Source organism: Coregonus clupeaformis, chromosome 18 (assembly GCF_020615455.1).
Source record: "Coregonus clupeaformis isolate EN_2021a chromosome 18, ASM2061545v1, whole genome shotgun sequence".
Classification (NCBI taxonomy): Eukaryota; Metazoa; Chordata; class Actinopteri; order Salmoniformes; family Salmonidae; genus Coregonus; species Coregonus clupeaformis.
The window spans coordinates 20,207,765-20,339,327 of NC_059209.1; the positions used below are offsets into that span (position 1 = coordinate 20,207,765).

Below are 131,563 nucleotides of genomic sequence, written 5' to 3' on the forward strand. Positions count from 1 at the left end.
TCTCTACTCAGCCTAACGAGCTCCACCTGTTCCTGCTCTGCTCGGCTCTAATTACTCTGCCAGCTGCGCTGCATTACCCACTAACCTCTCCCAGTATTTAAAGTCCCGTCTTTCAGCTCTCCTTTGTCAGATCGTCTGCAAAGCTCACACCCGAACCTGTGTGCTCGCGCTTCTGGCTCACCCTTGTTTTGTGACCCCGGACCTGCCTGATTCTTGGATACTCTTCTGCCCCAGGAAAACCAGACCTGCTCTCTGCCATTACGACTCCTGACTACTCTTCGACCCCGGTAACTCTGACCAGCCTTCTGCCTTGCTACAACGTATTTGGATTTCCCTTGAACTGTACTTCTGCCTTGTTTCATCCGCCCGTTGTGTCTGTGTTTCCTCCCCCCCCAGGACTTCTGGACCACCAACCACCGGCGTCATCGGACGCATCGCTGCCACTGGGGGGGGGCACAGACCCAGCACATTGGACGGGATAACCCCTGGAGCCTTCACTCACTCCCTACTTCCCTTTTCCCTTAAGTTTTAATAAACTTTCTGGTGTGACGCAATTGTGGTCCTCTTGTCGTCTGTCTGAACCGTGACATAATCGAAGGTGGCCACATAACATTTAGTGTTGTTTAGACAATTGTTTGCAACTATATGTTTTTTACTATAATTTTAGAATAAATTATTTTCTTCACTTTTGTTTTGGGCATTTGGCAACTACCCAGATATACTTCCTGAAGAATCAATCTTGAGATTTATGTAATCACTGTCAGGCCTAGTTCTTTATCTAGCCTAATTTGTGTAGTGGGTATGAAAGGATTTATGCTTTGACTATATGACATGTCTTACTCCACTCATTGTACACTTAAAGCTGTGCGTGGGTTGGCTACAATAATAATAATATGCCATTTAGTCATGTGTGCATACATTTTTACGTATGGGTGGTCCCGGGGATCGAACCCACTACCCTGGCGTTACAAGCGCCATGCTCTACCAATTGAGCTACAGACTGCCATAATGCCATTCTGTGCCCTGCTCCAGAGAACAACCCTCCTCTGACATTAAGCAGGGAAGAGATTTACATTACCCCTCAGTGTGGCATGTCCATGGTGAGGGGGTACCATGGTAACGCACCCCTGTGTTGATGTCAAAACCGTTTAATTATTCAGCACCTCACACATCAGCTAGGAAACGCTGAAACCACTGCCTGATACACTCACAAATATGCATACATAACAACAACCTAAAAACAAATACAGACACTAAGCTATAATAGTCTACAGTACAGAAATAGCTTAACTGTGAATACCCCCACATATGAGTGGCGAGATATCAGGAAATTCTGTGTAGAAATCAGTGGATAGGCCCCTAGTTTTTATATTACTAAAATACTGTATTCAGTGTATAATATAAAAAACCTGTGGTTGCCTTTTTTATATGCAAAGACAGATGATAACACCACGCTTATCACAAGGTAGGTAAAGTCCTAGGTAAAGGTAGGTAAAGTCCTAGGTAAATGTAGGTAAAGGATGACGTTTATTGGGATGAGCCATGAAAACTAAAATGTGTTTTTTAGTCTTAATGTACAGTTAGGTTTAGCAGTATGGTTAAGGTTAGGGTTAGGTTTCAAGTCAGATTTTATGACTTTGTGGCTATGCTACCTAGTGACCACTCTGCAGAGCTATCCCCAGAACAAGATGAATGATGGAAAACGCTAACCTGCGTGTGTGTGGGTGTGTGTTTTGTTCAGTATTCTACATGGCATGCTCGTGCAACTGTTCACTTGTGGGGTGGGGCTGCAGCCCACACTTAAGCTGCACGTGACATGATTATCATGTTGTATTTTTAACCCATTTCTCATTTCGCAGATAATTCAAAAGCCTAATTGGAACCTTGGCAACAGAACATTCATGATTAGGAGGACAATTAGACTACAAATGAAGGCATAGAATTAGGAATTTGAATACTAAAATGGACATGAACCTGTCACGTTGTATAATGATAGGAAGACAAGCGTAGGAATACGTATTAGGGGTTTTATTTCTCCACCCAACACAAGATAAGTCATAAAAACGATGGGGACGAAGCCCAAAACAAACACGTATATATATATATATATAACACAGGGCTGTAACCCAAACAAAAGAGCGAGGTGTAAACCTCTAAATACATACATGGGATGAGACCCGTAATAACAAGAACACAAATAAAATAAAATAAAATGTTATTTGTCAGATACACGTGTTTAGCAGATGTTATAGTGGGTGTAGCGAAATGCTTGTGCTTCTAGCTCCGACAGTGCAGTAATATCTAACAATTACACAACATATACCCAATACACACAAAAAAGTAAGGAATGGAATTTAAGAATATATACATACAGTGGGGGAAAAAAGTATTTAGTCAGCCACCAATTGTGCAAGTTCTCCCACTTAAAAAGATGAGAGAGGCCTGTAATTTTCATCATAGGTACACGTCAACTATGACAGACAAAATGAGAAATAAAAATCCAGAAAATCACATTGTATGATTTTTAATGAATTTATTTGCAAATTATGGTGGAAAATAAGTATTTGGTCACCTACAAACAAGCAAGATTTCTGGCTCACAGACCTGTAACTTCTTCTTTAAGAGGCTCCTCTGTCCTCCACTCGTTACCTGTATTAATGGCACCTGTTTGAACTTGTTATCAGTATAAAAGACACCTGTCCACAACCTCAAACAGTCACACTCCAAACTCCACTATGGCCAAGACCAAAGAGCTGTCAAAGGACACCAGAAACAAAATTGTAGACCTGCACCAGGCTGGGAAGACTGAATCTGCAATAGGTAAGCAGCTTGGTTTGAAGAAATCAACTGTGGGAGCAATTATTAGGAAATGGAAGACATACAAGACCACTGATAATCTCCCTCGATCTGGGGCTCCACGCAAGATCTCACCCCGTGGGGTCAAAATGATCACAAGAACGGTGAGCAAAAATCCCAGAACCACACGGGGGACCTAGTGAATGACCTGCAGAGAGCTGGGACCAAAGTAACAAAGCCTACCATCAGTAACACACTACGCCGCCAGGGACTCAAATCCTGCAGTGCAGACGTGTCCCCCTGCTTAAGCCAGTACATGTCCAGGCCCGTCTGAAGTTTGCTAGAGTGCATTTGGATGATCCAGAAGAGGATTGGGAGAATGTCATATGGTCAGATGAAACCAAAATATAACTTTTTGGTAAAAACTCAACTCGTCGTGTTTGGAGGACAAAGAATGCTGAGTTGCATCCAAAGAACACCATACCTACTGTGAAGCATGGGGGTGGAAACATCATGCTTTGGGGCTGTTTTTCTGCAAAGGGACCAGGACGACTGATCCGTGTAAAGGAAAGAATGAATGGGGCCATGTATCGTGAGATTTTGAGTGAAAACCTCCTTCCATCAGCAAGGGCATTGAAGATGAAACGTGGCTGGGTCTTTCAGCATGACAATGATCCCAAACACACTGCCCGGGCAACGAAGGAGTGGCTTCGTAAGAAGCATTTCAAGGTCCTGGAGTGGCCTAGCCAGTCTCCAGATCTCAACCCCATAGAAAATCTTTGGAGGGAGTTGAAAGTCCGTGTTGCCCAGCGACAGCCCCAAAACATCACTGCTCTAGAGGAGATCTGCATGGAGGAAGGGGCCAAAATACCAGCAACAGTGTGTGAAAACCTTGTGAAGACTTACAGAAAACGTTTGACCTGTGTCATTGCCAACAAAGGGTATATAACAAAGTATTGAGAAACTTTTGTTATTGACCAAATACTTATTTTCTACCATAATTTGCAAATAAATTCATTAAAAATCCTACAATGTGATTTTCTGGATTTTTTCCCCTCAATTTGTCTGTCATAGTTGACGTGTACCTATGATGAAAATTACAGGCCTCTCATCTTTTTAAGTGGGAGAACTTGCACAATTGGTGGCTGACTAAATACTTTTTTCCCCACTGTATCCACATAATTTTCCTTCCTCATGATGCCATCTAGTTTGTGAAGTGCACCAGTCCCTCCTGCAGCAAAGCACCCCCATAGCATGATGCTGCCACCCCCATGCTTCACGTTTGGGATGGTGTTCTTCGGCTTGCAAGCAACCCCCTTTTTCCTCCAAACATAACAATGGTCATTATGGCCAAACAGTTATATTTTTGTTTCATCAGACCAGAGGACATTTCTCCAAAAAGTATGATCTTTGTCCCCATGTGCAGTTGCAAACCGTAGTCTGGCTTTTTTAAGGCGGTTTTGGAGCAGTGGCTTCTTCCTTGCTGAGCAGCCTTTCAGGTTATGTCGATATAGAACTCGTTTTACTGTGGATATAGATACTTTTGCACCTGTTTCCTCCAACATCTTCACAAGGTCCTTTGCTTTTGTTCTGGTATTGATTTGCACTTTTCGCACCAAAGTACGTTCATCTCTAGGAGACAGAACGCGTCTCCTTCCTGAGTGGTATGACGGCTGCATGGTCCCATGGTGTTTATACTTGCGTACTATTGTTTGTACAGATGAACGTGGTACCTTCAGGAGGTTGGAAATTGCTCCCAAGGATGAACCAGACTTGTGGAGGTCTACAATTATTTTTCGGAGGTCTTGGCTGATTTCTTTTGATTTTCCCATGATGTCAAGCAAAGAGGCACTGAGTTTGAAGGTAGGCCTTGAAATACATCCACAGATACACCTCCAATTGACTCAAATTATGTCAATTAGCCTATCAGAAGCTTCTAAAGCCATGACATCATTTTCTGGAATTTTCCATGCTGTTTAAAGGCACAGTCAACTTAGTGTATGTAAACTTCTGACCCACTGGAATTGTGATACAGTGAATTATAAGTGAAATAATTGTCTGTAAACAATTGTTGGAAAAATTACTTGTGTCATGCACAAAGTAGATGTCCTAACCGACTTGCCAAAACTATAGTTTGTTAAAAAGAAATTTGTGGAGTGGTTGAAAAACAAGTTTTAATGACTCCAACCTAAGTGTATGTAAACTTCCGACTTCAACTGTATACACATACTAATCAGGTGGAATGGGAACCAGGTGTGCGTAATGAGACAAGACAGTCCGGGGTTGGTGGTAATGATCCAGGTCAGTGATGCCTAGAAGGCCGGTGACGTAGACCTCCGGAGCTGGTGAACGGAATGAGCAGCAGTACCGGGGGGGGATCCGTGACAGAACCTTCTTATAACAGTATACAGTGCATGGATAAAATTGTTTTTTCCCCTCATCAATCTACACACAACACCCTGTAATGATAAAGCAAAAACAGGTTTTTAGAAATGTTTGCAAATGTATTAAAAATAACAAACGGAAAAATGTACATATACATAAGTATTCAGACCCTTTACTCAGTACTTTGTTGACGCACCTTACAACGATTACAGCCTTAAGTCTACTTGGGTATGACGCTACAAGCTTGGCACACCTGTATTTGGGGAGTTTCTCCCATTCTTCTCTGTAGATCCTCTCAAGCAATGTCAGGTTGGATGGGGAGTGTCGCTGCATAGCTATTTTCAGGTCTCTCAAGAGATGTTCAATCGGGTTCAAGTCCGGGTTCTTAGCTGGGCCACTCAAGAACATTCAGAGACTTGTCCCGAAGCCACTCCTGTGTTGTCTTGGCTGTGTGCTTAGGGTCGTTGTCCTGTTGGAAGGTGAACCTTCGCCCCAGTCTGAGGTCCTGAGCACTCTGGAACAGGTTTTCATCAAGGATCTCTCTGTACTTCGCTTCGTTCATATTTCCCTCGATCCTGACTAGCCTCCCAGTCCCTGCCGCTGAAAAACATCCCCATAGCATGATGCTGCCACCACCATGCTTCACCATAGGGATGGTGCCAGGTTTCCTCCAGACGTGACGCTTGGCAGTCAGGCCATAGAGTTCAATCTTGGTTTCATCAGACCAGAGAATCTTGTTTCTCATGGTCTGAGTCCTTTAGGTGCCTTTTGGCAAACTCCAAGCGGGCTGTCATGTGCCTTTTACTGAAGAGTGGCTTCCGTCTGGCCACTCTACCATAAAGGCCTGATTGGCAGAGTTCTGCAAAGATGGTTGTCCTTCTGGAAGGTTCTCCCATCTCCACAGAGGAACTCTGGAGCTCTGTCAGAGTGACCATCAGGTTCTTGGTCACCTCCCTGATCAAGGCCCTTCTCCCCTGAATGCTCAGCTTGGCCGGGCGGCCAGCTCTAGGAAGAGTCTTGGTGGTTCCAAACTTCTTCCAATAAGAATAATGGAGGCCACTGTGTTCTTGGGGACCTCTGAATACTTTCAGAATGCACTGTAAAAGGTCAGCCATTTTGGAAATAGAGTTGGTCAACCATGGTCAGCCAGTCTGTGATAGGATATTGTGTAAAACAATGAATTTGAAGATTATCTGCACTGTATGTTTGTTAGCTAGCTATCCAGACAGTTTTAGTAGAAAGATTAAACTGCCAAAATGCCAACATTCCATAACAACAATGCAGTCAATCCACAACCATACACTGGAAAAAATCAGTTGATGATAGGACTTAGACAAGTTGTAAATGCAACAAGTATTGATATTGTATCATTTAATAACAAACAGCTTTCCAGGAAAACCAAAATTATTTTTTGTCCATATTTTCCAAGAGTTTCTAATAGATAGACGATTTGGTTAAAGAGAAAATAGCCTAATTAATGAAAAAAGCATCTAATCAACAATGGCATGCTTTCAACTATAGTTTTTTCTTCACAACTGCCGCCAGTTTGATGCCAAAACATTGACAACCAATACATATTGACATAGTAAAATAAAAGTGTGTAAAAAATTTTTGAAAGGGTATTTCATTCTGAAACCATCATATTAAACACCAGTGGTATTCACTAAGTTTATGGTTTATATTTAGGATGTTTTACAGCTATGTCGTTCTTTTCTTTTATCATCGTATTTAATTATTTAATATATTTTACATGTGGTAAGAGATAATTACAGACACCTGTGATAATCTGGAGTACCCAAAAGGGTATTGTGATAGATTACATAAAATCCTTGAAAGATATCAAAATTCTGGTATTTTACTGGTACATTTCCTAAATTTCCAGTAATATACCCTTTCTTTGCAACCCTACATACTACACAATCTTTTTCTTCATCTTTAAATTGTATTGGCAGATTGCAGCCAACTGACAGGTGCATACACCGCCACCTACTGTACTGGTGTGTGAGGCCTGCATTTCTAATCAAATAAAATAAAGCCCTACACACCTCACTACTACCATCCCCCCACCCAAAATACCACCCAAATCCCATCCCCGTCCAACCTCTCTGACCCTAGAAAACAAACTCTCCCTTTCAACATCATACAATTCACAATATAATACTACATGTTCAACCATTTATTTTACCATACACCCATCACCCATTCCAGTACCATGCTTCCCTATCAATTTAAATAATAATTAAATCCCATGTGCCCTAATCTCATCCTAGATAACATAACTTCCTCTCTTCTGTTCCCACTACAAGACACTATCTCTTGTACAGATTTCTTTGTACTATAAAAATGCATCCCCTTTTTACTTGCATCTCATTGCCTCTGCCAGCAATCCAAACCAGTCTTATGTACAGTGAGGGGAAAAAGTATTTGATCCCCTGCTGATTTTGTACGTTTGCCCACTGACAAAGAAATGATCCGTCTATAATTTTAATGGTAGGTTAATTTGAACAGTGAGAGACAGAAAAACAACAAAAAAATCCAGAAAAACGCATGTAAAAAATGTTATACATTGATTTGCATTTTAATGAGGGAAATAAGTATTTGACCCCTCTGCAAAACATGACTTAGTACTTGGTGGCAAAACCCTTGTTGGCAATCACAGAGGTCAGACGTTTCTTGTAGTTGGCCACCAGGTTTGCACACATCTCAGGAGGGATTTTGTCCCACTCCTCTTTGCAGATCTTCTCCAAGTCATTAAGGTTTCGAGCATGACGTTTGGCAACTCGAACCTTCAGCTCCCTCCACAGATTTTATATGGGATTAAGACATTGAATATCCCTTTGAGCATGGTGAAGTTATTAATTACACTTTGGATGGTGTGTCAATACACCCAGTCACTACAAGGATACAGGCGTCCTTCCTAAATCCGTTGCTGGAGAGGAAGCAAACCGCGAGGGGATTTCACCATGAGGCGAATGGTGACTTGAAAAGAGTTACAGAGTTTAATGGCTGTGATAGGAGAAAACTGAGGATGGATCAACAACATTGTAGTTACTCCACAATACAAACCTAAATGACAGAGTGAAAAGAAGGAAGCATGTACAGAATAAAAAATATTCCAAAACATCCATCCTGTTTGCAATAAGGCACTAAAGTAATACTGCAAAAAAATTGCTAAAGCAATTCACTTTTGGTCCTGAATACAAAGTGCTATGTTTGGGGCAAATCCAATACAACACATTACTGAGTACCACTCTCCATATTTTCAAGCATAGTGGTGGCTGAATCATGTTATGGGTATCTTTGTAGTCGTTAAGGACTGGGGAGTTCTAAAGGATAAAAAATAAATGTAATGGAGCAAATCACAGGCAAAATCTATGGTTGTCTAGCAATGATCAACAACCAATTTTACAGAGCTTTTGAAAAGAATAATGGGCAGATATTGTACAATCCAGGTGTGCAAAGCTCTTAGAGATTTTACCCAGAAAGACTCACAGCTTTAATCGCTGCCAAACGTGATTTTAACATGTATTGTTGACTCAGGGGTGTGAATACTTATGTAAATGAGATATTTCTGTATTTCATTTTCAATAAATTTGCAAAAATCTAAAAGAACATGTTTTAACTTAGTCATTTTGGGGTATTGGATAACATTTTAATCAATTTTGAATTCCCGCTGTAACACAACATAATGTGGAATAAGTCAAGAGGTATGAATACTTTCGGAACTCAGGAAAAAATACACATGCTCTTTTTTTCCCGTTCATGGGATCCTTCAAACCATCTGTGTACACTGCCAACCAATAATAAAACTGGTTACTAATATATTGATCCACTATTGTTCCTATATTATCTTCTTCACACCACTGTTTATTTTCTTCGATCAGGCTAAGATCAACATATGACCTTGTATAAAACCATGGTGTATTTCGTATTGTCGGAGATGGCCCTATATCAAGGTCCCTGAGTCCATGTTCATCTACCCTTTTCCCAATCTCTGGGCCAAAACCCCTCTTTTGATATTGTTCATATACCCAGCAGTCTTCCAATACTGCCAGTGTAGGATGATCTGCAGTACTACCCTTTAGTCTCGCCCCAGTATGCCAGGGATAGCTTAACCCGTCTAAGGGATAGTGGCATTTCCCCAGTATCTACTTGTAAAGCCGGTGTACCATCGCATATCCTGAGTGCCCTCGCTTGTATCCTATTAAAGGCCCAAAAGCAATGTGATTGCTGCCGAGCAATATACAAAGCACCCATAGTCAATGAACGATCTGATCAAAGTACAATATATATATTCAGTAAAGATTGCCTATCTGCCCACAAGTCATGTCCAACTATTGTCCTCATAAGATGTAATAGTTTCTTACATTTAGTCTCTATACCTGTAATTATGTCGCCTCCATGTACGTTTTTCATCAAACCATAGCCCCAAATACTTAAATTCTGATACCCTAACCAATTGTTGTCCATTCAATCAAACACTGACATCTTCTTTTATATTTTTGTTAGAGAACAACATGTGGCATGATTTAGATACAGATAGCTTGAAACTCCTTGATAATGACCATTCCCCTACTGCTCAAATGGCACCTTGCATTTTTCTATCCCTTTATCATCTGCATGTCAGACCGACCCTATACCCTGTCCAACATTCCAAAATATATTATCAATGTGAATAAAATAAGACTAATGGTGCTACCCTGTGGAGTTCCATTTTCCACCTCATATACTTTGATAGCTCCGATCTCACCCTGACCTGGAATGTTTGATCAAATAAGAAATCCATAATCCAGTTATACATTCTCCCAACAATACCCAGTCTATTTAATTTAATCAGTTTACCTTCCAGCCACATAGTGTCATATGCTTTTTCAATATCAAAATATGCTACTATATATGTATTTATTTATATATATATATTCCAGACTCTGACATTGCTCGTATACAACTGAGTATACAACACATTAAGGACACTTGCTCGTTCCATGACATACAGTGCATTCGGAAAGTATTCAGACCCCTTCCCTTTTTCCACATTTTACAACCTTGTTCTAAAATGGATTAAATTAATTAATTTTAGACATTTTAGCACATTTATTAAAAATAAAAAACTGAAATACCTTATTTACATAAGTATTCAGAGCCTTTGTTATGAGACTCGAAATTTAGCTCAGGTGCATCATGTTTCCATTGATCATCCTTGAGATGTTTCTACAACTTGATTGGGGTCCACCTACACAAAAACCAAGCCATGAGGTCGAAGGAATTGTCCGTAGAGCTCCGAGACAGGATTGTGTCAAGGCACAGATCTGGGGAAAGGTACCAAAACATTTCTGCAGCATTGAAGGTCCCCCATCATTTTTAAATGGAAGAAGTTTGGAACCGCCAAGACTCTTCCTAGAGCTGGCTGCCCGGCTAAAGTGAGCAATCGGGGGAGAAGGGCCTTGGTCAGGGAGGTGACCAAGAACCCGATGGTCACTCTGACAGAGCTCCAGTTCCTCTGTGGAGATGGGAGCACCTTCCAGAAGGACAACCATGTCTGCAGCACTCCACCAATCAGGACTTTATGGTAGAGTGGCCAGACAGAAGCCACTCCTCAGTAAAAGGTAAAAGGCAAATGACAGCCCGCTTGGATTTTGCCAAAAGGCACCTAAAGGACTCTCAGACCATGAGCAACAAGATTCTCTGGTCTGATGAAACCAAGATTGAACTCTTTGGCCTGAATGCCAAGCGTCATGTCTGCAGGAAACCTGGCACCATCCCTACGGTGAAGCATGGTGTTGGCAGCATCATGCTGTGGGGATGTTTTTCAGCGGCAGGGACTGGGAGACTAGTCAGGATAGAGGGAAAGATGAACGGAGCAAAGTATAGAGAGATCCTTGATGAAAACCTGCTCCAGAGCGCTCAGGACCTCAGACTGGGGCGAAGGTTCACCTTCCAACAGGACAACGCCCCTAAGCACACAGCCAAGACAACACAGGAGTGGCATCGGGACAAGTCTCTGAATGTCCTTGAGTGGCCCAACCAGAATCCGGACTTGAACTTGATCGAACATCTCTGGAAGGAGAAAATAGCTGTGCAGCGACTCTCCTCATCCAACCTGACAGAGCTTGAGAGGATCTGCAGAGAAGAATAGGAGAAACTCCCCAAATACAGGTGCGCCAAGCTTGTATAATAGTACCCAAGAAGACTTGAGGCTGTAATTACTGCCAAAGGTGCTTCAACAAAGTACTGAGTAAAGGGTCTGAATACTTCTGTAAATGTGATATTTCAGTTTATTTTATTTTTATAAATTCGTAGAAATGTCTAAAAACCAGTTTTTGCTTCGTCATTATGGGGTATTGTGTGTAGTTTGATGAGGGGGATTTCTTTTTTCAAATCAATTTTAGAATAAGGCTGTAACGTAACAAAATGTGTAAAAAGTCAAGGGGTCTGAATACTTTCTGAATGCATTATATGTATGATATTGTTTGTGTTACATTTCTGTCACAAAAATACATTTAGGCCCCACTGTGTTGTTACACACGAAAACTAACATTTCAAAGTGACTCTGATTTATAAAATTGAGCCAACAATAAATACAGTATCTTACCTGAAGTTGTTTTGTTTACTTTTTAATTTGAGTTGAATTCATTGCAAATGGTAGTCTTGTTTCCCTTTCTTGTTTTCTGTTGATGAATCATGCTGTTTGTTCTCGATAATTGGGTGGTTTGACACAATTTGCTTCAAGAGTTGTTTCTTTTAAGTCACTGAAATTCTTTGATCGTTTTCTTTTACCTATATCCATTGTTTGGTTCAGGTGACTTGCTCCAATTCCACACAATGCTTATGTATTAGTGGCCTATCCCTGGTTTTTGAAGCATCCTCAGGTCAGCACCAAGTCTACATCGTTAAGTTTATCAGGCTTCACAAAGATTAACCGGTTAGTCCTTACTTACCTTAGTCAGAAATATTAAGTAGAATTAGCCTAGTCCTGACTTAAACTCTGTCCGCGATACCACCCCTATAAATACTTCATAAATGTTTTGAGTGACCAGTGTAATTTCTCACAAAAAGATGAACATGCCATTGGTAGACATTCCAGCAATGCTCCTCAAGGTCTCAAAATAGCCTAGAACATATCAATGGTAAAAGAGTAAGCACACAACACAGGATGTTAAAGGTAATATAATTATGAATGAACTATTTACTAATCCATTCTCAATGCTTTATTACGTTGAGTTATTATACCAAAAAAATTGCTTTAAAACTGCACATTTTTATGTCTGCCCCATGGCAAAATGTGTAGAATTGCAGGAAATAGCTTTAAATTAGCACATTTTTCTCTCAGCCTCATGGCAATTACCTGTTTTCCTATATATAAAAAAACATTTCCCAAAATCAGGATGTAAGTGCCCCTAAGCTCCAGATGTAGTAGTCCGGCCCTGTCATCAGGGAGTGTGTGGTACAGAGTCTGCACCCAGCGCTACCACTAGACCAGAGATGGGCAACTTTGATGGGGGTGGGGGCCACAATACATCTGAACTCATCATCAGGGGCCGCAGTTGATCTCGGGCCTCGCGGCCAGTAACTCCACCATGATTACTGTTTAGATATCTGGCCGGCTAGACTAACTTACCAATTTAAAAAATGTTAGATGTCATCGGCTAATTGAGTGACTATCAGTGACTGACATAACAAGAGAAAAACTGCTGATGCACAACCAAATTTCGAAATTGCACCTTGTGTATTCTACTATTCTAACTCGCAATAGTAATGCCCCCCAAAAAAAAAGGTCTTCAAGTTGTCCATCCCTGCACCAGACCATTGAAATCAATGTTGTATACCTGTGTACTATATTGCGTCATATGTCAAGGTCTTTTGACCTGCATAGGCGTTAAACAGAGAGAGAGAGAGAGAGAGAGAGAGAGAGAGAGAGAGAGAGGGTATGATCTCTGGCTGAACTGGTGTTACTACCAGTTCAGCCAGAGATCATACTCCCTCTCTCTCTCTCTGGCTGCCAATCCTGCATTTCAGTTGTGTTGTATAACCTGCATTTGTGATTGATGTGTCCTGCTAATGCTTGCACTTGTCAGCCGAGTAGAATGTTTCAAAATAAAGGCAACAGCGCCACGCTTCGCCGCTGACAATCACCCCATGATAATCCAACACCCAACACCCACATAATTATCGTTAATAATTATGGCCAAAAAATATTTCAGTTCACGACAAATAAATTAAAATAGTAGCAAAAAAGGCCAAAAGTGTCTATGTAGTCAAGACAGAGTAGTCATATTATCTCAAATTTACTCAAAGAATCTCAGTGGACTGGCAGACTTGTTATGATTCTACAGATATGGTTATTTTAATATGCCTCTAGAGCAGATTGCATCTCGAAAACATCTTAGGTAGAGAAACATTCACCAATTAAAACATGATATATGTCTACACAGTGGTGAGGTGGCCTCTACAGTATGAGCAGTTGAGCACTGTAAAAGAAAACATAAAAAACATTGAGCATTTTATTTCCCTTCATGCACTGGGCCGGGAAGGAAACACTGAGAAAAAAATGGTGATGCTTTTAGAAAGTTTGGAACTGCTGGCTATGGATTCCCATAGGTCTATGCTTTGGTCTGTACTGGGCTCTAGCATACTTCAAATGAAAACTCCAGAGGTTTAGGCTACATTTTAATAGTAGTAGGCTATGCTGATGAGATAAATAGGATACATGTCCAAAGTTACAGTGAAGGGTAAATCCATTTGAATTAAATACATTTTTGACAGCATCCCTTTTGATTTAAACAAAACTTTCTATACATGTTTTCAAATGGAAGAAGTGGTCAGAAAGCGACTTTTTGGACCTGAATGCCAAAATATTCAGGAGATAAAGGTGCTCAGAGTTTACCCATTTTGCATACCCCACCATACCATGAGATATCCATGTCTTCATCACTGGAAAATATAAACAGTTGAGTTTGATATAAATTAAAAGCTTACAAACAAGAACCTACTTTACATTATCTGAGTATTTTGTGTCATAGAAATATAATTGATAGAATGGACCTATCCCTCAGATCACTGCAATTTAGCTGGTACACCTTTGAAATTTAAATTGAATTGAACTTTTAACTTCTAATTACTACCAGGCCCTCTCCTATTCTCGCTATACACCAAGTCACTTGGCTCTGTCATATCCTCACATGGCCTCTCCTATCATTGCTACGCAGACGACACACAACTAATCTTCTCCTTTCCCCCTTCTGATAACCAGGTGGCGAATCGCATCTCTGCATGTCTGGCAGACAAATCAGTGTGGATGACGGATCACCACCTCAAGCTGAACCTCGGCAAGACGGAGCTGCTCTTCCTCCCAGGGAAGGACTGCCCGTTCCATGATCTCGCCAACACGGTTGACAACTCCGTTGTGTCCTCCTCCCAGAGTGCAAAAAGCCTTGGCGTGACCCTGGACAACACCCTGTCGTTCTCCGCTAACATCAAGGTGGTGACCCGATCCTGTAGGTTCATGCTCTACAACATTCGGAGAGTACGACCCTGCCTTACACAGGAAGCGGCACAGGTCCTAATCCAGGCACTTGTCATCTCCCGTCTGGATTACTGCAACTCGCTGTTGGCTGGGCTCCCTGCCTGTGCCATTAAACCCCTACAACTCATCCAGAATGGCGCAGCCCATCTGGTGTTCAACCTTCCCAAGTTCTCTCACGTCACCCCGCTCCTCCGCACACTCCACTGGCTTCCAGTTGAAGCTTGCATCTGCTACAAGACCATGGTGCTTGCCTACGGAGCTGTGAGGGGGACGGCACCTACGTACCTTCAGGCTCTGATCAGTCCCTACACCCAAACAAGGGCATTGCGTTCATCCACCTCTGGCCTGCTGGCCCCCCTACCTCTGCGGAAGCACAGTTCCCGCTCAGCCCAGTCAAAACTGTTCGCTGCTCTGGCACCCCAATGGTGGAACAAGCTCCCTCACGACGCCAGGACGGCGGAGTCACTCACCACCTTCCGGAGACACTTGAAACCCCACCTCTTTAAGGAATAACTGGGATAGGATAAAGTAATCCTTCTACCCCCCCTTACCCCACCCCCCAAATTAAAAAAAAATAAATTAAACAAATATTGTAAAGTGGTTATCCCACTTGCTATAAGGTGAATGCACCAATTTCTAAGTCGCTCTGGATAAGAGCGTCTGCTAAATGACGTAAATGTAAATGTAAATCTACCACAAAGATGGCCGCCGGTCCACCCACCGTCGAATGTCAACTTAAATGGTCATGTCTATTCTATTATGTATATTTCTATGATTTCAATAGGTTTCCTATGGAAGATTGACAGTATAATTTAAAACAACAGTATATTCCCATTCAAGTCAACATTCTCTGATGTGTGGCCCTCCAACCATCTTTGTGGTACCATTTGAAAATGTCAATTGTATTCCCATTTTCGTACATTTATCAGCCAAAACATGACACCCACCCTTTATTCAAGAGCATGTTGTGTCTCAACTGATGGCGGGCACAACACAAAAACTGAATGATGTAAAATAGGGTCTAAACTACAACATATGCGAATATGAAAAAAGCATATGTATTTTTAGATAATCGACGTTAAGGTTAAACCAAAACTAACCCAAAAATCCGACATTGTTTTTCCATTGGAATTTGGTTGTGCTTTTAGATAGTTGAAAGCATAGTGATAACACATTGGAAATTCAACTAACTTTTGACTGTCTTTTTTGAGTGGGTGAATATAGGTTGTTAACTCATTGAATAATGTCTCAACCAAATGTTACCCAATTATCCACATTGAAATGACGTGGTGTACCCAGTGGGGTAGCACTGCCAGGGATGCCAATGGTTTAGTGGTTGAAGATTGTATGGAGGGGAGGAGACTAGTTTGTATCAATGATGGTCGGGGGACTAGGGTCAATGTGAGGAGAGGTACATCGTCAGGTTTAAATCTTACATTAGTGTCTTCCGCCATTGCTGGTATATGTGAATTTAGAATCCACATTAGGCAGTGATCATTTCCCAGTTGATGTCTGTTTGATGTCGGCGGCCAGCTCTAGGACGAGTCTTGGTGGTTGTAAACTTCTTCCATTTAAGAATGATGGAGGCCACTGTGTTCTTGGGGACCTTCAATGCTGCAGAAATGTTTTGGTACCCTTCCCCAGATCTGTGCCTCGACACAATCCTGCACTGTCAACTGTGGGACCTTTTATAGACAGGTGTGTGCCTTTCCAAATTTTACATTTACATTTTAGTCATTTAGCAGATGCTCTTATCCAGAGCGACTTACAGTTAGTGAGTGCATACACTTTTTCATACTGGCCCCCCGTGGGAATCGAACCCACAACCCTGGCGTTGCAAACGCCATGCTCTACCAACTGAGCTACACGGGGCCAAATCATGTCCGATCAATTTAATTTACCACAGGTGGACTCCAACCAAGTTGTAGAAACATCTCAAGAATGATCAGTGGAAACAGAATGCACCTGAGCTCAATTTCAAGTCTCATAGCAAAGGGTCTGAATACTTCTGTAAATAAGGTATTTGCGTTTTATTTTTAATACATTTGCAAACATTTCTAAAAACGTGTTTTCACTTTGTCATTCTGGGGTATTGTGTGTAGATTATTTAAAAAAAATCCATTTTAGAATAAGGCTGTAACGTAACAAAATGTGGAAAAAGTCAAGGGGTCTGAATACTTTCCGATGGCACTGTATGTAATTTTTTTTTTACATTTTAGTCATTTAGCAGACGCTCTTATCCAGAGCAACTTACAGTTAGTGAGTGAATACATATTTTTTTTAAATTACTAATATCATTTCTATATTGTCTTGTCTTTCTAAGGTCCTGCGGAAAAACATAAAAATCCACTTAAAGAAGACAAATGCTGTTGCTCGTAGGGAGCGTTTCAAGACTGGTAAGACCAGAGACAGTTGAGCTGGGGGACTTGTTGACCAGGATCATTGGTAGCCAGTAGCCCCTGGAAGCCTGATGATGACCATTTGGACAGTTCAGCTGGGGTACCGTTCCAATCCTTTTTGGTAGGACACATTCATTCAACATGTGCCATCCCCGGACTGCAGGGAATACGTAAAATTGTCAGTCATCTCTTGCACTCCCATAATAAAAATGATGTAATGTACTTAAGTCTTGAAGAAATAATGTTCTCCAATGCAGCAATGTAATAATTTTCTAGAAGCATATGATCACCATAGGTTGGATGGGACAGTCTCAACAGGATGAAGGTCAGCCAACTACAGTGGCTTGCGAAAGTATTCACCCCCCTTGGCATTTTTCCTATTTTGTTGCCTTACAACCTGATTTTTGGGGGGTTGGTATCATTTGATTTACACAACATGCCTACCACTTTGAAGATGCAAAATATTTTTTATTGTTAAACAAACAAGAAATAAGACAAAAAAACAGAAAACTTGAGCGTGCATAACTATTCACCCCCCCAAAGTTTGTAGAGCCACCTTTTGCAGCAATTACAGCTGCAAGTCTCTTGGGGTATGTCTCTATAAGCTTGGCACATCTAGCCACTGGGATTTCTGCCCATTCTTCAAGACAAAACTGCTCCAGCTCCTTCAAGTTGGATGGGTTCCGCTGGTGTACAACAATCTTTAAGTCATACCACAGATTCTCAATTGGATTGAGGTCTGGGCTTTGACTAGGCCATTCCAAGACATTTAAATGTTTCCCCTTAAACCACTCGAGTGTTGCTTTAGCAGTATGCTTAGGGTCGTTGTCCTGCTGGAAGGTGACCCTCCGTCTCAGTCTCAAATCTCTGGAAGTCTGAAACAGGTTTCCCTCAAGTTTTTCCCTGTATTTAGCGCCATCCATCATTCCTTCAATTCTGACCAGTTTCCCAGTACCTGCCGATGAAAAACATCCCCACAGCATGATGCTGCCACCACCATGCTTCACTGTGGAGATGGTGTTCTCGGGGTGATGAGCGGTGTTGGATTTGCGCCAGACATAGCGCTTTCCTTGATGGCCAAAAAGCTCCTCTGACCAGAGTACCTTCTTCCATATGTTTGGGGAGTCTCCCACATCCCTTTTGGCGAACACCAAACGTGTTTGCTTATTTTTTTCTTTAAGCAATGTCTTTTTTCTGGCCACTCTTCCATAAAACCCAGCTCTGTGGAGTGTACGGCTTAAAGTGATCCAATGGACAGATACTTCAATCTCCACTGTGGAGCTTTGCAGCTCCTTCAGGGTTATCTTTTGGTTTCTTTGTTGCCTCTCTGATTAATGCCCTCCTTGCCTGTTCTGTGAGTTTTGGTGGGCGGCCCTCTCTTGGCAGGTTTGTTGTGGTGCCATATTCTTTAAATTTTTTAATAATGGATTTAATGGTGCTCCGTGGGATGTTAAAAGTTTCAGATATTTTTTTATAACCCAACCCTGATCTGAACTTCTCCACAACTTTGTCCCTGACCTGTTTGGAGAGCTCCTTGGTCTTCATGGTGCCGCTTGTTTGGTGGTGCCCCTTGCTTAGTGGTGTTGCAGACTCTGGGGCCTTTCAGAACAGGTGTATATATACTGAGATCATGTGACAGATCATGTGACACTGAGATTGCACACAGGTGGACTTTATTTAACTAATTATGTGACTTCTGAAGGTAATTGGTTGCACCAGATCTTATTTAGGGGCTTCATAGGAAAGGGGGTGAATACATATGCACACACCACTTTTCCGTTATTAATTTTTTATAATATTTTGAAACAAGTTAATTTTTTCATTTCACTTCACCAATTTGGAGTATTTTGTGTATGTCCATTACATGAAATCCAAATAAAAATTAATTTAAATTACAGGTTGTACTGCAACAAAATAGGAAAAACGCCAAGGGGGATGAATACTTTTGCAAGGGACTGTACATCTGCAGCAGCCAGGACGGAAGATTGTGTCACTAACCCGGGCCGGAGGGCAAAGACAAAGAGGCTGAGCATGCATGAAACTGGCCACGGAATTTCATGAGCTCGAACCAATGTATTTAAAAGAAGAGCATGATATGAAGATGCAGATCCTTCATGTTGAGTTGGTGATGAAGGAGGAGGGGAGAAACAGGAAGCAGCAGCAGTACCAATGTTCTTCTTGAACCAGCACCACCGGGATCCCGATATTTCCATTTGTGAATTAAAAACCTTTTTGGTATCAATCCATGGCTATTGCTTGCTTCAATATACTTGAACTGTCTTTGTTGTGAGAAGTGCTGAATAGTGAATGCATCTCTGCAGGCTTGTCCATTTCTGTCATTGTCTGCCTCAACAATGGGAACATCTGGGTCATCCTCATCTTCAATGCAATGATCTGGATAGCCATGCTGTTTGAGGTAATTGTGAAGCACTGCTGTTGCAATTATGACAATGCAGCATCTTCTAGGTTGAAAGCGCAATGTGTTTCTGAGACACTGGAAACAACTCTTTCGTACAGCAAACATGCGCTCCACTACACCTCTGGTATGGATATGAGCTTGGTTGTACTGTTGTTGCTCAGGTCCTATTGCATGAAGATAGGGGGGAACAAGAGGTTGGTCTGTACATACTCACTGTCACAAAGTATGATTCCACTATGTTGTCCTCCTTCAAGCTGAGCATAGTTTTGGAAAATCCTTGAGTCATGAGTTGCACCTTTCCAATGTGCAACAATGTTGGAGCACTGCAAATTGGGAGTGCACACACTTTGTACATTTATTGAAAACCAGTTTAAGATTTCTGTACTCCTCAGCATTTGCTGTAAAGGGACACTTGATGGGAATATGACATCCATCTATACAGCCAATGACTCCAGGGAAGTTCCCATATTCATAGAACTCACCTTGTACTTAGCTTGGGCAGCAGTATCAGGGAACTTGATGTAATTGTCACATATACTGTCGCTTTGCAGACTTTGTGGACTATTCTGCATACAGTCAGTTCACTTACACAACACATATCTCCTGTTTCACGATGGAAGGTTCCAGATGCCAAAAACCTCAAGGTGGTGAATACTTGTAGGGAAGGGCCTTCCCCAAAGACTCAGATGAAAGCCTTGCTCAAGTAAACAAATATCAACTGCATTTCATACGGAAACATGAAACGGTCACGGAAATAGATTTTATCAAAATCATTCAGTGGGTTGCTCCTGTCTAGAACCGTCCTTCTGTCTGGCCTTCGTGGTGCTCTTTGATCATCATCATTGAAATAGTCCAGGTAATTCATTTTCCTCCATTGCCAAGGTCAACCTACATTATTCTGAAGTAAAACATGCCTCTTGCCAGGTTTGATTTAAGCCTTCACTTAGATCTAGATTAACCCTAATCGTCTTTCTGGAAATCAAACTTTTACAATCTACAGTCGTGGTCAAAAGTTTTGAGAATGACACAAGTATTGGTCTTCACAAAGTTTGCTGCTTCAGTGTTTTTAGATATTTTTATCAGATGTTACTATGGTATACTGAAGTATAATTACAAGCATTCCATAAGTGTCAAAGGCTTTTATTGACAATTACATTTAGTTTATTTAAAGAGTAAATTTTTGCCGTGTTGACCCTTCTTTTTTAAGACCTCTGCAATCCGCCCTGGCATGTTGTCAATTAACTTCTGGGCCAAATCCTGACTGATGGCAGCCCATTATTGCATAATCAATGCTTGGAGTTTGTCAGAATTTGTGAGTTTTTGTTTGTCCACCCGCCTCTTGAGGATTGACCACAAGTTCTCAATGGGATTAAGGTCTGGGGAGTTTCCTGGCCATGGACTCAAAATGTAGATGTTTTGTTCCCCGAGCCACTTAGTTATCACTTTTGCCTTATGGCAAGGTGCTCCATCATGCTGGAAAAGGCATTGTTCGTCACCAAACTGTTCTTGGATGGTTGGGAGAAGTTGCTCTCGGAGGATGTGTTGGTACTATTCTTTATTCACGGCTGTGTTCTTAGGAAGAATTGTGAGTGAGCCCACTCCCTTGGCTGAGAAGCAACCCCACACATGAATGGTCTCAGGATGCTTTACTGTTGGCATGACACAGGACTGATGGTAGCGCTCACCTTGTCTTCTCCGGACAAGCTTTTTTCCGGATGCCCCAAACAATCGGAAAGGGGATTCATCAGAGAAAATTACTTTACCCCAGTCCTCAGCAGTCCAATCCCTGTCCCTTTTGCAGAATATCAGTCTGTCCCTGATGTTTTTCCTGGAAAGAAGTGGCTTCCTCGCTGCCCTTCTTGACACAAGGCCATCCTCCAAAAGTCTTCGCCTCACTGTGCGTGCAGATGCACTCACACCTGCCTGCTGCCATTCCTGAGCAAGCTCTGCACTGGTGGTGCCCCGATCCTGCAGCTGAATCAACTTTAGGAGACGGTCCTGGCGCTTGCTGGACTTTCTTGGGTGCCCTGAAGCCTTCTTCACAACAATTTAACCTCTCTCCTTGAAGTTCTTGATGATCCGATAAATGGTTGATTTAGGTGCAATCTTACTAGCAGCAATATCCTTGCCTGTGAAGCCCTTTTTGTGCAAAGCAATGATGACAGCACGTGTTTCCTTGCAGGTAACCATGGTTAACAGAGGAAGAACAATGATTTCAAGCACCACCCTCCTTTTAAAGCTTCCAGTCTGTTATTCTAACTCAATCAGCATGACAGAGTGATCTCCAGCTTTGTCCTCGTCAACACTCTCACCTGTGTTAATGAGAGAATCACTGACATGATGTCAGCTAGTCCTTTTGTGGCAAGGCTGAAATGCAGTGACATTAAGTTAATTTTCATGGCAAAGAGGGACTTTGCAATTCATCTGATCACTCTTCATAACATTCTGGAGTATATGCAAATTGCCATCATAAAAACTGAGGCAGCAGACTTTGTGAAAATTTATATTTGTGTCATTCTCAAAACTTTTGACCACGACTGTAGACTAGGGGAAGTCTGAGGCCATTTGAAACTATGTCTGAGAAATGCAATTTCAGTTAGTCCAGTTTAAAAGTGCAATTTAGTCTAGGATTAGGCTTAATCTGTGTCCACGAAACCGCCCCATTTATAAAGTATAAATAGGCCACACTTTAGATAAGGCCACGCAAAAAAACGTAATGACCTATATGAATGAAGTAAGGATTAATAAATGAAAACACTATTTACTAATCCATTATAAATGCTTTATTACTTGGAGTTATTATAAAGTGCTACCAATTTTTCTGATATTCTGTATTTTTTGCCATGAGCCTGAGAACATTTTGCAGTTTTAAAGCTAATTTCCTGTAATTCTACACATCTTGCGATGGCTTATGACGTGTTCATATGCTATCTGGGGGACCCCCACCTCCAGGGGGCCCACAACTGACGTGTTCATGATATCTGGGAGGGTAGGAGGTGGGTCAACCTCCAGCGGGCCCTTAACAACAACACCACCACCCCCTCATTGAAGAGGCATCCTTGATTTTGTTGAATACATCAGCTAAAATAAGGACTAGAACAATGATGACAGGACACTTTTTTTATCACAAAGTATAAATGGTTATCAACTCCCCAATTTCAGAAGAGCAATGATGTGAAATTTGATTGAAGAAAGAAACGCTCATGAGTAGTGAATCAACATGTCAAATACAACTAACACCAAATTGAAAGGCACTCACACTGTGTACACACTCACCCTTGACTGCGTCTAAATATTTTCTATTAAAAGAGCTCAATCTTGGTTTGTGTATCTTGAAAAAAATAGCACAACAAAAAACATTTATTTACAACAGTACAGTGGTTAAAAAACAGGTCCTTCTCCTTCACAGAGGATCGCACACAATGGTTGCATTCGTTTTAGTTTTCCCGGGGGCACCAGGTAGGCAGAGTTTGCACATTTCCTACCATTTCTTTGGTCCTAATGTGGAATCTAGCTCCCCAGCTAAAAAGAATACACCCAATCACATCCAGAAAATCACTAATCACTGGCACAGTGGGGGAGCCCTGCTCAAATCACATATGGAGGCCTGAGAGGTACAGTAAGCCTTGGTTTTGGTATGGACTACTAGTCTGTGTTCGTTATAAGGCAATGTTTACCTTGTAAAATGTCCCCCTCCCTCCGACTCTCATAAAACACATACTTTTGGCAGTGATACATTAACAACACATAACCCTAGATATTTATTTGGATAGTGAATCCAAAACGTTTAATTCATCTTTATACTCCAACATTTTGGATTTTAGATCAAATGTTTTATATGACGCCACAGTACAGAATGCCACCATTTATTTGAGGGTATTTTCATACATATATATTTTACTGTTTAGAAATGAATGCACTTTATGTATCTAGTCCCCCCATTTAAAGGTGTTATAAGTATTTGGACAATTCACTTATAGTGCATTACATTTAACACACATTTTTAGTCATTTAGCAGACGCTCTTATCCAGAGCGACTTACAGTTAGTGAGTGCATACATTTTTCATACTGGCCCCCCGTGGGAATCGAACCCACAACCCTGGCGTTGCAAGCGCCATACTCTACCAACTGAGCTACAGGAGGCCTGTAATCAAACGTTTGGTATTTGGTCCCATATTCCTAGCATGCAATGTTTATGTCAAGCTTGTGACTCTACAAACTTGATGGATGCATTTGCAATTTGTTTTGGTTGTGTTTCGGATTATGTTGTGCCCAATAGAAATGAATGGTAAATAATGTATTGTGTCATTTTGGAGTCACGTTTATTGTAATTAAGAATAGAACATGATCTCAACACTTGGATGCTACCATGATTACGGATAATAATGAATGAATCATGAATAATGATGAGTGAGAAAGTTAAAGGCATCCATATCATACCCCACAAAATTGCTAACCTCCTTCTATTCTTATTTACAATACAAGTGACTCCAAAATGACACAATACATTATTTTACCATTCATTTCTATTGGGCACAACATAATCCGAAACACAACCAAGACAAATTGCAAATGCATCCAACAAGTGTGTAGTCACAAGCTTGATGTAGTCATTGCGTGCTATGAATATGTAACCAAATACTCAACTTTTGACTAAATTGAATACACTATAAGTGAATTTGTCAAAATACTTATGACAACTTCAAATGGGGGCGACTAGATACTGTACATAAAGAGCATTCATTTCTAAACCTCATAACAGATGTATGAAAATACCCTTAAATAAAGGGTGACATTCTGACTGTCGCTTCATAAAACATTTGATCTCAAATCCAAAATGGAGAATAGAGCCAAATTAAACGTTTTAGCTTCATTGTACAAATAAATACGTAGGGGAGTGCACATAACCATACTAAAAGGTAAATTAGTTGGAAACGCAGTTTCAAATGGTGAGATAATGAGAAGAAGAAGAAGAGAAACAATCCATCTCGGCTGCACACATAGCCAGCCCTGGGGAAAGTGTCACTGTGTAGAGATCAGATAAATATATGTTACAAAAAGAGACACATCCTTGGAGAAGAAAAAAAAAGGTTTGTTGAAAATGCAACAGTCTCAATGTAATCCCATACCAAATTTGTTCATTCGAATACAGCTAGCTGCACTTTGATGATTTGTTTAGTACAATCCAATTTTAACAGATCTAGTAGCTGAACAAAACACCCCCAGGGACGTGCAAAAACGGCAGAAAAAAGTAGCGAGGAAACAGACAAAAAAATGAGTGTAATAATGAGTGTTTTTCCTTTGGTTTGCTTTTTCAGTCCTCTTCTTAATGATGCGTTTCATCTATGGATGTGGTGAGCAGCAGACAGGTCAAACGCTGGCCTGAAACAAAAACCCATCAGGGGGAACTGGATAGGAGTAACAGACCACATGAGTTTGATGTGGTTACTTTGTTCATTTGCTTCATCTGCTTTCCATCCCCACTGATTTCCTGTTCCCAGTCTAATTTGTTCAAATATGGCTGATGTGCAGGGTCTTTTTGGTTGTTTTCATTGTAGGCTGAATATGAATATGAATCCATAAGTGAGATGACTGGCTGATCAAAATCATTTGTGTCTAGGAAAGTGCATATTTCCATGCCTCTACAGACCCTCCCCAAGCCCCATACACACACCACATCCAGGCAGGCACGTCCACACACACACACACACACACACACACACACACACACACACACACACACGCACGCACTAAATTACCCCCCAAATTAGTAAACATCTTTGCCAATAAAATAATAAATAATAGCAGTTCACATTCATTCGCTGGTTGGTACTGTTTTGGGTAAGTTGTGTTCACATTGGTCACTGTGGTCCTGTGGCAGTCCTAAGTAGCTCCATGTCTCTGCGTGTGCTGGTCTGTGTGCAGCCATAGGCCTCCAGGCCCAGGGGGAGGTAGCGCTCCTGCAGCCCCAGCCCCTCCTCACCCTGCCCAGCCAGGATAGAGGCCCACGGAGGGGGGGCAGAGCCACCCTGGAACCCCCAAAACACCAGGCTCTCTGTGAGAGAAACACAAAGTTTCATATGGAAATTACTGTAATGAAGTGAGCAGAGAAAGAAGAAAAAGTATACATTGCAGAGAAGAGACAGTTGGAGAGACAGCAGGAAGAGAGGAGGAATGAAAGAGGGAAACAGTGACAATAGGATCGAAAAACCAGACCTGGCCTACAGTAATTGCACCAGCGAGAGGGAACCATCTGAAAGTGACACCAACCTTTACTCTGCAGATCTGCTGCCTTGGCCATGCCCAGGGGGACCAGATACGGTGCAACACCAGCTAAGCCATCAGGCTGCCCTCGCGTTCCCAGAAGCACTATTGACCTAGTCATGAGAGAATATAACCAATTAGGATTCCAAATGTCTAAAAGTTCTACCAGACAAAGAAGAAAAAAATACTTCTTACAATTCTCCAATTAAATCAACAGATAAGTCCCAAAAGTGCAAACCCCACCCATCTGGCACTTCAGGCTGGCTAGAGCAAACCCTCAAAGTATTTGAAATACTTTAAATAGTATTTCAACCAAAGTCTACAACAGACCACCAATTGAGTTCTAACTCCAACCAGCAAAGGCCTAATCCTTTCCCCTCACCTTTTTGGTATTCCAGTTTTAAGATACTGCTCCATTTTAGAGTCCATTTTGGAGAAAGACGACTTCTTTGTGACTTTTCCAGAGCAGGCGTCCACAGAGACCAGGAAGAAGCCTTGTTGTGTGAAGGAGAATGTCTCACTGTTCACCTGAGATAAGAAGACATTGTAGAAAAAAGGGGTAAGAAGTACGTTGGAATGCTACACCACATACATATTTAAAACATGGGTGGCTTTTGTATTTACAAATAGTGTTGATACTATCAATAAACATTTATAATGGCTTTTTGATGGACATTATTATGAATGTTTTACAGAAACATCTGCGTTGAGAACAGAAAAAATCTACACACCAACAACACTCCCTACAGGGACAATGTACTCAACAAAAATATATAATGTAATAATATGTTATATTTCAAATCTGTGGCACTCACAGTAATAAAGGACTGTGTGTCTCCACTATGCTGCTCCTTGCTGCTGAGAGATTTGATCTGAGTTTGGAGGTAGGCATTCCACGGGTCACTGGAAAACACCAGCTACCAGAAAACACACAGATTCAAAGCAGGGCTTTTATGTGCTAATGCCTTTTCCAATATAATGGCATACTAATGTAACAATGACAGTGTGGGGGGCTAGTAGACTGACCTGGGAAGCTCCACAGTCCCTGCAAGGTTGGGTGCTGAGGGTGGGCATGGGGACCACTGCCGAGGGGGTCTTGGTGTATTTGGGATAGGCCTTGGCCGTGCAGTTACAGATCAGTTTGGAGGACGACGTGGTGGCCATCACTTTCACCCTCTCGCAGCCCTTAACCGAGCAGTAGCTGTGGCCGTCGCGTCCCTGCCTCGCCCGCAAATACAGCCACAGCAATCTAGAACAGAGCAGAGAGGCTGGTGTCAATCGAGAGAGAGAGAGTGAGAGGTGAGGGATAGACAGAAAGAGAGACAGAGAGACAGAGAGACAGACAGACAGACAGACAGACAGACAGACAGACAGACAGACAGAGACAGAGACAGAGACAGACAGAGCGTAAAATGTTCACTTAGTCTCTCAATGACTTCAATGTATGACTAAGTGAAAATTTGACTTAATTGGAAGTTAGGATTCGACCCAGAGAGAGAGGGCCAGGTACAGCAGATTTACAGACCGCAGCGTAAAGTGACTCTCTCACCCCACAATGCGGTCAAAGAAGTACTTCCTCTCCAGTGGCTTCTTCTCCAGTTCGGCGAGGGAGTACAAGGGCCCGTAGTCGGTGATGTCATCGAAGGTGTTGCTCTGGCGGTCGCTGATGTCAGCCATGACCTGGAAGGTAGTATCAGGTGGGTAGCAGAGGCCCACCAGCACCCAGTCATCTCTGGAGAGAGAGGAGGAGACAACATGTGACAATGAAGGTTCGAGATCTGGCTTTTGAACTGACCCCACTGACAAACACAAACATAGCCTTTCATCGCACACGCATTCACACACACAGCAGAGATACAGTCAAAACCAAAGCCCTTCAGACACAGACCTCAACCCTGTATAGAAAAATGAGAAAAGACCAAGACCGGTTTCATTATGGACAAACAGGACCCAGCGCAAGACCCAGACCAACCAGCTTTAAAAAACACACTCACACACAAGTCCCAATGTGTCACTCACTGGTTGAAGTTGATGAGGGAGAGGACAATCTCTCTGGGAGCCGGGCCATCCCAGTGCAGGGTGTAGCTCTTGCTCATCATGAGGATAGGCTGATACTGCTGGGACAGTGCCCCCTGGCTGTTTATACCTCTCAGCACCAGAGGAGCCTCAGGGTACTCATCTCTACTGATGGACAGACTGAGGCTGGGAGCTCTCTGTGTCTGGATATACACCTGGAGGACACACAGTAGACATTGTTGACCAATAGAGTTCGGTAACTACTTGTATTCATTTTTATTTATTCAGGCGAACCCAATTGAGACCAATGGTGCCCTGAGGACAAAAACTAAATCAATACAGCAACAGCAAAAATACAAAAAAATACAAGACAGCTATAAATACATTACATTATTACAATAAGTTATAATAATCAATTGAAACAATTGCACACTTCAGTTAATTAATTTAACAACAGAGTTTTAAACTGCCCTATCGGCACCAGAGAATCCAGGTGGCATTTGTTTTGTAAGGTATTCCATAACTGTGGTGCATTAAATCTAAAAGGTGGATTTACCTAACTTTGTGGAGACAAGCGGGACATCAAGATAGGCTTGGGCGGTATACCGGGGTATTTGGAAATAGCCACGAGATGGTTTTTCAATACCTTCCATACAATTGAAACTATTTCTTTGAAGTTTTTCAATACATTTTAATATTTGTAGCTACTTTTTAGGTAAATACCTGCAGTCAACATGTGCAATACCTGAGGAGATAAAGCAGAGCACGTTCTTCATTTCACCTGTCACATTATTTTACATTATGAAGCTTACCTTAGTTCCCCAGAACGGTTGAGCCAGTCACGTGTTTCTTTGTAAATAGCACAAAGGGAGAAAGCGGGAGCAAGTGAGTCCAGCTGTGTATTGACAGGGGTCGCATTTTACATTGAAAGTCAACAGTGTTTTTTTTCTTCAATAGAGTGATCAGGGACGTGCAACTATGGTTTTCCTTCACAGAAAATACATTAAAGCAACACATTTGGCAGAAAATAGCTTCATTTTCATCAGACGACAACAGAAGTGCACCGCTATAAGCTTACAATGAAAAAGCATGTTTATTTTTCAAAAACAATGCATGGCCAACATATTACTAATGTTTATCATAGAAAGAATGCCAGCTACATTTCCTAATGTTTTGCATTTTACCAGAGAAAAGTAGGCTGGCTACACAGAGAAAAGTGCAGGAGAAAAGAAGCTAGAATGCCCATTCGTGAATTGTGGAGAAGTGCAACTGAAGCACGAAATTAGTCTGATGCCGAGCAGAAATTACTATATGAAGCATTTTACATCTGCGTTTCCAAAAGGCAGCAAGATATTTATTATGCGTTTTATCTTTTTTTCCTGCGTGAGAAATGCAGACTTCTGCATTAAGGAGACCACTAAATGTAACTTGCCAGTGGCTGAATTAGTTTTTTCGCCTTTACGTTTTCGGCAGTCTTCTCCTCTTCCCTCTTCTCCGAGCAGAGCAGGCAGGCCTGTTGCCCTAGCGACTCCAGACTCCACACATACACAGAATGTAGCCTACACATGCTGCTCCAGGGCCAGTACTGACTTTCCTTCAGACAAGCATGCGTCAAAACTTTGTTCATTTGCACAATCTCTCTCGTTCACATTCGCTTGTAAATGTCCAAACTCACCAAAAATGACATTCAGTAGCATCCCTCATCAATCTACACAAAATACCCCATAATGACAAAACAAAAACGTTTTTTTAGAATTTTTTTGGCAAAATGGAAAATATCACATTTACATACAGTTGAAGTTGGAAGTTTACATACACTTAGGTTGAAGTCATTAAAACTCGTTGTTCAACCACTCCACAAATTTCTTGTTAACAAACTATAGTTTTGGCAAGTCGGTTAGGACATCTACTTTGTGCATGACACAAGTAATTTTTCCAACAATTGTTTACAGACAGATTATTTCACTTATAATTCACTGTATCACAACTCCAGTGGGTCAGAAGTTTACATACAGTAAGTTGACTGTGCCTTTAAACAGCTTGTAAAATTCCAGAAAATGATGTCATGGCTTTAGAAGCTTCTGATATGCTAATTTACATAATTTGAGTCAATCAGAGGTGTACCTGTGGATGTATCTGAAGGCCAACCTTCAAACTCAGTGCCTCTTTGCTTGACATCATGGGAAAAATCAAAAGAAATCAGCCAAGATCACAGAAAATGAATTGTAGACCTCCACAAGTCTGGTTCATCCTTGGGAGCAATACTATTGTTTGTACCACGTTTATCTGTACAAACAATAGTACGCAAGTATAAACACCATGGGACCACGCAGCCGTCATACCGCTCAGGAAGGAGACGCGTTCTGTCTCCTAGAGATGAACGTACTTTGGTGCGAAAAGTGCAAATCAATCCCAGAACAACAGCAAAGGACCTTGTGAAGATGCTGGAGGAAACAGGTACAAAAGTATCTATATCCACAGTAAAACGAGTCCTATATCGACATAACCTGAAAGGCCGCTCAGCAAGGAAGAAGCCACTGCTCCAAAACCGCCATAAAAAAGCCAGACTATGGTTTGCAACTGCACATGGGGACAAAGATCGTACTTTTTGGAGAAATGTCCTCTGGTCTGATGAAACAAAAATAAAACTGTTTGGCCATAATGACCATCGTTATGTTTGGAGGAAAAAGGGGGTAGTTTGCAAGCCGAAGAACACCATCCCAACCGTGAAGCACGGGGGTGGCAGCATCATGCTGCGGGGGTGCTTTGCTGCAGGAGGGACTGGTGCACTTCACAAAATAGATGGCATCATGAGGAAGGAAGATTATGTGGATATATTGAAGCAACATCTCAAGACATCAGTCATGAAGTTAAAGCTTGGTTGCAAATGGGTCTTCCAAATGGACAATGACCCCAAGCATACTTCCAAAGTTGTGGCAAAATGGCTTAAGGACAACAAAGTCAAGGTATTGGAGTGGCCATCACAAAGCCCTGACCTCAATCTTATAGAACATTTGTGGGCAGAACTGAAAAAGCGTGTGCGAGCAAGGAGGCCTACATACCTGACACAGTTACGTCAGCTCTGTCAGGAGGAATGGGCCAAAATTCACCCAACATATTGTGGGAAGCTTGTGGAAGGCTACCCAAAACGTTTGACCCAAGATAAACAATTTAAAGGCATTGCTACCAAATACTAATTGAGTGTATGTAAATGTCTGCCCACTGGGAATGTGATGAAAGAAATAAAAAGCTGAAATAAATCATTCTCTCTACTATTATTCTGACATTTCACATTCTTAAAATAAAGTGGTGATCCTAACTGACCTAAGACAGGGAATTTTTACTAGGATTAAATGTCAGGAATTGTGAAAAACTGAGTTTAAATGTATTTGGCTAAGGTGTATGTAAACTTCCGACTTCAACTGTAATATTCAGACTTTAATTAAGCACCTTTGGCAGCGATTACAGCCTCGAGTCTTCTTGGGTATGACGCTACAAACTTGGCACACCTGTATGTGGGGAGTTTCTCCCATTCTTCTCTGCAGATCATCTCAAGCTCTGTCAGGTTAGATACGGAGCATCGCTGCACAGCTACTTTCAGGTCTCTCCAGAGATGTTCGATCAGGTTCAATTCCGGGCTCTCGCTGGGCCACTCAAGGACATTCAGAGACTTGTCCCGAAGCCACTCCTGCCTTGTCTTGGCTGTGTGCTCAGGGTCGTTGTCCTGTTGGAAGGTGAACCATCGCCCCAGTCTGAGGTCCTAAGTGCTCTAGAGCAGGTTTTCCTCAAGGATCTCTCTGTACTTTCTTGCCAACACCATGCTTCCCCGTAGGGATGGTGCCAGGTTTCCTCCAGACGTGGCACTTGGCATTCAGGCCAAAGAGTTCAATCTTGGTTTCGTCATAAAAGAGAATCTTGTTTCTCATGGTCTGAGAGTCTTTAGGTGTCTTTTGGCAATCTCCAAGCGGGCTGTCTAATGCCTTTTACTGAGGAGTGGCTTCCGTCTGGCCAATCTACTATAAAGGCCTGATCGGTGGAGGGCTGCAGAGATAGTTGTCCTTCTGGAAGGTTCTCCCATCTCCACAGAGGAAATCTGGAGCTATGTCAGAGTGACCATCAGGTTCTTGGTCAGGGAGGAGACCAAGGCTCTTCTCCCCCGATTGCTCAGTTTGGCCGGGCGGCCAGCTCTAGGAAGAGTCCTGTGGGTTCCAAACTTTTTCCATTTAAGAATGATGGAGGCCACTGTGTTCTTGGGGACTTTCAATGCTGCAGAAATGTTTTGGTACCCTTCCCCAGATCTGTGCATCGACACAATCTTGTCTCGGAGCTCTACGGACAATTCCGTCAACCTCATGGCTTGGTTTTTGCTCTGACCTTATATAGAAAGGTGTGGGTCTTTCCAAATCATGTCCAATCAAATGCATTTACCACAGGTGGACTCCAATCAAGTTGTAGAAACATCTCAAGGATGATAAATGGAAACAGGATGCACCTGAGCTCAATGTCGAGTCTCATAGCATAGGGTTTGAATACTTAATAAGGCATTTCTGTTTTTTATTTTATCCATTTTAGAATAAGGCTTTAACGTAACAAAATGTGGAAAAAGGGGTCTGAATACTTTCCGACTGCACTATATGTATAACTTTATGAGCTGGGTTGCCTGTCTTTGCAAAACGTTTATTGAAATTCGCTATTACTTGTGCTCATTTTGTTAGCGTTCTGGTAATAGACGCTAAAAGGTTTTTGTGTGTTTTTTTGGCACCCCCTTGTGTACTAAGCCGGTAATATTGTATATCCCGGTATGAGAGAAGGACGGTATGACGATATAAAAATCTGGATACCTCCCAATCCTACCTCAAGAGTTAACCAACCCTACGAACGGGTTTGGAATCTCATATTTTTATATTTCAACAAAGAAGCTTGTGGAGCAGAGCTTTATAAACAAGAAGAGAGTAATGAAGTGATCTACAGGACTTTAGTGAGTTCCAGCCGCCCTTCTGACACAGGAAACTGTTACCTAAGTAGTGAATAAAGTCACTGGTGATAGGCATTTTGGCAAATGTCTTCCCCCCGTACCTGAGAGTAGGTGCCACTGCAGACCAACCCGCTCCACTGGGTGATGCTGGCACAGTCAGGGTGACGGATCAGGTAGTTGTCTGCTCTGCCCACATACACGTCCCTGTAGCCCGTCACAGAGCCGTCCACGTCATGGAAGATGGAGTTCTTATCCCCGTCCAGATCATTCTCCTCGAACCACTGGCCCGGGCGCCCAAAGAACGCCCTCAGACCCACCTGTCACAGACATTAGGTTAAGAAAGACACACACAACAACACAACCAGCGTCTTACAATGATGATATGTATGGCCTAGAACGTGATTGACATGCAACTTTGTGTGAAGGTTTCCTAACTCTGATATTGTAGGTCTACAGTATTTGAGAGTTGAACTGAATGTATGCTAGGGTCATATTAATTAACGCACACCGTAGTAAAACGTTCCTAGTGAATACGACCCAGGTGTCAGAGAAAAGCGTTCAACAGAAGTCCTTGAAATACATTTTGAAAATGGAGTCTCTCTCTCTCTCTCTCCTCTGTGTGTGTGTGTGTGTAAGTGCCAACTCAGTAACTCTGAGCCCTCTGCTGTGTTCCAGGGCAAATGGAATTCTACCAACAGATGGGACCGAACCAACGGGGGGGGTTTGGGGGGTAATCAGTAACCTATACCGTGTGTGTGTTTGTATCCTGTGTTATTATTTAGTCAATGAGGTTAGGGTTCTTGCAGGTTCAAGGATTATGCGACATTCAGAATGAGACTGATGAGGTAATGATTTAATGAGTGACTGTTATCGATATACAGTGGGGAAAAAAATTATTTAGTCAGCCACCAATTGTGCAAGTTCTCCCACTTAAAAAGATGAGAGAGGCCTGTAATTTTCATCATAGGTACACGTGAACTATGACAGACAAATTGAGAAAGAAAAATCCATAAAATCACATTGTAGGATTTTTTATGAATTTATTTGCAAATTATGGTGGAAAATAAGTATTTGGTCACCTACAAACAAGCAAGATTTCTGGCTCTCACAGACCTGTAACTTCTTCTTTAAGAGGCTCCTCTGTCCTCCACTCGTTACCTGTATTAATGGCACCTGTTTGAACTTGTTATCAGTATAAAAAGACACCTGTCCACAACCTCAAACAGTCACACTCCAAACTCCACTATGGTCAAGACCAAAGAGCTGTCAAAGGACACCAGAAACAAAATTGTAGACCTGCACCAGGCTGGGAAGACTGAATCTGCAATAGGTAAGCAGCTTGGTTTGAAGAAATCAACTGTGGGAGCAATTATTAGGAAATGGAAGACATACAAGACCACTGATAATCTCCCTCGATCTGGGGCTCCACGCAAGATCTCACCCCGTGGGGTCAAAATGATCACAAGAACGGTGAGCAAAAATCCCAGAACCACACGGGGGGGCCTAGTGAATGACCTGCAGAAAGCTGGGACCAAAGTAACAAAGCCTACCATCAGTAACACACTACGCCGCCAGGGACTCAAATCCTGCAGTGCCAGACGTGTCCCCCTGCTTAAGCCAGTACATGTCCAGGCCCGTCTGAAGTTTGCTAGAGTGCATTTGGATGATCCAGAAGAGGATTGGGAGAATGTCATATCGTCAGATGAAACCAAAATATAACTTTTTGGTAAAAACTCAACTCGTCGTGTTTGGAGGACAAAGAATGCTGAGTTGCATCCAAAGAACACCATACCTACTGTGAAGCATGGGGGTGGAAACCCATAGAAAATCTTTGGAGGGAGTTGAAAGTCTGTGTTGCCCAGCGACAGCCCCAAAACATCACTGCTCTAGAGGAGATCTGCATGGAGGAATGGGCCAAAATACCAGCAACAGTGTGTGACAACCTTGTGAAGACTTACAGAAAAAGTTTAACCTGTGTCATTGCCAACAAAGGGTATATAACAAAGTATTGAGAAACGAGTATTTGATACACTGCCGATTTTGCATGTTTTCCTACTTACAAAGCATGTAGAGGTTTTTATCATAGGTACACTTCAACTGTGAGAGACAGAATCTAAAACAAAAATCCAGAAAATCACATTGTATGATTTTTAAGTAATTAATTTGCATTTAATTGCATGACATAAGTATTTGATACATCAGAAAAGCAGAACTTAATATTTGGTACAGAAACATTTGTTTGCAATTACAGAGATCATACGTTTCCTGTAGGTCTTGACTAGGTTTGCACACACTGCAGCAGGGATTTTGGCCCACTCCTCCATACAGACCTCCAGATCCTTCAGGTTTCGGGGCTGTTGCTGGGCAATATGGATTTTCAGCTCCCTCCAAAGATTTTCTATTGGGTTCAGGTCTGGAGACTGGCTAGGCCACTCCAGGACCTTGAGATGCTTCTTACGGAGCCACTCCTTAGTTGCCCTGGCTGTGTGTTTCGGGTCATTGTCATGCTGGAAGACCCAGCCACGACCCATCTTCAATGCTCTTACTGAGGGAAGGAGGTTGTTGGCCAAGATCTCGCGATACATGGCCCCATCCATCCTCCCCTCAATACGGTGCAGTCGTCCTGTCCCCTTTGCTGAAAAGCATCCCCAAAGAATGATGTTTCCACCTCCATGCTTCACGGTTGGGATGGTGTTCTTGGGGTTGTACTCATCCTTCTTCTTCCTCCAAACACAGCGAGTGGCGTTTAGACCAAAAAGCTCTATTTTTGTCTCATCAGACCACATGACCTTCTCCCATTCCTCCTCTGGATCATCCAGATGGTCATTGGCAAACTTCAGACGGGCCTGGACATGCGCTGGCTTGAGCAGGGGGACCTTGCGTGCGCTGCAGGATTTTAATCCATGACGGCGTAGTGTTACTAATGGTTTTCTTTGAGACTGTGGTCCCAGCTCTCTTCAAGTCATTGACCAGGTCCTGCCGTGTAGTTCTGGGCTGATCCCTCACCTTCCTCATGATCATTGATGCCCCACGAGGTGAGATCTTGCATGGAGCCCCAGACCGAGGGTGATTGACCGTCATCTTGAACTTCTTCCATTTTCTAATAATTGCGCCAACAGTTGTTGCCTTCTCACCAAGCTGCTTGCCTATTGTCCTGTAGCCCATCCCAGCCTTGTGCAGGTCTACAATTTTATCCCTGATGTCCTTACACAGCTTTCTGGTCTTGGCCATTGTGGAGAGGTTGGAGTCTGTTTGATTGAGTGTGTGGACAGGTGTCTTTTATACAGGTAACGAGTTCAAACAGGTGCAGTTAATACAGGTAGTGGAGAACAGGAGGGCTTCTTAAAGAAAAACTAACAGGTCTGTGAGAGCCGGAATTCTTACTGGTTGGTAGGTGATCAAATACTTATGTCATGCAATAAAAAGCAAATTAATTTCTTAAAAATCATACAATGTGATTTTCTGGATTTTTGTTTTAGATTCCGTCTCTCACAGTTGAAGTGTACCTATGATAAAAATTACAAACCTCTACATGCTTTGTAAGTAGGAAAACCTGCAAAATCGGCAGTGTATCAAATACTTGTTCTCCCCACTGTATATATCTTCTAAGATTTTAATTCGGGAGATGGTAACTCGTTAAACAACTTATTCCGTGCTGCCCCAAATTCCTAATGAGTTAATTGTTACATAATTTAATCGAGTGACAATTAAACATAGTTAGTTGATTCAATAAATAACAGTCATCACATTAATGCAAGTCACATCATGACAACTTTAAGACATTAAGGTCAGTCAATACGGAACATTTCAAGAACTTTGAATGTTTCTTCAAGTGCAGTCGCAAAAACCATCAAGCGCTATGATGAAACTGGCTCTCATGAGGACCGCCACAGGAATGGAAGACCCAGAGTTACCTCTGCAGCAGAGGATAAGTTCATTAGATTAGAATAAATGCTTCACAGAGTTCAAGTAACAGACACATCTCAACATCAACTGTTCAGAGGGGACTGTGTGAATCAGCCCTTCATGGTTGAATTGCTGCAAAGAAACCACTACTAAAGGACACCAATAAGAAGAAAATACCTGCTTGGGCCAAGAAACACGAGCAATGGACATTAGACCGGTGGAAATTTGTCCTTTGGTCTGGAGTCCAAATTGGAGATTTTTGGTTCAAACCGCCGTGTCTTTGTGAGATGCAGAGTAGGTGAACGGATTATCTCTGCATGTGTGGTTCCCACCGTGGAGCATGGAGGAGGAGGTGTGATGGTGCTTTGCCTGTGACAGTCAGTGATTTATTTAGAATTCAAGGCACACTTAACCAGAATGGGTACCACAGCATTCTGCAGTGATACGCCATCCCATCTGGTTTGGGCTTAGTGGGACTATCATTTGTTTTTCAACTGGACAATGACCCAACACACCTCCAGGCTGTGTAAGGGCTATTTTACCAAGAAGGAGAGTGATGGAGTGCTGCATCAGATGACCTGGCCTTCACAATCCCTTGACCTCAACCCAATTGAGATGGTTTGGGATGAGTCAGACCGCAGAGTGAAGGAAAAGCAGTCAACAAGTGCTCAGCATATGTGGGAACTCCTTCAAGACTGTTGGAAAAGCATTCCAGGTAAAGCTGGTTGAGAGAATGCCAAGAGTGTGCAAAGCTGAAATCAAGGCAAAGGGTGGCTATTTGGAGAATCTCAAATATAAAATATATTTGGATTTGTTGAACACTTTTTTATTTAATACATGATTCTATATGTGTTATTTCATAGTTTTGATGTCTTCACTATTATTCTACAATGTAAAAAATAGTAAAAATAAAGAAAAACCCTTGAATGAGTAGGTGTGTCCAAACTTTTGACTGGTAGTGTATTTCGTAACGTCATTATTACGTCAGTATTTGAAAGAAGGTGGAGAACAAGGGAGAAGAAGCAATGGCCCTTCTACCAAAGTGTGCACCCGTACACTCTCCCTCGTATTTAAAAGGAAAGGACTCACTGGTGTAAGGAATATGGCAGAAACACCATCCACCTTGCTTGTGCCAATCCAATGCTTTTTTATGCATGAGGGGCAGTGAATGAGTGCACAATTCTAGGATGAAAGGAGTGATGTGCTAGCTACTCACAGTGGGCTGGAAGCTGAGCTTGGACAGGTTGTTGCGAGGCGTGAGCTGCCAGGTGTTCTTCAGGTTGAAGCCCACCGCGCTGGTGAAGCGCTCCGACGTCGGGACGTAATTTCGGAACGTGCTCTGGGTGAGCCGAACAGGACCGTCGTAGATCTGGAAACCACGGATCGGGAATGTCCTTGGAAAAATAAGCGTGAGAGTCACACAACATACATGAACTATAGTCATACTGAGCAAAAAACTAAAGAAATGGAACTTCAAATTGCCTTCCAGAATGGATCAGCTAACAACCTACAAGTCATGTATAGCTATTTATAACACTGGAGAGAAACATTAGGCCTATTGCTAGGGTTATCAGCTCGTTGTCTTATCAGCGGGAAAAGCCTGTCCTCGGGGTCTAACTAGATGACAGAAGGATATCTCAATGGGGAACATTGTTGTGTCTCGCTCTGGGAAAATCCTGGCGACAACGACACAAACATCTAGCAGTTACAGGGTGGTCAGCACGTGTCTAAAAAGGCCCATTAATCCCAGAGAGGGGTAACAGAGCCATCAAAAATGAGGGCGTCTCCTGAGAAATTAGAGCATGCTGCAATTAGCTGTTCCCACGTTTTATGACCTCCAGAGAGGCAGTGGCCACTGGCAGGCATGACCAGAGCGACCATAGAACCCCCCTGGTCCCACTTTAAATGAACAACAACTTCTAAGCCTTAATAAACCCTTGAAATGTCCTGCTATATAAAGGGTAGCACAGGGGAAATGCCAGGTTTGGCACCAGATGTTATGACCTTTTATATCATCCTTCATGTAGTATAAATAATTAGAAAAGCATTTACGTAGTGCTTATGGAGACTTTATAAATGCTCTATAATTCCTTTATAAATTGTAGTTTGTTTAAAGGGCAAGAAGCATGAGTTTTTACTCACCAAAGTAACAACACAGCGTGGTCAAAGACTTAGTAAATTTGTTGTAGTCACAATCTGGTTACATATAACTACAAACATAGTTATTTACTAACTTATTTCCAGATATCTTCTTAACTACTGACAATGCACTATTTCTCAACGTCATATGGAGAATATACTCTGTGTTAGCTAGCTCAAACTGGCTAACGTTAGCCACTAGCCATGCAGACCAAGTGTTGGCAGTGGTGAGCTACAATCCACCAATCACGAGGAGGTGTGATGTAAACAACCAATCAGATTCCCACACGTGGAGACCGCATGATCCTGCTCGGCTGCTTCAGTCCAGGCAGCTCTGACTTCTCCTGCACCGGCAGGCTTGCCTCAGACTCAAAAGGAAAGTGGAAAATCATTCCTGCCTGCTCTAATTGTTTAGTTCCTCGTCTGTTCTTAGTTTGTTTTTCGTCTTCCAATTAGTTCGGTTAACTTTTTGTCCTGTTTTCCGCGAAGAGTTTTTCAACCTTAGCTTAGCACTACAGTAGCTGACTGACTGTGCTGTTGTGATCGTTTCCATCTGACTGGAGCATTCCTCCGATCGCCGTCTTATTGTTGACTCTTCCCCTCGTCTCCTGTGCCCAATGCCGCCTCTGGATTATTGCCTCTGGAAACGATCTACTTTGGATTAACCTCACTATATCGCTTTTGGATTAGCGGGCTCTCCCTCGGCCGGTAAAACTGCCTCTCCCTCTGAAGCGCCTCTCTCCTACTACCTGGTCTTGTCCGATAAAATGTTTGAAAATGTTTTCCCGTTGCATGCCTTAAAGTGGCAATCAGCAGTTGAAACCATAAAGAAACCACCCGACCCTGTTTCGGTAAAAAGCTGAGGGATGGGGATTGAGAAACTTTCAAATTCATAGAGCTATGGATGCAAGGACTGACCATCCATTATATCAAAATTATAGTTTTAAATCATGTTTTGAGCCTATATAGTGTTTTTTTATATTTACTTTGTTTACAAACATTGGAGTAAAACAAGCTTCTGATGGGATAAAACAGATGAACTAAGCTCATGAGGCATTTATAAGCTATATTCTTCAAGAATCAATGGGTGCCTTCAGAAAGTATTCACACTCCTTGAATTTTCCACATTTTGTTGTGTTACAGCCTAATTTTAAAAATGATTAAATTGAGATTTTTTGTCACTGGCCTACACACAAAATCCTGCAATGTCAGTGGAATTATGTTTTTTTTTGTATGTATTTTTTTTTTTTTACAAATTAACTAAAAATGAAAAGCTGAAATGTCTTGAGTTAATAAATATTCAACCCCTTTGTTATGGCTAGCCTAAATAAGTTCAGGTGTAAAAATGTGCTTAACAAGTCACATATTAAGTTGCATGGCTAGTGCAATAATATTGTTTAACCTGATTTTTGAATGACTACCTCATCTCTGTACCCCACACATACAATTATCTGTAAGGTCCCTCAGTCAATCAGTGAATTTCAAATATAGATTCAACCACAAAGACCAGGGAGGCTTTCCAATGCCTCGCAAAGAAGGGCACCTATTGGTAGCTGGGTAAAAACCTTTAAAAAAACAGACATTGAATATCCCTTTGAGCATGGTGAGGTTAATGATTACACTTTGGCTGGTGTATCAATAAACCCAGTCACAACAAAGACATAGGCGTACTTCCTAACGCAGGTGCCAGAGAGGAAGCAAACCACTCAGGGATTTAACCATATTTCCAAGCATAGTGGTGGCTGCATCATGTTATGGGTATGCTTGTAATGGTTAAGGACTGAATGGAGCTAAGTACAGGCAGAATTTTTGAGGAAAACCTGGTTCAGTCTGCTTTCCACCAGACACTGGAAGATTAATTCACCTTTCAGCAGGACAATAACCTAAAACACAAGGCCAAATCTACACTGGAGTTGCTTACCAAGAAGACAGTGAATGTTCCTGAGTGGCCGAGTTACAGTTTTGACAAATCTGCTTGAAAATCTATGGCAAGACCTGCAAATGGTTTTCTAGCTATGATCAACAACCAATTTTACAGAGCTTGGAAGAATTTTGAAAAAGAATAATGGGCAAATGTTGCAAAATCCAGGGCGTGGAAAGCTCTTAGAGACTTACCCAGAAAGACTCACATCTGTAATCGCTGCCAAAGGTGCTTCTACAAAGTATTGACTCAGGGGTGTGAATACATATGTAAATTAGTTATTTCTGCAATTCATTTTCAATAAATTTGAAAACATTTCTAAAAACATGTTTTCATGTTGTCATTATGGGGTATCGTGTGTAGATGAGGGAGACATTTTTTAAAATCCATTTTAATTTCAGGCTGTAACACAACAAAATGTGGAATAAGTCAAGGGATATGAATACAACCGTCATCCGTGACTGTTTGACATTTTCTCAGACTTTTATTGGTGATTGATTTCTAAGACAGGTTTTTTTCCCTTTCGGTCTCGGTTTGTCATATAAGGCTTACTACACGGATGGAGTAAATTGGTTTACAGGAAACACAGGAAGTGACACAGCAAAACCATTCATCCTATTACAGGAAGCAGCACTTCCCTTCCAAGAGCAACAGACTTGATCACCCCCTTTCAAACACAACTTTCTTTATTACACACACACACACACACACACACACACACACACACACACACACACACACACACACACACCTGTTCCTGGGTAGTGTCCTCATCTTGCCATCTGCTCCTCCCTGGCCCCAGTACTTGTTCTGACCTCCGTTGGAGCCACGGTTCCAGCTCTCTCCCACAAACAGAGACTGCGTCACCTCCTGACTGGAGCCCTCATCCTTAGGGTAGCTACCATCACTGACGGAAGACAACAGGCAGGGCATGTGTTTTGAGCAAAAGTGTGTGTGTGTGTGTGGTGGTGGTGGTGGTGGTGGTGGTGGGGGGGGTGTACAGACCCACATATGTAGAAAAACATACACAGGAGCCTTGGTACATACCTCGCAAAGGAGAGTCCCACCCCATTGTCTGCAAATCTATAACCAGAGAGAATAAATGCATCAGTAATTATGGGAAAAACCCAGCAGTGGAGTCACTGGTTTACTGTCATCTATGGCCTTGTGGACTGAGAAAGAAGAACTCCTAGCCAAATTAACTTTTAGCAACATGCTAATAGACTACACATAGCCCTTTGATAGGTTACACATAGAGATGGCCGCTTGTTTACATGTTAGCATAGCATGCTAACTCCTGATTGTAATGCAAGTTGCAACGGTAACTCCTGGGTAACCTTTGAGACACTCAGCTCTGTGCCAATCATACAGCAAACCTAAGAGAGAACCCATGATATGACTACTGCACAGGACATTGATGAACAATGATACAGTAACCACATTCATCATGGGCTCAATGTATTGACATCACAGCACTCACCCAGAGTTCTGAATGGTGATGTCACCGCCACGTATCCAGGCTCCGAGGTCATTGTTCTTGAAGGCGATGAGTGTGTCGATGAGAGCAGCCACCCGCGGCCGGTTTGGGTCTGCATTCTCATGTGGACGGAACCTGAAACGGACCCATATGTAATATGAGTATAGAAACACGCGCGCACACACACAAAACACTTTCAAACACTTTCTGTCTCTGACACACAGCACTCTTTCAAATAACCACAGACAAACACTACACACACAAACTGACCTAGACACACAACCACTGAACACACACACACACACACAGCGTGGGCAGTGGTCTTGGAGGAGGGCCTAAGCTATTTTCCATCTGTTGAAGCAGAGGCTTGCATTTGGACAGACTGCTGCAGAGTGGAAACTATCTGTGGAGCCTTGTTTTCTCTGTAAACAAAAATCTGCCAGACCCTCCAGACTACAGTACAAGTACCGTACAGACCAGTACTGACTATCCAAGTACAGTACAGGGCCCGGTTTCCCAAAAGCATCTTAAGGCTAAGATCATCGTAAGAACCTTCGTAGGAGCATCGTTAAATCTCTGAACTGTTTCCCAAAACCATCTTTACTAAAAACACGCTAGTCATCTACCGACTGCCTCAGACCATTCGTAGAACAGCTAACGTCGTCATTAGAATTTTATACACAGAAGATCTTGCTTAACATAGAATCAAGATGACTGCATTAAAATATAAATACACTAGGCTACATAGGCCTATATTTAAATTACATTGAAATCAAATCCATGTGCATTCAATTGAGTTCTATTTTGCTAATTGCATGCTACTATCTGTAATGTTTGCCTCAATATATTTCATAATGTGTAACAACATGTGCGTAATGATGTGCCAAATCTATGATTTAGTGCATTATTATAGGGTAGGCTAAACATTAGAATAAGCAGCCTCAATATTTGCAGCCAGGTGATAATATATCTCTAGGAGCTGATCCGTCGTCAGTATTTTGGAATAATTCTAATGTTAAGGTGAGATTTGAAAGGGAGAATGCTGATCTGAGAGCAGCGCTGCCTTTCTTTCGATCCTTTCAGTATCGACACATGCCTCAACAACTCACTTAACGAAGGTTCATTCTAGGTGTTGTTTTGGGAAACGCATGTTACATTTTTGGCTGTTGTAGGAACGATGCATCGTTAAAAATACTCAGAAGCCTATGTTCAATCGCCATCAGGAAACCGGGCCCAGTACAGACCATACAAGTACAGTACAGACCAAGACTAAACCATTTAAACTGCCGACCATCTAAGGATACTTAACCATAGACTACCAGACTAAGTACACATATAGACCATATATAACTGTAGATTAGACAAAAGACAAATACGAGCTACCAAAAAACTTCCATTGAACGTGGAGTCTTTAACAAGTGCCGACAGGGCTCTAAATTAACATTATTCATTGGTAGCACTGGTGCTCCTAAAGTTAGGCGCTCCACATACAAATTAGGAACACCAGAATTTTAAAAAAATAGATTGAGATATAGCCTACATTGGGACTATACGAATCCTACTTACTTTTGTAGTACATCTCCTGAAGAAGATATCACTTTTCCTTTCTTTCTGTGCTGCCAAATGTTTGCATATACTGGTAAAGTTACCAGGTTGTTTGTTAGTAGGGCTACACGATAAGGGCATAACATCTAATTGAGATTTTTCTACCAAATATTGCGATTTGACTTGCGATGTACAGGTAACTGCCAAAATAAAGGAAACACTTGAGTAAATGAGTGATACAAAGTATATTGAAAGCAGGAGCTTCCACACAGGTGTGGTTCCTGAGTTAATTAAGCAATTAACATCGCATCATGCTTAGGGTTATGTATTAAAATTCCCAGTTGCCCATTATTTTGCCTTCCATGGCTAGAAGAAGAGATCTCAGTGACTTTGAAAGCGGGGTCTCAAAGGAGCATAGGAGGTTTAAAGGGTGTGTGTGTGTGGCCCAATGACCTATTAAGACTCAATGTTGGTGTTTTTTTTTATTTAGGCAGTTACCTGTAGATCAAAACACTTGGGTGAACTGTTGGAATCATATAATTAGAGTAATCATTATATTTATATGGTTGGTGTTGTTTGGCATGACAACAAATTAAAAAGCCAGGTAGGAGTTATGACAGGGTAGGAACCAAAGTGTTGGTTAGTGTTTCCTAGGGGACCCTAATCACGTTTGAATATTGCATGTTGCATTTAGACAAAGATTTTAGAATAGCCTATCTGATTCAGAACATGCCATTGCACAAACAACATGCTGATCTACACCACCACTGGTAGCAATCTGTATTAGAGCTAACGTTGGCTTTGCCCTAGCTAGTGTATTTAGCTAAATGGTATTTAGCTAGCCAGCTAGCTAGTTAGTGATTAGCATTAGTGATTAGCATTATTTTAGGCACATGCCAGCTTCCTTAGACTAACTAACTCACGTTTTGCAGAGAGCAAGATACACAAACTAATAGTATAATAGAGAAAACATGTGGATTCATATTTAGAAGCAATGTGACAAGCAGCATCATTCTTGTTTTGGAAGAATATGTTGAGTGCATGAATTGACAGCATGCTAAGAGATTAAACAGCGTGGAGGAACTGTGTGCTGCCTGCTTGAGTGACAGGGGGTGGGGCTTGGTGTGTGTGGCCCGGTAACTGGAAGAAAGCAGCCGCAGGAGGCAGCCTGTCTTGTTTGAGGAGTGTACAGAAGATTGTTGCGACAAAACATTGTTACGCATTTAATTTGTTATTGGATTTTATTTTAGTCGCACTGGTGCACCCAAAATAAAAAGTTGCACAGCAAACTATAGTGAACAAAAATGAAAGCAACATTCAACAATTTTATTGAGTTACAGTTCATTTAAGGAAATCAGTCAATTGAAATAAATTCCTTAGGCCCTAATCTATGGATTCCACATGGCTGGGCAGGGTCACAGCCATGGTGGGCCTGGGAGTGCATAGGCCCACCCACTGGGGAGCCAGGCCCAGCCAATCAGAATGAGTTTTTCCCCCACAAAAGGGCTTTTTTACAGACAGAAATACTCCTCAGTTTCATCAGCTGTCCAGGTGGCTGGTCTCAGATGATCCCGCAGGTGAAGAAGCCTGGTGTGGAGGTTCTGGGCTGGCGTGGTTACACATGGTCTGCGGTTGTGAGACCGGTTGGACGTACTCCCAAATCCTCTAAAAAAACGTATTACATTCTCTGGCAACAGCTCTGGCAGACATTCCTGCAGTCTGCATGCCAATTGCGCGCGCCCTCAAAATGGAGACATCTGTGGCATTGTGTTGTGTGACAAAACTGCACATTTTAGAGTGGCCTTTTATTATCCCCAGCACAAGGTGCACCTGTGTAATGCTCATGCTGTTTAATCAGCTTCTTCATATGCCACACCTATTAAGTGTGTGGATTATCTTGGCAAAGGAGAAATGCTCACTAACTGGGATGTAAACAAATTTGTGCACAAAACTTGAGAGAAATAAGCTTTATGTGCATATATAACTTTTCTGGGACATTTTATTTCAGCTCAGGAAAAATGGGACCAACGCTCTACATGTTGCATTTATATTTTTGTTCAGTATATTTTGTCGCATATGCAACCAAACTGGTCGCACTTTAGAGCCCTGGAGGGCCGCTCTCTTGTAATAGCCAGGCAAAGTTTCACATTTGAACAAATAAACAGGTCTTTTATAAACGCTATGTCAAATAAGTGTAATTCCGCATGCATTTTCTCTCTGCTCCAGCAGAATTTCACAGCATCTCTACCCCATGCCAAATGATTTATCCCTTCATGTCAAAATTTGAGTCTTTGTAGCCAGCACAGAGAATAACTGACCAGCTCGTCCCTTTTGTAACATTTGCTCAGCTGTGTGTTCTAAATGTAATGTAGTTTGACCTGTGCTTACCTGGCGTTGTTGTCCAGACACAGGTACTCCCGGGGGTCTGCAGCACTAGCGTTGGTGGTCTTCACACCTTTATCAATGAAGAGCCCAGCCTGGGTAACACAAACCGGTATGGGAACTACTGTCACAAGTACGGACTTAAAAGCACAATTCTTCATTTGTTTTTCAGCCAAACAGCATCCCCCCATAAAGGAGTTAGACAGTTTTACTTTAAAATGTGCATCTGAGTATAGTGACACTCACAGTAGCAGCTCTTTGAAACAGAGTAGCAGCTCTTTGTCAGATGTATGAGGTTTGAGCGTGTTTGTGCAGTTCAAGTGTGAATGCAATGCAATGAGACCGTATATACCACGTGTATATAATTGGAGCATAGTCTTGAGACTGTATGCACACTCCTTATGAGAGAGGCACTTGAGGTCAGAGTGGACAAAGGGCTCCCAGTTCACCTGACCTAATTTATTGAGCCAGAGAAAAATAGGCCTATTGTAAAGGCTAGTGTGTGCGTGTCTGTGTATGCGTGCATCTGTGGCAAGTGAGGTAGGTGTGTGCGTGTGTACGTTTTGTGGTTTTGAGTAAGAGCTGGCATACTGTATGAAATCAGACAATTGGAAGCGCTCTTACTAGTATGAATATGTGATCCCTGCAGGAATTGAACACCAAGACCTTGGCGCTGCTAGAGTCATGCTTTTACCAGCTGAGCCACACAGAACCACAGTGTGTTTGTCTTTCATACAGTGCTGCCAGTGAGTGGTACCTTAAAGTTGGAGTGCACACGGTTGTTGTAGAAGATCCCCAGAGGGGTCAGCTCTGCCCGGGTCTCTGGAACCAGCCCATGAGAGTCCCCTGTGGATGAGCTGTGGAACACATACCATATCCCTGCATCCTTTAGGATGACATGGGGGAGGGGTGGCAGAGAAGGGAGAAGAGAGGAAAAGGAGGAGAAGAATAAAACAAGGCAACAGTAAACATGTCGTCCCCCATGAATGATGCAGCCCCCCCCCCCCCCATTGAATACTGCGCTTACACATTGACACAATTGTACTTGAACTTGAGCAGTAGGGTAATGATAGGCCCACCCACTGGGGAGTGTAGGTAAGTATTTTATTCGGCGGACCCCGGCAAAGCACGAGGCTAGCTTACCCACTACTTGGACCAACAAAGCTAGCTAGCTAGCTAGCGGGTAGCTACTGGTAACTTTTAGCAACTGTGGTTAGTTGTTTCCAATGTTATTTCACGCTTAAGAGTACCTGTGATTGAGCCAGCTAGCTGCCTACCATTCAGCTGTTTTTCTAACCTCATTATCCGAGGCATTAACGTTAGGTGGTTGGTAGCTGCTGTACTTAATTACAGCTACTGATTGCAGTCTGCCACCCAGACAGCTGGCGTCGGGTAAGTTTGGCTTTATACATAGCTTGGGCTTTGTCGAGTAAGGCTTAAACTATGTATTTAGATTGTAGTTAGGTATTATAGGTAGGCATCGTGGGCTGTATATTATTAGGTATTATAGGTAGGCATCGTGGGCTGTTGTGGGTAGTTGTTGTATGTAGTTATTGTAGGTTACTTTTGTATTCGGCGGTGCCGGGTGTAGCACGAAGCTAGCTAGCTAACTCACCTCCTGGATTAGCTGGCGAGTAGCTATTAGCAACGGTAGCAACTAAATACAATATCCTTTTAGCCAGCTACATTCGTTCGCAGCGACGCCGTTTTTCAAACAAAGTCAACACAGCAGCCATTGCTAGCTAGCCAACACTACCAGCTAGTTGTACTGTAGTAGCTAAATACAATATCTTTGTGCTAGCTAGCCAACGTTTAATTATTGCTGCGTTATGAAAGAACTAGACACGGACACAAATTATCTGTTTAGTGTGTTAACACACTATTGGTCGTTTGTTGTAACCAAGTATTGGTGCTAAACTGTGTGTTATTGGATGCTAGCATGCTAGTTAGCTATGGCGTCATAGTTAGCTAGCTGAATAAAGTAAGTTGAGTCTATTCCTTGAAACATTGAACCGCTGTAGTTTACAACAATTCTAATTTCTAAAGTGGAAGTTGGGAGAGTTTGATTCGGGTGGTTCAGTGAAACAATTATAGTTTCTGAGGTGGAAGTTGGGAGAGTTATATTTTTTTGGTGAGGGAGGCCCTGCTCTCTCCTTTCCCAGATGTTTAGTTCATTTCATTCCGATCTCCTCTGCATTATTGTAGCCATCTGCTACAGCCTGTCAACTATGCCTCTGCCTATCCCTGTTCTCTCCTCTCCGCACAGGCTACACAAACGCCTCACACCGCGTGGCTGCTGCCTCTCTAACCTGGTGGTCCCTGCACGCACCACACACCTGGAGTTCCAGGTCTCAGGCAGCCTCTGGAACTGCCGTTCTGCTGCCAACAAGGCTGACTTCATCCCAGCCTATGCTACCCTCCAGTCCCTCGACTTCCTGGCGCTGACGGAAACATGGATTACCACTGAAAACACTGCTACTCCTACTGCTCTCTCCTCGTCTGACCATGTGTTCTCGCATACCCCGAGAGCATCTGGTCAGAGGGGTGGTGGCACAGGAATCCTCATCTCTCCCAAGTGGTCATTCTCAATTTTTCCCCTAACCCATCTGTCTATCTCCTCATTTGAATTCCATGCTGTCACAGTCACTCGCCCATTTAAGCTTAATATCCTTGTCATCTATCGCCCTCCAGGTTCCCTTGGAGAGTTCATCAATGAGCTTGACGCCTTGATAAGTTCCTTTCCTGAGGATGGCTCACCCTTCACAGTTTTGGGGGATTTCAACCTCCCTACGTCTACATTTGACTCATTTCTCTCTGCCTCCTTCTTTCCACTCCTCTCCTCTTTTGACCTCACCCTCTCACCGTCCCCCCTACTCATACGCTTTGACTTCATCTTTACTAGATGTTGCTCTTCTACTAATCTCACTGCAACTCCCCTCCATGTCTCCGACCACTACTTTGTATCCTTTTCTCTCTCGCTCTCCTCCAACACTACTCACTCTGCCCCTACACAGATGGTAACGCGCCGCCGCAACCTTCGCTCTCTCTCTCCCACTACTCTCTCCTCTTCCATCCTATCATCTCTTCCCTCTGCTCAATCCTTCTCCCTCCAATCTCCTGATTCTGCCTCCTCAACCCTCCTCTCCTCCCTTTCTGCATCCTTTGACTCCCTGTGTCCCCTATCCTCCCGGCCGGCTCGGTCCTCCCCTCCAGCTCCGTGGCTTGATGACTCATTGCGAGCTCACAGAACAGAGCTCCGGGCAGCTGAGCGGAAATGGAAGAAAACTAAACTCCCCTGCCGACCTGGCATCTTTTCACTCCCTCCTCTCTACATTTTCTTCATCTGTTTCTGCTGCTAAGGCCACTTTCTACCACTCTAAATTCCAAGCATCTGCCTCTAACCCTAGGGAAGCTCTTTGCCACATTCTCCTCACTGCTGAATCCTCCCCCCCCACCCCCCACCTCCTCCCTCTCTGTGGATGACTTCGTCAACCACTTTGAAAAGAAGGTTGACGACATCCGATCCTGGTCCTGCTCACACTGCCCTACCCTATGCTTTGACTTCTTTCTCCCCTCTCTCTCCAGATAAAATCTTGCGACTAGTGACTGCAGGCCGCCCAACAACCTGCCCGCTTGACCCCATCCCCTCCTCTCTTCTCCAGACCATCTCCGGTGACCTTCTCCCCTACCTCACCTCGCTGATCAACTCATCCTTGACCGCTGGCTATGTCCCTTCCGTCTTCAAGAGAGCGAGAGTTGCACCCCTTCTCAAAAAACCAACACTCGATCCCACTGATGTCAACAACTACAGACCAGTATCCCTTCTTTCTTTTCTTTCCAAAACTATTGAGCGTGCCGTCTTTAGCCAACTCTCTTGCTATCTCTCTCAGAATGACATTCTTGATCCAAACCAGTCAGGTTTCAGGACTGGTCATTCAACTGAGACTGCTCTTCTCTGTGTCACGGAGGCTCTCCGCACTGCTAAAGCTAACTCTCTCTCCTCTGCTCTTGTCCTTCTAGACCTGTCTGCTGCCTTTGATACTGTGAACCATCAGATCCTCCTCTCCACCCTCTCCGAGCTGGGCATCTCCGGCGCGGCTCACTCCTGGATTGCGTCCTACCTGACCGGTCGCTCCTACCAAGTGGCGTGGCGAGAAGCTGTCTCCGCACCACGTGCTCTCACCACTGGTGTCCCCCAGGGCTCAGTTCTAGGCCCTCTCCTTTTCTCCCTATACACCAAGTCACTTGGCTCTGTCATATCCTCACATGGCCTCTCCTATCATTGCTACGCTGACGATACACAACTAATCTTCTCCTTTCCCCCTTCTGATAACCAGGTGGCGAATCGCATCTCTGCATGTCTGGCAGACATATCAGTATGGATGACGGATCACCACCTCAAGCTGAACCCTGGCAAGACGGAGCTGCTCTTTCTCCCGGGAAGGACTGCCCGTTCCATGATCTCGCCATCACGGTTGACAACTCCGTTGTGTCCTCCTCCCAGAGTGCGAAGAGCCTTGGCGTGACCCTGGACAACACCCTGTCGTTCTCCGCTAACATCAAGGCGGTGACCCGATCCTGCAGGTTCATGCTCTACAACATTCGGAGAGTACGACCCTGCCTTACACAGGAAGCGGCACAGGTCCTAATCCAGGCACTTGTCATCTCCCGTCTGGATTACTGCAACTCGCTGTTGGCTGGGCTCCCTGCCTGTGCCATTAAACCCCTACAACTCATCCAGAATGCCGCAGCCCATCTGGTGTTCAACCTTCCCAAGTTCTCTCACGTCACCCCCCCTCCTCCGCACACTCCACTGGCTTCCAGTTGAAGCTCGCATCCGTTACAAGACCATGGTGCTTGCCTATGGAGCAGTGAGGGGAACGGCACCTCCGTACCTTCGGGCTCTGATCAGTCCCTACACCCAAACGAGGGCATTGCGTTCATCCACCTCTGGCCTGCTGGCTCCCCTTCCTCTGCGGAAGCATAGTTCCCGCTCAGCCCAGTCAAAACTGTTCGCTGCTCTGGCACCCCAATGGTGGAACAAGCTCCCTCACGAAGCCAGGACAGCGGAGTCACTCACCACCTTCCGGAGACATTTGAAACCCCACCTCTTTAAGGAATACCTGGGATAGGATAAAGAAATCCTTCTACCCCCCCCACCCCAAAAAAATAAAATATATGTAAAAAATTAAAATTAAGAAATAAAAAATTGAAATAAAAAAATAAAATAAAAAAATTATTATTGTAAAGTGGTTATCCCACTGGCTATAGGGTGAATGCACCAATTTGTAAGTCGCTCTGGATAAGAGCGTCTGCTAAATGACGTAAATGTAAATGTAAATGTGAAGACAATATCTCCCCAGATCAATCACATCATCACATGAGATGAACCGGTAAGCCACAGACTTAGATCCTAATGAGTTGCTAAACCATAAAGCTGCAGTTCGTAATTAAAACAGCAACAAAATGCCATAAACAGCTGAGCAATGGGCTGGAGATTTGTAACCACTCAAAGTCGGAGCTATGGATACAAGGACTGACCATTCATTAGATCAAAATGATAATGACTGATGTCTGGGATGAGTGGAGCAATACAACCTCACCAGATATACAGTATCAGTCCCCTGCGAATTGTGATTCATTCATTTATCAAACAGTGGTTGCTTTGGTGGTTTGCGTAGATTATTATAATCTTACCTGGGAGCCAGCAGCAGCGTTGCTTATGAGGTTATTATTGGGATTGGCGATCCAGAACGTAGACACTGCCCTAGAACAAACACACGCGCACACACGCACACACACACACACACACACACACACACACACACACAGGGAGGAGGGGCATTTGAGAAGATGTCTCCAGGCATGAGTGATTGTTAGTATCAGGATATATGAATTTAATAAGAAGCAGAAACAGAACCCTGACTCCTGTTATCCATGGAATAATCCACCTCTCCCACATAAATCCTGTACAGGGACAGGTCTGCCAACATACACACTCCTCCAAATACAGCGACTGCTGCTCCCCAAACAGACCTCCTTTTCAACCTTCCCCAGAAACACAAACACATCCCATGCAGCGGGGTGGTTGTTATTGCAGGGACAGGACTACTACTGCCCTATCACTCTCACACAGAGGACATGAACCCTCTGTCTTCTCTCAAGGTAGGCCTGTACAATAAAGCCGCACATACACACACACACACACACACACACTTCATCTAACTCATTATGCACACACACACACACATACAGAGTGTACAAAACATTAGGAACACCTTCCTAATATTGAGTTGCACCCCCCTTTGCCCTCAGAACAGCCTCAATTCGTCAGGGCATGGACTCTACAAGGTGTCGAAAGCACTCCACAGGGATGCTGGCCCATGTTGACTCCAATGCCTCCCACAGTTGTGTCAAGTTGGCTGGATGTCCTTTAGGTGGTGGACAATTCTTGATACACACAGGAAACTGTTGAGCGTGAAAAACCCAGCAGTGTTGCAGTTCTTGACACAGTCAAACCGTTGCGCCTGTCACCTACTACCATACCCCATTCAAAGGCACTTAAATATTTTGTCTTGCCCATTCACCCTCTGTATGGCACACATACACAATACATGTCTCAATTGTCTCAAGGCTTAAAAATCCTTCTTTAACCAGTCTCCTCCCCTTCATCTACACTGGTTGAAGTGGATTTAACAGGTGACATCAATAAGGGATCATAGCTTTCACCTGGATTCACCTGGTCAGTCTACTCTGTGTATAACTCCACTTTATTACTCTTTCAATTGGAGCCATTATCTTTTCTCATTTCTGCCTCTCTTCAGTCACTTTCTGTTCCTCTATTTTTCCCCTCTGTCACTTGTTCACTCTTTCTATCCACGGCCAGACAAGTCTCTTCTTGTCTACAAGTGTCTTACTTGCACTCCATGCTCGGCGAAGGCGTGTAGTTCTTGTACACTTTGTCTCGGATGCTGGTGCACATGGTCTCGTTGCGATCGGTGGGCAAGAGCGTTCCCGGTCGGGTCACCAAACCCAGGTTGTGGAAGAACGTGTTCCTCTGCTCTATCCCATCCTCCAGGAAGAAACAGTGACCCAGGGTGTCATAGCCCACGGTGTCCTTCACCTGGGAAGGGGAAACATTTGGGAAAGGTTACACAGAGACAGGAGTAAAGGGGAAACGTTTACTCGAGCAGAGCATGAAAGCAGCTTGGAGCTGCTGCATCATGTTATCTGAATGTTGGTCGATTCACTTCAACGCATTTTAGATTAATTTGTTTAACGACCACCATCACATGGTCCTCATTTCCCCAAGTTCTCACACGTGACACACACACAGAGACGCACTAGGGATGGCCATTTGAAATGTTTTCACTGTTGGAATAATATCATTTGTTTTAAAATCAGATATCCGGACAGTTGAAATACATGTTTACGTTTTTTTTTTTTTTTACTAATGGAGACTTGTGCACGAGAGAGAGAGCCGGTGCGTGGGCCGACGTGGGTGGACATCTATTTTAATGAATCCATTGAATATATACCATCACAAAGAAATCCATTATTAATTTGTTATAGGCAGGTCCTAAGAAACAAGATTAATAAAATGTTTTTTCAAAAGAATAGAATGGCATACTATGACTTTAATTATGTTACTGGCTGCGCCATGCACATGAAATCAATAGGACTAGTTATTTTGTTAATTAAACATACCAGACACACTTAGGCTAACCTGATCACAGTTAACACACATATATTTTATAGTAAGCTAAGAATATAATGAAATGTAACAAAATAAAATACAAATAATATTTTTCCCACACAATATATATACACAGTGGGGGAAAAAAGTATTTAGTCAGCCACCAATTGTGCAAGTTCTCCCACTTAAAAAGATGAGAGAGGCCTGTAATTTTCATCATAGGTACACGTCAACTATGACAGACAAATTGAGAAGAAAAAAAATCCAGAAAATCACATTGTAGGATTTTTTATGAATTTATTTGCAAATTATGGTGGAAAATAAGTATTTGGTCACCTACAAACAAGCATGATTTCTGGCTCTCACAGACCTGTAACTTCTTCTTTAAGAGGCTCCTCTGTCCTCCACTCGTTACCTGTATTAATGGCACCTGTTTGAACTTGTTATCAGTATAAAAGACACCTGTCCACAACCTCAAACAGTCACACTCCAAACTCCACTATGGCCAAGACCAAAGAGCTGTCAAAGGACACCAGAAACAAAATTGTAGACCTGCACCAGGCTGGGAAGACTGAATATGTAATAGGTAAGCAGCTTGGTTTGAAGAAATCAACTGTGGGAGCAATTATTAGGAAATGGAAGACATACAAGACCACTGATAATCTCCCTCGATCTGGGGCTCCACGCAAGATCTCACCCCGTGGGGTCAAAATGATCAAAAGAACGGTGAGCAAAAATCCCAGAACCACACGGGGGGACCTAGTGAATGACCTGCAGAGAGCTGGGACCAAAGTAACAAAGCCTACCATCAGTAACACACTACGCCGCCAGGGACTCAAATCCTGCAGTGCCAGACGTGTCCCCCTGCTTAAGCCAGTACATGTCCAGGCCCGTCTGAAGTTTGCTAGAGTGCATTTGGATGATCCAGAAGAGGATTGGGAGAATGTCATATGGTCAGATGAAACCAAAATATAACTTTTTGGTAAAAACTCAACTCGTCGTGTTTGGAGGACAAAGAATGCGTTGCATCCAAAGAACACCATACCTACTGTGAAGCATGGGGGTGGAAACATCATGCTTTGGGGCTGTTTTTCTGCAAAGGGACCAGGACGACTGATCCGTGTAAAGGAAAGAATGAATGGGGCCATGTATCGTGAGATTTTGAGTGAAAACCTCCTTCCATCAGCAATGGTCTTTCAGCATGACAATGATCCCAAACACACCGCCCGGGTACCGAGGTACCGAGATGAGATCCTCAGACCCCTTGTGAGACCATATGCTGGTGTGGTTGGCCCTGGGTTCCTCCTAATGCAAGACAATGCTAGACCTCATGTGGCTGGAGTCTGTCAGCAGTTCCTGCAAGAGGAAGGCATTGATGTTATGGACTGGCCCGCCCGTTCCCCAGACCTGAATCCAATTGAGCACATCTGGGACATCATGTCTCGCTCCATCCACCAACGCCACGTTGCACCACAGACTGTCCAGGAGTTGGCGGATGCTTTAGTCCAGGTCTGGGAGGAGATCCCTCAGGAGACCATCCGCCACCTCATCAGGAGCATGCCCAGGCGTTGTAGGGAGGTCATACAGGCACGTGGAGGCCACACACACTACTGAGCCTCATTTTGACTTGTTTTAAGGACATTACATCAAAGTTGGATCAGCCTGTAGTGTGGTTTTCCACTTTAATTTTGAGGGTGACTCCAAATCCAGACCTTCATGGGATGATAAATTTGATTTCCATTGATACTTTTTGTGTGATTTTGTTGTCAGCACATTCAACTATGTAAAGAAAAACGTATTTAATAAGATTATTTCATTCATTCAGATCTAGGATGTGTTATTTTAGTGTTCCCTTTATTTTTTTTGAGCAGTGTATATATATTTTTTAATGATATTTTGAAACAGAGCCTAAGGCAAGCCCGTGCTATTTTGAACCACGTTTCATCTCTTTCCTACCTTCACTCCACTTTGTTAGGGAGTAGGCATATGGTCATACATTGAGAGTATCTTCATCATGATACCAATAGAAAATAATAGCAATCTATATTTTCAAAAGCATGCGAGTCTCTCGTGTTCATATTTCACAACCGTCTCCGCAGGCTTTTGGAGTTGCCTTTACGCGATCGAGCAAAATAAATAAGCCTACACTTGATTTAGGCTACATTATTGCATGCTAAATGTTTCTGATCAGTGATAGATGACCAAACTAATAGATGAGCTATACTACCTCCACTTACTTGCCCAGCCAGAGAATTAACCAAATATACAGTTGGAGATTCAGTGAAACTAAATCACATTGACAGGTTGTTGGTCGGGAGTAGCCTAGGCTACTAAGCAACTGAAGTGCAAAATAATCCACTTGTTAAGCTACATAACATGCTGGGAAAATGTTTGGTCAACGCTAATAAATGAGCCAACTAGACAAGATGATCTTGACCAGCACTCACCTCAACTGACTGGGCACTTTAGTAAACAACAATTTGATGCCTCATTCATCATTCATTGATATTTATTCCCACAGTAATTCTTTATGGATCCATACAGTTGTGGTTAAGAAAACAGTGCATGTGGTGGGCTATGCGAAGAGATTGGTGAAGTGACATGCCTCGCAGAGTGCCGCGCCAGGACTATAGTAGTAAAGGCCGCTGCTTTAAAAAATGATATATATTTCACCTTTTATTTAACCAGGTAGGCCAGTCGAGAACAAGTTCTCATTTACAACTGCGACCTGGCCAAGATAAAGCAAAGCAGTGCGGTAAAAACAAAAACACAGAGTTACATATGGGACAAACAAAACGTACAGTCAATAACACAATAGAAAATCTATATACAGTGTGTGCAAATGTAGCAAGTTATGGAGGTAAGGCAATAAATAGGCCATAGTGCAAAATAATTACAATTTAGTATTAACACTAGAGTGATAGACGTGCAGAAGATGATGTGCAAATAGAGATACTGGGGTGCAAGTGAGCAAAATAAATAAGAAAATGGGGATGAGGTAGTTGGGTGGGCTAATTTCAGATGGGCTGTGTACAGGTGCAGTGATCGGTAAGGTGCTCTGACAACTGATGCTTAAAGTTAGTGAGGGAGATACAGTGAGGGGAAAAAGTATTTGATCCCCTGCTGATTTTGTACGTTTGCCCACTGTCAAAGAAATGATCAGTCTATAATTTTAATGGTATGTTTATTTGAACAGTGAGAGACAGAATAACAACAAAAAAATCCAGAAAAACTAATGTCAAAAATGTTATAAATTGATTTGCATTTTAATGAGGGAAATAGGTATTTGACCCCCTCTCAATCAGAAATATTTCTGGCTCCCAGGTGTCTTTTACACAGGTAACGAGATGAGATTAGGAGCACACTCTTAAAGGGAGTGCTCCTAATCTCAGCGTGTTACCTGTATAAAAGACACCTGTCCACAGAAGCAATCAATCAATCAGATTCCAAACTCTCCACCATGGCCAAGACCAAAGAGCTCTCCAAGGATGTACAAGATTGTAGACCTACACAAGGCTGGAATGGGCTGGAATGGGCATGACGATGACCCAAAACACACGGCCAAGGCAACAAAGGAGTGGCTCAAGAAGAAGCACATTAAGGTCCTGGAGTGGCCTAGCCAGTCTCCAGACCTTAATCCCATAGAAAATCTGTGGAGGGAGCTGAAGGTTCGAGTTGCCAAACGTCAGCCTCGAAACCTTAATGACTTGGAGAAGATCTGCAAAGAGGAGTGGGACAAAATCCCTCCTGAGATGTGTGCAAACCTGATGGCCAACTACAAGAAACGTCTGACCTCTGTGATTGCCAACAAGGGTTTTGCCACCAAGTACTAAGTCATCTTTTGCAGAGGGGTCAAATACTTATTTCCCTCATTAAAATGCAAATCAATTTATAACATTTTTGACATGCGTTTTTCTGTATTTTTTTGTCTCTCACTGTTCAAATAAACCTACCATTAAAATTATAGACTGATCATTTCTTTGTCAGTGGGCAAACGTACAAAATCAGCAGGGTGTCACGATTGTTGAGAGACGGGTCAGACCAAGGTGCAGCGTGATATGCGTACATGTTTATTAATACGAATAAACACTTGACAAAATAACAAAACAACGAAAACGTGAAGTCCTATGGGCTATACACACAACAAGCCTAACAGGAACATAAACAAGATCCCACAACTAAGGTAGGCAACCAGACGTTTTGGAGATAGTGCTACAGGATGCAAATTTCTGTTTGAAAAAGCTAGCCTTTGCTTTCCTAACTGATTGTGTATATTGGTTCCTGACTTCCCTGAAAAGTTGCATATCACGGGGGCTGTTCGATGCTAATGCAATACGCCACAGGATGTTTTTGTGCTGGTCAAGGGCAGTCAAGTCTGGGGTGAACCAGGGGCTATATCTGTTCTTAGTTCTGAATTTGTTGAATGGGGCATGCTTATTTAAGATGGAGAGGAAAGCACTTTTAAAGAGCAACCAGGCATCCTCTACTGACGGAATGAGGTCTAGCAACCATCAAGAGCTTAAGAGTGTAGCGCATGCAGCCTCAGCATTATGGCTAAATTTCATACTAAGCTGTAGGCAAAACTTTACTGCAATCATGACAAAAAAAACGTTTAAACAATGAGCCTGACGCAACAGATGAGAACGTTTAGCTTAAAATGTTGATACATTATTAGGCTATTTCGTCACACTATATGCGCAGCAATGCACACACGGCAGTATGCTATAAGCGCGTATGTTCCATTAGCAGGAAAACACCATTCTCAAACGTGACCACAAATGCGATTATGCATGTAATGCTTTTATTATAAAGGTGTATTTTTATGTTGAAAATGATCTTCCCTAAACTTGAAACTCATGCGCTGCATATGTATGCCAGTTAGGCTCTACACCCATTGTAAAGCGGATTAATGTGCTTCATTTTAAGAAGTTATTTGGCCACTTTAGTTCTGATAAACCTTATCAAAACATATAGGCCTATGGGCTAGGCTACATGAGGTGTGCTACTATGCACAACAACAAAAAAAGCATACACTGTTTGCCTTAAGCTGGGCATCATTCACAAGTGATAATATATATTTAATCTTGTCTTTACATATACTAAATAATATGTGTGAAATTTGTTTTGATTTAGAATGGACCATTATCATGCACCTGTCTTGAAACAGGGGCAGCGGGGAACAATACATGTAATCTATGGACTTAAATAGCGAATGGAAGACGGTTTTCCATGGTTTATTTTCATGCCAGCCAGGTAGGCTATACTCCTGTTGTAAATAGAAGCAATGTGCTTAATATTAGGAAAGTTGAGAGAAAAATAGTAGGCCTAGCCTATAGAAAGCTGATGGGATCCTCCTCTTTTTAATAGAGGCCATCACTCTGTTTTCTCACGCAATTGCATAGCCTTTAGAAATGTTGCGTAACATCAGCTCATGGGATCTCAAGAAGTGTTTGATTAGATTTTCGTTTGCATTGATGTCAGAGTGATTAGAGGGACAATAGAGTGCTGAGTACCAGGCAGTTAGCAAGTTTGGTAGGCTACTAATGACCATCAGCAGCATCATAGCTTGGAGAAGCCCAATTACCTTGACTAAATGGTCACTTGGAATTTGACTGCCGTCATGTCTCGTGACCGCCGGTGAGGCTGTTATACAGTCACAGTAACAGCCCTAGGTATAACTCATCTATTAGTTTGCTCATCTATCACTGCTCAGAAACATTTAGCATGCAATAATGTAGCCTAAAGCAAGTGTAGGCTTATTATTTAGCTCGGTCACATATAGGCAACTCCAAAAGCACGTAAAGGTTGTGAAATATGAAAATAGGATTGCTATTATTTTCTACTGGTATCATGATGACGAGAATACCCTAACAAAGTGGAGTGAGGGTAGGAAAGAGATTAAACGTGGATAAAAACATATCACTTTTATATGACAGCGGTTCCACACGTTCCCGTGACACAAGTAGTGTGGAAATTTTTTATTTGCATTATATTCTGTTATATTATATTAAATTCTTACTATAAAATACATGACCAAAAGTATGAGGACACCTGCTCATCGAAGATCTCATTCCAAAATCATGGGCATTAATATGGAGTTGGTCCCCCCTTTGCTGCTATATAAGTCGCCACTCTTCTGGGTAGCCTTTCCACTAGATGTTGGAACATTGCTGCGGGGACTTGCTTCCATTCAGCCACAAGAGCATTAGTGAGGTCGGGCACTGATGTTGGGCGATTAGGCCTGGCTCGCAGTCTGCGTTCCAATTCATCCCAAAGGTGTTCGATGGGGTTGAGGTCAGGGCTCTGTGCAGGCCAGGCAAGTTCTTCCACACCAATCTCGACAAACCATTTGTGTATAGATCTCGCTTTGTGCACGGGGGCATTGCCATGCTGAAACAGGAAAGGGCCTTCCCCAAACTGTTACCACAAAGCTGGTAGCACAAAATCTTCTAGAATGTCATTGTATGCTGTAGCATTAAGATTTCCCTTCACTGGAACTAAGGGGCCTAGCCCGAACCATGAACAACAGCCCCAGACCATTACCCCTCCTTCACCAAACTTTACAGTTGGAACTATGCATTGGGGCAGGTAGCGTTCTCCTGGCATCCGCCAAACCCCAGATTTATCCATCGGACTGCCAGATGGTGAAGCATGATTCATCACTCCAAGGAACCCGTTTCCACTGCTCCAGAGTCCAATGACGGTGAGCTTTACACCACTCCAGCCAACGCTTGGCATTGCGCATGATCTTAGGCTTGTGTGCGGCTGCTCAGCCAAGGAAACCCATTTCATGAATCTCCCGACTAACAGTTCTTGTGCTGACGTTGCTTCCAGAGGCAGTTTGGAACTCGGTAGTGAGTGTTGCAATCGAGGACAGACGATTTCTACACTCTACGCGCTTCAGCGGTCCTATTCTGTGAGCTTGTGTGGCCTACTACTTCGCGGCTGAGCCGTTGTTGCTCCTAGACGTTTCCACTTCACAATAACAGCACTTTCAGTTGACCGGGGCAGCTCTAGCAGGGCAGAAATTTGATGAACTGACTTGTTGGAAAGGTGATTTTATACACCTGTCAAATCAAATCGCCAAATCCACTAATTTGAAGGGGTGTCCACATACTTTTGTTTATGTGTGTTGACTGTGATCGGGTATGTGTCTTGTCCAATGTTCCCTCTAAGCTGCATGGGGGTCGCCCATGAGCGGTCTTTCAGTCACCCTCACGTGAATGCGCTTTTCAGATCAGTTCAGAGCTATGATTGTGCACATTTGTTGATATTCTTTGCTAGTTAGTGAGTTATTTGCCCAGTTATAGATACAGTGAGGGAAAAAAGTATTTGATCCCCTGCTGATTTTGTACGTTTGCCCACTGACAAAGACATGATCAGTCTATTATTTTAATGGTAGGTTTATTTGAACAGTGAGAGACAGAATAACAACAACAAAATCCAGAAAAATGCATGTAAAAAATGTTATACATTGATTTGCATTTTAATGAGGGAAATAAGTATTTGACCCCTCTGCAAAACATGACTTAGAACTTGGTGGCAAAACCCTTGTTGGCAATCATAGAGGTCAGACGTTTCTTGTAGCTGACCATCAGGTTTGCACACATCTCAGGAGGGATTTTGTCCCACTCCTCTTTGCAGATCTTCTCCAAGTCATTAAGGTTTCGTGGCTGACGTTTGGCAACACAAACCTTCAGATCCAACCACAAATTTTCTATGGGATTAATGTCTGGAGACTGGCTAGGCCACTCCAGGACCTTAATGTGCTTCTTCTTGAGCCACTCCTTTGTTGCCTTGGCCGTGTGTTTTGGGTCATTGTCATGCTGGAATACCCATCCACAACCCATTTTCAATGCCCTGGCTGAGGGAAGGAGATTCTCACCCAAGATTTGACGGTACATGGCCCCGTCCATCGTCCCTTTGATGCGGTGAAGTTGTCCTGTCCCCTTAGCAGAAAAACACCCCCAAATCATAATGTTTCCACCTCCATGTTTGACGGTGGGGATGGTGTTCTTGGGGTCATAGGCAGCATTCCTCCTCCTCCAAACAGGCCGAGTTGAGTTGATGCCAAAGAGCTCGATTTTGGTCTCACCTGACCACAATACTTTTCACCCAGTTCTCCTCTGAATCATTCAGATGTTCATTGGCAAACTTCAGACGGCCCTGTATATGTGCTTTCTTGAGCAGGGGGACCTTGCGGGCGCTGCAGGATTTCAGTCCTTCACGGCGTAGTGTGTTACCAATTGTTTTCTTGGAGACTATGGTCCCAGCTGCCTTGAGATCATTGACAAGATCCTCCCGTGTAGTTCTGGGCTGATTCCTTGCATGGAGCCCCAGGCCGAGGGAGATTGACAGTTATTTTGTGTTTCTTCCATTTGCGAATAATCGCACCAACTCTTGTCACCTTCTCACCAAGCTGCTTGGCGATGGTCTTGTAGCCCATTCCAGCCTTGTGTAGGTCTACAATCTTGTCCCTGACATCCTTGGAGAGCTCTTTGGTCTTGGCCATGGTGGAGAGTTTGGAATCTGATTGATTGATTGCTTCTGTGGACAGGTGTCTTTTATACAGGTAACAAGCTGAGATTAGGAGCACTCCCTTTAAGAGTGTGCTCCTAATCTCAGCTCTTTACCTGTATAAAAGACACCTGGGAGCCAGAAATCTTTCTGATTGAGAGGGGGTCAAATACTTATTTCCCTCATTAAAATGCAAATCAATTTATAAAATTTTTGACATGCGTTTTTCTGGATTTTTTTGTTGTTATTCTGTCTCTCACTGTTCAAATAAACCTACCATTAAAATTATAGGCTGATCATTTCTTTGTCATTTTACTTGGTTACAGACCAAGTAAAAAAGTATTAATTAATATCAAACCCTTCAAGCAATGTTGGCCTACATTGAACACCACATATAGGCGATTTCATAGAAATCAAAAGCTATTTCCACGTGAAAATGTTATGGGATTTGCTCCATTGGTTTTGTTGGTACACCTCCATTATGCTCAAATAGCCACAATAGCCTATTGGCTACTGTCTAAAACTGCAAGTGTACAGCCTCAGCGTTCACTGTAAACGCGCACCGGAAGTTGTACAAAATTCTCACAATGTTAAAGTTTCCGCTCACAATACTCCACATTTTCTCAGTGCCCCAAGAAATTTGAGGGAACATTGGTCTTGTCTGTTTAATGAACAAAATAACAAACTATTGATTTAATTTGTATGGTGCAGGCTGCACAGACTCGTAACATTGGCATACAGTGGGGAAAAAAAGTATTTAGTCAGCCACCAATTGTGCAAGTTCTCCCACTTAAAAAGATGAGAGAGGCCTGTAATTTTCATCATAGGTACACGTCAACTATGACAGACAAAATGAGAAAAAAAAATCCAGAAAATCACATTGTAGTATTTTTTATGAATTTATTTGCAAATTATGGTGGAAAATAAGTATTTGGTCAATAACAAAAGTTTCTCAATACTTTGTTATATACCCTTTGTTGGCAATGACACAGGTCAAACGTTTTCTGTAAGTCTTCACAAGGTTTTCACACACTGTTGCTGGTATTTTGGCCCATTCCTCCATGCAGATCTCCTCTAGAGCAGTGAGGTTTTGGGGCTGTCGCTGGGCAACACAGACTTTCAACTCCCTCCAAAGATTTTCTATGGGGTTGAGATCAGGAGACTGGCTAGGCCACTCCAGGACCTTGAAATGCTTCTTACGAAGCCACTCCTTCATTGCCCGGGCGGTGTGTTTGGGATCATTGTCATGCTGAAAGACCCAGCCACGTTTCATCTTCAATGCCCTTGCTGATGGAAGGAGGTTTTCACTCAAAATCTCACGATACATGGCCCCATTCATTCGTTCCTTTACACGGATCAGTCGTCCTGGTCCCTTTGCAGAAAAACAGCCCCAAAGCATGATGTTTCCACCCCCATACTTCACAGTAGGTATGGTGTTCTTTGGATGCAACTCAGCATTCTTTGTCCTCCAAACACGACGAGTTGAGTTTTTACCAAAAAGTTCTATTTTGGTTTCATCTGACCATATGACATTCTCCCCAATCCTCTTCTGGATCATCCAAATGCACTCTAGCAAACTTCAGACAGGCCTGGACATGTACTGGCTTAAGCAGGCGGACACGTCTTGCACTGCAGGATTTGAGTCCCTGGCGGCGTAGTGTGTTACTGATGGTAGGCTTTGTTACTTTGGTCCCAGCACTCTGCAGGTCATTCACTAGGTCCCCCCCGTGTGGTTCTGGGATTTTTGCTCACCGTTCTTGTGATCATTTTGACCCTACGGGGTGAGATCTTGCGTGGAGCCCCAGATCGAGGGAGATTATCAGTGGTCTTGTATGTCTTCCATTTCCTAATAATTGCTCCCACAGTTGATTTCTTCAAACCAAGCTGCTTACCTATTGCAGATTCAGTCTTCCCAGCCTGGTGCAGGTCTACAATTTTGTTTCTGGTGTCCTTTGTCAGCTCTTTGGTCTTGGCCATAGTGGAGTTTGGAGTGTGACTGTTTGAGGTTGTGGACAGGTGTCTTTTATACTGATAACAAGTTCAAACAGATGCCATTAATACAGGTAACGAGTGGAGGACAGAGGAGCCTCTTAAAGAAGAAGTTACAGGTCTGTGAGAGCCAGAAATCTTGCTTGTTTGTAGGTGACCAAATACTTATTTTCCACCATAATTTGCTAATAAATTCATAAAAAATCCTACAATGTGATTTTCTGGATTTTTTTTTCTCAATTTGTCTTTCATAGTTGACGTGTACCTATGATGAAAATTACAGGCCTCTCTCATCTTTTTAAGTGGGAGAACTTGCACAAATAGTGGCTGACTAAATACTTTTTTCCCCCACTGTAATTAAACTCAAAATAAGCTATTCTATTCTTTTGAAAATACATTTGATTAGTCTTCTGTTTCTTAGGACCTGCCTAAACTAAATTAAAACTACCTTCTTTTTGAAGGTGTAAATTCAATTGATTTATTAAAATAGAAGCCCAACGACTACCACTTATCACCGGCATGTGCACGGGAGGTATAAAAGACGTATGCAGGCAAGAATGTGGTAAAAATGGGCCTGCTCGTAAGGGGGTCATATAAAAACATTACCCACTATTTCTTACAGGCAAGATTCTGTAAATCCTATGTGAAAACAGTATATGTGTGTGGCACACACATACAGAGACAGAGACAGAGAGAGAGAAAGTAGCCAAACCGATTCGCGCTAGTTACACAAACGTGTTGCTGCCATAGGTTATCTATCATGGTAGTGCCTGTCTTGACTGCATCAAATCGTTGTAAAGAAGCTAGCTAGCTACAGTAGCCAGCTAAGTTAGCCAGTTTGCTGGCTAAAGTAGAAACGCTAATTGAGGCTATTTTGCTGCGCTTCCAGGCCTTGTCTACAACAACTCCATTCATATGAAACAACAGCCTACCTGTTGGTTGATCATTGTGGCCTACTCCTCATTTAGCCAATTTAATTCTGTAATTTTAATTCCTTTTTGCATTGATTAGAAATCTCCCACTTTACTTCTTATACATGGAGCCTCTGACGGTAGCGCCGCTTTGATTGACCGACAATAACAACAAGTTACACATGTGAAATGTGTGTAGGCTACCGGTGCGTCTTTTTTCCAAATAAATGAATACTCTCCCAAGTAATTGAATATGAACGTCCATTCGGATATTCGAATAACCGTGCCCATCCCTAACACACACACACAAACACAATATTTGGATTATAGAAAAGTACTATAAAAATCATATGTATTATTATTGCACACATACGTGCACACACACACACACACACACACACACACACTGACCAGCAGGCCGTTGGTGGCATGGATGGTAATGCAGCGGGAGAAGGAGTGGTGGATGGAGAGGCCGTCCACGTAGGCTGGTTCCCGGTAGCCCCCTCGTCGGTCCACATCCCCACAGCGGTGGAAGTGGACCGGGTAGCGGCCCTGCACCTGCTGCCCCATGTTCCTCAGCTCCACGTGGGACAGGTGCACCGAGGTAAAGTTCCCAAATATCTGAGGAGAAATGGGATAGAGGAGAGAGAGCGAAGAGTACGTTTTGCTGTGTATCATATACAGTGGGGAGAACAAGTATTTGATACACTGCCGATTTTGCAGGTTTTCCTACTTACAAAGCATGTAGAGGTCTGTAATTTTTATCATAGGTACACTTCAACTGTGAGGGACGGAATCTAAAAAAATCTTAGAAAATCACATTGAATGATTTTTAAGTAATTAATTTGCATTTTATTGCATGACATAAGTATTTGATACATCAGAAAAGCAGAACTTAATATTTGGTACAGAAACCTTTGTTTGCAATTACAGAGATCATACGTTTCCTGTAGGTCTTGACCAGGTTTGCACACACTGCAGCAGGGATTTTGGCCCACTCCTCCATACAGACCTTCTCCAGATCCGCTGGGCAATACGGACTTTCAGCTCCCTCCAAAGATTTTCTATTGGGTTCAGGTCTGGAGACTGGCTAGGCCACTCCAGGACCTTGAGATGCTTCTTACGGAGCCACTCCTTAGTTGCCCTAGCTGTGTGTTTCGGGTCGTTGTCATGCTGGAAGACCCAGCCACGACCCATCTTCAATGCTCTTACTGAGGGAAGGAGGTTGTTGGCCAAGATCTCGCGATACATGGCCCCATCCATCCTCCCCTCAATACGGTCATCCTGTCCCCTTTGCAGAAAAGCATCCCCAAAGAATGATGTTTCCACCACCATGCTTCACGGTTGGGATGGTGTTCTTGGGGTTGTACTCATCCTTCTTCTTCCTCCAAACACGGCGAGTGGAGTTTAGACCAAAAAGCTCTATTTTTGTCTCATCAGACCACATGACCTTCTCCCATTCCTCCTCTGGATCATCCAGATGGTCATTGGCAAACTTCAGACGGGCCTGGACATGCGCTGGCTTGAGCAGGGGGACCTTGCGTGCGCTGCAGGATTTTAATCCATGACGGCGTAGTGTGTTACTAATGGTTTTCTTTGAGAATGTGGTCCCAGCTCTCTTCAGGTCATTGACCAGGTCCTGCCGTGTAGTTCTGGGCTGATCCCTCACCTTCCTCATGATCATTGATGCCCCACGAGGTGAGATCTTGCATGGAGCCCCAGACCGAGGGTGATTGACCGTCATATTGAACTTCTTCCATTTTCTAATAATTGCGCCAACAGTTGTTGCCTTCTCACCAAGCTGCTTGCCTATTGTCCTGTAGCCCATCCCAGCCTTGTGCAGGTCTACAATTTTATCCCTGATGTCCTTACACAGCTCTCTGGTCTTGGCCATTGTGGAGAGGTTGGAGTCTGTTTGATTGAGTGTGTGGACAGGTGTCTTTTACATAGGTAACGAGTTCAAACAGGTGCAGTTAATACAGGTAATGAGTGGAGAACAGGAGGGCTTCTTAAAGAAAAACTAACAGGTCTGTGAGAGCCGGAATTCTTACTGGTTGGTAGGTGATCAAATACTTATGTCATGCAATAAAATGCAAATGAATTACTTAAAAATCATACAATGTGATTTTCTGAATTTTTGTTTTAGATTCCGTCTCTCACAGTTGAAGTGTACCTAAGATAAAAATTACAGACCTCTACATGCTTTGTAAGTAGGAAAACCTGCAAAATCGGCAGTGTATCAAATACTTGTTCTCCCCACTGTATATACTAACGTTCAAAAGTTTGGGTTCACTTAGAAATGTCCTTGTTTTGTTGTCCATTAAAATAACATCAAATTGATCAGAAATACAGTGTAGACATTGTTCATGTTGTAAATGGCTATTGTAGCTGGAAACTGCTGATTTTTAATGGAATATCTACATAGGCGTATAGAGGCCCATTATCAGCAACCATCATTCCTGTGTTCCAATGGCACGTTGTGTTTGCTAATCCAAGTTTATCATTTTAAAAGGCTAAATGATCATTAGAAAACCCTTTTGCAATTATGTTAGCACAGCTGAAAACTGTTGTGCTGATTAAAGAAGCAATAAAACTGGCCTTCTTGAGACTAGTTGAGTATCTGGAGCATCAGCAATTGTGGGTTCGATTACAGGCTCAAAATGGCCAGAAACAAATTTAAAAAAATCTGAAACTCATCAGTCTATTCTTGTTCTGAGAAATGAAGGCTATTCCATGTGAGAAATTGTCAAGAAACTGAAGATCTCGTTCAACGCTGTGTACTACTCCCTTCACAGTACAGTGCAAACTGGCTCTATCCAGAATAGAAAGAGGAGTGGGAGGCCCCGGTGCATTACTGAGCAAGAGGACAAATACATTAGTGTGTCTAGTTTGAGAAACAGGCGCCTCACAGGTCCTCAACTGGCAGCTTCATTAAATAGTACCCGCAAAACACCAGTCTCAATGTCAACAGTGAAGAGGCGACTCCGGAATGCTGACCTTCTAGGCAGAGTTGCAAAGAAAAAGCCATATCTCAGACTGCCCATCTTAATCTTTTCTTTTTATTGGCCAGTCTGAGATATGGCTTTTTCTTTGCAACTCTGCCTAGAAGGTCAGCATCCCAGAGTCACCTCTTCACTGTACACACACACACCGCCTTCGGAAAGTATTCAGACCCCTTGACTTTTTAGATGTTTTGTTAGGTTACAGTCTTTTCTAAAATTGATTAAATTATTATTTTTTCTCATCAATCTCCACACAATACCCCATAATGACAAAGTGAAAACAGGTTTTTAGAAATTGTTGCACATTTATTAAAAACAAAAAACAGAAATACCGTATTTGCATCAGTATATTCAGACCCTTTGCTATGAGTCTCGAAATTGAGCTCAGGTGCATCCTGTTTCCATTGAGCATCCTTGAGATGTTTCTACAACTTGATTGGAGTCCACCTGTGGTAAATTCAATTGATTGGTCATGATTTGGAAAGGCACACCTGTCTATATAAAGGTCCCACAGTTGACAGTGCAAGTCAGAGCAAAATCCAAGCCATGAGGTCTAAGGAATTGTCCGTAGAGCTCCGAGACAGGATTGTGTTGAAGCACAGATCTGGGGAAGGGTACCAAAACATTTCTGCAGGATTGAAGGTCCCCAAAAACACAGTGGCCTCCATCATTCTTAAATGGAAGAAGTTTGGAACCACCAAGAGTCTGAGCAAATGGGGGAGAAGGGCCTTGGTCAGGGAGATGACCAAGAACCCAATGGTCACTCTGACAGAGCTCCAGAGTTCTTCTGTGGAGATGGGAGAACCTTCCAGAAGGACAACCATCTCTGCAGCACTCCACCATTTTGGCCTTTATTGTAGAGTGGCCAGACTGAAGCCACTCCTCAGTAAAAAGCACGACAGCCCACTTGGAGTTTGCCAAAAGGCACCTAAAGACTCTCAGACCATAAGAAACAAGATTATCTGGTCTGGTGAAACCAAGATTGAACTCTTTGGCCTGAATGCCAAGTGTCATATCTGGAGGAAACCTGGCACCATCCCTACGGTGAAGCATGGTGGCGGCAGCATTTGAAATACTTGCTATACTAGAAGTTAATAGGCACATGTATGAGGAATGTATATGGTGGGGTCAATGGAGGTTGGATAAGAAGTAGGGGTCTGGCAAGTTACTAAGTGAGGGAAAAGGCAAATCACTTGGTTGCGGTAAGGTTGGATAGCTGTGGGTTAGTGAGGAATGTGGGCCGAGGTCGGATCAGATGAAGGGAGAGGGAACAGTTTTATTACACACATTACTTAACTTCCTGCCTAGCAACAAAGGGATAGTGTTTAGAGGTGCAAGCAGGAGACTCCGCCTAAAGGAGGGTATAAATACTTGTGCTGGTGGAAACATGTCTTGTCTTATGCAGCTGTTTGACCCATTGGTTGAATAAACTTGGTTTGAACTTTTGACTAGTTGTCCGTTAGGTTCTGACAAACAAGAGTGAAAAACTAACAGAGGCAAAGATGAACGGAAGAAAGTACAGAGAGATCCTTGTTGAAAACCTGCTCCAGAGCGCTCAGGAACTTAGACTTGGGCGAAGGTACACCTTCCAACAGGACAACGACCCTAAGCACACAGCCAAGACAACGCAGGGGTGGCTTTGGGACAAGTCTCTGAATGTCCTTGAGTGGCTCAGCCAGAGCCTGGACTTGAACCCGATTGAACATCTGGAGAGACCTGAAAATAGCTGTGCAGCAACGCTCCCCATCCAACCTGACAGAGCTTGAGAGGATCTGCAGTGAAGAATGGGAGAAACTCCCCAAATACAGGTGTGCCAAGCTTGTAGCGTCATACCCAAAAAGACTTGAGGCTGTAATCGCTGCCAAAGGTGAGTAAAGGGTCTGAATGTAAATGTGATATTTCAGTACCAAAAATGTCTAAAAACAGGTTTTTGCTTTGTCATTATGGGGTATTGTGTGTAGATTGAGAAGGAAAATAGTATTTAATCAATTTTAGAATAAGGCTGTAACGTAACAAAATGTGGAAAAAGTCAAGGGGTCTGAATACTTTCCGAAGGCACTGTGTGTGTGTGTGTAATATATATATATATACTACCAGTCAAAAGTTTGGACACACCTACTCATTCAAGGGTTTTTCTTTATTTTTACATTGTAGATAGTGAAAACATCAAAACTATTAAATAACACATATGGAATCATGTAGTAACTAAAAAAGTGTTAAACAAATATATTTTATATTTGAGATTCTTCAAATAGCCACCCTTTGCCTTGACAGCTTTGCACACTCTTGGCTCACTGTGAGGCTGCTTACATAAGGCAAGAGGAATGTTATTATGTATTTATCAGAAGAATGAAAGAGTAACACATTATACAGGGCAAATATTTTACTTACGCATCACGGACTAAGATAATATGTGTGTGTGAGGGAGGGAGGGAGGGGTGTATGAATCGGGAAGGGTGCATCTTTGGTCTTAGTTGTGTAAGTGTTCAGTGGGGGTGTGAAAAATGCCAGGGGGAAAAATAAATAAAGATTACAATACTAAACACAAAACATTTAGAGTAGGGAGAGTTGTTCTCCATGCCTCTTCTCTCTCTCTCTTTCTGAGTGGTGCCTGGGTTGTGTTCATTAGGGCATGCACCGGAAACCATTAAAAAAAAGAAATGCAACCGAAAATGAACATTTCTTACTGGACAAGGCCAGGTAGTCCCTCCCTGTTTCAGTCCATTTTATTCCATTTGGTGCCTAATCAACATATCCCTGGTGTGGCATGGGCTCCCGAGTGGCGCAGCGGTCTAAGGCACTGCATTTCAGTGCTTGAGGCGTCACTACAGACCCCCTGGTTCGATTCAAGGCTGTATCACAACCAGCCGTGATTGGGAGTCCCATAGGGCGGCGCACAATTGGCCCAGCGTCGTCCGGGTTTGGCCGGTGTAGGCCGTCATTGTAAATAAGAATTTGTTCTTAACTGACTTGCCTAGTTAAATAAAGGTAAAATAAAAAAATAAAAGATCAGGTGTGAATGCTGAATGCTCTCACTCATCAGTGCCTGCTGTATGCTCTAATGACCCTCCGCCACAGCAATATTGGAAGTTTCAACATGATTACACAAGACTGAATGGCATTAAATAAGCATATAAACTCTGGCTGAAACGCACAGGGCAGGCAGGCTGAAGGTTCATCACAGACCCTATACTCAGTTACACACAGGTACATAAGCACTCAGACGCACACACACCTTTATGTGTCCGCCGTATGTGTCGTGGCCAAAGAACTGGCACCAGTTGTTTCCATAGCAGGCGTTTTCCATCTCCCCATAGATGAGTATGTTCCTGCTGAGCATTGCTACCTCCGCCCGCATGTCCACCCCGTCCACAATCTCCCCCACGTGGCCAAACTGGGGCCTCCCTGGGGGTGGGGGGGTGGGGAGAACAAGTAAAACACATACAGTGGGGAGAACAAGTATTTGATACACTGCCGATTTTGCAGGTTTTCCTACTTACAAAGCATGTAGAGGTCTGTCATTTGGTAGGTGATCAAATACTTATGTAATGCAATAAAATGCAAATTAATTACTTAAAAATCATATAATGTGATTTTCTGGATTTTTGTTTTAGATGCCGTCTCTCACAGTTGAAGTGTACCTATGATAAAAATGACAGACCTCTACATGCTTTGTAAGTAGGAAAACCTGCAAAATCGGCAGTGTATCAAATATTTGTTCTCCCCACTGTACTTTATAGCATATACCATTGTCATATATCAATAAAAGCAACAATCATTTGCTGTATGTAAACATTTAGACATACATATTATTATATTTAAGAGTGTTCATATTAACAACAGTAAGCCAAATATGGTTGTCATGATACAGTAGGTCTACATATTTAATTTGATTTGGCCAGGAGAGTGACCTTAATCCCAAACAGAACAGCGTCAGCACCTCTCCTTCTAGCCATGAAAACAAACTCAGAGAGAACGAGTTGAGACGGTCAGTTTGCCATTATTGTCTCCCAATATGACAAACCAACTGCTGCCAGTGCCACACACACACACACACACACACACACACACACACACACACACACACACACACAGACACAGACACAGAGAGAGAAAGTGCGCGAGAGAGAACACATGTTGTAAACTGGTTCTCTGGTTGACAAAGTAACATAACCAGATTACAACCAGAAGAGGACATTTGTTTCTAGTTGCTATTGCTAAAAACACATTAACAAAACTTCCTTTCAACGGATATACAATCTGACCATGACATCATTGCAACCAGTTCTGCTCGCTGGGCTTGTGATCCCATGGACAGTTTATAACCAGTACTGGCATCCTCACACACAGCAGAAAACAGGGGGAGGGACGGAAATATATAATTGACCAGCACCATCCCATGTAGGAAAAAATCCTGGCTATCCACCTGTCTTTTCCCAAGGGTCATATATAGAAGATGTAAAACGAAAAATAATTGCTCAGGATATATAAATAAATCATGATTCTTATTTTTAAATCATACAGATGTTGGCTCTTAATTTGATTACACAGTGTTGCAGGAGAACTTTCCTGCAATGCAGGACATTTTAAGCTTGTAGTGAAGTTGAGGTTTAAAAAGGCTTCTGAAGTTTGTAATTTCCAGACTTGACTTTCCATTTTGAAAAAAATTATGAACCCCTAGAAAAACATCCACATAATAATTCACATTTCCTGTTGCTGCAGGATTATTTTCCTGCTGTAGCAAACTGGCTCAAATTAAGATCCTACATCTAAAAAAAATCACAGCAGTGATACTCAAGAAAGCCCCCATAAATGTACAAACACATCTTTCATTTTCGCTCACCTTGAACTTTGACCTGTCTGCTGGTGCAGTGCGGGCAGGGGAGGAGGGTGAACTCCTCTGCCTGATGCATGGAGTAGTCAGTACTGGCAACCACAACCTGGTTCCCAGGTTGCCAAGTGCGTACATCATCTTGCAGGTTTAGGACTACCTGGTCCACAGCATCCACCTGGAACCCAGATATGGGAAAACCTGGAGGAGCAAAGAATAGGTGGGATAAGATCTGTTGCATAAGCGGTTTTCTACTGCATACCAAATAACTAATGCGGGAACAGGATCTAGTCACAAAAAGTCACATTTAAATCAATATAGGTACTGTATTTTATTTGGCATCTTTTTACATTAAATTGATCCATGCCTTATCAAATATATCAGATATCCCTGTATTTTTTTGTTGTAGTGTTAACTGTCTTCTCCACAGTGAAGATGTGATGTGGAACGAAAAGGGGTCAACTAAATGTCCACCCAGCAAAAACGTATATTGTTGGCCTAACACTAAGGATTCATGAGATAAGAAATCTTCGGAACCATACCATACAGCCAACAATCAAGCCAAAAGTTGGGCGAAAGCAACAAACTTTCATAGTGCATCTTGAACTGACACTGTAGCCCGGTAAAGTGTGAGTATGGCTGTATGAGGACAAACATCCCAGCTTACAGAACATACAGGGTGCAACACCAAAAACCCCTCCTGGGGAGCTGCTTTTTGTCCTGGTAACAGGAGGACCCTGCCCACACACACACACAGGAATGTCTTTCAAGACAAGCTGATTGATCTAGCCTGTAAATACTAACCACTTGAACCCCACACGTCACACATACACTATATATACAAAAGTATGTGGACAACCCTTCAAATTAGTGGATTTGGCTATTGCAGCCACACTCGTTATTGACAGGTGTATAAAAATCGAGCACACCACCATGCAATCTCCATAGACAAACATTGGCATTAGAATGGCCTTACTGAAGATATCAGTGACATTCAACGTGGCACCGTTATAGGATGCCACCTTTCCCAAAAGTCAGTTTGTCAAATTTCTGCCCTGCTAGAGCTGCCCCAGTCAACTGAAAGTGCTGTTATTGTAATGAGGAAACGTCTAGGAGCAACAACGGCTCAGCCGCAAAGTAGAACGCCACACAAGCTCACAGAACGGGACCACCGAGTGCTGAAGCGAGTAGCGTGTAAAGATCGTCTGTCCACAGTTGCAACACTCACTACCGAGTTTCAAACTGCCTCATGGCCGAGCCGCCGTACACAAGCCTAAGATCACCATGCCCAATGCCAAGTGTCGGCTGGAGTGGTGTAAAGCTCGCTGCCATTGGACTCTGGAGCAGTGGAAATGCGTTCTCTGGAGTGATTATTCACACTTCACCATCTGGCAGTCCGACGGACGAATCTGGGTTTGGCGGATGCCAGGAGAACTGTAAAGTTTGGTGGAGGAGGAATAATGATCTGGGGCTGTTTTTCATGGTTCGGGCTAGGCCCCTTAGTTCCAGTGAAGGGAAATCTTAACGCTACAGCATACAATGGCATTCTAGACGATTCTGTACTTCCAACTTTGTGGCAACAGTTTGGGGAAGGCCCTTTCTTGTTTCAGCATGACAATGCCCCCGTGCAAAAAGCGAGGTCCATACAGAAATTGTTTGTCGAGATCTGTGTGGAAGAACTTGACTGACCTGCACAGAGCCCTGACCTCAACCCCATCGAACACCTTTGGGATGAATTGGAACGCTGACCGCGAGCCAGGCCTAATCACCCAACATCAGTGCCCGACCTCACTAATGCACTTGTCGCTGAATGGAAACAAGTCCCCGCAGCAATGTTCCAACATCTAGTGGAAAGCCTTCCCATAAGATTGGAGGCTGTTAAAGCAGCAAAAGGGGGACCAACTCCATATTAATGCCCATGATTTTGGAATGAGATGTTCGACGAGCAGGTGTCCACATACCTTTGGTCATGCAGTGTACCTTCCAGGGAAAGCTGCAGGATCGAAGCACTCAAGTGTATGCTTTACTTTTACATGGCTGATTCCTGACTACGTGATGGTCCTAATATGACATATTTTAGTCATTTTAGCAGACGCTCTTATCCAGAGCGACTTACAGTTAGTGAGTGCATACATAAAAAAATTAAAAAATCATACTGGCCCCCCGTGGGAATCGAACCCACAACCCTGGCGTTGCAAACGCCATGCTCTACCAACTGAGCTAAACGGGGCCTGTTCAATGAGCAAATAATCAATGACGTACACAAATAAATGAGCACATACAATCATGCTGATCTCCTTAGACAATATCTGTGATATTGGGTTACCAACATGGTAACACTTGACTTAAAGCCGGCAGGTATAATGCACTCTAATGCAGTTATGGAAATGTTGATAACATAAGAGACATCAAGTATTAGGCTCATACATGCTTGTAAGAAGTTATAAACTATTATAAACCATTATACCTGCAGGCTTTAAAAAGTGTGATCCGAACTAGTTATAATGACGCACCGTTCTTCCATTCGCTGTAGGCTGTGACAGAGAAGCCGACCCCGTCCACAGTGGTAAAGTTCTGCCGGGCCAGCGCCTTCCCTCCCGTTCCATGGTTCTCGTGTTCCCGCACGTCTTCGGAACACGAGCCGTTCCCTCCACCAATCACAGATACAAGGGCCCAGGCCTGCCTATAGACAGAGAGACACACAGCGAGAGAGAGCTTTTTAAGTTGATAAGAAATTGAGGTAACACTTTACCTAAAGCATCCAGGCAGGTATAACACTATCACTTGAGCCTTTGTATTGTCTTATAACAAGGCTTGTTGTTATGTTATGTGTCTCTATGCATAAAATTGTCACCTGTGTCATTATGAGATGACTGACTACAAGACATTATAATTGGGTCATACATACTCATGACAAATCTTACAATGCATAACTGCATCATAATGCATTATTCCAGCATGCTTCAAGTAAAGTGTTAGAGACCCATTTAGCTAAGGGGGAAGCCACTTTACGAATACCCCATCTTTAGCTTTTGACACAACCAAAAAGGGAAGAAAGCATTTAAAGTGTGTCCAAGCCCAGTGGGACGGAGCTGGCCTTACCCTATGCACATCAAGAGGTTAAAATAATAACTGGACTGATACAAATGGTCAAAATTCAATAAATATTTATTAAGCTATCAAACAGATGGGTTTAAAAGAGGTTAACATACAGACCATGCTAAAAGGTTATTAAAGCAACAAAAATATTTTCTGCAGAGCATATAGCATGACTACAAGCCGATTTATACTTGATCAGGCAATGCGATCCGGAGGCTCCGTACAGAGGGTGTGATGCAATTGCGAAGCCTCCGGAAGCCAAATCAAGCTCTGTCATTCTTTTACAATGCGGAGGGCTCCGTATAGCTCCGCCTGGACAGTAGGTAGGGGCGGTACGTCCTGAATAAACACAAACTCACTTCCTTGACAACAGCTCTGCGAAGCACAAGAAGTATGAATGCCCTGACTTCTGCAGAGGCCGCATCGCAGTAAATGCTGTAAGGCCAATGCAGACACCTGAATGACCATTAAACATTATTATTTTATTTTTTTTAATGGCTTTACCTCTTCCAAGCATTTTTCCCCCACTGTTGAAACAGACCACCTTTCAAGACACAAAAACCAATTAAGATCAAGTGTGGCCAATTACTAGGCGTGGCCAACACACCTGAACACACTCAAATTGACAAGACAAACTACTGACCGATGAGGATGAAGTTGAGGGTAAATGTATACATATATGGAATGGTTTGAAAAATAAAACCGTTTTGGGCCCAATTAACACACAAGCACCAAAATCACACATTTAAAATGTATAAGTAAAGATGCATTGAATGCAATAAAATGCCATCTTCACACCCAGGCACAATGTCAGTTCACACACTGCGGTTTCATCGGTCACTCGCCATCGATGGCTCATCCCTCGCTCATCAGTAACCAACCATTGGCCCGGTCTTTCCCCAGGAGGCTTTGCACTCTTCGCTGTACTTGCTGTTTGGCAGTGAGTGAGTGGAACCAACTTGGTTTCCACACACAAAACAAGCCGATTTCAGACTTTTACAGCCTAGTTCAGAAGTTACTACTGCTGCTACTGCCCATAATGTTGCCAGGGCCATTTCTAATAACACTACATTTATAACTAACTAATACTGATGGTACAAATTATGTCACTGTAGGCATAGCTTATTATACTGGAGCTACAATGCCTTCAAAGTATTCACACCCCTTGACTTATTCCACATTGTTGTGTTTCAGCCTGAATTCAAAATGGATTAATATATATATCACCCATCTACAGACAATACTCCATAATGACGAAGTGAAAATGTTTTTTTTTTACATTTTTGCAAATGTCTTGAAAATTAAATAAAGAAATATAATTTACATAAGTATTCACACCCCTGAGTCAATAAATGTTAGAATCACCTTTGGCAGCGATTACAGCTGAGAGTCTTTCTGGGTAAGTCTCTAAGAGCTTTGCACAACTGGATTGTACAATATTTGCACATTTTTCTTAAAAAAATTATTCAAGCTCTGTCAAGTTGTTTGTTGATTGTTGCTAGACAGCCATTTTCAAGTCTTGCCATAGATTTCCAAGCTGATTTAAGTCAAAACTGTAACTAGGCCACTCAGGAACATTCAATGTTGTCTTGGTAAGTAACTCCAATTTATATTTGGCCTAGTGATTTAGGTTATTGTCCTGCTGAAAGGTGAATTTGTCTCCCAGTGTCTGTTGGAAAGCAGACTTTCCAGGAATCTAGGATTTTGCCTGTGCTTAGCTATTCCGTTTCTCCATTAGTCCTTGCCAATGACAAGCATATCCATAACATGATGCAGCCACCACCATGCTTGAAAATATGAAGTGTGGTTTCTCAGTGATGTGTTGTGTTGGATTTGCCCCAAACATAACGCTTTGTATTCAGGACTTTAAGTTAATTTCTTTGCAGTTTTACTTTAGTGCCTTATTGCAAACAGGATGCATGTTTTGGAATATTTGTATTTTGTACAGGCTTCCTTCTATTCACTCTGTCAATTAGGTTAGTATTGTAGAGTAACTACAATGTTGTTGATCCATCCTCAGTTTTCTCACAGCCATTAAACTCTGTAACTGTTTTAAAATCACAATTGGCCTCATGGTGAAATCCCTGAGCGGTTTGCTTCCTCTCTGGCAACTGAGTTAGGAATGACGCCTGTATCTTTGTAGTGACTGGGTGTATTGATACACCATCCACAGTGTAATTAATAACTTCACCATGCTCAAAAGGATATTCAATGTCTGCTTTTTTATTTTTACCCATCTACCAATACTCTCTAGTCTTTGTGGTTTAATCTGTGTTTGAAATCCACTGTTCGACTGAGGGACCTTACAGATAATTGTATGTGTGGGGTACAAAGATGAGGTAGTCATTCAAAAATCATGTTTAACACCATTACTGCACACAGTGAGTCCATGCAACTTATTATGTGACTTGTTAAGCAAAATGTTATACTCCTGGATTTATTTAGGCTTGCCATGACAAAGGGGTTGATTACTTATTGACTCAATACATTTCAGATTTTCATTTTTTATTAATTTGTAACAATGTCTAAAAACATAATTCCCCATTGACATAATGGGGTATTGTGTGTAGGCCAGTAAAAACAACAACAATTTAATCAATTTTAAATTCAGGCTGTAACAACAAAATGTGGAAAAAGTCAAGGTGTATGAATACTTTCTGCACTGTATGCAAGAGATTAACAAATTATTTATCTGTATATGCAACAGAATTGGTCGTGATAATTATTGGATTGCAATGGATAGAAGACGTGCAACTAAGAAGAGTAGTAACATTTTCAGATTCTGCATCAGTTTTGCGCAGTTTAAGATCTGGGAATTATTGCACACAGAGTGAGTCCACGCAACTTATTATGCAACTTAATTTTTACTACTGAACTTATTTATGCTTGCCATAACAAAGGGGTTGAATACTAATCGACTCAAGATATTTTTTATTAATTTGTCAAAATTTCAAAAAACTAAATAGCACTTTGACATTATGGGGTATTGTGTGTAGGCCAGTGATAAAATCTCAATTTAAAATCATGTTTTTTTTTTCTTTCTAAATTTATGTCACTACTACTACCACCACCTGCAACATATTTTAGTCCTGTTGTGACTGCTTATAGCAGACCACTGAAGAAAGCGTTGAGCATTATCTGGAGATGTGTGAGGGCTAGTCAAGCACAGGGATTTTTTTGCAATTGTAATCCTTGGGCGGGTGTTTTTTCGGGTCGCATAAGTCCAACCAAACAGTGTAAAATATATATATATATCTGGCAACAACTCTGGTGGAATGCATGCCAATTTCACACTCCATCAAAACTTGAGACATCTGTGGCATTGTGTTGTGCGACAAAACTACACATTTTATAGTGGCCTTTTATTGATCACCAGCACAAGCTGCAACTGTGTAATGATCATGCTGTTTAATCAGCTTCTTGATATGCCACACCTGTCAGGTGGATGGATTATCTTGGCAAAGGAGAAATGCTCACTGACAGGGATGTAAACAAATGTGTGCACATCATTGCAGAGCAAAATACTTTTTTGCTTATTGAAAATTTCTGGGATCTTTTATTTCAGCTCATGAAACCAGCACTTTACATATTGCGTTTATATTTTTGTTCTATCTATATATACACAGACACATACAGTACCAGTCAAAACTCATTCAAGGGTTTTTCTTTATTTTTACTATTTTCTACATTGTAGAATAGTAGTGAAGACATCACAACTATGAAATAACACATATGGAATCATGTAGTAACCAAAAAAAAGTGTTAAACAAATCAAAATATATTTTATATTTGAGTTTCTTCAAATAGCCACCCTTTGCCTTGATGACAGATTTGCAGCACTTACAGTTGACCGGGAAGGGCAGATATTTGACGAACTGACTTGTTCGAAAGGTGGGATCCTATGACGGTGTCACCTTGAAAGTCACTGAGCTCTTCAGTAAGGCCATTCTACTGTCAATGTTCGTCTATGGAGATTTCATGGTAGTGCGCTCCATTTTATACACCTGTCAGCAACGGGTGTGGTTGAAATAGCCGAATCCACTAATTTGAAGGGGATGTCCACATACTTTTGTGTGTGTGTGCGCGCGCGTGTATACAGTGCATTCGGAAAGTATTCAGACCCCTTGACTTTTTTCACATTGTTTATGTTACAGCCTTATTCTAAAATGGGTCAAAAAAAATCTTAATCCATCTACACATAATACCCCATGACAAAGCGAACAGGTTTTTAGAAATTTGTGCAAATGTATCATTACAGATAAAAAAAACTATATAAGTATTCATATAAGTATTCTGACCCTTTGCTATGAGACCCGAAATTGAACTCAGGTGCATCCTGTTTCCATTGATCATCCTTGAGATGTTTCTACTACTTGGAGTCCATCTCTGCAGCACTCCACCAATCTCAGATCTCAGTCTCAGATGATCCCGTAGGTGAAAAAGCCGGATGTGGAGGTCCTGGGCTGGCGTGGTTACACGTGGTCTGCGGCTGTGAGGCCATTCGGATGTACTGCCAAATTCTCTAAAATGACGGAGGCGGCTTATGGTAGAGAAATTAACATTCCATTATCTGGCAACAGCTCTGGTGGACATTCCTGCAGTCAGCATGCCAATTGCATGCTCCCTCAAAACTTGAGACATCTGTGGCATTGTGTTCTGTGACAAAACTGCACATTTTAGAGTGGCCTTTTAGTCCCCAGCACAAGGTGCACCTGTGTAATGATCATGCTGTTTAATCAGCTTCTTGATATGCCACACCTTTCAGGTGGATAGATTATCTTGGCAAAGAAGAAATGCTCACTAATAGGGATGTAAACAAATGTGTGCACAACATTTTAGAGCAGTAAGCTTTTTGTGCGTATGGAACATTTCGGGGATCTTTTATTTCAGCTCATGAAACATGGGACCAACACTTTACATGTTGCGTTTATATTTTTGTTGAGTGTATCATCATCATCATCAACATCTGATGATCCCATATATCCAGTGGTAACGTAATAAAATACCTTTCCTTTGCGCAACAACAACTGTCTGTCCTGAGCTTACTGGTGCTGGAAGCTCCAAGGGCCTGGAATAGGCTAGTTGATAACGTACAATGTTACAAGTTCACTAGAGACAGCTTCCAGCTAGATCCAGTTGAATGATTTGATACAATGTTGCACTTCACTAATGATCGCTCAAGTCAAGACATATAGAAAGGGAGGCAGACAGGCTGAATAGAGAGATGAATGTGATTGAAAGAACCAGAATTTATCAGTATACATTTACATTTTAGTCATTTAGCAGACGCTCTTATCCAGAGCGACTTACATTTTTCACACAGTTGAAGTCGTGCATACAGTTGAAGTTTACATACACCTTAGCCAAATACATTTAAACTCAGTTATTCACAATTCCTGACATTTAATCCTAGTAAAAATGCCCTGTTTTAGGTAAGTTAGGATCACCACTTTATTTTAAGAATGTGAAATGTCAGAATAATAGTATAGAGAATGATTTATTTAAGCTTTTATTTCTTTCATCACATTCCCAGTGGGTCAGAAGTTTACATACACTCAATTAGTATTTGGTAGCATTGCCTTTAAATTGTTTAACTTGGGTCAAACGTTCCAGGTAGCCTTCCTTTCAGGTTATGTCGATATAGGACTCGTTTTACTGTGGATATAGATACGTTTGTACCTGTTTCCTCCAGCATCTTCACAAGGTCCTTTGCTGTTGTTCTGGGATTGATTTGCACGTTTCGCACCAAAGTACGTTCATCTCTAGGAGACAGAACGCGTCTCCTTCCTGAGCGGTATGACGGCTGCGTGGTCCCATGGTGTTTATACTTGCGTACTATTGTTTGTACAGATCAATGTGGTACCTTCAGGCATTTGGAAATTGCTCCCAAGGATGAACCAGACTTGTGGAGGTCTACACATTTTTTTCTGAGGTTTTGGCTGATTTCTTTTGATTTTCCCATGATGTCAAGCAAAGAGGCACTGAGTTTGAAGGTCGGCCTTGAAATACATCCACAGGTACACCTCCAATTGACTCAAATGTCAATTAGCCTATCAGAAGCTTCTAAAGCCATGACATCATTTTCTGGAATTTTCCAAGCTGTTTAAAGGCACAGTCAACTTAGTGTATGTAAACTTCTGACCCACTGGAATTGTGATACAGTGAATTATAAGTGAAATAATCTGTCTGTAAACAATTGTTGGAAAAATTACTTGTGTCATTCACAAAGTAGATGTCCTAACCGACTTGCTAAAGCTATAGTTTGTTAACAAGAAATGTGTGGAGTGGTTGAAAAACGAGTTTTAATGGACTCCAACCTAAGTGTATGTAAACTTCCAACTTCAACTGTATTTTCTACTGTTTTTATTTGTCGGCTTTATTTTTATTTAGTTGACAATGGAAGTTATTGGCCACCGGCTGCATTGGCCATCTCTGAGTTCCATGCGCTCATTTAGGCTATTTAGCCGCCAAGGATCACGGTGTATCAATGTGTCCATATGGCAGAGGCTGGTGCTCTTGCATTAGTTTAATTTTATATTTGTATCATTTGAATTACCAAGTGACAATGATTTTGATAAATGAAAACATTATTATTGAAATGAAACTGTTCCACGAAAATGTGAATATGAAAATCATAACTGGCACGCAGATCGGTAGAAATGGTAGGATAAATTGTTTGTTTCCCCAAACTTGAAACTCATGACCTGCCTATAATGTTTTTATAAAATAATTGCCTCCACGTTTCTATGGTCAGATTTACAAGCAAGGTAAGGCATGCCTCAAAATATGAAGTAAAACATTCAGGTTTCAAACAATTATGTATGTTTTCAAAATGCATAATGTCTCCAGTTCACATTGCAAAGTGATGGGTGAGACGCTGATAGCCTACAGTTTTTTTTTTTTCACGGTCAATTTGGCAGGTAACAATTGCATTTACCGGCTTTTCATTTATGATTATTTTGGCCAAAAGCCGGCAATTACCAGCTAACGGAAACCATGGTGTGTGTGTGCAAGCTTGCCTGTGTGCATACTCTATAAAGTGGGCGTGTGCAATAACTCAATTCGCCCTTGCACTTCTTCTAAACAACGCCATTTTTTCAAACTTTGGCAAAGGGTACAAACACTGACAAATAACCTGAACCCTGCTAGCTAGCATATTGGATGACTGTCATTCGTATTCCATTCACCCAGCTCAATGTAACATTGATAGGTTTAAGCTACTACATGATACTTCCCATACATTTTCCCTATACCATCACAAGGTTGCTACAACCTAGCCTATGAATTAAAGTTTACAACGTAGGTGCACAGGTCGAGAGAAATTTTAGTAATCAAGATGACAGACATTGAAACATTCAATACCGCCTTGCACCGCCTGCATCTAGCTGATCTAGGGTGTAATCATTAGTCCAACAGTTGCAAACGAGAGTTTCTATTGGTTACATTCAGTTATGTTTATCCCCGTTTCATTCAGTTTGCTTCCGTTTAAGAAAGTTTTTTTTGAATACACCCCTGATCACACGCAAACACAGTTCACTTTCATAGCAGCCACATACAAACAGCATGATCCCTTTGATCGTAATATTCCTTCTCGCATCTATGTGCTCTCTTCCTCTCACCTTTTCCCTTCGCTTGTGTACTTCAGTGCACAACACATCAGCTTTCTGTGACCAGGCGCAAATCCTTTCCAAGCCATACCTTCATATCATAACCGCTACACACAGCCTACATCCTTGTCACCATATTAAAATCATATTCAAAATAGCTACTAGACCTAATGCGTTAGTAAACCCGCTATAAACATTCAGTAGAGTGTACAGTCAGCAGCAAGCAGTTTAGCAGTTACACCGGCGGGCCCCGGTGGCAATAAATTAATCAAACCAAAAACTTACCTTGGAAGAGTTCCAGTGTTGGATAGCCAGCTAGCCAACATAGTATCCCTCTCTGTTTGAGCTGGGTGTTTGAGTAGGCTAAACTAGCTAGCTGCATCTGCTAGCTGTGAAAGTGAAAAAAATACAACAAAATATACCTCTCCCTCTCTCGCGTCTCCTTCATTTTTCAAGATATGAATTTGTTAAACTGTTCAACTATTGTCTTTCTCTCTTTGAGTCAATTACTCACCACATGTTATGCACTGCAGTGCTAGCTAGCTGTAGCTTATGCTTTCAGTACTAGATTAATTCTCTTTGATTGGGTGGATAACAACATGTCAGTTCATGCTGCAAGAACTCTGATAGGTTGGAGGACGTCGTCCGGAAGTTGTCATAATTACTGTGTAAGTCTGTGGAAGGGGGTGAGAACCACAAGCCTCCTAGGTTCTGTATTGAAGTCAATGTGCCCAGAGGAGGAAGGAAACTAGCTGTCCTCCAGCTTCACCATGGTGCTACCCTACAAATTGGTGTTGAGGCTACTGTAGATCTTCATTGCAAAACAGTGTATTTTAATCAATTATTTGGTGACATGAATATATTTAGTATAGTTTCACTAGTTTTATAAAATTCCCTTCCTCCTCTGAGGAGCCTCCACTGGTGTGCACCTGTCACTTGCGCCCCTTCCCCCGCCTCTCGGTCCTCTCCCCGCTGCTGCAGCAGCGAGTGAGGTGAATTTATTAAATTGGTTCCTTGTTATTAAATGACACCACAGCTCGCCAAGGCATAAATAATAATAACAAACATTCTAAAAATGTTATCTACTTTACTGTGTTTCTTCTGTGCGGTTTAATTATTTGTATTTTATTATTTTTTATTAATCAGTTCCTTTTTGTTCTCCTTCACGATTTAGTTTGCTTTGGAGAATTGATCATGGCATGAGAGACTGAGGGACAGCATAAGCATAAAAAATAATGTAAAAAATGTTTTTAAAGCGAATGCGCAAATTAACATGATGTCACTACTACGTTGTGACGTCATCTAGCGACTTCTAGCGACAAATGGAGCATCCAACAGCTACTTTCCTTGATAATAGTTGGCAACACTGTGGAGACGACCTGATTCACTGAACTTCTCCTCAAAGAGGTCGTATTTATTTTGGGAGATCGCAAAATTCAACTTCTACATTCAAGACAGGAGAAACACATTGATTCAGAAGATAAAACACGTTTCTTTTAGTTACTATTTTCTCCACTTGTTTCTATTACTTTCTAGCACGTCAAGCTAACTTACATAGTAGGTAGCTAGCTAGCTTTGTAGCCATGGATTGTGCACATTCCATTGTTCAGCTAAGTAGCTAGCTTCACACCTAGCTAGCTGGAACCAGGGCAAATGCTGTTTACGTTGATATCCATAATGTATTAAGCACTTAATGGACCTCATAGGCATCCTTAACTTTTTCACTTAATTTAAGGGGGAAATCGCCTTAAAATGTTTTGTGCAACTGACTTAAAGTTAAGTAAACTTTAAATAAAAATATATGGGGAAAATTAACTTAAGATGTTTTATGCAACCGGGCCCTGAGCTCTACACCTAAAACAGTGAGATACCCAAAACTAGACTATTTGAATGGTTTTACAGCAGAGCACAAAAAAACATAATTTGTCCTGTATTCAAGTCACTTGCATTGCTAAAGGTCTGTATTTAAGTGAACATGATGTATGTTTCTCTATGTTCAGGGGAGACAATGTGTTTTTGACCTGTTCGGGAACTCTGTGTGAAGGCGAAAACGACTGAGTCAGCTCATTTTGCACAAATCTGGGAAGCATGCCTACTTAACTCTCCAGCCGTGCACTTCCTGACGGAATTTGGACAGATGCTGCTGGCAGATAAAATTAGATTCTGCTGGCAACGGTATTGAAGGAAAGGGTGCGCCTCAATAAGACATGAATGATTAGGCTTGAACTTGAAGGACAGAGTAAAACAAACCCTCTATCACCCCCATGAGATGGGAAGTATAAACAGTTCCTTTGATGATGCGCTACACGCTGTGACGCTCCCAAATGAGATGATTCTCTTGCACCACCTACGACTCCATCTCAAGTCATCGTCTACCTATTCTTTACCAAATTCATTAAGTTATATTGATTTTGTGTTCAACTGTATTGTTACCTGTATTTGAGATCATGGACGTACGTACTACCAAGCAGGCTCTGGATGGTTCTCTTGGTCTCGTCCAGCAGGCTCTTGACAGCCGAGTCTCCCACGGCCAGCGTGACGATGCGCCTCGCAGGCAGCGACTGGAGCAGCTGCGTGAGCCGGCGGCTGTCGTTGCGTGACTCGTGCGTGTCGTAGCGCTCGCTGAACAGCACACTGGCCGTGTCCTGGTCCACCACACGCAGGTTGATGCCACGGCTAAAGTTGCGCTGGAAGGCATAGCCCCCCGTGGCTAGGCCAGAGGAGGGAACGCTGCGGGTCAGGAGGGTCCACGACAGCCTCTCCATCCCGTGAATCTCCAGGGTTGCACCTCCACGCACCCCGATGAACTTCCGTCCCAATTCCGGTACTTCAGCTACAGACTTCTCGTCCGAACGGCCCAGCAGGGCGATTGTGGCCTGGGAGCGGTAGCGGCATTTGGGGGCACCGATGTGCAGCGAACCCCCATCTTCAATCAGCACATGGCGCGTCCTGAGAGTGATGTTTTTGGAGCCCTCAGTATTGTCTGCAAAGACCACTCGGCCTGTGTGGAGACAAATATAAATTATAAAACATAAAAACAATCCGTTCTGCAGAGCCTATGTTCTTAATGTTACTTTATTGAGAAAGACATTATCCTCAACTTCATCTCGGAACCCAGTGCCAAATATTGCATGCTCTGACTATTTTGTTACGTTACAGCCTTATTCTAAAATTGATTAAATTATTTTTCTTCCTAGTCAATCTACACACAACACCCCATAATGACAAAGCGAAAACAGGTTGACACATTTTTGCAAATGTATTAAAAACAAAAAACAGAAATACCTTATTTACATAAGTACTTAGACCCTTTGCTATGAGACTCGAAATTGAGCTCAGGTGCATCCTGTTTCCATTGATCATCCTTGAGATGTTTCTACAACTTGATTGTAGTCCACCTGTGGTAAATTCAATTGATTGGACATGATTTGGAAAGGCACACACCTGTCTATATAAGGTCCCACAGTTGACAGTGCATGTCAGAGCAAAACCTATGCCATGAGGTTGAAGGAATTGTCCATAGAGCTCCGAGACAGGATTGTGTCGAGGATCAGCTCTGGGGAAGGGCACCAAAACATTTCTGCAGCATTGAAGGTCCCCAAGAACACAGTGGCCTCCATCATTCTTAAATGGAAGAAGTTTGGAACCACCAAGACTCTTCCTAGAGCTGGCCGCCCGGCCAAACTGAGAAATCTGGGGAGAAGGGCCTTGGTCAGGGAGGTGACCAAGAATCCGATGGTCACACTGACAGAGCTCCAGAGTTCCTCTGTGGAGATGGGAGAAACTTCCAGAAGGACAACCATCTCTGCAGCACTCCACCAAAGAGGCCTTTATGGTAGAGTGGCCAGACGGAAGCCACTCCTCAATAAAAGGCACATGACAGCCCACTTCGAGTTTGCCAAGAGGCACTTAAAGGACTCTCATACCATGAGAAACAACATTCTCTGGTCTGATGAAACCAAGATTGAACTCTTTGGCCTGAATGCCAAGTGTCACGTCTGGAGGAAACCTGGCACCATCCCTACAGTGAAGCATGGTGGTGGCAGCATCATCCTGTGGGGATGTGTTTTTCAGCGGCAGGGACTGGGAGACTAGTCAGGATCGAGGAAAAGATGAATGGAGCAAAGTACAGAGAGATCCTTGATGAAAACCTGCTCCAGAGCGCTCAGGACCTCAGACTGGGGCGAAGGTTCACCTTCCAACAGGACAACGACCCTAAGCACACAGCCAAGACAACGCAGGAGTGGCTTCGGGACAAGTCTCTGAATGTCCTTGAGTGGCCCAGCCAGAACCCGATCGAACATCTCTGGAGAGACTTGAAAATAGCTGTGCAGCGACACTCCCCATCCAACCTGACAGAGCTTGAGAGGATCTGCAAAGAAGAATGGGAGAAACTCCCCAAATACAGGTGTGTCAAGCTTGTAGCATCCTAACCAAGAAGACTCAAGGCTGTAATCGCTGCTAAAGGTGCTTCAACAAAGTACTGATTAAAGGGTCTGAATACTTATGTAAATGTGATATTTCAGTGTTTTATTTGTTATAAATTTGCAAAAAATTCTACAAACCAGTTTTTGCTTTGTCATTATGGGGTATTGTGTGTAGATTGATGAGGGGAAAAAAACTACTGAATCCATTTTAGAATAAAGCTGTAACGTAACAAAATGTGGAAAAAGTGAAGGGGTCTGAATACTTTCCGAATGCATTGTACTTCTGACCTAGCCGGAAACAGCAATCAGACCAGAGAGAGGACCTAACCTACCTCCTGATTGGATGGTTAGGGAGTATAAGGTGGCAGAAGAGTCCAATCGAAACAGATCTCCCCTCCGAACGACCATGGCCTTCTCTGGGTTGTGACCTGGGTTCCAGCTGCTCAGGGAGGAGCTGTGGTCTGGACAGTTCTCTGTACACACAGACAGGACCAATCAAAGACAACATCACTGACATAGCACATAGATAGAGCAAAACAGGGTATGATAGGTCATTGACTATAGTTCAGTCTATGATTCCTGTGGAGCAATGGGCCTAAGTACCTTAGCCAGGTCAGTATTAACAGCTCATGACACTCTCATACTCACAGACAAACACACACTCACCGTCCAACACGTCTCCACTGGTGAGGCTGAGGATGAGGATGAGCGAGAGGAAGAAGGCCCCCAGGGAGACACCGAAGCAGATTAAGGTATTCTTCCTCAGACTCTGAGCACGCTCTAGGCGCTGGCCTTCCTCTGATAGGCTAAAGGTCGCCCGGCGCTCAGGAGGCGTGCCAATGGGCTTCAGGGGGGGATGGGGTGGGGCCTTGGTCGGAGGCGGGGAGCGGACGGGTACGACCCTGCCGGGGACGAATCCTGCCGACCGGTGGATACCGTTGGACGGGGCCACAAAGACAGGGGAGTAACTGGGGCCATCGCTTATCTGCATGGTATCTGTCTGCTACCTACCTACAGACACACACACACACACAGAGAGACAGAGAGAGAGAGAGAGAGAGACACAGAGAGACACAGACAGAGAGAGAAAGAGAGAGAGAGATATAAGAGGGGGGCAGGGAGAGAGAGGGAAGAGTGAAAGTGGAAAAATCATGAGATCTTAAACTCAGGGAAACAGGCAATGAGCCAGCAAGCCTTTACTGTTTTCCTCAGGTGGGGAGTTTAGCTGAAATGTATCATTAATCCGACCATCCAGGACAATCCCCTGGAATTGTTTGTTTAGAGGGAATGACCGTGGCTGCCCTTGTCCAGAGTAATGAAGGAGATGTTCAATGTATTTCTATATTCTGAAGCCCACGTTAAAAGAGAACAAAAGACGGCACCAATTTGAGTACTAGAGGAAAACGGGTCTGACTAGCCAATGATTTAATAGTTAGGCCTAAGCCTATGTCAGCAACAGTCCCATCATACATGAGCATCAAACTGTGTTCTTTCAATGAGATAAACATATTAACCATACATATGTGCTTCATACACATTCAATACATTCCTTTAATCAGAAATTCAAGTTATGAAAGGATTAAGTAACTGACTGGGTTAATCATACACCTCTGCAACAGAGTAGAGTGAAATAGAGTGAAATAGTAGAGTAGCATGAAGGATGTAGTGGTGGATTTTGGTCACATATCTATTTTAAACAGTACTTTACAGGTGGATACACACCTCTGTCTCCACTGACAGAAACACGTTGCATCCATACATGGAGTAACTTTTGAACAACATGGAGTGCGCAGTTTGGTAAAAAAAAAAAGGCAATATAGTACCAAGCACCCACTTTTTAATATGCAATAATCATAACATTCTTCTGTTAAATATTCAGTCGCTTGGTCTGCATAGGCTACAGACAGTGGTGGAAAAAGTACCCAGTTGTCATACTTGAGTAAAAGTGACCTTAATACAAAATGACTCAAGTAAAAGTGAAAGTCACCCAGTAAAATACTTAAGTATCAAAAGTAAAAGTAGAAATCATTTCAAATTCCTTATATTAACCAAAACAGAAGGCACAATTTTCTTGTTATTTTTTATTTATTTACGGATACTCAACACTCAGACATTACTTACAAACAAAGCACCCCGCCACCCAAAAAAAAAAATATATAGAATAATAATTATTGTAATAATAATAATAATAATAATAATAATAATAACAACAAAACAAAAATAGAATTTGTGTTTAGTGAGTCCGCCAGATCAGAGACAGTAGGGATAACCAGGGATTTTCTCTTGATAAATGCGTGAATTGGACAGTTTTCCTGTCCTGCTAAGAATCCTAAATGTAACCAGTACTTTTGGTTGTCATGGAAAATGTATGGAGTAAAAAGTACATTATTGTCTTTAGGAATGTAGTGAAGTAAAAGTAAAAGTAGTAAAAAATATAACGTTTTAAGTAGTACTTGAAAGTATTTTTACTTAAGTACTTTACACCACTGGCTACAGTGGGAAAATTCTATCATCATCACCCGGGGCTGATTGCGGTACCATCGGAACAATGTGAGGTCTCCTACCTTTCACGGGATTAATCTGTGATTTCACTGGCCATTCGCTCTCTTCCCAACAGCAAGCGTTGTCCCGACGCGTGGACTGACGGAACTAATAATTGGAAAAGTCAATAGTTTGCTTTCTGTGTCCTTTTTATACTTTTACATGGTGTTATGCTTCGGGGCTGTAGACCGCCAGCGCCCTTCCTATGCGCGGCTTGGAGAGAGGAAGTGAGAAGGAAGGAGCGCACGGCCTCGTAGGAGGAGCTTGAGTTGACTTGCACTGCCGCCACCTGCTGTCGCACGAGGGGAGGACAGGGCATAGGCCAGGGAGTCGTTCTTCTTCTTCTTCGTGTGAATTTCCGGCAAGACTCTTTTTTTGCGTAATATAAACCCTGGATGACTGACAGGGGGCGCTGTATTGAAGCCACTGCACAGCCATCTTGGCACTCCTCCATTTAAATAAATATTTTGGAAGCTATATAAATGCATAACTAATATTAGTTTTTGAGAACTTTATTCTATTAAAGTATTATTCTTAATGCATACTTTTAAATTATATTATGTGAGCTAAACAAAAATGAAAAAATATATTTTAAAACATTCCTTAAAGTATTTGTTTAGAGAGTACTAATGTTCCTGTCCCAACTACAACAACAAAAAATAAATGTAATTTTGTCCTTGAAACATTTAATTGAAATGCTGCATAATTTCATTCATTCCTATGGATGACTGCTCCTACTGGGGAGTGCCAATATGACCGACCAGTATCTCTAAAGCCTCTCAATGGCCAATACATAGCATCAGCAATCCAGGATTTATATGTGTCATTGATTGCTACCTTTTTCAGTTTGGAATGGGATTTCCACAACAAAAAAACAACAAAAAAGAAAGAAATGGGAATTAAAAAATGAATAATTGCACCATCCACTAACCCTGCACCTATTAAACCAAAACCCCCTCCTTATCCCACTACTTTTCCCTAACCATTCATACTCCTGGCCACCGGCCTGGGAGGATGGGTCTCGTTCTTTCAACACCTTCTGTAACTCTTCTGCAAAGGGTAACCCAGCCATGAGCTGCCCAGCTACGCAGAACTCCCAAACAAGCTAAATGTCCTTTATGCTCTCTCTGAGGAATATAACACTGTGCCTTGCGTGAAAGCCTCTGTTTTTCCGGATGACTGTATGATCTCGCTCTCCATGGCTGATGTGAGCAAAATGTTTAAATAGGTTAAGAATCACAAGGCCACCGGGCCAGACGGAATACCAGGGTGCGTTCTCAAAGCATGCGCAGACCAGCTGGCAGGTGTCTTCACAGACATTTTAAATCTCTCCTTGTCCCAGTCTGTAATCCCAACATGTTTCAAGCTGACCACCATTGTCCCTGTTCCCAAGAGCTCCAAGGTAACCTGCCTAAATGACTATCACTGTGTAACACTCATCTGTAATTATGAAGCGCTTTGAAAGGCTGGTCATGACACACAACACCACACAGGAGGCTGCTGAGGGGAGAACGGCTCATAAAAATGGCTGGAACAGAGCAAATGGAATGGCATCAAACACCTGGAGACCATGTCTTTGATGTATTTGATACCATTCCACTAATTCCGCTCCAGTCATTACCACTAGCCCGCTCTGCCCAATTAAGGTGCCACCAACCTCCAGTGCAACACCATCATTCCGGACACCATATACCCACTCCAATTCACATACCGCCCCAACAGATCCAGAGATGACGCAATCTCAATTGCACTTCACACTGCCCTCTCCCACCTGACCAAGAGGGGAAATAACTACAGTATGTGAGAATGCTGTTCATAGACATACAGCTCAGTGTTCAACATCATAGTCCCCTCCAAGCTCATCACCAAGCTAGGGACCCTGGGACTGAACCCCTCCCTCTGCAACTGGATAGATCCTGGACTTCCTGACAGGTCGGCCCCAGGTGGTGAGGGTAGGCAACAACACCTATACCATGCTGACCCTCAACACGAGGTCCCCTCAGGGGTGTGTGCTTAGTCCTGTATACTCCCTGTTCACCCACAACTGCGTGGCCGCGCACGACTCCAACACCATCATCAAGTTTGCTGATGACACGACGGTGGTAGGCTTGATCACCGACAGCGATGAGTCAGCTTACAGGGAGGAGGTCAGAGACAGCAGTGTGGTGCCAGGCTAACAACCTCTCCCTCAACGTCAGTAAGACCAAGAAGCTGATTGTGGACTATAGGAGAAAGAGGGGTGAGCATGCCCCCATCCACATCGACGGGGCTATTGTGGAGCGGGTCGAGAGCTTTAAGTTCCTTGGCGTCCACATCACTAAGGCTGGGGTTAGGGTGTACACCGAGAGGGGAGACCAAGAGGGGATACCGGAAGGGGAGAAAGAATGGAGCTAATGTTCTGGTGCCGTTCAGGCAATTTAAAGTATTGATTGGGGACTTATTTGTGGAGGAATGTATCTGTTTTTCTGGGTGATTTGTGACGTGAGGAAGTTACAGACGCACAAATATCATAACCCCCCGAAAATGCTAACCTCCCCTGTTATTGTAATTGTGAGATGTTAGCATGTCTTGGGGGATATGATATTTGTGCGTCTGTAACTTTCTCACTCATCATTATTCACCATCCATTCAGGATGATCCGTAATCATGGTAGCATCCACATGAATGTGGAAGTGTTTAGAAACATATTCTATTCTTTACAATACAAGTGACTCCAAAATGACACACTACATTATTTACCATTCATTTCTATTGGGCACAAAATAATCTGAAACACAACCAAAACAAAGGGCAAATGCATCCAACAAATTTGAAGAGTCACAAGCTTGATGTAGTCATTGCATGCTATGAACATGGGAACAAATACTAAACATTTGACTACTTGAATACACATATAAGTGAATTTGTCCCAATACTTTTGCTCCCCTAAAAAAGGGGGATCTATGTACAGAAGTGCTGTAATTCCTAAACGGTTCACCCGATATGGATGGAAATACCCTCAACTTAAAGCTGACAGTCTGCACTTTGACCTCATAGTCATTGTTTGATTTCAAACTTTTGGAGTATAGAGCCAAAAGAAGAAAAAATGCTTCACTGTCCCAATATTTACGGAGGGCATAATATGTATATTTCTGTTGTATATACAGGGCACAAGTTTACCGTTTTATCTTGCAGCTGGTGCAGTTTTTCGTCAGCGGGGGGCCAGGGAGTCCTTCAGTGATAACGTAAATAATCACGGTCCAGTGGAGGCCTGGAGGAATACACCCCAACCGCAGCCTTATCAGTTCAACCCGTAACTAAACATAGGCTTCATACCCTAGCCCCCCAGCCGATCTTCTCTAGACTCCAACCCATAGTAGGTTATCTGAACCCAAGGCCCAGCCAAATGTGAGAATAACAACCTAGGCTAATGCAGCCTAGTTGTCTACTATTATCATCGTATGTAGCGAATTCAGGGGTAACCCCGGCTGGGATTTGAACCCTGGTCAAGCTACTGTCAACAATACCTTGGCCGACATGCCAAGAGATCCAAACCCCTTGACAAGGTAGCTAGGTGTTGCGTTAAGGTCGCTACACTACCCCCTTCCTTCAGAAGAGCTTGTCCCCATGCATCTCTACACCAAGTACTTCATGTGTACACGCCTTTGCAATGGCCTCACACACGCTATCTCGCTTCTGACACGAACGTAGTGAATAACTGGGGTATCCCCGAACGGGACTCAAACCCTGGTCCATCGACTGTTAACCCAACACCTTAACCAAGCCGTTATGTCAACAGATCTGAGCGTTGTGGGAAAGTACTTTTTCTAATAACCAAAGAAGAACCTTCAGGGAACGTTCTGGGAACGTTCTGTGCTAGCAGGGTATTATCATCTTGTAAGAGAAAATAATAGCCAATTTGAGTCAGTTGAAATTGTGCAACATAGAGAGACATAACACATCAGTAAGCCTTGTAATAAGACGTCATAATAGATCTTAGTACATACTTAGATCAAGTAATTTAGAAGTGTATAATTTAGGACTGTAATAATTTTGAACTGTATTTTTACACTGCCTTCTAACCTGAAGGCCTGAACATCGTCCTTTTTGTTGTTAACTTCTCTTCTTCTCTTTTCTTGTAAACTGCTTTATGCTTCACTCCCACTACAGCACTACAGCTGGATGATCTTTTGTCCCCCCTTTGTTTTCTTTGCATTCACCCAGGTTCCCATATCTTCGGTAGTTATTTGGGATGCAAGGTGATTTGTAGATCAGTGATTCTGCTTGGTCCAGCAATATAGTCGATCTTGAACACACAGGTTTTATTTGACCTTCAAGCAGCACAAAGGTGAAGTCAGAAGACCAAACTCTTTGTCTTTAACTAATACATGTGGAACGACTCCATTCAGACTGTGCAGTAGATTGACTAGATGTGTATTTATGAAGGGTACTCCAAAATCCTTGTCTTCGAGACATTCATTCTTACTGGCTCTGCTTGTATATGCCTGTTTATGACAAGTCAATGACGTTTGATATCTTAGGCAACAATATATCTAGTAAAAGCATTGAATGCATGTTTAACCACAAAACTCAGGACTTACATCTTGTTCTTGCATTTAGTGTCTAATTAACATGACCCTGTTGAATAATGTTCTTATGACAGCTAAAAGATTGGGAAAGCAGTTTTTAATTTCTGGTTTGCCCTTTAAAAATATTGATAAACCTTCTTCACCTTCAGCCTGGACTAAGGGTAGGCACTATAACAATTGTTAATTTTGTGATAAAAGCAACACATTTGGCAGAGGTAGATACAATACATCACCAAAAGTATGTGGACACCCCTTCAGATTAGTGGATTCGGCTATTTCAGCCACACCCGTTGCTGAAATGTGTATAAAAATCAAGCACACAGCCATGCAATCTCCACAGACAAATATTGGCAGTAGAATGGCCTTACTGTAGAGCTCAGTGACTTTCAACGTGGCACCGTCATAGGATGCCACCTTTCCAACAAGTCAGTTCCTGAAATGTCTGCCCTGCTAGAGCTGTCCCGGTCAACTGTAAGTGCTGGTATTGTGTAGTAGTTGATACGTCTAGGAGCAACAACGGCTCAGCCGTGAAGTGGTAGGCCACATAAGCTCACAGAACGGGACTGCTGAGTGCTGAAGCGCGTAGCGCGCCTGTCCTCGGTTTCAACACTCACTACCAAGTTCCAAACTGCCTCTGGAAGCAATGTCAGCACAATAACTTTTTATCCGGAGCTTCATGAAATGGCTTTCCATGGCCGAGCAGCCACACACAAGCCGCAATTGGACTCTGGAACAGTGGGAATGCGTTCTCTGGAGTGATGAATCACGCTTCATCATCTGGCAGTCCGACTGACGAACACTACTGAATGCATAGTGCCAACTGTAAAGTTTGGTGGAGGAGGAATAATGGTCTGGGTCTGTTTTTCGTGGTTCGGGCTAGGCCCCTTGGTTCCAGTGAAGGGAAATCTTAACTCTACAGCATACAATGACATTCTAGACGATTCTGTGCTTCACACTTTCTGGCAACAGTTTTGAAAAGACCCTTTCCTTTTTCAGCATGATAAAGCCCCCGTGCACAAAGCGAGGTCCATAAAGAAATGGTTTGTCAAGATCAGTGTGGAAGAACTTGTCTAGCCTGCACAGAGCCCTAACCTCAACCCCATCGAACACCTTTGGGATGAATTGGAACGCCGACTGCGAGCCAGGCCCAATCGCCAGTGGTGGAAAAAGTACTCAATTGTCATACTTGAGTAAAAGTAAAGATACCTTAATAGAAAATGACTCAAGTAAAAGTGAAAGTCACCCAGTAAAATACTGCTTGAGTAAAAGTCTAAAAGTATTTGGTTTTAAATATACTTAAGTATCAAAAGTAAATGGAATTGCTAAAATGTACTTAAGTTTCAAAAGTAAAAGTATAAATAATTTCAAATTCCTTATATTAAGCAAACCAGACAGCACCATTTTCATGTTTTTTTAAATTGACGAATTGCCAGGGGCACACTCCAACACTCAGACATAATTTACAGGTGAAGCATTTGTGTTTAGTGAGTCCTGCAAGATCAGAGGCAGTAGGGATGACCAGGGCTGTTCTCTTGATAAGTGTGTGAATTGGACAATTTTCCTGTCAAAATGTAATGAGTACTTTTGGGTGTCACGGGAAAATGTATGTACATTATTTTAATTCAGAATGTAGGGAAGTAAAAGTAAAAGTTGCCAAAAATATAAATAGTAAAGTAAAGTACAGATACCCCCAAAAACTACTTAAGTAGCACTTTAAAGTATTTTTACTTAAGTACTTTACAACACTGATGACAGCTTTGCACACTCTTGGCATTCTCTCAACCAGCTTCATGAGGTAGTCACCTGGAATGCATTTCAATTAACAGGTGTGCCTTCTTAAAAGTTAGTTTGTGGAATATCTTTCCTTCTTAATGCGTTTGAGCCTATCAGTTGTGTTGTGACAAGGTATGGTATATAGAAGATAGCCCTATTTGGTAAAAGACCAAGTCCATATTATAATAATAATAATATGCCATTTAGCAGACGCTTTTATCCAAAGCGACTTACAGTCGTGCGTGCATACATTTTTGTGTATGGGTGGTCCCGGGGATCGAACCCACTACCTTGGCGTTACAAGCGCCGTGCTCTACCAGCTGAGCTACAGAGGACCACATTATGGCAAGAACAGCTGAAATAAGAGAAGAGAAAGGACAGTCCATCATTACTTTAAGACATGAAGGTCAGTCAATACGGAACATTTCAAGAACTTTGAAAGTTTCTTCAAGTGCAGTCGCAAAAACCATCAAGCGCTATGATGAAACTTGCTCTCATGAGGACCGCCACAGGAAAGGAAGACCCAGAGTTACCTCTGCTGCAGAGGATACGTTCATTAGAGTTACCAGCCTCAGAAATTGCAGCCCAAATAAATGCTTCACCGAGTTCAAGTAACAGACACATCTCAACATCAACTGTTCAGAGGAGACTGCATGAATCAGGCCTTCATGGTCGAATTGCTGCAAATAAACCACTACTAAAGGACACCAATAAGAAGAAGAGACTTGCTTGGGCCAAGAAACACAAGCAACGGACATTAGATTGGTGGAAATCTGTCCTTTGGTCTGATGAGTCCAAATTCGATATTTTTGGTTCCAACCGCCGTGTCTTTGTGAGACACAGAGCAGGTGAACGGATGATCTCTGCATGTGTGGTTCCCACCATGAAGCACGGTGGAGGAGGTGTGATGGTGCTTTTCTGGTGACACTGTCAGTGATTTATTTTGAACTCAAGGCACACTTAACCAGCATGGCTACCACAGCATTCTGCAGCAATACGCCATCCCATCTGGTTTGTGCTTAGTGGGACTATAATTTGTTTTTCAACAGGACAATGACCCAACACACCTCCAGGCTGTGTAAGGGCTATTTGACCAAGGAGAGTGATGGAGTGCTGAATCAGATGACCTGGCCTCCATAATCACCTGACCTCAACCCAATTGAGATGGTTTGTGATGAGTTGGACCGCAGAGTGAAGGAAAAGCAGCCAACAAGTGCTCAGCATATGTGGGAACTCCTTCAGAAAAGCATTCCAGGTGAAGCTGGTTGAGAGAATGCCAAGAGTGTGCAGAGCTGTCAAAGGCAAAGGGTGTTTACTTTGAAGAATCTAAAATCTATTTTGATTTGTTTAACACTTTTTGGGTTACTACATGATTCCATATGTGTTATTTCATAGTTTTGATGTCTTCACTATTATTCTACAATGTAGAAAATAGTAAAAATAAAAACAAACCCTTGAATGAGTAGGTGTGTCCAAACTTTTGAATGGTACTGTATATTTTTTTAATAAAACAGATTTTCACTCTTCTCAGTAATGCATATGTAATGGAAAATGGCTGCATTCTTGTTAATATGATTTCCTGTTTGATTTTTATGAATAAGCTTTTCATCATATCCCCGATTTGCACAAATTACTTACTTGCCAGCTTGCAATACAATATTTCAACCACTAGCAGATGTGCATATGCATGGTCTAAAGTTTGCAGGGAGGTGAGCACATTCTCATGTCAAGTGAATTTTTATAAATGCTCATTTTTGAGTGAAAAATAGCGCATGCACATTTTGGGGTATATTTTGAACTTACGCCACGGTTTATTAATGAGGCCCCTGGAGTTTGCAAAAAGGCACGTGAAAGACAAGGCAAAAGATTCCATGAGCTGATGAGACAAAAATTTAACTCTTTGGCCTGAATGCAAAGCGCTATATCTGGAGAAAACCAGGCACAGCTCATCACCCGTCTAACACCATCCCTACTGTGATGCATGGTGGTTCCAACAGTACAATGACCCCAAGCATACAGCCAAAGCAACACTGGAATGGCTTCAGAACAAAAATGTGAATGTTCTTGAGTGGCCCAGCCAAAGCCCAGACTTGAATCCCATTGAAAATCTGTGGAAATATTTGAAGATTGCGGTTCACCGCCGCTCCCCATCAAACTTAACGGAGCTTGAGAAAATCTGCAGGGAAGAATGGTAGAAAATCCAGATGTGCAAATCTGATACAGACATACCCAAGACGACTCAACGCTGTAATCGCTGCCAAAGGTGCTTCAGTGGTGTAAATGAGCTATCAGTATTTAATTTTCAATCAATTTGCATACATTTCTAAAAACATGTTTTTACTTTGTCATGATGGGGTATTGTGTGTAGATTGGTGAGAAAAATACATTTTGAATTCAGGCTGTAACAAAATGTGGAATAAGTCAAGGGATAATACTTTCTGAAGGCACTGTCATCATGCGAGTGTCTAGTCAGCTAGTGCTTTCAGTGTCTACAACATACAATACAACCCATTCAGCAACAAAGATCAGGCATGTTTATCATTCCTCAAATACTTTTTTATTGTGTATATCCATTTTAATGTTACGTAATTTCCTTCAGTAATGAAATGTCTTAGAAAAACAAACTGATAAATGACATCGTCTGGGTGACCAGATTTTTCAATGGTCATCGGAATAATTTTAAATGGACTCACCACAGATGGATGCCTAAATCATCATATTAAAAAGTTATAGTAGTAATTACAACTACAATTTAAAATAGAGGCTTGTCCAGTACAAACATTAAATGGATGAACGCATTACCTTTAAGTACAGAAAAGTCAAGTCCCCAGTAGAGTTCAAAGACACATTATCTAACAGCAACAGCCAATCCTAACAATTCTTGATTAATAACATCAACAACCAATCCAAACATTTCAGTTCATCAGACTGTACCAATTAGAACTGGAGGTTTTTGGTAGCATCCATGGCCTTGAGCTAGCCAGCATTTATCCAGCTAAAGGGTAAGAAAACACCAGCCTATCATGGCATGCAGTAGCACTTTATAACAGAATCAGCTTCCACTTAGTCAGTGCCTTACTAATACAATAAAGTATGTGATTGGTAACTGTTTTACCTTATTCTGCATTAATAGTGTCTCTCACAGAAAAAAAGGTTCTAAAAAAAACATGTATTCTGTCAGATATAAGGGATAAGCAAAAAGTGTGCAAGAATCCAGTTGTGTCCTCCGTAAAACCAAGCAGTCTTCAAAACACTTCCCAATCACGCATTAATGACTTTCACTGTTTTTCGATGTTTTATGGCATCAGTGGCATGAGTCGTAATCAAACTACGTAACAAAGAGCTACCAAGTGTACAGGCAGTTTGTAGACAAAATCAATATCTAGAAATGCTATTCCTCTGAAATGGTAGGAGAGCTTTATTATTCGTTTTACTATATAAATGGAGTCGTAGTAGATTTACTGAAAGAATACATAAAAAACAACATAGTAAAACAAAAAACTTTGTATAGCTTATACAACTTGAGAGGTTTCTAGGATGTTGTCCGTACGACATGCTTTTTTCTTCAATATGCTGAATAGTTGGCAACACTGACATCTTAAAATGTCAAGAGTTTTATCTTGTACAGTTCCAAGTCACATGTGATACGTGCAAACGTAATATATATTTTTTAAACCCAACAAAACATCCATGTTGACCACATTGTAGCAGACTTGGCTCCTTAGTCAAGACAGACTTAGTTGAGTGGCGGTCCAGTCTTCCATCCAGCATAGCTGCTCCACAGAAACCGCTCAGATATGCTCAGAAGTGTGTGCGTCAGAGGTCCTTATAATGGATCAGAACCGCATCCTTCTGAAAGGCAGCAGAAATGTGACAAGCACACATGCACACAGAATTCAACTGCTCATCTGTGCACAAAACATACACACAATCTTCGAGTACATTCAAGTGGTCCACTGTAGCTCAGTTGGTAGTGCATGGTACATTCCAGCTAGGATAGTGGGTTTGATTCCCGGACCACCCGCATGTAAAATATATGCATGCATGACTAAGTCGCTATGGATAAAAGCATCTGCTAAATGGCATATATTATTATTATTATTATTATATCTGTCCATCATCCCTCTCACACACACACAAATCACCACGCTGTTTCAAATGATAAAACAACTAAATACACAAAAAGAAAGAAATGAACAAAAAAGGGATGGGTATTTCAAAAGGTTGACAGTTGCAGCAGGTGGGTGACTGAGGGGGGAAGTCAAGTTGACAAGTTGACGAGCTCGTGGGCCACAAACTGTTTCAAACGCTCCAGGTACTGTCCGTAGAGCTCGACGTCGTTGTGGCCGGCGCCTTCCACCCACAGGGGCTCCACGGGCCTCTGGCAGCGTTCGTACAGCGCCAGGCCGTGGGAGAAGTCGATCACCTCGTCTTCCGTCCCGTGGATCACCAGCACCGGCGACGTCACCTTGGAGATCTTGTCAATACTTTGGGAGGCAAGGCGAGGACAGATGCATGGACGCACCACAAACACACGCACAAAAGAGGAAGGGAACTGTTAGCAAGTTTAATTTCCAACCAATGATGAAACAGATGACATGAATAGGATTTAAAATAACCCAATGTGGCCATTTCAACAGCAGGCAGTTTCCCCTTTTAGCCTTGTCAACAGTGCAATTCTCCATAACCTGGTGGCAACCAAGGACCACCAGATGGACCTTTTGAGTCCAGAGTGACTCAAACATGACTGCTTTTATGCGCTGTGTGCGTGTGTGTGTGTGCGTGTGCGTGCGTGTGCGTGTGTATCTCTCTCACTTGGGAAAGGCATCAAAGCAGTAGGTTTTCTTGGTGTCTGGGAAGGCCACTCTCATGCCAGAGGTGAGGGGGGAGTGCAGGACGACCGCGGCGCTCTCGTAGCGTGCCGCCAGGTCCACGGACGGGACCGTACCGATACTCTGACCATACACGATCACATTCTCTGGCCTAATACCGTACCTGAGGGGAGACACAGAACATCCTCGGGTTAAACATTATCAGCTACTCTGCATCAAGGTCGTAAATACCTAATATGTGATAATATGACTATGATGATAATATAGTCACAGTTATTCAGTCAGTCTCTATTGACATGATTCAGTCACTACTCAGGTTAGAAGTCAAGTGATCAGGAGGAAGTGCGAAGTCAAGGATAGGTGTGGGACCATTGACATGTCAATAAGGGGTGTGGTGGGACAAGCAGAAGACCAAAGAAAAAATAAATACACAGAGAGAAATAAAGAGATACAGAGATGTATACGTCGCTTTGGATAAAAGTGTCTGCTAAATGGCATATATTATTATAATAATAATAATAATAATAATAATAATAATAATGAGAGCGAGAAGTCCATAGCTGATTATAGAGAATGTGACCAACACAGCCAGTCAGCTGACGATCCCGGCTCTAAACCGCTGCAGGACTGAGCACAAACATCAGTTCTACCTAGCCCAGCCCAGCCTGTGCTGTACAACAGCACACGACACCTCTAATTGTTTAAATGTTTTTTTTATTTTTTATATTTCATCAATATATGAAGAGTATCTTTACCTACTAGCACCGAATTTGCTGAAAAATAGGTCTACTTTGTTGAAGGAAAAATTAACTTGATACGATTGTGTTATTGGCTCACCTAGCCAGTTTAAGATTAATGAACTAAAATCGTAAATCACTCTGATAAGAGCATCTGCTAAATGACTTTTAAAAAAGTTGTCATGGAAAGAGCGGATCGTTGCCATTGGAACAACCTCATTTTCTGATTAATCAAATTCATCAATAACATGCAACTAGCAGGTTTCCAAAACATTTCCCTGAAGAAAAGTGAGTCAAAGAAGCTCTACAAAAACAAAGCATGGGTTGTGTTCATTTGGGCATGTAACAGAAAATGTTTTAAAATGCAACAGAAATTAAAAGGAGTCCCTTCCCATTTCAGTCTGTTTTCTTCCATTTGGTGCATGATGAACACATAAACCTTTTGTATTGAAGCTTCAGACATCCTCGGCCCCCAGCGACCTGCCAGTCAAATCCAGCCAGGCCAGGCTGTGTACACTGACCACAGAGTAGGTCATCCAACTGGTTGGAATGTGACAGCACAGGCATGTGATGGGGTGGAGGCTCACAGGAGGTCCCAAGAGGTCAAAGCCTTCCAATGGACTAGGTAGGCGTTTCCCCATTTGACAAGGTCCCATAGGAACTAACCTACATAAAAAGAACCAGAATCCTCAGATGTGGAATTTAAGCTCTTAAGGATCAGATCCTTAACATTATTTTTTTTGTTGCCTAAAATGACATACCCAAATCTAACTGCCTGTAGCTCAGGACCTGAAGCAAGGATATGCATATTATTGATACCATTTGAAAGGAAACACTTTGAAGTTTGTGGAAATGTGAAATTAATGTAGGAGAATATAACACATTAGATCTGCTAAAAAAAAACATGTGTTTTCTATAATTGTTTTGTCCCATCATCTTTGAAATGCAAGAAAGGCCACAATATGGTCCCGTGTAGCTCAGTTGGTAGAGCATCGCGTTTGCAACGGCAGGGTTGTGGGTTCGTTTCCCACAGGGGACCAGTATGAAAAAAAAAAAAATGATGCACTCACTAACTGTAAGTGGCTCTGGATAAGAGCATCTGCTAAATTACTACAATTTTAAATATAATATTGCAGTTTAGGCCCAATTTAGATTTTGGCCACTAGATGGCAGCAGTGTGTGTGCAAAGTTTCAGATTGATCCAGTGAAGCGTTGCAATACTGGACTATTTTGTATCAAGTCTGCCCAAATGTGCCGAATTGGTCAATTGATAAATTTTCAAGTACATAACTATAGAGAACATACACAAATTATATGGTAATACCAAATGTAAGTTTACACACACCCAGGAATGTCATATATGATGGATCATTAGTTTATACACTAACTTTGACACATCTAGATGGCAGGGCGGGGTGGGTGTGGAGCCAGAGACAGCAGGGGTTCAAACTGTAGAACCCAGTTCCTACATTTGAATACAAAAATTGATTTTATCAAACAGAACTATGCTACATTTTATCTCTGGGACCCTTATGATGACAAATCAGAGCAAGATTACTGAATGTAAGTACATTATTTACCTTCAGAGGTGAATGTATCAAACCAGTTGCCGTGATACATTTGTTGTTGTTGTGCACTCTCCTCAAACAATAGCATGGTATTTTTTCACTGTAATAGTTACTGTAAATTGGACAGTGCAGTTAGATTAACAAGAATGTCAGCTTTCTGCCCATATAAGACATGTCTATGTCCTGGAAAGTTTGCTGTTACTTACAACAGTCATGCTGATCACATTAGCACACGTTAGCTCAACCGTCCAGTATACGGGACACCGATCCCGTAGAGGTTAAACTTCAGCCTCTTCTTTACAGGCAACTGTTCTGAGCAGCAGTACCTAAAACATTAGGCCTGGATTTCATCTTCAGCCTATATCAGATCCATCTAATCTAGTTACTGGTTTTACTGCCAGGCTATAACAGGCTGGCCAAAGCATAAAAGGTTGTCAAAACACTTGTTTATAAAAGTTAATCTAAAACATCTGCTATACAGTACAGTCAGGGACTGTAATATTAGTAGGTCAGGTGATATGAATGTGTGTGTGTGTTCTGCCATACTTTCTCTCTGTCACCCCCACCTCGTATTCTCTAGGGTGGAACTCTACTCCACAACTTCTACTAGGGCTGACCCCAATTAGTCGACAGATTTTTTTAGTCTAGCAGTAGAAAATAAATAAATAAATAAATAAATAAATAAATAAATAAATAAATAAATAAATATATATATATATATATATATATATACACACACACACACACACACACACACTACCGTTCAAACGTTTGGGGTCACTTAGACATTTCCTTGTTTTCCATGAAAACATACATGAAATGAGTTTGAATAGGAAATATAGCAAAATGAATAGGAAATGTAGTCAGAGACAAGGTTAGAAATAATGATTTTTAATTGAAATAATAATTGGGTCCTTCAAACGTAGCTTTCGTCAAAGAATCCTCAATTTGCAGCAATTACAGCCTTGCAGACCTTTGGCATTCTAGTTCTCGATTTATTGAGGTAATCCCTTGTTGGCAATGACACAGGTCAAACGTTTTCTCTAAGTCTTCACAAGGTTTTCACACACTGTTGCTGGTATTTTGGCCCATTCCTCCATGCACATCTCCTCTAGAGCAGTGATGTTTTGGGGCTGTCGCTGGGCAACACGGACTTTCAACTCCCTCCAAAGATTTTCTATGGGGTTGAGATCTGGAGACTGGCTAGGCCACTCCAGGACCTTGAAATGCTTCTTACGAAGCCACTCCTTCGTTGCCCGGGCGGTGTGTTTGGGATCATTGTCATGCTGAAAGACCCAGCCACGCTTTCATCTTCAATGCCCTTGCTGATGGAAGGAGGTTTTCACTCAAAATCTCACGATACATGGCCCCATTCATTCTTTCCTTTACACGGATCAGTCGTCCTGGTCCCTTTGCAGAAAAACAGCCCCAAAGCATGATGTTTCCACCCCATGCTTCACAGTAGGTATGGTGTTCTATGGATGCAACTCAGCATTCTTTGTCCTCCAAACACGACGAGTTGAGTTTTTACCAAAAAGTTATATTTTGGTTTCATCTGACCATATGACATTCTCCCAATCCTCTTCTGGATCATCCAAATGCACTCTAGCAAACTTCAGACGGGCCTGGACATGTACTGGCTTAAGCAGGGGGACACATCTGGCACTGCAGGATTTGAGTCCCTGGCGGCGTAGTGTGTTACTGATGGTAGGCTTTGTTACTTTGGTCCCAGCTCTCTGCAGGTCATTCACTAGGTCCCCCCGTGTGGTTCTGGGATTTTTGCTCACTGTTCTTGTGATCATTTTGACCCCACGGGTGAGATCTTGCGTGGAGCCCCAGATCGAGGGAGATTATCAGTGGTCTTGTATGTCTTCCATTTCCTAATAATTGCTCCCACAGTTGATTTCTTCAAACCAAGCTGCTTACCTATTGCAGATTCAGTCTTCCCAGCCTGGTGCAGGTCTACAATTTTGTTTCTGGTGTCCTTTGACAGCTCTTTGGTCTTGGCCATAGTGGAGTTTGGAGTGTGACTGTTTGAGGTTGTGGACAGGTGTCTTTTATACTGATAACAAGTTCAAACAGGTGCCATTAATACAGGTAACGAGTGGAGGACAGAGGAGCCTCTTAAAGAAGAAGTTACAGGTCTGTGAGAGCCAGAAATCTTGCTTGTTTGTAGGTGACCAAATACTTATTTTCCACCATAATTTGCAAATAAATTCATTAAAAATCCTACAATGTGATTTTCTGGAATTTTTTTTCTCATTTTGTCTGTCATAGTTGACGTGTACCTATGATGAAAATTACAGGCCTCTCTCATCTTTTTAAGTGGGAGAACTTGCACAATTGGTGGCTGACTAAATACTTTTTTCCCCACTGTATATATATCCCCTTTTTCTTCCCAATTGTATGATATTCAATTATGATCTTGTCTCATCTCTGCAACTCCCCAACAGGCTCGGGAGAGGCGAAGGTCGAGTCATGCGTTATCTGATACATAACCCGTCAAACCGCGCTTCTTAACACCTGCCCGCTTAACCCGGAAGCCAGCCACACCAATGTGTCGGAGGAAACACTGTTCAACTGACGACCGAAGTCAGCCTGCAGGAGCCCGGCCCGCAACAAGGACTCACTAGAGAGCGATGACCCAAGTAAAGCCCCTCCGGCCAAACCCTCCCCTAACCCGGACGAAGCTGGGCCAATTGTGCACCGGACTCCCGGTCACGGCCGGTTGTGACACAGCCTGGGATCGAACCCAGGTCTGTAGTGATGCCTCAAGATTTATGGGAAGATTATTCTATTTCATTAGATCTGCTTATATATTGTTGAGTAATGGAATAAAGTTGTCACTTATTAAGCATCCTAAGTATTCAATATTTTTTGTGGTCCACTTAAAAGGATTGCTGTAGATCGTGAGTTATTATTTTTCCTATTGCCATTATTGTTTGTTTCCATTTACATCCTGTGATTTGAGTATTCTGAAAATATTTTTTAGCAAAGGGGGCATTGAGTTTTCAATACTGGTCAGGTATAATCTGGAGATAATCTCCAAATAAGTTTAGTTTATATTCATGTTTACCAATACCTGTTACATATGGGTCCTGTCTAATTCTTTCTGCAAGCAGTTCAATTGCCAGTGCAAACAGGAGGGGGGAGAGGGGACATCCCTGTCTTGTGCCCCTTTCTAAAGCGATTTCATCTGATAATGTATTAGTGTATATTTTTGCTTTAGGACATTTATATAATATTTTTATTTAATGTATTATTTCAGCTGGAAAGATAAACGCTTCCAAAGTTTTGAATAGAAAAGGCCATTCAAGAGGGTCAAAAGCCTTTTCGGCATCAACAGCCATTATTGATGAATCTCTTGTTTTTTTGCGTATTGCATTAAACCGAAATATGTTCTTGTATTTGCAAGTGTCTCTTTTTAATAAACCCTGTTTGATATGTATCAAGTCTGGTATGACTTTTGCCATTCTATTGCTTATAACCTTTGTTATCATTTTATTGTCAATTTATTCAACTTACGGGTCTCTAATCAGAAGGGGACTCCAGATTCTCCTGGTTTTAATATAACTTAAATAACTGTTTTATGCATGGAACTACTGAATTGAGTGACGTGTGTTGTCATTTGTGTAAAGAAGGGTCTACCTTGTCCCAAAATGTTGAATAGAGTTCTATGGGAAAGCCATCAAATTGTATTTCATGCCAATAATGCAATCTGCGAGAGAGGGGAGAGCGAGAGAAAACAAATACACATGTATCTAGACACCGTTGCCCTAGATCCCACAAAGAACTATACCTACCTCGGCCTAAACAGTAACACCACAGGTAACTTCCACAAGGCTGTGAATGACCTAAGCGACAAGGCTAGAAGGGCCTTCTACCTTTGCCATCAAAAGGAACATAAAACTCAACATCCCAAATAGGATCTGGCAAAAAATCCTTCAATCAGTTATAGAACCCATTGCCATCTATTGTAGTGAGGTCTCGGGCCAAACACTAGGGCTGTGGTGGTCTTGGAATTTTAGGTTATGGTAATTGGCCAGGCTAATGTACACAGGGGGGGGGAGGTTACAATTCTGTTTGTACACTTGTATACGTTAAATGGTTCTTAATAAAACCTATTTGAAACAAGCCATTACACTGTGATTATCATGGCATTTCATTATTATTATTATTATTATTAAGGTTATTACTTCTAAATATTAAATCAACAAATTAAGAAATGTCAGGTTGGAGAGGATCTGTCGCATTTTTGTATTGACAACATTAACTGAGTCAAAATAAAGATATGCCTACCTTGTCCTTCTCGGTTGGCTTTTCTGCATACCAAAAATTAAAAAACAGATCCTATTTCGACGCACAAAATCATTCAAACGAAGTCTGATGGGTTTTGTCCCATCTTTCCCGAAATAGTCGCAAGAAGTACACTTATTGAGATAAATAATGTAGCCTAAGCTACTGAAAATATGCCTTTTATAAGAGCTAAATCATGACAGGAGCATTTTATTCTTATTAAAGAGATGGAGTCCAAACAGGCTACATTAGGAAACTTTCTGGATGGACATATAGAGAAAATCAGCGAACTCACACGCACCCACGTAAAAGCACGCATCAAAACCACAAGCGTATGTCAGACAAGCAAATGTTTATTCTTTCCTTTAAACATATTAAAAACACCTAGGCCTACCTTAGCCTACTTTCAGAAAGCCTATAGGATAATGAATTGACAAGGAAAGTATGAAGGGGACAGCTATGCTATAGTATGAAGATGAAATTGACAATGATTAAAATAGAAACAAATACACAAAACATGTCCATAGCCTATTTATCAGCGACGCTGATTATCGAGGAGGAGAGTGTTTGAAAGATTTTTCAAATACTGTGAGGAACAATTATAATTTGAATGGAGGTTTAAAAAAAATATAAAAATAATGACTGAGAAGCCCAGCTGGGCACTTTCCTACATTTGCGAGACGTAGGCCAGGTACTTCTATGCATGCTCAGGTGCGTGCGTTCCGTCAACATTAAGAGGACAGAGAAACCAGACATGCTTATTGCTCACACAGAGCATGTAAATGGTATGAAATAAATCAAAACTTGTTGCATATTAAACGGTCTTCATCCATCACAGTCAATGACATGGTTATTCAATTAAAGTCACAGCCCTAACAAACACCCAATTGAGACTGCATGCAGAATTCTGCAAAAATATACACAAAACACCAAACAATGCATGCAGTGCAGAATTATGACTATATCCGGTAGTTATCAAAATCCAGAAAAGAGCTGTTAAACTCTACAACTACCTAAAAAGAAAGCGATGCACACACATTCTACCACAAAGCCCTCACCTACAGAGAGATGGATTAATTTATAGAAGAGTCTCCTCAGCCAGCTGGTTCTGGGGCTCTGTTCACAAATACAAATAGACCCCACAGAGCCCCAGGACAACAACACAATTAGACCCAAACCAAATTATGAGAAAGCAAAAAGATAACGATTTGACACACTAGAAAGAATCAACCAAAAAAAGAGCTAATTGGAATGCTACCTGGACCTTAACAGAGAGCACACAGTGGCAGAATACCTGACCACTGTGACTGACCCAAAATTCTTGAATATGTACAGACTCTGTGTGCATAACCTTTCTATTGAGTGAGGCACTTGGCTCTCGAGAGAAGACAGGTTTTGTGCCCGCTGCCCATAAAATGAGGGGGAAACTGATCTGCACTTCCTAACCTCCTGCCAAATGTATGACCACATTAGAGACACATATTTCCCACAGATCACATCGATTTGTTTTCAAATTCTTTGTTGGTCTAACATTCATAAAATCCCATATCTGTTTGCTGAAATACCGCAGTGTGCAATCACAGCAGCAAGATGTAGCCCGTTGCCATGAGAAAAAGGGCAACCAGTGGAGAACAAACATTGTAAATAGTAAATACCACCAATATTATCTGTTTACTTATATTCCCCTACTATTAGTACTACAACTACTAGCACATTGCTAAAACACTGTACATAGCGAATAATAGAACACTTGAAATGTATTTCTTTTTTAAAACCTTTTTTAGTGCAATATTTACTGTTAAGTTATTATTATTTTTTGTTGATGTTGTTTTGTGTCTTCTCACTTTTGTTTATTTCACTTGCTTTGACAACGCAAACATGTTTCCCATGCCAATAAAGCCGCTTTGAATAGAATTTTAAGAGAGCGAGTCAGCGAGCGAGAAATAGAGCGAAATGGAGAGAGAGAAAGAGGAAGCGGAATAGAGAAAGAGAGAGACCGGGAGAGAGCAAGTAGGCTGTGCGAGCGAGAAAATGGAGGGGAAGAAAGAATGGAAGAACAGAACTGACAGGAGAGATCAAGAAGAGGGAAGCGGTTAGGCTATAAGCAAATTGGGTCGTGTACTTTGTGTTCTGTACTCAGTCTTATTTTTCACTGAAGAGGACCTGCTGCTACGTACCCGACTGTACATTAGTAATAGCTGCTCTCTGTCCAGCTCCCAGCAGTGGAGGCTGCTGATGGGAGGACGTCAGCAGCCTCCACTGGCTCCCAGTCATGTCAATCGGAACTGAAGATCGAGTGGTTACACTCAGACGGAGGACACTGCTGCCATTGTGTGCAGGGCATTGTCGTCCCATACCAAATGACGTTACGAACCACATGAGTTAATAAAACCACTTCCTGTGTGGGCTGCCCTGGCCTCTCCATGGTGTGTGTGGATCTAGGCTGCGTGTGTGTGTGTGTGTGGTCAATGCTGGAGAAGAGACCTTCATTTGGTCTACAATCAATAATATGATTGATCAGGAAGTTTGTCGTTTTCACTTCCTGGGGCACAGGCTGTTGCCGTGGTTGCAGTGGGTCTCAGTAGAGATCCTATAAAATTCTGGAGATCTGTTGCTAGGCTACCAGTCAATATTATACTTAGGATGATTGACTGCTGGAACACCTCCAAGTCCAAGTAAAAATACAATTATACAGCACTATTCTATAGGAGTTGACATCCTGCACAACCACAGCAGGCTCACACTGAGAAAACAAAACAACCCGTTCAGGTCCAGAATCTCTCTCTCACGAACGGGTGTCAACAATTTCAAAACAAACAAACTGTGTATACTACACACACTGAATGTGCCATCCCACTTTCGTACACAACAGATTCACACAATTTCGATAAACTGGTTCTCTCTCTAAGAGAGCAGATGGTGTTGCCGACACACCCAGGTGCTGGGCCTCAATGCCATAACACTGATACTGGCTGTATGCCCTATACCCTGGGACAATATGCAACAATAAAGTGTGTGTGTACCGGCAAAGCTGTCTGCTGACGGTGTGGGACACACCTGACTCATGACTGAGTCACCCGACTACTCAGGTAAAAGACTTGACCTCACCCTGCACCAGACCAAAAAAGGAACATACAGTACACACACTAGGGCTGTCCCCGACTAAATAAAATCTTAGTCGACCAAGAGTCATCTGTTCTTTCGACCAATCGGTTGGTTGACATTTTTTTAATGTGTATTTTTCGCATGTGACAAAACACCTTTTAGCACGGGACTAGTATTACTAGAGAACGTTGGTTATGTAATTATTTATCCAGAATGTCCGTTATTCCAGAGGACGATTCGGAAAGGATTTTTTATTTTTTTCCCCCCCCAAACTGCCCCCTGTAATTCTTATTTTTGTTCAATAAATTTACAGTTATGACGGAAGCCTGGAGGTTTTTATTCTAGGAATGAAGACACAGTATTTCAACATGTTCAGGTGATAGGGCCACACTGATAACTCGAGATTGGTTCCCAGGTTTCGAAATCATCTTTGGTATAGTGTCGCCATAATATTTGAATTGAGGAAGTGTGACCATAATTATTAGGATATTTTGGTGAGCCGCAGTACGTCCTAAATGCCCCCCAGCCTTCAGACGTGAGCTAAACAGTGCAATTGCACTTGAGATGCGTTTTAAGGCTATGGATGAGAAAGTTAATTTATCATTTCCAAACATTTAGGTCAGTTGTATACTGCTTTGCGATCTATTAACAGCAAGGGTTGCATTAAATAGGCTTAGGATATTTTACTGATGCATTTGGCAATATTCAATTCATACGCACAAAACAAAAACAAAAGCATTCACTGTGAAAGTTGATAGGCTACATGTAGGCCATTTAAAGTATATGCGCAGCACTTAGTTAAATTTATCGAATCAGTTACAGTATATGCGCGCAAACCGCGAGCAACCCCTTTCAAACTCAGACATTTCTCTCAAAACACAGGGATGTCGATTTGCAACGGACTAGTATTAACAAAGGACCTTGGCGTTGGCCAAAAAAACAGTAGGTTATTCTGGCTGGAATTGTCACTCTTCTGCCATGTAAAAATTACTGACATGGCAGATTCGGACGGGACTAAAATTACACGTGGCGTTTTGTGCTCTTGCACATAATTACATTACATTACCCGACCTCCCCCAGTAAAACTAATCCCGTCCAAATAGTGCACAATAGGGCCTGACCAATAGCATATCATAAATCACATCTGGAGCAGGTTTTCATCAAGGATCTCGCTGTACTTTGCTCCATTCATCTTTCCCTCGATCCTGACTAGTCTCCCAGTCCCTGCCGCTGAAAAACATCCCCACAGCATGCTGCCACCACCATGCTTCACCGTAGGGATGGTGCCTGGTTTCCTCCAGACGTGACGCTTGGTATTCAGGCCAAAGAGTTCAATCTTGATTTCATCAGAACAGAGAATCATGTTACTCATGGTTAGAGAGTCCTTTAGGTGCCTTTTGGCCAACTCCAAGCAGGCTGTCATGTGCCTTTTACTGAGGAGTGGCTTCTGTCTGGTATTGTGTGTAGATTGATGAGGAATACAAATTATTTAATCAATTTTAGAATAAGGCTGTAACGTAACAAAATGTGGAAAAAGTAAAAAGGGGTCTGAATACTTTACGAATGCACTATAATTAAGTTTGGGTTTCCTCACTCTTCATTTCTGTTATATAATAACGCAAGGGCGGTTGTCTCATCTACTCATTCTGTTGCTGCCTCCGCCGCATTGTTCAACACCAATATGCTGGTAACTTAGTTATTATGCACATAGCAACATGGTCTAGGAAAAGGCACCAATTCAACAGCGCACTGATGTGTTTCAGAACTGTGGACAGCGACCACTATCCAACGCGGGAGAAAGCACATTTGTTATAAAATAATAATATTTTTTTATTAGTGTTGCACCATTGTTCTTATGTAATATAACAATATATAATGTCATTAGCACGTCTTAGACTGATGGACTGTGCCATCCCCACGGCCACCACAATTGATCAGTCCACTCAGACAGGAGCGAATCAGACAGGTGTCTTGTACACCATGATCTTATTATATTTTATTTTGCTACTGCTCGACTACAGAAATCTCGGTCGACCAACACCTGATCTACCAACACATTTTTTTTTGACTAAATGGGGTCAACCCTAACACACACACACACACACACACACACACACACACACACACACACACACAATAACAGAGAAGACCATTCAGTCTTTCCAGCCCTTATTTAACTTGCATGAGAAACTCACATAAAATGGACAGCGACAGGATGCTAAAGGGAAGACATGCTAAGATTGGGTGGATGGTGTCCAGATTTCAATACATTCATACCACATATTTCCCCGGATGTATAAAATGTGAAGCATCCGGTTGGCATTTCCACTCACTACCAAATATTGTGATGAGAGGAAGCCCAGTGGCAGGCAGTGGGAGAAGACTGAGCGAGATGGATTTTGTCCGACTGCTAATTTTCTCAGATGAAAAATTTGATCTCCATACAGTGTCGTGACGTGACTAACATTAGCCTAATCTGAAGACTGTTCTCTAATTAACTAACTGTTTAATTGTTACCCGTTTAAATTAATCATGTAACAATTAACTCATTAGGATTTGGGGCACCCCGAGAGCAGTTCTTTAAAGAGTTACCATCTCCCGAATTAAACTCTAAAAAAGGTCTTTACCTATCACATCTATAAACAGTCAACTTATTAATCATAACCTCGTATCATATCATCATTCTGAACGTTGTAACCTCCTTGCATCTGCAAAAACCCGACCCTTACTTATGATTCAGTACTACACAAATTGGTTTAATTATTTATTTACTAGTTAATTAAATGGGAACACAGGATAAACATACACACTCTGCACCGGTTATTGACTGGAGAAAACAGGTCCCTAGTGGAATGACAGCATGGCTTGTTAGGGGGGAGAGACAGAGACACTTAACCTTGATACATTCAGAAACCACTCAACTACAGTACCCATATACCTTGCACACGAACCGCCGCCCACATCGAGTTAGAAATCATGAATGTATTTACATGAAATGTCTTAGTTCGCCAGGAATCTCTCGGTGAAGCGGGCTGCCTTGGAAAGGGTTTGGGCCTTTTCGCGGCACGCTTGTAAGGCTCTTGTCCAAAATGGTTCAGAATGTCCTTCATCGTAGTTGACAAGTCATTGGAGACTGGACATGTATTCTGAACAGAACTACATAATTGATTTACCTTCCCGTCGCTCTGGAAGTTGCTTCTTTGAAGATAGGCTAGCCAGCCGTATCGATGGTTCCCCAGTGGGGTGATGAGAGTAGCGTAATAAGATGGTTTGAGCCGAGTAGCAGATTGTCCTACTTAAATTCGCTTTCGAAGGTACCATACTTAGGACAGCTAATCAGCCGTACCAGTGATTGTCTGGGAGGTGAGTTTATTCTCTCCACCTCGTGTTGAGATTCAAAGTTCAAACCATTTTAAACGTGTAGCTGCCGCTTTCACGTTTTCTGGTCTGATATGTTAATTCATAACCCATCCTTTTATACACTTTGCTCGAAAGGGCCGGTTCCGTCAGGATGACACACTCTCTGACCTCACTCGGGGGCGTGACTGCTTACTGTGCAAAGCTTATGGAAAACAATTATCTCTTACAGTGGGGAGAACAAGTATTTGATACACTGCCGATTTTGCAGGTTTTCCTACTTACAAAGCATGTAGAGGTCTGTAATTTTTTATCATAGGTACACTTCAACTGTGAGAGACGGAATCTAAAACAAAAATCCAGAAAATCACATTGTATGATTTTTAAGTAATTCATTTGCATTTTATTGCATGACATAAGTATTTGATCACCTACCAACCAGTAAGAATTCCGGCTCTCACAGACCTGTTAGTTTTTCTTTAAGAAGCCCTCCTGTTCTCCACTCATTACCTGTATTAACTGCACCTGTTTGAACTCGTTACCTGTATAAAAGACACCTGTCCACACACTCAGTCAAACAGACTCCAACCTCTCCAATGGCCAAGACCAGAGAGCTGTGTAAGGACATCAGGGATACAATTGTAGACCTGCACAAGGCTGGGATGGGCTACAGGACAATAGGCAAGCAGCTTGGTGAGAAGGCAACAACTGTTGGTGCAATTATTAGAAAATGGAAGAAGTTCAAGATGACGGTCAATCACCCTCGGTCTGGGGCTCCATGCAAGATCTCACCATGTGGGACATCAATGATCATGAGGAAGGTGAGGGATCAACCCAGAACTACACGGCAGGACCTGGTCAATGACCCGAAGAGAGCTGGGACCACAGTCTCAAAGAAAACCATTAGTAACACACTACGCCATCATGGATTAAAATCCTGCAGCGCACGCAAGGTCCCCCTGCTCAAGCCAGCGCATGTCCAGGCCCGTCTGAAGTTTGCCAATGACCATCTGGATGATCCAGAGGAGGAATGGGAGAAGGTCATGTGGTCTGATGAGACAAAAATATAGCTTTTTGGTCTAAACTCCACTCGCCGTGTTTGGAGGAAAAAGAAGGATGAGTACAACCCCAAGAACACCATCCCAACCGTGAAGCATGGAGGTGGAAACATCATTCTTTGGGGATGCTTTTCTGCAAAGGGGACAGGACGACTGCACCGTATTGAGGGGAGGATGGATGGGGCCATGTATCGCGAGATCTTGGCCAACAACCTCCTTCCCTCAGTAAGAGCATTGAAGATGGGTCGTGTCTGTTCTTCCAGCGTGACAATGACCCGAAACACACAGCCAGGGCAACTAAGGAGTTGGAAGCATCAAGGTCCTGGAGTGGCCTAGTCAGTCTCCAGACCTGAACCCAATAGAAAATCTTTGGAGGGAGCTGAAAGTCCGAATTTCCCAGCGACAGCCCCGAAACCTGAAGGATCTGGAGAAGGTCTGTATGGAGGAGTGAGCCAAAATCCCTGCTGCAATGTGTGCAAACCTGGTCAAGACCTACAGGAAACGTATGATCTCTGTAATTGCAAACAAAGGTTTCTGTACCAAATATTAAGGTATGCTTTTCTGATGTATCAAATACTTATGTCATGCAATAAAATGCAAATTAATTACTTAAAAATCATACAATGTGATTTTCTGGATTTTTGTTTTAGATTCCGTCTCTCACAGTTGAAGTGTACCTATGATAAAAATTACAGACCTCTACATGCTTTGTAAGTAGGAAAACCTGCAAAATCGGCAGTGTATCAAATACTTGTACTCCCCACTGTATAGCTTTCTCAAATTTACATTTTTTACATTTTAGTCATTTAGCAGACGCTCTTATCCAGAGCGACTTACAGGAGCAATTAGGGTTAAGTGCCTTGCTCAAGGGCACATTAACGTCATTTAGCAGACGCTCTTAGCCAGAGCGACTCACAAATTGGTGCGTTCACCCTATAGCCAGTGGGATAACCACTTTACAATTGGGGGGGGGGGAATCACATCCCTATCTTAAAAATACTTTCATCCTTTTTCATATTACATGCACAATGCATAGGATGGACACTTCGTACATATAGTGGGTATACTTTCGAAGTTACAGTATTTCCTTTATAGCATTTTTAATAACATCACAAAATAACAACCAATATGACATTAGTGTCCAACCATTCCCCACGTTCTATGTTAGAAATATTGTTCCAGTATTCGCTTTTGAACGTGTTAAAGTTTCAGCGGGAAAAAGTCTGTTAAACAAAGACATTCCTTTGGGGATCTTGAGAGGGAGAGCCTGGCCCTTCTCCCTTGATTTACGACAGCGTGTGAGCTGTTAACCCCCCCCCTCTACGGGTGAGAGGGGGTCTGATTGAAGTTATTAATTGCAAACCTGATCTGACCTATTTGAATTCTCGTTGACTGTCATGACACAGTTTTCCGTTTCCAAAACTAGAATCTGTAACAAACAGAGTGGACTGCGTTTTGTAGAATTTACCCTCTGCCAAAGTTTCAATTTTAGTTTAGAAAGGCAAATTGAGTTATTGCACACGCAAACTTCGGAATATGAGTTCCCTAACTGAAATATGCAAATAAATGATAGAACGCGCCAATAGAATCTCCCTAGCTCGTGCTTGCCTCTGCCCACCTCCTTACTTGTTCTGCCGACTTTGATTCATTTGCTCCCATTGGAAACGACAGGCTCTGGTCCATCTGGGTTAGTTATAAAAATCTTTGTTCATACAGTGCCTGTGGCATCCCAGGATATACGGTATTACCGGCAGTGCACACAAGGGGCGCTATTATAAAATGTTTTAACGTAAAAATTGTCCAAAAAACATTAGTTAGCAAAATGGTAACAAAATGCTAGCAAGTACTAAGGAATTCCCATAGCGGATGCTAGGTAAATGCTAACGAGCGGATGCGAACATTAACTACTAGGATAGACAACCCAGCTCATAAAGTTATGCAAGTATCTAACGCAATTTGCAGCACTCAAAAAAACAAATAGACATCAGATCTTAATCCAGGAGGGGATCGTCTCTGCTGCTGTTACCAAGAAGCTTGATCTTGCAAGCTAACTTTAGCCACTTAGCTAACAAGTTAGCAAAACCCAGCTGGAGAGAATGTATTTGGTACATCTTAGATAGCTAACTTAATAGTGAAGATATATAGCTGGCAAACATTAGTAGTGAATTTCATAAAAGTGTAACTTGATCACCTTTAGTTGCGCTGCAGGAGTGACTCACCTCACAAAGCTCTCATTTTGCTTGTTGTGCTTTTTTGTAAATACACACGTGACTGGGAAACTAGTATTGGTAAGCTTCATAATGAAAAATAATCTAACAGGTGAACTGATGAACACGATCAGCTTTATCTATTACCTAGAGCACAAGTTGACTGCAGGTATTTATAAAAAATACAAATATTAACATTAATAAAACAAAAAACAAAAACTAATAATGGTATTGAAAATCATACCAGGGATATTTGTAATATCCCAGGATACGGTATATAATGTATACTGCCCAACCATAAGACGCACAAGCACCTTATTTCAGATATGACCTGCAGTCAACCACAGGCCAAACACACTCATGTAGGGATTCAAGTCCATAGAGATCCTATTAAATTACTAGAGTACTCCAATTCCTAATTCTATGGTCAAGTCTTTATCATATCTGCATCAAAGAAATGTACGGGTTTCCCCACTCTGTCTGAACCCAGTGAGTTTAGTTGTGACTGTTTGCATCATTGTGATCAGATGATTGACAGGCAACAAGAGACAGAACATGTCTCTGTTAAGTCAAACACGGGGCAGTGAAACACACCAAGATGAACCATGTGACTTAAAAAGGAGGCCAGGGCTCCCTGTAGAATGGAGAATAACATCACATGCAGCGTGGATACTTGGGGCAGGCAGTGACATGGAGGCCGCAGGGTGAGGAAGATCCCCATTGCACTGATCTGACGTCTGTGTCTTTTTACCCTCTTTGTGGTTTCAAATAAGACTTCCGGGAGGGGTGGGCTTATCTTGGATCTGCCATTAGGGGCATCTTCTACCATGAGGGTGTCAGTCAGTTTGGCAATTATGGATCAAAACTGACATGGATCATTGGATTACCAGTGGATGAGTGGCATAGTGCGGCAGAACCTAGCATAGATTTGAGGTGGAATACAATGTGACGTTGGAAACAGCAATCACTGGCCATTTGAAAAAGTGTAGGGAATGAAGCACTCAAATCGGGCACAGAGCTAGGCTATACTAAGCCTTGGGCCAAATTAAAAGTAGCACAGCCTCGTCTGGCTTGATAGTGGAAATTAGGCTATTGTCAATCAACAGGGACTACAAACCCCACCACCCATGTCGTGCTGTCTCGAGGTTCTCCTCTCCGCTTCTGACCAATGGAAGCCCACGTTGGTAGATGGGATGCCAGTGCTTTCACTGTTGATGCTGCTGCCTTCTTCATACTTAATGAGATCTGTTATGGAATTTGCAATGCAAAGAGGAACCGTCTGTCCCACAGACGCGTCCAAACTACTGTAGCCTTAAGGCATGGAAACAGGCAGTGACTATACTCTTTTTTTTCTCTCTCTTTTTTAAAAGTTATTTAGCAGACGCTCTTATCCAGATCGACTTACAGTTTAGTGAGTGCGAAAAATTTTCATACTGGCCCCCCCGTGAGAATCGAACCCACAACCCTGGCGTTGCAAGTGCCATGCTCTACCAACTGAGCTACAGGAGGCCTACTCCTCACTCATGTGCAGTTTAGCCTAACACTATGCCAGAGAGAAAGCTCTGCTTATCTGTGTCACATTACTGGAGCCATAAATCAGATTGATGGTCCTTCAATACTGGCCTCCTGAAAATGTTCTACTTTATCTATGTAGCTACACCGTAGCAGTAAATTTGGACAGAAAACAAGCAAACACCTCTAATAGCTTCTCATGGTACAGCCATGTGAATCCAGGCTGCCCACCCAAAACCCCAGTTAATCCTTAAGAGTCTATTGATGCACCTGTGCGTCAATTTAAGTAACATAATGAAAGAATCCCCATAAAAATCTGTCAGTTTAAACTAGAGATACCTGGTATTTTGCATGGGCTGCGTCTCAATCCACCGCACCTACCTACGTCGGCCTTCCGCATCTGTGGTGGAAGGTGGCCGAGCTACATCGGTGTTTGTCAGACCATGAGACATCCCGAAAATTGGTCTTCTCAACAATAACGTCTGTAGCGTAAATATTACATCATCATAGGTAATATTTCATAATATATTCTAAATTGGGGCAAACAAATATAGCACAAATAAAGACAATGGGAATTTGGCTCCAACACTAAGTCCCTCCCCAGTCAGGCCTAGTTAATAAATAGGTAGCTAGCCTATATGATGGGCAGGTGTGTCTGTGCAACTGTAAGAAAAGCCCCCATTCATTTCTATAGATACATTTTTGGGGTCCAATACAGATTCCATTTTTTTTGGGGGGGCCAAAACTTACAGATAACAATTTCTGCCGATATACTGTTTAACAGCGTGGAAATTAAAGTGACATTTCTCCACACTGAGTTCTCAAATATTGTCATCCAAAAGAGTAACTGTCCAAGAAATATGCTTCAAATGTTTTCTTAAATTGTGACAATGACATTATGCGAATGGCCGCAAATAGTTCAGATAAGCATGAAATTCCCTTTTTTCATCCTATGTAATGAATATCGGTTATTGGTGTAATTGTTGCCCGATATCAATCTATTGGTAAGAGGTCAATATCATCTGATAATATCGGTGAAACAATATATCGGTCAGGCTCTACCAAAAGCCGCAGTATAATTCAAACCCTGAAAAATAGCATCATAACAGAGACAGTAGCAGCTACAAAACAGAAATCAGTGTGCAGTATATGAATCCGATTTCAAAAGCAGCAGCAAATCAGGTCAGCGTGTCCAAGAAACAAACTGTTGGCTAGCACAGCAATATAAGGATTGTGTAATTTACAATCCAATGCTCATTCTCTTCCATCTATCTCTAACCCCACCCCCGGGCATTCATCCTCCTCGATCGGAGGATCATTTGATCAAGCCTGATTCTGTTGACCATAATGAAATGTAAAAACTGGTTTTCTGATCCGGTCACAGGTGGCAGTGTGTGTGTGTTTCTACAGGACTGTGGTTGTTTCATTAGTGTGTGTGTGTGTGTGAACAAGACAGACAATAGGAAACGTCGCACACAAAGGACAAGAACAGAGCAGCCTCCAAACACACACAGTGTGGTAATATGTGTAGGAGGGAGATCAGCAACAGAAGAGAATGGCTACAGTCAAACGGATTCGAGTTTTGCTGGACAACCAGACAGACATCTGAAACCCTACCTCTTCAAATAGTATCTCCTCCTCACCCAAAAAATATTTTAAAAAATACTAATACAAAAAAACTTAACCAGAACTTGCACTTGACCCATCCCTTCTAGCGTTGACTCTACTGATAGCTACATTGAGGAAAATTTTACTTTCTATGCCTGTGATATGTGGTTGTCCCACCGAGCTATCTTAAGATGAAGGCACTAACTGTAAGTCGCTCAGGATAAGAGAGTCTGCTAAAATGACTCAAATGTAAAAGTTGTAGCAGTCAGACAGGTTTCTCAGCCCTAGCTACAGTATTACCTGCTGTATGTAGACTAGTCTCTGTATGGTAATAGTTTCCTGTTTAACTTTACTCTCAGACTTCCCCAAAGGGGGCCTATTATATGAAGGACCACTTATTCTAGTCAATGTCATCACGGTGGGCAATTTGGGCCCAAGTGGCACTCTGTGTTAGTCACTCTATTCTGTCTTTCGACATTCCTTCCCTTCTCTGACTCATTTGTTGCTTTGTCATCATGATGCAGGAAATAAATCTGGATTAACTTTTATTTCACCCCACAAAAACTGTGCATAAACAAAGCCACAAACTAAATATTCAGCCAAAACATCGTGCACATGCGCAGACACAGGGAAGCTGTGTGTGTGTGTGTGTGTGTGTGTGTCAGTATGGGACCCAGAGCAGAGCTGTCAGCAAGAGAAAACACACTGGGGAGGGGATGTCATAGAGGACAAAGGGAGGAATAGAGAAGGGAGAGAGATGGGAGTGTTGAGAGTAGAGGTTACATGGGGATCAATTCATTGCGATGGATAAATGGATGGACGGAGGGCCAAAGGGACCGCTAGAGGAACCCATGAACAGAAAACCATTGCCTAGTGGGCGGACAAGTAGAGGGTGTAGGAAACAGCCCCTAGCCTACACATTTTCAAACATCATTCAATGAAAACGAAAAAGAAAAGCTGTCCCCACCTCGCTTTCCAACCAAGGGCGTGTAAGCCATGGAGCGAGCTGAAGGTGGAAAGATAGTCAACAACTCTTAGTAGGACACGTCAACGTCACAGACAGCTACTTCTTTGCCATCTCACTCACCCACCATCGCCTCCCACATCCGCCCCCCTGGTCCCCTTACTTACCGTGTCCTGAGGGAGTGCCAGGCGGCGTCCACATCGGCGTACAGGTTCTTTTCCGAGGGTTTCCCCGAGCTGGCCCCGTAGCCCGAGTAGTCGTAGGAGAAGACGTTGCAGTTGATGCGTGAGCCCAGGCCGATATAGAAGCTGCTCATCTGGCCCAGGTCCACGGCGTTGCCGTGCGAGAAGAGGAGTGTGAAGCGGGCACTGGGTGAGCAACGTACAAACATGCAGGCGATGCGGTTGCCACGTGAAGTGCGCGTCATGAAGCACTCGATGGCGTCCTTCTCACGTGCCGAGTACTGCCAGTCTGCGCGCTCAGAGAGGTGCAGGGTCCAGCGGCTTCCGCTCTCGTCACACATGAGGGTGTAGGTGGGCTCCGGGGGCAGGAAGGCCAGCTTGGAGGCGATCTTGTTGGGGCATGGAGGGCAGCAGAATAGGCAGCACAGCTCACTCAGGGACAGGTGGTTCATCCTCAAACACTGCTGGGGCAAGGGGGGTTGAGAGGAGACATTCCCATTTACTACCTTTACTGCTTATCATTCACTATTACTAAAAGGTATCATTGACGTGGCGCATTAAGTAGCCTAAACTAGCATGATCTCCCAAAGACTGAGGACAAATGAAAGAGGGTTTAAGGTATGCGAGCATACATGTGGTTAGGTTAATTGTACACGTCATGTCTCATATGCACACCCCAGTTATTGATGGCCATTTTGAAAATATGCTCAGACACACTGACACACAGCTGTGACTCACAGCTGAGTCACTCCACAAACATACCAACAACAGACCATGAGCCACACATGTTAAAGCGTATCACCAGATTTCACCTCTGCTTAGACTCTCTATATCTGATAGACAGAAACCCCCTATCTAAACACGTTGAGGGTAAACATGTATTTCTGGTTCTGCGAACCCTGGGAATCAAGTCGACCTCGGGTGTTTAGGCTACTAGGTTGGTGTGCAGGGATTCTCAAAGCTCTCTACCCACCCTGTCAGACATCTTGTTAAGTGGGAAATACACATGAACTCCCCTAGGCCTGCCCTTAACTCAAAGCTGGTTTTACATACACTATTGATTCCCTTCTGCGTGTATGGCTTTCCTTGGCTCCGGGATCATTCGACAGCTATAGTACTGATGAGCATTTATTCTGTCTGCCTCAAAGTTTATTGCTACGCTGAGTACAAAGTGTAACTTTTCCGATGCCTCCTCGGTCCCAGGCTAGCGTTCAGAAATAACTTTTAGTTGGTTTGATAAGAGCCTGTTGGTCAGCATCTTTGTGATTATCTGTCTGCATTGCATGTTGTTTCAATGATGCCATATCAACATTTCCCTCTGATAACACCATAGCAATTTCCCCAATGTCTTCTGTGAACCACACATGCTTTAAGAAAATAGATGTGTCATTTGTATTCCTTCTCACTGAGACTTGGAAATGTATGTTTCTCAATCTCCAGTCCACGGACCAGCATCAATCCCTGGGTCCTGACTGGTCCATTTAGTCAGTACTCAAGTGCTAATTTTAATGTAAGCCATTCCCTCCCACTATCCTGTTGCCTAGTCACTTTATCTCTACCTATACGTACAGTTGAAGTCAGAAGTTTACATGCACCTTAGCCAAATACATTTAAACTCCGTCTTTCACAATTCCTGACATTTAATCCTAGTAAAAATTCCCTGTCTTAGGTCAGTTAGGATCACCACTTTATTTTAAGAATGTGAAATGTCTGAATAATAGTAGAGAGAATTATTTATTTCAGCTTTTATTTCTTTCATCACATTCCCAGTGGGTCAGAAGTTTACATACACTCAATTAGTATTTGGTAGCATTGCCTTTAAATTGTTTAACTTGGGTCAAACGTTTTGGGTAGCCTTCCACAAGCTTCCCACAATAAGTTGGGTGAATTTTGGCCCATTCCTGCTGACAGAGCTGGTGTAACTGAGTCAGGTTTGTAGGCCTCCTTGCTCGCACACGGTTCTTCAGTTCTGCCCACACATTTTCTATAGGATTGAGGTCAGGGCTTTGTGATGGCCACTCCAAAACCTTGACTTTGTTGTCCTTAAGCCATTTTGGCACAACTTTGGAAGTATGTTTGGGGTCATTGTCCATTTGGAAGACTCATTTGCGACCAAGCTTTAACTTCCTGACTGACGTCTTGCTTCAATATATCCACATAATTTTCCTTCCTCATGATGCCATCTATTTAGTGAAGTGCACCAGTCCATCCTGCAGCAAAGCACCCCCACAGCATGATGCTGCCACCCCCGTGCTTCACTGTTGGGATGGTGTTCTTCGGCTTGCAAGCCACCCCCTTTTTCCTCCAAACATAACGATGGTCATTATAGCCAAAGAGTTATATTTTTGTTTCATCAGACCAGAGGACATCTCTCCAAAAGGTACGATCTTTGTCCCCATGTACAGTTGCAAACCGTAGTCTGGCTTTTTTTATGGCAGTTTTGAAGCAGTGGTTTCTTCCTTGCTGAGCGGCCTTTCAGGTTACTGTGGATATAGATACTTTTGTACCTGTTTCCTCCAGCATCTTCACAAGGTCGTTTGCTGTTGTTCTGGGATTGATTTGTACTTTTCGCACCAAAGTACGTTCATCTCTAGGAGACGAGGCACTGAGTTTGAAGGTAGGCCTTGAAATACATCCACAAGTACACCTCCAATTGACTCAAATGATGTCAATTAGCCTATCAGAAGCTTCTAAAGCCATGACATCATTTTCTGGAATTTTCCAAGCTGTTTAAAGGCACAGTCAACTTAGTGTATGTAAACGTCTGACCCACTGGAATTGTGATACAGTGAATTATAAGTGAAATAATCTGTCTGTAAACAATTGTTGGAAAAATTACTTGTGTCATGCACAAAGTAGATGTCCTACCCCACTTGCCAAAACGATAGTTTGTTAACAAGAAATTTGTGGAGTGGTTGAAAAACTGGTTTTAATGACTTCAACCTAAGTATATGTAAACTTCCGACTTCAACTGTATCTACCTCAATTACCTCGTACCCCTGCACATAGACTCTGTACTGGTACCCCGTGTATATTGCCAAGTTATAGTTACTGTGTATTTATTTATTCCTTGTGTTTTTATTTTTCTATTATTTACTTATATGTTTGCATTGCTGAGAAGGGGCATTAAGTAAGCCTTTCACTGTTAATCTAAACCTGTTATGTAAAAAGCATGTGACAATTAAAATGTTATGGTGAGTGTGTTTTAATATCCAGGTTATAGGTCAGAAATAACCTGGAAATAATGTATTAAGCTAATTTTATGATTAAAAAAAGGGGGGGAAACTGTCTAATTCACACATAGCCTTCCATAGTCTATTTTCGTATTGGGGGGAGGCAGGAATCATGCTCAGATGTTGAAATACATGTAGTTATGACGATTTTAAAACCACTTTTCTACAGTCTGGGCTATTGCCCAAGTCGAGCACTGTCTAACATGAAAATAAACACTTGGCTGTGACCTCTCAGATAAAAGCAATTGAGATTCTAGGGGACCCCAAATAACGTCACATCGTCGATGAGGGTTTGTTTTAAAGACTAACGTTACAGTACCCAAAAGGCCTGGCTACAACGTTAGCTAGCCTAACGTTACCTGATACATTTAGCTAGTTAGCTATAACGTTAACTAACAGAAGCACTTTTGATTTCTGAATCCCTGGAGGTGTTTGCCAGAATTGCATCGTATCGATTAGCGAAAACAAATCGTAGGGCTCATCTTAAATGAACAGTCGCACAGTGCTCGCAAAGGTACAGAAAACATCGGTAACTAGCAGCTAATTTACGTTATTAGTTAACTAACTAACAAACACCGGCAATAATGTTTAAGCTTTGATAAACTGGCAACCCGAAGAGGATCACACGCACACATACCTGGTTACTGGTAATGTCACGGGTTGTAGTTAACGTCTGAACAAGCCAGCTGATGATGGAAAAACAGCTAACTAGACAAAAGTACAGGTAACTAGTTAACGTTAACCAGGCAGGTTGACTCGAATATCCATTCGCTCCCCCTCGTCCACTCTCTTAGATAGGTAGTTATAGGGTAACGTTAACTAGCTATGTATCTTCATGACACTTGTAAGACTCCCAAACCACGCTCCGACTGCTTGCCACTCAATCTTGTCAACATGTGGTCCGGATGATAACTGAATTGCCTCCACAAGATTTACGTAAACAAATATGCTATATAATGTTGACTGACATAGTCACAGATTTCAACCCTTGTAGCTAGCCCAGTGTCGCTCGACGTCTTCTCTTCAAGCCTAGGAAACCGACCATGGAAAAAATCGATACCACAGTGGCGAGGTGATGATTGCATTGGCTTATAAGAAAGCCAATTAGAAACTACAATGTCTAACAGAGCCCAATCAGATTACTCAAGGCGGCGTTTGCCGCGTTGAAAAGAACTAACCCCACTGAGCGGATTCGATTATAATGAGCCGCGAGGCACCGGGCATTGTCCGTCACGTCATCAGACGAAAGCGGGGAGGGAGGCGCGCCCTTCTCAAATCGAACAGTAATCTGCGCCGCTCCGTCACTTTGTCAACAAGGCAGCGTGGTGGATCGTCCAGAAACATACAACATATATTTTCCATGAAATAAATGTTTGATTTTTCAAACTAGTTTTCATTGGAAATGCAGATAAAGCGTTATTTATCAAAAGCAATCCTTTTGCATGGGAAACACAGAATCCTAGTAATTACTCCACGTGCATAATTACGTCACTTTAGTTTTGAGCGGATTTTGCAGTGGTCTTTGAAGGGGGCACCTGGCTCACGCCCGGGAGGCAGCCATAACAAATCGAATGCAATCACCTTTCAACCATTAGAAAAACACGCCTACACCGGCGCCCGGTGGGATTAATCGAACCCCATCCCTGGGAACTAATGCCGCCTTTAAAACAACTGGAAACTCGGAAATCTCCGACTTCAGTAGCCTACCTTCAAAACAACAGGGAACTCGGAAAATAACTAGCTCCGACTGGGAAAAATCATTTTGAACGGTCAACCCGGAATTCCAATTCGGAAACTCGGCCATCTTTCTAGAGCTACGACTATCCGACCTGAAGATCACTGACGTCATGATTTGACCTCGTTTTTGTCTGTGTTCCCAGTTGTCTTGAAAGCACCATTAGAGCTTCAATTTTGGATTACATAATTATTTACATTTTATGCGGACTGGTGATGAGGAAAATGCTTTATCTAAAAGGGAAAGTGTCAATACAACATTTCAATTAGAACAACAAAATATTATCATGTGGCTTTCTATGCTACACTACATGAGACCAAAAGTATGTGGACACCTGCTTGTGGAACATCTCATTCCAAAATCATGGGTATTAATATTTTGTTGCCCCCCTTGCTGCTATAACAGCATCCACTCTTCTGGGAAGGCTTTCCACTAGATGTTGGAACAATGCTGCAGGGACTTTCAGACATTCAGCTACAAGAGCATTAGTGAGGTTGGGCACTGATGTTGGGCGATTAGGCCTGGCTGGCAGTTGGCGTCCAATTCATCCCAAAGGTGTTCGATGGGTTTGAGGTCAGGGCTCTGTGCAGGGCAGTCAAGTTCTTCCACACCGATCTCGACAAACAATTTCTGTACGGATCTCGCTTTGTGCATAGGGGCATTGTCATGCTGAAACAGGAAAGGGCCTTGCCCAAACTGTTGCCACAAAGTTGGAAGCACAGAATCGTCTAGAATATAATTGTATGCTGTAGCATTAAGATTTCCCTTCACTGGAACTAAGGGGCCTAGACTGAACCATCAAAAAACAGCCCCAGACCATTATTCCTCCTCCACCAAACTTTACAGTTGGCACTATGCATTCAGGCAGGTAGCGTTCTCCTGGCATCCGCCAAACCCAGATTCGTCTGTTGGACTGCCAGATGGTGAAGTGTGATTCATCACTCCAGAGAACGTGTTTCCACTGCTCCAGAGTCCAATGGCAGTGAGCTTTACACCACTCCAGCCAAAGCTTGGCATTGCGCATGGTGATCTTATGCTTGTGTGCGGCTGCTCGGCCATGGAAACCCATTTCATGAATCTTCCAACAAACAGTTGTTGTGCTGATGTTGCTTCCAGTGGCAGTTTGGAACTCGGTAGTGAGTGTTGCAACTGAGGAAAGACGATTTTTACACGCTATGCGCTTCAGCACTCAGTAGTCCCGTTCTGTGAGTTTGTATGGCCTACCACTTTATGGCTGAGCTGTTGTTACTCCTAGACGTTTCCACTTCACAATAACAATATAATGGTGCCGGAGGAGATCGCTGTCGTTTTAAGGGCTCCTAACCGATTATGCTATTGTGTGTATTTTTTCGCGTTATTTGTAACTTATTTTGTACATAATGTTTCTGCCACCGTCTCTTATGACCGAAGAGAGCTTCTGGATATCAGGACAGAGATTACTCACCTCGTACTGGACAAAGATGTTTTCTTTAACGAGTCGGACGTGAAGGATTTTCTTCAGAGACCCGACAAGAACCAAATCCCCGTCATTCGCATGAGAAAGAGACGGAGATATCGGGGATGTAGGTCGGGGTGCCTTGTAAGGATCCGACGGCGAGTGGGCAATCTGCCTCTACCATCAATCATATTAGCCAACGTAAAATCATTGGATAAGAATATAGACGAACTTCGATCACGGATATCCTACCAACGGGACATTAAAAACTGTAAAATCTTATGTTTCACCGAGTCGTGGCTGAACGACGACATGGATAACATACAGCTGGCGGGATATATACGCTGCATCGGCAAGATAGAACAGCTACCTCCGGTAAGACAAGGGGTGGTGGTCTGTGTATATTTGTAAACAACAGCTGGTGCACGAAATCTAATATTAAGGAAGTCTCGAGGTTTTGCTCGCCTGAGGTAGAGTATCTCATGATAAGTTGTAGACCACACTATTTACCAATAGAGTTTTCATCTATATTTTTCGTAGCTGTCTATTTACCACCACAAACCGATGCTGGCACTAAGACCGCACTCAATGAGCTGTATAAGGCCATAAGCAAACAGGAAAACGCTCATCCAGAGGCGGCGCTCCTAGTGGCCGGGGACTTTAATGCAGGGAAACTCAAATATGTTCTACCTAATTTCTACCAGCATGTTAAATGTGCAACCAGAGGAAAAAAAAATCTAGACCACCTTTACTCCACACACAGAGACGCATACAAAGCTCTCCCTCGCCCTCCATTTGGCAAATCTGACCATAACTCTATCCTCCTGATTCCTGCTTATAAGCAAAAACTAAAGCAGGAAGCACCAGTGACTCGGTTAATAAAAAAGTGGTCAGATGACGCAGATGCTAAGCTACAGGACTCTTTTGCTAGCACAGACTGGAACATGTTCCGGGATTCTTCCGATAGCATTGAGGAGTACACCACATCAGTCACTGGCTTCATCAATAAGTGCATCGATGATGTCGTCCCCACAGTGACCGTATGTACATACCCCAACCAGAAGCCATGGATTACAGGCAACATCCACACTGAGCTAAAGGGTAGAGCTGCTGCTTTCAAGGAGCGGGACTCTAACCCGGACGCTTATAAGAAATCCCGCTATGCCCTCCGACGAACCATCAAACAGGCAAAGAGTCAATACAGGACTAAGATTGAATCGTACTACACCGGCTCTGACGCTCGTCGGATGTGGCAAGGCTTGAAAACTATTACAGACTACAAAGGGAAGCACAGCCGCGAGCTGCCTAGTGACACAAGCCTACCAGACAAGCTAAACCACTTCTATGCTCGCTTCGAGGCAAGCAACACTGAAGCATGCATGAGAGCACCAGCTGTTCCAGATGACTATGTGATCACGCTCTCCGTAGCCGATGTGAGTAAGACTTTTAATTCACAAGGCCGCAGGGCCAGACGGATTACCAGGACGTGTACTCCGAGCATGTGCTGACCAACTGGCAAGTTTCTTCACCGACATTTTCAACATGTCCCTGACTGAGTCTGTAATACCAACATGTTTCAAGCAGACCACAATAGTCCCCGTGCCCAAGGACACTAAGATAACCTGCCTAAATGACTACCGACCCGTAGCACTGACGTCTGTAGCCATGAAGTACTTTGAAAGGCTTGTCATGGCTCACATCAACACCATTATCCCAGAAACCCTAGACCCACTCCAATTTACATACCGCCCCAACAGATCCACAGATGATGCAATCTCTATTGCACTCCACACTGCCCTTTCCCACCTGGACAAGAGGAACACCTATGTGAGAATGCTATTCATTGACTACAGCTCAGCGTTCAACACCAGAGTGCCCTCAAAGCTCATCACTAAGGTAAGGATCCTGGGACTAAACACCTCTCTCTGCAACTGGATCCTGGACTTCCTGACGAGCTGCCCCCAGGTGGTAAGGGTAGGTAACAACACATCTGCCACGCAGATCCTCAACACGGGGGCCCCTCAGGGGTGTGTGCTCAGTCCCCTCCTGTACTCCCTGTTCACCCATGACTGCATGGCCAGGCACGACTCCAACACCATCATTAAGTTTGCCGACGACACAACAGTGGTAGGCCTGATCACCGACAACGATGAGACAGCCTATAGGGAGGAGGTCAGAGACCTGGCCGTGTGGTGCCAGGATAACAACCTCTCCCTCAACGTGACAAAGACAAAGGAGATGATTGTGGACTACAGGAAAAAAAAGAGGACTGAGCACGCCCACATTCTCATCGATGGGGCTGTAGTGGAACAGGTTGAGAGCTTCAAGTTCCTTGGTGTCCACATCACCAACGAACTATCATGGTCCAAACGCTCCAAGACAGCCGTGAAGAGGGCACGACAAAGCCTATTCCCCCTCGGAAGACTGAAAAGATTTGGCATGGGTCCTCAGATCCTCAAAAAGTTATACAGCTGCACCATCGAGAGCATCCTGACTGGTTGCATCACCGCCTGGTATGGCAACTGCTCGGCCTCCGACCGCAAGGCACTACAGAGGGTAATGCGTACGGCCCAGTACATCACTGGGGCCAAGCTTCCTGCCATCCAGGACCTCTATACCAGGCGG

General features: G+C 42.6%; 2 protein-coding genes across 3 annotated transcripts; both read right to left on the minus strand.

Annotated features, from left to right (window-relative positions):
• Nucleotides 1–24,137: 24,137 nt before the first annotated feature.
• Nucleotides 24,138–90,980, minus strand: cemip2 (cell migration inducing hyaluronidase 2). The gene is made up of 24 exons (XM_041862673.2): nt 90,792–90,980; nt 88,894–89,238; nt 88,560–88,700; nt 86,234–86,801; nt 75,608–75,777; nt 73,107–73,295; nt 71,499–71,668; nt 65,673–65,882; nt 53,066–53,271; nt 51,846–51,915; nt 46,906–47,034; nt 46,155–46,243; nt 42,225–42,356; nt 41,792–41,827; nt 41,496–41,651; nt 37,901–38,078; nt 32,880–33,095; nt 27,807–28,018; nt 27,337–27,519; nt 26,814–27,036; nt 26,603–26,704; nt 26,170–26,315; nt 25,794–25,900; nt 24,138–25,578 (listed from the first exon to the last, which is right to left on the minus strand). The coding sequence occupies exons 2-24, from the start codon at nt 89,216–89,218 to the stop codon at nt 25,385–25,387; spliced, it is 4,152 nt and encodes a 1,383-aa protein (XP_041718607.2). The 5' UTR covers nt 89,219–89,238; nt 90,792–90,980; the 3' UTR covers nt 24,138–25,384.
• An 8,663-nt stretch (nt 90,981–99,643) lies between these two features.
• abhd17b (abhydrolase domain containing 17B, depalmitoylase) lies at nt 99,644–126,996 on the minus strand. 2 transcript variants are annotated; one of them, XM_041863062.2, is made up of 4 exons: nt 126,406–126,996; nt 122,521–122,996; nt 101,925–102,104; nt 99,644–101,596 (listed from the first exon to the last, which is right to left on the minus strand). In XM_041863062.2, exons 2-4 carry the CDS (start codon nt 122,985–122,987, stop codon nt 101,371–101,373), a joined length of 873 nt encoding a protein of 290 aa, XP_041718996.1. In that variant the 5' UTR covers nt 122,988–122,996; nt 126,406–126,996; the 3' UTR covers nt 99,644–101,370. The 2 variants fall into 2 exon arrangements, with proteins under 2 accessions (XP_041718996.1, XP_041718997.1); XM_041863063.2 differs by having other exon boundaries at nt 122,521–122,999.
• Nucleotides 126,997–131,563: the final 4,567 nt, after the last annotated feature.

What these genes read in the sequence shown, in the direction of transcription:
- cemip2 (XM_041862673.2), bottom strand. Translation starts at nt 89,218, where the DNA reads ATGCAGATAAGCGATGGCCCCAGTTACTCCCCTGTCTTTGTGGCCCCG. An exon ending in CTACAGCGAATGGAAGAACG is followed by an intron (nt 73,296 to 75,607) that starts GTGCGTCATTAT and finishes TTGCTCCTCCAG; the next exon opens with GTTTTCCCATATCTGGGTTC. An exon ending in GTGTGCACTCCAACTTTAAG is followed by an intron (nt 46,244 to 46,905) that starts GTACCACTCACT and finishes TGTGTTACCCAG; the next exon opens with GCTGGGCTCTTCATTGATAA.
- abhd17b (XM_041863062.2), bottom strand. Translation starts at nt 122,987, where the DNA reads ATGAACCACCTGTCCCTGAGTGAGCTGTGCTGCCTATTCTGCTGCCCT. An exon ending in TGGCACTCCCTCAGGACACG is followed by an intron (nt 102,105 to 122,520) that starts GTAAGTAAGGGG and finishes GTCTCCCCTCAG; the next exon opens with GTACGGTATTAGGCCAGAGA. An exon ending in TGCTTTGATGCCTTTCCCAA is followed by an intron (nt 101,597 to 101,924) that starts GTGAGAGAGATA and finishes TGCCTCCCAAAG; the next exon opens with TATTGACAAGATCTCCAAGG.